This window comes from Marmota marmota, unplaced genomic scaffold (assembly GCF_001458135.2).
Source record: "Marmota marmota marmota unplaced genomic scaffold, marMar, whole genome shotgun sequence".
Classification (NCBI taxonomy): Eukaryota; Metazoa; Chordata; class Mammalia; order Rodentia; family Sciuridae; genus Marmota; species Marmota marmota.
Window position 1 is genome coordinate 35,828,822 of NW_026000037.1, and position 144,179 is coordinate 35,973,000.

A 144,179-nucleotide genomic window follows, 5' to 3' on the forward strand; every position below is an offset into this window, starting at 1 on the left:
TAGTCATCTTTTTCCTGTTTTAAAATTAGAAATGAGGAACAAAATATGATTTAAATACATGCAGAGAGACAAGCTAATTAAAAGGAACCTGAACATGCTAGCAATAAACAGGGTACCAAAAACCCAATTGTGAGTTAGATTTGAAGCTGAGCTGTCCACAGGGGAACCTAGAGGGCTCTGTGGATGGCCCCAACCTGGATTGGGATCCATGATACAGCAAGAGCCTCCCTCCTGGGCCATGTGTACCACCAGGGTGAGCAGTGAGAACCTGAGCTCTGTCTAAGGGACTGATTAGACAGAAAAGAGCAACAAAGCTGGTGGACTAGGTCAGGTAAAGAGATGCCTTGGACGGAATGGGTAGAAGCATAAAAGAGGTACCCAACTCTGGCCAGATAAACTCCACAGACTTCTCAGTATGTGAAATAAGAGTCAAGAGAAACAGGATCATCTTAAGGCCTGATATATGGTTAAGAGCTGAATAAATGCTAGGAATTATAATTATTAATCACATATTTTATTTAGAGAAGTCAATAACTAGCTTCCTTCCAGCATATTTCACATAGGAATATTCCAATCAGACAACTCTAGAGGTGAAGTTCCTTAGCCTGAGTGTCCCGGGCCAGAGGTCCAAGTTAGGAATCTACCTCAGGTGATAATTCTTTATTCAAATAGCTCTCATGAAGACAGCTGGCCTAGGAACTTGCTTCCCCAGAGATCAAAAGCTGGCATGTGGAAATAAAGGTTATAGCAGAGTTGATGTCTTCTGATCTTCTAAAATACGAAAGTCAATGCTCAGATTATACCAACAAGCATAAAGCAAATCTTCATCCAGAAAATTTCTGTTAGAGGATATGTAAATCAATTTCAGGAAGCTGAAAAATATTGAGTATCCTAGCTACTACCATTTCCTCATATTTTTATTTACTAAGTTAATATTATTAATCCCTCACCCTTTTGAACTCCTCTCCCATATCCACAAACAAAAGAAAAACATAAATAGATTTCATCCTAGAATTCAAGTGATATCATTGCCTATGAGGTACCTCCATGTATTTCCTATTATTTCAATTTTTAAATTGAAGTAGAAAAAATACAAGAGTACCAAAAATTACATAACCACATTTATTATACATGAGATGGGTACACAGCTCTACAAATTCTCTGAACTTAAACATACTCATAAAACTTCCTCTCAGAACAAGAACTAAAATACTACCAACCTTCCTACAAGTACCCATTAGACTCTTTCCTATTTCTGAATCCTCTTCACAAAAAACTACTGTCTTGTTTATTATCACCCTCAATTAATTTTGTTGGGTTTGGAAATTTGCCTAATAAATCACACTCAATATATTTATTTTGTGTCTTAGTTTCTTTTACTCGTTTTATTATTGTGATTATGATTACAAGATTAATCTATAATGTTGTTTGTAGAAACATTATGTTCATTATCATATAGTATTCAATTGTATGAATATACTGCAAACTATCCATTCTTTCTAGACATTTGGATGGTTTTCAGGTTGGGACTATTATAGATGGTGCTCCTATGCACTCCTATGCACATTCTCTATCTATCTATCTATCTATCTATCTATCTATCTATCTATCTATATACATGTAACTAACATATATATATATATATATATATAGTATACAGATATATATATATAACATATATATATATTGTATACAGATATATATATCTGATATATATATATATATATATATATATATATATATATATATATATCTGTTAGTTCACATAAAGCATGCATTTTTGTTGAGTATATCACTAATTATCCTAAAAGAGATAAATAATGCTCAGGTTAAGGACAAAATGTATGACAGTTTTATATATAATCAATTCACATTCCCAAGCAACAAATTAAATTTTTAGTTTCCCCACATTCTTGACAATACTTGGAATCATAAATTTTTACTCCAGTCTTTGTCAAAGATGTGTACTGATACTTTATGTTTATATCATTTTAATTTCCCTCATTACTAATGAGTTTGAAACCAATTTCATATATTTACAAGACATTCAAAGAATCTGTTTTGTGAAATACTTGTTCAAGTCCTAACAGCTTTTACTTTAAAAATCAAGGTTCTCCATATAGATTAAGAAGTATGGAAATGAGGATAATAAGCATGTTGGTAGTGATAAATAATATGTGTGTATATATATGAAAAACATAAATGTATATGTATATATGTGTAAAATCTTGAAAGAGAAAATAACATTTACTGATAACTAATATGTTCTATACTAAAAGGTTTTATCTATAGTTTCCTTAAGTATTAAAAAAAATAAGAAGTACATGTTGTCTGTTTTCAACAATGAAGACAAGTGTGTTTAAAGAAATTACATAATTTGCCAAGGTGGTATGTTTGGGAACATGGCAACATTTTTATTGTAATGGGCTGCTTCCTAGTCATAAATGTATACAGGTAGCCTAATGATCAAGAAGAGAAAACCATGGGGTTTTAAAAGAAACCAAGTGTTTATGCTTGTGTTCCATAAGAAAATGAAATTTAACATCACCCCCTCACCTTCAGATACTGTCATAGGGAAGCGTTTTTTATTAAACTTATATTACAAAGCACTGAGTTATTTCCTAATACATACTATGTGGCACACAATAGACACTCATATTTCCTGAACTATAAAACAGAATTTTAATTTTAATTTTTCTGTAGCTACAGAGAATTTCTAAATTGTCAATGCAAATTGCCTTTCCTCAAATCATAATAATAGGGGAAGGAGACATTAAAATATTGTCTAAGTATACCATAGCAAGTCGACAGTTATTGTACAATGCAGTGCATGGCCTTGTAACACCTTTTCTGTAAAAGAATTGCTTGCTTTGGATTTCAACTGGCTTAGAAGATGACAAAGGAAAGCTGGCTTCTTTCTTTTTAAAAAAGAATTTACACCTGAAGATCAGTAAGTAAATTAAATAAATAAATCGGGTAACCACTCCATTCCTACATCAAAGAAAAAAAAATCACACTACTAAACTAAAATTAATATGATGCGAATTTATCCAGTTTTACATGCATAAAAGTGTACATTCTCACACATAACTTTCTCATTCTCTCTCACACACAGACACACATATTCTGAAAGAAATATAGTCACTGTGTAGAAAAATATAGAAATATGTACAGTGAGAACCCTAACTTCCTTCCTATACCCATATATACCCCTCACCCCCATAAATAACCATGGTTTGACCTATAATTTTTAACATGTATTTCTAAGAGTTATTTTTTCTATTTCCTCAACTTCCAGTTATATCAATGTGTCACAACTTCTCTGCAGAATTGGGAGCTCACGTCTGCTCTTGGGAACTTCGCTTGTGTTTTAGTCAGCTTTTTGGGGGGCTGTGACTACAGGATCCAACCAGGACAACTGTAAAGGAGGAAAATTTTATATAGGGGCTCACGGTTTCAGAGGTCTCAATCCAAAGACAGAAGTCTCCATTCATTGGGACTCAAAATGAGGCAGAATGTCATGGCAAAAGAGTTTGGCAAAGGGAAGCAGTTCATGTGAAGAGCAGGAAGCAGAGAGACACCACTCTCCAGATACAAAATATACACCCCATAGCCACACCCCCAATGAGCCACTTCCTCCAGCCACACCCCACCTGCCTCCAGTTACCACTCAGTTAATCTCATCAAGAACTAATTCACTGATTGGGATAAGGCTATATAACCCAATCATTTTTCCTCCAAACCTTGCATTGTCTCACATGTGAGCTTTTGGGGGGGTGCCAAAACAAAACCATAACATCCAGTCTTGATTTAGTTTTTCTCATACATTCAGGTTGTTCTCTGGAGGAGCAGGTAAACACCTGTGATTGTAGGTAATAGAACAGAGGTTCGTCTTCCCTATAACCTCACTACTGTTAGAATGTTATAAAGAAAGCGAGTCCAATTTTTCCCTGCATGTAAACATTTTATTTTATGAGAACAAAAATCATATAATCTGTACACAAGCTCAACCTAGTCCCCACCTTCTCTCTATGGTTTCTGACAAACAACTCCTATAAAAATAATTGTTTAAAGGCAAATATAAAAATATACTAGAGACAGGATGAGCTAACATTTGAATTGTGACATAAGACAAAATTGTCTATTAAGTAGAAGAACAGAACAGTTTTAACCTTGGGTCCTTCTCTGAAGTTTCCTATGTGACAAGTTTCACATAACTTATTTGTCATCCCTCTTCTCAACTACCTTTTAACTACCCATATCTCGAGTGGAGACTCAATGATATTTTTGCAGCTTTTGCTCTATCTACTTCTAGAATACGGATTAATAATAAGAATATTTCAAATGCTAATTAACCACATCACAGCCTATTCTCAATTATTTTAAAGAACATTGAGTTGGAAAATGGCAACTAGGGAGATTGCAACTCCTGCATAATCCATGAGCAATAATGGGTCCTATTGCAGAATTGATTCCGGTATAAAAAGTAAAAAAATCTCAGACTCCTGCAATGACTAGAAGTTTTCTGGATGGCATATTTGCAGCACAATTGGATTCTTTTTGTGTGTTAGTCAGCTTTCTGTTACTGTAAACAAAGTACCTGAGATAATCAAGTTAATAAAAAGGAAAGGTTTATTGTAGATCACAATTTCAGAGGTTTCAGTTTGTAGTCACTTGGCTTGTGGCTTTGGGTCTGTAGTAGCACAGTACATCATTAGCAAAAGCATGTAGCAGAGGAGATCTGTTATTCTCATGACAGAAAGCATAGAGAGGAAGAGGAGAGGCCAGTGTCCCCAAATCCCATTCAAGCAAATATCCCCAATGAACTGGCTTGCTTTCACAAGGCCCAACCTTCTAAAGGTTCCACCACCTACCAATAATGCTACACACAGGGAACCAATCCTTCAACACATGTGCCTTTGGTGGGAAGTCAAAATCCAAACTGTAACAGTGTGCTATCCTGTGATACAATCAGAGGACTTGCTTCACAAGTTCTGTCTGACCACTGCTTTGCTATTTGCATGTTCCTCCAGAATGTTCCAATCCTTAGACATATTGTAGACAGGGAAGTTCAAATGTCAGATTTCCTAAAAGTTAGAGGTATGGTTTTTTTCCTTCATTTTCTTCTACTGACGTCTGCCCTTATTACTTTATTAGCTTTAGTATCAATGATTTTCTTCTTACATTTTTTGGGGGACAGTGAAGCCTAATTTCAGATAATGGGCTCATGCCTTTAAGAACAAAACGTTCTTATTACTTTTTTTCTTCTTTAGTAGCTTGCACTCTTTGAGTAATATCTCAATTATAGCCCTTAAATGCCTCTGGCTATTTATTTTCCCCTTTCCTAGATAGCAGAAATTGCTGCCAAGAGAGCCCAGAATTTCAATACAATAGTTACTTATTTATTTTCTCCTGAAAGGAAAATGCCAAGCATATTTTGATAGAGAGGCATGAGAAACAGGGTTTTCTTTGAGACCTCTGTATTTTTAATAGAGAAAAATCACAAGTTTATTTTCTAAAAGCGTTTTTGAACATTTGCATCCATGATGTCAATTTTTAGCTTTTATTTTGAGGCATCTTGCTTGAGAATCTGGTTTAGAAAATGAAGGCAATGAACTCTCTCTTTTCCAAATATATTAAAGGGTAAGGAACTCTAGGAGGATGCTTTTTTATTTTGTTCTTGCTTTTCCTAAACGTGCATTTAATATATAATTATTGAGAGAATATTTTGTCAGTCACTGTTCTAGAAAAAAAATACCAAATATTCAATGATGCGTGGAGAAAGAAAGAGAGAGAGAGAGAGAGAGAGAGAGAGAGAGAGGTGTGGAGGGGGGGGGAGGAAAAAGGGGTGAGAAAGGGAAGGGAGAGGGAGAGAGACTCTGCACTCACAGACTCTTGAACTTCACTTTGGGATGGTTCACACCAAGCATTCCTCTGCAGGTTTGTTTTGTTGTTGTTGTTTGTTTGTTTATTTTAAATTTAAAATATGTAATGTTACAAAAGAATTCCAAGTAATTTATGTGGACATTTCCTTCTCCAGAACAACTTAAGTCATGTTCTTGTCCCCTCCTGAGCACGGGCTGCACTTACTGATTTGCCTTCAAAGAGTAGAGAATGAACAGTCCAGTGTGAAATTTTACAGTGAAGAATTCTAGGGAGCACTAATTCAGCTGGTGATCAAATGTCATGCTGTGAGTCATAAGTTGTAAGTCATATACCTGGTAACCTTAATCTGATGGAATGAAAGACTTCACTCCTGCATTGTTCCTTCCAAAAGGCCAAAATAATCCCAGTCTAATCATGAGAAAAACATAAAACAAATTCCAACAGAGGTGAATTATACAAAACACCTGATCAGTACTCCTCAAAACTTCCATGGTCTTCAAAAAAGGAAAGAGAAATGATCACCATTGAAGGGAGCCTAAAGAGTAGTGACAACTGAATATCCAGTACTTCAGTGGCATTTCGGATGAGAAGAAAGGACTTTAGGAGAAAGCTAGTTAAATATACATAAATTGTGAGTTAAGTTATTAGTAATATATTAATACTGATTACTAAAGTATAACAGTTAAACCATAGTAATGCAAGATGATAACAATGTGTGAAGGGAGTGGAGCATATAAAAACTCCATTATCTTCTTAACATTTCTATAAAATTGAAACTATTCCAAAGTAAAAAGGTCATATGAAACACACACACACACACACACACACACACCCCTTCATATTTACCTATGTAGTTGATTTTTTCAGTACAAATGCTTCTCAACTTACAATGAGGTTATATCCTGATGAACTCATACTAAATTGTAAATGTAAGTCTAAAATACATTTAATAAATCCAACCTACTGACATCATAGTTTACCTCAGCCTAACCTACCATAAATGTGCTCAAAACACTTTTGAGTTGTGGAAAATCATGTAACACAGAGCCTGCTATTTAATCCAGTGTTGAACATCTCATGGGCTGACGGGGAGGAGATACAGCTCCCGGGTACCTGGCATCATGAGAATATCAATTATAGGGCACATCACTGATGCAAGAAAAGACCAAAATATAAAGTACATTTTCTATTAAATTCATGTCACTTTGTACCCATTGTAAAGTCAAAAAAGTCTAAATTGAATCATCATAAATAAGGGTCCCTTCTCTATTTCTTATTCTTTTGTATAGGTTTTCATTGGGTGTCATTTCCCTTCTTTTGAAGGATTACCTTTACTATTTCTTGTGCTTCTGGACTGATAAGGATTAATTCTTTGACTGATTCATTGATTGATTGATTGTCTAAAAATATTTTTTACTTCATATTCAATTTTGAAAAAAATCTTTTTACTGGGTAAATAATTACTTCTCCTCCTCCATATTTTAAAGATATCTCATCACTATTACTTTGTTTATATTGTTTAGGCAAGAATTTTGCTGTCATCTTTGTTTCTGTGTACATGTGGTTTTTGTTGTTTTCTACTGGGGATTGGACCTAGAGGTAATTTACCACTGAGTCCCATCCCAGCCCTTTTACTTTTTATTTTGAGACAGGTTCTTACTAAGTTGCTTAGGATGTCATTAAGTTGCTGGGCCTGGCCTCAAATTTGTAATGTTTTTGCCTCAGACTCCTGAGTTACTGGGATTACTGAGTTACTGGGATTATGGGCCTGTGCCACCATGCAGGTCATACATGTGCTTCTTTTAAAAATCTATATAATATAATATTTATAGATTTAATATTTAATAATTAATATTTAATATTTTTGTATTACTGATTTTAAGGTGATCTGATTAAAATGTGCCTTGGTGCAGTTTTCTTCATGTTTTGTGCTAGGAATTTCTTGAGAATTTTGGACCCCAGGGCATAGTGAATTGAATAGTGGTCCCCAGAAGTTATGGCCACTACCCAGCACTTGTGAATATGGCCTCATTTGGATAAAACATATTTAAAGATACAACTAAGGCCGGGATCTCAAGATGAGATCATCCTGGATACTCTAAATCTGATGACCATTGTTATTCCTAGAGAAGAGGGAGATTAGAGACACACAGAGGACAGGGACATGTAAAGACATTGTCAGGGATTGGAATTATGCAACTGCAAGCCAAGGAGTGCCTGGACCCCTAAGAACTGGATGAGGTAAAGAAGGATCCTCCCTTAGGACACTCAGGGATCACAAACTTGCAGACACCTTGATTTAGAAATTCTAGCTACCACAAACGTGCAGGAATAAATTTCTGTTCTATTAGGTTATCCAGTTTGTGGTAATTTGTTATGATAGCCCTAGAACACTAACAGTTTAAACCAATGACATTAATCAAATTTGGGGGAAAAATTAGCCATTATTTCCTCAAATTAAATTTATTCTCTCCTTCTTTGGGGACTTCGATGACATGTACTTAGCCACCAAAAGTTTCCTCAAAACTTTCTAATGTTGTGTTCATTTATTTTAGTCTTTTTTTCTCTGTGTATTTAATTTTGTATAGTTTCCATTGCTGTTTCCAAGTTTACTAATCTCTTCTTCTGAAATGTAAAATCTGCTATTATTCCCATCCATTATATTTATCATCTCAGACATTGCAGTTTTCAACTGTACAAGTTTATATTGGGCCTCTTCTAAAATATCCTGCATACCTCTATATATTCCATCTTCCCCCCTAGCCTCTTGAACATGTAGAACACAATCATAGAAACTTTTTTAATGTCTTTGTCTCCCAATTCAATTTCTGCATCATCTGGGTGTGTTTCAAGACTTTTTTTTTTTTTGTCATTATGGGTTATATTTTTTTTCTATTGCTTTACATGCTGATAACTTTGATTGAATGCCAGAAATTGTGTATTTTACATTTTAGGTGCTGTTTTTATTTCTATAAATATTCTTGGAGTTTGTTTGTTCTATGAGGAAACAAAGTTACTTGGAAACAGTTTGACATATTTGTATCTTTCTTCCCCACCCCCCACCCAAGCATACTTAGGCAGGACCAGGGTAGCATTTCCTTTTTGGTTAATTTTCCCCAGGACTGGATCATCTTAGTACCGTAAGCAATTCTCTGTTCATCGTGAAGCAATCCACTCTATGTTGGCACAGTCACTCTGTTCCTGGATCTGGGGATCTTTAGCTACTGTTCCTTCTCCTGGCCTCCAATGGTACCTTAGAAGTATACACCTACCAAAATTCTGGTGCAACCTCTGGAGACTATCTGAAAACCTCTGGAGTTCTCTCTGTGCTACTCTCTCCAATGTGATGTTAATCACTGGAAATCTTGCTACCTTGACTTCCCTGGAGTCATATGGAAACATACTGAACTTAATAAGTCCACCCTTTGGCCGAGGGCTGTCTTGCCTGTTCCTTGGCTTGAAAATTTTCTCCAAGCAGACAGCTGGTTCTTCAGTTTCATCTCTCAGGTCATGCTCTCCTCCTCTGATGGTTGTGCAACATTTCCAATGCTGTTGATTCCTATATCTCCGCCGGATATCTTTGTTGCCTCTAGGTGACAAAGCAAATCTCATTTCATTTAACGCCAACTTGACTAGAATAAAAATTCCTCCTTACTTTTGATAGCATGCTGGTTACTGCAGATGAAAACATATAGAGTCTCTAAATAAAGCTATATTCCTCCAAATATAAATTTTCCGTTAGAAAGCAGAAAAAAATAGCTGCATATCATTTTGACACTGTATGGAGTTTAAGTTTCATTAGTGTCTGGTTCGCTTTTTCTTCCCCTATTGTCAAGGAATGGTACTTCTGAGAAATTTTACCAAGTCCCTCTACTTTTTCAGGACATGAGCTAGTGTATCTCCCCACTGTGGCAGCTGCTAGTCTTTGCACCAGTTCTTCATCCTCCAACCTATTGCTTACTGCTGAGTTATCTGGAGTATAACCCTGTGTATGAGCAGTTTGAGAGAGGCTAACCCTTCTAAATAAGTTCTTTGCAGACTTGGGGACTACAGGCACTGTGGCCTCTTCTAACTTTTTTTTTTCTTTTCCTCCTCAATTATCAACTTCCCTTGCAAACTCCTATACTGGCCTCTTGTTTTCTCAGTCTAGAAAGACTGCTGCACGTTACAGGATCCACCTGCATCCTGAGGAACTCAGATCTGTTCCCAGGGGAAAGGCTTAGTATCTATGGAACTCACCTAGTATGTTTCCTTCTTTCAAGAATCACATCCTTTGTAGTTTATGCATTACCTTTTAGTTTTCCTTAACAACTTGTCTTCTAGATTTTGTCCAGCTTTAATAATTTCCATTGGCAGGAGGTTTAGTCTGTTACTCTGCCATGACAACAACCGGTCTTCTCTCTGTAATTTGGAAAGCTTTTAAAAAAATACCAATGCTTGGGCCTCACTCCAAATCAATTAAATCCCAATATCTGCAAGTGAGGTCCAGACATTCGTATTTTTAAGTTCTTTCCAAGTCATTCAAATATGCACAGAGAGCTGAGAACCACTGGTCTAAGTTGGCTAATTTTGACAGCTGGCCTATATTTCCTTAATCTAAATCAAAATCCTTGTAGCCCAGACTTTAGAAACAAATTTGGTTGTAAGAGATTTAGTGATTGGGTGAAAAGCTCCTCATTCTGATGGGCAGCAGAAATCTTTTGCAACAGCATCCCTTGCATTAATGGAAATTTGCACAGAAACTACTTTCTTTTGTTGAGTAAGCCAGACTCATGCTGATCACCAGAGCTACTGAGAAGGAAAACTGGCATAGCTTTTCTACCTCCTTTCAACTCACCTGCAGTCTTTCCTGTTGCTCATTTCCATTTCTGCACATTCAGATATCCAGGCTATTCTGGAGTTCTGACTGGAATACATATTTTTGGAACATTTCTCTTATAACCATGTGGAGTTTCAAATTTCTTGAAAATGGAGGGTTAGAATACTAAGCAATCACTCTGCTTTATTAATTTCAAAAATGTCTTCAATATCCAAGGCTTGTTATAGGATCCTTCTTAGCTTTATATCAACTTGGGAATGTATTATTAATTTTATATTTCTTTTGTAATTGTAAAAGAATTAAAAGGAGCAAGTAATAATGAACTTTTAGTTTTAAGCTATAATGCAAAGTATTTTGATTCAGACTAAATGTACAATTTTTATTCCCAATGAGCTTATATTATTTCCTCTCCCTCAACTCTTGGGGAAAAAATCTAGATAGATAGATCAAAGGGATCAATGTCCTTCTTAAGACGAGTCATATCAAATGATTCAATAAATCTTGATGCTTAAGTTATAAATAATCAGGTTATATCAAAATTTGCCAATTTCCTTCTCTTAGATTAGTTTACTGGAGATACCTGCCTTTTTCTTTGCTAGGCAACTTTCATTATATTATCTATTTAGGAGGAAATGAAAAGGGATAGCTGAAACCTAGGATTTTCTTTTGGAAGAAAGACAAAAAAACAAACTGTTTCTCTATTAAGACATTAGTTATAACTGACTATTAGCTTCTGAATTACAGCTCTTTGTAAGCATTAGGAACCATGATTTTTAAGAAACACATGAGTTATTTTATCTTCCAAGACAGAACAGTAGGCAAAAATGTTAAAATTCACACCAACACCTCTTGATAAACTTGATAACCCAATGTCAAGATGCTGATTCTTAGGAATCATTTTTCCTTTTCAGTTCTGCTTGTGATTGGATACAATATTTTGTCTTTGCCTCCTTAAAATGTGACTTCTTTTTTAACAGATATAACAACCACTGATTCACTAATTCACCCTTTATTGTAAAAGTTCTGAAATTCAGCAAACCCTAGAAAAAGCCTAAAAAAGACGAAGAAGAAAACAAAATAAATGAAAAGGAGATAAAACTATGATGAATATATAAAAAATATTCAAGAATATTCAAAAATAATGAACTTTTAGTTTTAAATAAAGTGAAGTTCTATGAAAGTTTAGTAACTCTTACAAGTATCTTAAGTATGATTAAAATGTCCTTGATCAGCTGTGCTCCATCTTCCTTGAAAACTGAATGGGGAAAAAATGTGCTTAAATTAATCCATGAAGACTTCTGTTAAAGGAAGGGCATCATCTCTCTTCTATCACCTATTAGCAACTGAAAGAAACTCAGAGTTATCCAGTGTCTGTGGAGGATACTAAAATAGGTGCACAGAAAATCCTTGCCAGAACTGCTTAAACAAAGGGTATCCCAGGTGCATATAATGGTTGCTTTAGAAAAATTCACTGAACTGGTTCATAAAACTTTTTCTACCATATAATATAAGCTCATCATGAGTAACAGAAGAGACCATGTTTAAAAGAAACTTTACTAACACCTGCTTGAGGCTCAAACCACATAGCTGAAAGAGGATAGGGAAGAATTAAGAATAAAAGGACAGGAAGTAAAGAAAAAAAATTTAAAGAAAGGAAAAAAAAGTGATGAGAAAGAGAATCATATCCAAGGCATCAGAATCCTTAAATCTGTTAAAGCACTGGTAGAACTCTGATAGGATAGTTTTAGCCCAGTATAATGGATGTATTATAAACTTCAAAGAAACAAAAATTTTTTGATCAGAATATTCTATGAACTGGGTATGGTGGTGCACACCTGTATTCCTAGTGACTTGGGAGGCTGAGGCAGGAGGATTGCAAGTTCAAAGCCACCCTGGGCAACTTAGTGAGATGCTCAGCAACGCCATGAGACCCTTTCTCAAAATAAAAATGAAAGGACTGAGGATGTAGCTAGTGGTAAAGCACCCATACTTTCAATCCCCACTACCCCAAACAACAAAACATAAAACCATTTGATAATTTTGCCAGTAAAAAACATTCCTCAAGGTAGACTCTAAGGAAAAGTATGGTAAGCCTCAAAAACCTCTTTAGCAAAAAAAGGATGAGCAATTAAATTTCTACCAACTCACCAGTATCAAACTGGATGAAATTAAATTGTTGCCAATTAATGTTGCCAACAGACAGAATCCCTTTGCAGTAATTCCCCTATGCTATTCATTAGAACACATTGACATTCCAGTAAAAACAACAACAACAACAACAAAAACAAAAACAGTATTTAGGAATATGTGCTTTCACTGTAATGAAGATAAGGAAGAACAGTAGAAAGATGAAGCATTCCTAGCCCAGTGTAACATGTCTCAACTAAAACTCATGGGCATGAGATCAAACCACGGAAGTTCTATGACTGCCTCAAAAAAAAAAAAAAAAAAAAAAAAAAAAAAGAGTTTATACCAATCTGCAAAGTGCTATAGAGAAAAGCAGTTGAATTGTGTTCTATGATCAAAACAATAAAATGCCATCAATAAACTGAGTGAGCACCAGAACTAACAAGGCCCAGTTTATAAGCTGTATCCAGTCTCCTCAGACTCCATAAAGATTGCTTCCCACAAGAAGCTAAGTGTGCATATGCATTTATTGTAGACATAAGCTTATCCTCACACAAACATTTGACAAAATTGTTCCCTCTCTGGGTCAAATGTAATTTAATCACTTATTTTAAATAGTAGGAAATTTTAATAATTAGCCTGAAATCCCATTGTTGAATCCCATGAGATGCTCTTGGCAGAGATAGAAGGGTAGTCTACAAGATAAATTGTGGGATAATATAAAAAAAATCTGAAATAGTGCCTGACAAAGTTATCTATGTGTACACACAATAATAAAGAGTTGTTTTTTTGTTTTTTGTTTTTTTGGATTAAGAGTCGAGGCTTATTTGAGGAAATGTAATTTGAAAGGGAAACTTACGGACATGATTCCTGAGTTCAGTAATTGTATGTAAATCTGAAGTGGGCTAAAAAGCTCCTTTCCTAGGGGAAAGGTGACTGGATTGAGGATTGGGAGGCTAGAAGTTTGGTCCTGTTTTGCAACTTTTTGTAAGTATGCACTAAGTTAAGTCATTCCACAAATATGAGCTTTAAACTCATATAGAAATTGTGAGGGTTATGTTGGATCTCTTCTGGCTAAAATTTAAAATCACATTTAAATCCTTTAATCAAATAGCAGAATATACATATTTAATTCACCATTTTGTACATTGTACTTTTATAATCTTAGGAGAGAGTTAAAGAGGCAGCCTAGCAGTAATGAAAGATCTGGAAATTATAAATTCAGGGACATCTGATCATTCCATATATTTTCATCATCACTCCTCCATATATTATTTCCATTTTTTAATTCTCTGTAACCACCTCCCGATGGTTACTTTTATGTGTCAACTTGACAGGGCTAAGAGATATCCCCATAGTTCTGAAACATTATTTCTAGGTGTGGCTTATGAGGGGTTTTTTGAAAGAGATTAGCATTGAGTCAGTAGACTAAATAAAAGGAGAGTGACCTTTACCAATATGGGTGAACATCACTGGATCTACCTAAGGCCCAAATAGAACCAAGCAGCAGAAAACCAATTCTTTCTCTTTTTGAGTGGGATCATCTATTTTCTTCTGCTCTTGGCCATAGGAGCTCTTGGATTTTGATCTCTCAGACTCTAGGTCTTACACTTGCAGCCCCATTGGTCTCAGGCCTCCAGCCTGGAACTAGAATTTAGGCCACTAGCTCACCTGTTTTTCAGGTCTTTGATTCAGACTAAAGTACATCACCCATTTTTCCAGTTTCCAGACAGTCTATCATGGGACTTTTCACCTTCCACAATCATGTGAGCAGATCCTCAAAATAAATACCCTCATATTTTCATGTCTATCTACATGTTTATCTATCCTGTTGGTTCTACTTCTCCAGAGAACTCTAATATACACTGTCATCTCACTTAAAGGCTTAATTTGCATTCTTTGTTTAGTGTTTGCTTGCACCGGTGTAGTAATAAGGGATTAGAACACATCCTTTAAGGTTGTATCTATTCTGATTTACCTACTTATTATCTATGGAACCCAGGGCTTAAAACTCTTTGAACTCAAATTATATTATTTGTAAAATCAAAACAATATATGGACTCCATGAAACCACTTCATTTAAATTAGGTAATTTTTGTAATATGTTATATTCATTAATATATTGTTTTTGTTAATCTCATTAACCCATGATAAATGCCTATATTAGATCTTAAGAATAAAGCTAAGTGGCCTAAATTCATAACACCGAAGTCATAGAAGTCATAGGCAATTCTTAGGATGACCACATAGCTTCACTGTCTTCAGAGGATGACTGAGGGTGGGCAAATGGGAGTTCAGGTAAGGCAGCCTTGGAGACCCAGCAGAGTTTATCTTTCCTACTGGAAATCAACTCTATGCTAAATTGGGAGAGGTGTCTGCTAAATAAGGGATAGTCCTTTGTATTAAACAATTATTGCATTTCAGAGAAACTTTACACAGCTCAACTAAGTCAAAGTGTCACCACTAAAAAAATGTAGACTGATGTAATCAGTTCAACCTACCTAAGCACTCCTATTGTTCCACTTGATTTAAAATTGATTCAATGACTAGAATAATGTTCAACTCCCAGTTTATAATTGAACTTTGATCAAAATTTTGTTTCCAAAGAAAAAGTAAAAGAAGTTGGCATCCTCCATACTAAAGATTAAGGAAATCAAATCAAAAGGCCGTGTGCCAACAGCTTTCTCTATTAATCAAAATGTTTATGTCAAGAATCAGTCTTTTAGTTTTTAAGTCAGAGGAAGCACTTTTAGTTCATGTTAAAACAAGTTGAAATTAATGCAAGCATCCAAACCTATCTAAATTTCAGCATCCAAATATTCATTCTGATGACTTGCAAAAAAAAATAATAATCTCCCACATTGACTACTCTTACAGAAACACATTTCACTGAATGTGCATGCATGCAATAGAAGAGCATTAAGCCACACAGGAGACCAGGAGAGTGTTCTTCTAGTCAGCTTTGTCACTGCTAAGACTAAAAGATCCAACATGAAAAATTTTAGGAGGAAAAGTTTATTTGGTGCTTACAGTTTTAGAGGTCTCAGTCCATAAAGAGCTGGCTCCATTGCCCTGGGCACAAGATGAGGCAGAACCTCATTATGGATGGATGTGGCAAGAAAAACAGTTCAGGACATGGAAACAAGAAGCAGAATGAGACAAAGCATGTATCCCTTCAGCAGAAACAAAACATAAACTCAAAGATAAGCCCTCATTGCCTCATCTCCTCCCTCACACTCTACCTACCTGCAGCTACCACCCAGTTAGTCCCTATCAGTGAATTAGTGCACTGATTAGGCTCAGGTTCTCATTACTCAAATCATTTCACCTCTAAACTTTCTTGCATTATCTTACACATGAGCTTTTTTGGGACAGCATATATCTAAACCATAACAGTGAAAAAAATGTTTAGTGGCTTTATATATAGTTTTATAGATATAACCATATATATATATGGTTGTATCTCAGACATTGTGATAAGGTCACATTCTGTGCTTGTTTTGCTTAACTACATCATTAATCTGTGTTATTATCTTTCTCACCTACTGAGGATAGGCATACCTTTTTTCTTGCTACCAAATATCACTCTGTCACCTCTTTAACCAGGAAGTTCTAATGCTAATCATTATTTGCTAAGAGTTACTTGTTTTCATTATGTAGCTTTACATAATGTCATTTTTTATGTCACAGTTTGTTCATTCCTATGTAGAGGAAAACAAATTCTGTTTAGTAGTGTACAACACTGTTGCATATTACACAAAAATAGGCCCAATTATGAGTTCATTAATTGTCATAGACCTAGATAACTAGTTCTTTTTAGGCTTTGTATTGTGCAGAAAGTCTTGGCAGATGTTCTATATATGTTTAAGTATATCAGTAGTATTTAGAGAAGTGCTTGAAGTTTGGGGATAGACTAAGAATAAATTATTTTCTCATTTAAAAATACTAGATTCAACACATTTTCAGGAGGAGAATATATTTAGATGATCTGATAATTGTCTTCATGGGAAGCATTAGTTCAAAGAACGTTATCTAAATATAATCAGTAACTTGTTATCTTAATACTGGTCTTTTTGAGGAATTAAACTTACTAGTTATAAAAAACTGGTAAGATCTCAGATACATAAATTCAGTTGTTTGGTTTGAGATCTGGAGAAGCTTACAAAATTCGGACATCCAAAGGAATAAGGAGAGGTAGAAAACATGCCAGCAGAGAGCTAATAGTTTGGTTACTAAGGTAACAGAATTAAATTGAATTTGGTAGAAAATGAGCAGAGAACAGTGGCCTAAAGGATGCAATGCACTTTTCCATGTGTTTGGTTTGAGTTGAATTTTTTTTTGTGGTTGAAAAGTATGAAGATAATAAAATCCGTTTTATCAACTCAGTATAGGGGAATGGCCTATTATAACTGGAAGAACAAGTTGTCAAAAGGAAAAATTATGACTTTGTAAGTAACTGAAAAGCAAACCTTGACTCTACCCTTAGAGAATGTAGAAAGAACCACACTTGCCCGCACTTCTCACAAATAAATTAAAGGGAGGATAACCTGTTAGCATCTAAAGCCAAGCACGCATTTAGCAAAAGTGACTAGCAATTATAAGTTTATAAATGTAGGTTTTCCTTGATTCTTGTTTCAAATATGACTACTATCTTTCATGTGTTTGAAGAATGGTTTTATAAATCATGTAAAAATATAAATGTTGTTTTCATCAAAATAATCTCAAAACAACCGTATTGAATGTAGATCTTTAAAATACCTGCAAAGAGTACCTGAAGATCCTTGGTTGGTAATACTTAGGTAATAATAAAATTTATATACCATCTAGTGCTAAAATCATTTACTAGCCCACAAAACAAAACAAAACAAGTCTGGAGACACACAACCCTGACCATGTGTTCAATGAACCTTGTAGCCTACTGGTAGAAATTTTGTTGTAATAAAGTAATTCCATGTATTTTAGCTGTTTCTACTAAAAATTTTAATAGGCACTTTTGTGATAGACTTTGTGGGGGGCAGTACCAGGGATTAAACTCAGGGGCACTTAACCGCTGAGCCACAGCCCAGTCCCTATTTTGTATTTTATTTAGAGATAGGGGTCTCATTGAATTGCTTAGTGCCTCACTTTTGCTGAGGCTGGCCTTGCACTCGGGATCACCCTGCCTCAGCCTCCCAAATTTCTGGGATTATAGGTGTGTGTCATCATGTCCTGCTCGTAATAGACTTTTAATGTAAAGACTACCTCTAACAAAGTACATAGGAATTAAATATTTTGTGAAGGTGAACTGATTGAATAAGATTTGTTGATCTGTAATGATATGTAGATTAATAATCTAATCATACCATGAACTGCTAAAATGTATAATGTATAAGTAAAACCTGGAATTATGACCACTAATTGTCTCGAATCAAATAGGATAATTTTGGTTGCAAGTAACAAAATATGGTACAAACAATTTCAAATGGTAAGGAAACATTGTCTTTCAAGAGTAAGGAAATATTCATCTCATTGGCCACACTGGTCACCTTCAAAGTGTAATCACTATCAACATCATCAGTTTCACTAGAAACTTGTTAGGAATGCAAGATCTCCAACATCACATAATGTACTGGTCCAGAAAGTCAGGGCATGACAATCTGTGCACTAAAAAGCCTTGCAGGTAATTGTGATTCAAACTCAAGTTTGCAAATAGCTGTCCTGATCTAATCACGGATGAGGAAAAGATGACTGTGATTGTTTTAAATTATCAGAATAAATATCCTAGAGTTGAGAATAAGGCCCTTCCTGAGGAATAGATAATTGAATAAAACTAGTATTCCATTGGCAAAGAAGGTATCAGGGAACAGGAATACACAGGAGTGAGTGGATTAATACTGAGGATGCAACAAACATATTTTCATATTCCTTTCCTGCTGAGTAGTATAATTCAATAGAAAGGCCATAGCCTTTGAATCAAAACAGATTGAGTATCGAAACCTAATTCTTCCCCTCAGTGGAATAAATGGTAAGTACTTCATTTCAATGCAGTTCTGCTTCTCATGTCTGAAATTAGAATAATAATTCTTTCTCAAAAATATTTCATGACTGGGCTATAGTAAGCACTGAATAAATTATAATTTTTCATCACATTTGCATTAGACCTATCAATAAGCAAGATTAACACTTCTGTGCTTTCTGAGTCCAGTTTGGATGTATTAGCAAAAATATATCCAATCGTGTTTTTTATTGTCTTCTCATACAGCAAGAGGGCTACCTCAAAATTATTAGTCTTTTTTTCAACAAATGGATTAATAAAAGAAAGCTAAGTCATTGAAAGGATTAGAAACTAGATTTTAACAGACCTGCCTGAATATTTGAGACAGGAATGACTATTTTTGTTTGATAAAATATAGATTATTTCCCAAGATTCCATCAAGAAGACCAGTTTGTAGAGTCACCAGACTTAGCAAATTAAAATAAATGTAGGACACACAGTTAATTTTTAAATTTAAAAAAGCAGAAAAAAATTTTAGTGTATCTCAAATACTAGATGGAAAGTATGCATATTAAAAAGCTTTACTATTTATGTAGAATTCAAATTTAACTGATTCCTATACTTTATCATGGAACCCCATTAATATATTCTATTATATGATCCTACTACTGAGATAAACTTTGGAAATCAGCTGGGAAGATTGATAAGGAAGCTTAATCTTCCCACAATAATAATAACAAATAACGTTAATGTTTTCAGGCTCAATTTCCTCAGGTGTGAAATTACACTATTGGACTAAAGGACATATGAAGTTGTTTCTTATTCTATAATTTTGACCCTGTCAGTGTGGGAACACTTATAGCATTTGGGGAATGATTAGAAATATTTCAATTTTTGTTCAAGTAACAAATTTGTTATTTTCTTGTAGATCATTTACATTTGCCAATCCCTGGCAAAATAATGTAAGGAATATCATGTTTATGTACAAAAGTTGATTAAACAAAGTCTGTGGTTAAATACAAGTCATTAAATAAAACAGAGAAGCAAACAGATACAGTTGGTTTCAATTTATAATATTCCACTTAAGAAAGGAGATTAACTAAACAGAGATAGCAATGGGAGAAAATTAAGTTACAAGATTCTAAAGTATATTTATTTAAAGATATATAAAATTGCATTTTTTAAGGTCAAATACCCAACATCAGAAATTTCATATGTTCAACCTCAAATGTTTGGGAAGTGAAAACTGGTTCCTTAAATTTCATTTTACTTCAGCTTTATGATTTATAACTTCATATTTAAAGGGTTTATTCCAGTAAACTGTAATTCAAAAATTAGGAACAATCAGAATGTGTCCCAAAGGACAATAGCTAAGTATAGTTTCTATATGCTATGGAATATTATTTAGCATTTAAATTGATATATATGTAATTATTAGTAACATTTTTAATAAAAGGTTAATAAAAATAAGAAGCAAAACTATAAGTATAGTATATTCTTAACGACTATATAAATTCTCAGAAAGTGTCTCAGTAAATATATCAGCACAGTATGAATGGATTTTATGTGTAATTTTCCACATGAATTTAATTTTCTACCATAAATATCTTATTTTTATATGATTGTTTTTAAACTTATGGTTCTTCTTTCCAATGGAAGATGGACAGAACTGAGCAAGTGTCAGTTCCACGTTAAGAAGTTTGCACATTTTTCTATCTCATATGCATTTTGCTCTTGCCATGAAGACAGAATACTCAAGTCAGGAGCTATGCCTTCAGCCGCTTCATGTGTGGAAAGAATATGCCAAGAAAATCTGAACTTGACTAACAGCATCAAACAGATTCACCTCAGCTCACTTGAAGAGTCATCAGTGAAGAGCAGATATTTATTGCTGCAAGTCACCACTAAGGGCTGAATAGTGGATCTTATAATCCAGATAGCAAGGGGCATGCATACGAAGCTTGTTAATTCAAAACTGTTGTGCATTTTGTATTTCCAAGAACTTATTTTGTGATTTAAATCGTATCATTTGGGCGTCTCTCTTTCTCCCGCTCTTCAAAGCTGCCTTTTCTTTGTGAGTGTTATGGTAACCTTCAGCAGCACATGTACCCCCATCCAGAATGTTGTTCCAGCATTGAGACCCATGATGCCTCACATGCTAAGGCAATAGGAAAAGTTAAATTAATTCTATAATGGAAGTGTCAGAGATGATCCGGGAAAAAATTTCTTAAACATGTTCAAAATGGCTTGAGAGAACAAGGAAAGAATGGACTGGGTTTTAATTGTGGTTGGGGGTGGGGTTGGCTTGAGAGTCCCCATGGGTGAACAGGTTCTCACACTGTTTGATGCCAAAGGAGGGAGCGCCCAGACTTTCTCATCAGCTTGCCAAGATGCAGTCCATTGGCTGTCCTGGCAAAAGGAAGATGAGTGAGAATTAAAAACCGTCAGTGATCAAACATCAAAAAGAGGCCTGGAGCTGGCATGTAGCAAGGTCTGGAGAGACATTAGAGACAGATGGAAGAGAAATCTTTCATACTGTCTTCATACTACAGATCGTTATTTTACTTAGTTAATATTAGCATTAACTAAGACTAGGCCTCCCCCTCCACCTCTTTAAAACTAATTGATAAACCAGTTCTAGGAAAAAAGAAAAAAAAAAATAGAAGGGAGTGGAAAGAAGGAAACTAACAGTTCCGGAGCTTGTAATGCATTCCAATTGCTGCAACATATGTGCTGGGAAATTTGTTGAGATAGTTGTGTTTTGTTCTAAATTAATTTGTATATTTTTCTGTTCTCTCTACACTAACTTGGTAACCAAGGAAGGCTTTGTCATTCCTTTGCCCAAGGGAGGGATTTATGTGGAAACTTTCAAAAGCAGAGTTGACTAGAAACAAAGTTCCCTTTTCTTTTAAAGGCCTACATTATGAGCATCCTGCTAAATCCTACTGTTTTAGCCAGCTTTTGTTGTTGCTGTTGTTGTTGCTCTGATCAAAAGACCCAACAAGAACAATTTTAGAGGACAAATTTATTTGGGAACTCATGGTTTCAGAAGTCTCAGTCCATAGATGGCTGACTTCATTCCTCAGGGCCTGAGATGAGGCAGAAAATCAGGGCAGAAGAGTGTGGTGGAGGAAAGCATCAGGGAACATGGTGCCAGGAAGAGGGAGGAAGAGGAGGGGTAGAGACAGGAGAAGGGGGGAGGGGGAGAGGGAGAGGGAGAGAGTCCACTTGTCTGATACAAATTATAAACCCTAGAGGCATGACCCCACCCAGGGACCCACCTTCTCCAACAGTACCCTACCTGCCTATAGTTACCACCCAGTTATATCAGAGGATGAAAGTACTGATTGGGTTAAGGCTCTCACAACCCAATCATTTCACCTCTAAGCCTTCTTGCATTGTCTTACACGTGAGCTTCTGTGGGACACCTCACATCTAAACCCTAACACATATCTAAAAGACAGGGACAAGGTGAGGTGGATGCTTGAAGAAGTGCTTCATGTCAGAGAGAGGCAAGAGGGTCTTTCTGGGAACTGGAAGTAGAAAAGATAAATTATAACTCCAAATCTCACCCCCTTTTAATTCCCAAAGAGGGTGGCAGGTCTTAAGGGGAACCTGGTTAAGTCTTGCAAGTTACAAGACTGGTCTGTGCTCTTAGGTCTCAGCAAATATACCCTTGAGCCAGGTGGCACACACCTATAATCCCAGTGACTTCAGAGGCTAAGGCAGGAGGTTCACAATTTCAAGGTTAGCCTCAGCAACTTAGTGAGGCCCTAAGTAATATAGTGAGATCCTGTCTCAAAGTAAAAATTAACATGGTTTATAGCTCAGTGGTTAAGCACCCCTGGGTTAAATCCCAGGTTAAAAAACAAAAACATACCCTTGAGTGCATTTAAGTCATTTAACAGGAGGAAAACTGCAATGTCAAAGAATGGAAATATTAGCAATGACCAATGTATATGGATATCAGAAAGCCTTACTTTAGATGTTATATCCTATTTATGATCCTGAGAACTAACTGTTCCAGACTGGAAATATGTGGAGAACTAATAATTCCAATGATGGAACTGTTTGTATACCCAATATGACGGGAACATAGTCATATTTCATTTGAATTTTGAAAAAGAAGGCATGTAATATTTTTTCTACACTAAATTTGAATAGAAAAATTCACTTGTTCTAGGTTATTTGACTAGTAGGATTGACAAAGGAAGAATGTTGACTTTGTTGTTGTTGTTGTTTTCTTTTCCTTTGTTTTTGTTTTTGTCTGTTTTTGCTTTTGTTTGCTTGCTTGTTTTTTGTTTTGGTATCAGGGATTGAACCCAGAGGTGCTTAACCACTAAGCCACATCCGAGGCCCTTTTCGTTTTATATTTTGAGACAGGCTCTCACTAAATTGCTTAGGACCCTGTTAGGTTGCTAAGGCTGACCCTAAACTTGTGATTCTTTTGCCACAGCCTCCCCAGTTACTGGGAAAACAGGCATATGTGACTGTACCCACCTAGTGCTGATTTCTTAAAGTGTTCCACCATCAATCCAGCAAACAATTAGCACAAAGAAAATACACAAGATAATGTAAGTAGACATTCTCCTCCATATGTCCTTGTTCTCTCAGGGGGTGTGGTCAAAGTCACTGGAGGTGCAAACAGTGCAGAGAGAGAAGTTTACCAGCTCAGAAATCCTGCAACAATGTCTTTTATATCATAAGCTGATGGAGAAACTGAGTCAACACAGGCTGCTATAGCGAAATATGCTGGGTAGCTTAAACAACAGAAATGTGTTTTCTCATTTTTGAGGGAGACTTGGGGAGTACATGATCAAAGTGTCGTTCAGTTCCTGATGAAAACCTTGTTTCTGGCTTGCAGATGACAGCCTCTCACTGTGCTCATATTGCAGGGACCGAGCTCTCGTGTCCGCTCCTCTTCTCATATGGACCTGGGTCCTATCAGATTAATATTCTACCCTTGTAACACTTCACCTTCATGACCACTTCACAGATTTTTTCCTACATATAGTTACATAGGGAGTTAGAGATTTACTTCAACATTTAAGTTTTTTTTTTTTTTTTGGGGGGGGGGCCCGCTGGGCAGAGCATTCAATCCATAAAAGAGGCCAAAGATGCTAAAGGATTTGCATATCACTATCAACAAAATATACAAGCTTTACTACAGTTAAATACTTCCATAGGCTGTCATAAATTTTAATCCAGGTTCATACATGTGATCTTGAATAATAGATGTTCTTCTTTTATAAGACTGAAGAGTATTCTATAAGTATATGTGTGTCACATTTTCTTCATCTGTTCATTCATTGTTTGACACTTAGGTTGGTTTCCATGGTTTGGTTAATGTGAATAGTGCTACAATGAACTGGGAAGTGTAGGTCTCTCAACACACGATTTAATACCCTTTCAATATATACCCTGTAATAGGATTGTCAGATGTGGTAGTTGTATTTAGACCTTTAGAGAAATATCCATATTGGTTACTATAATGGATATAATAATTTTCACACCCATCAACACTGCACAAGAGTTTCCTTTGCTCTACGTCCTTGTCAACCCTTGTTTTTTTTTCATTTACTTTTTATTACAGCCATTCTAACAAGTGTGAGGTAGTATCTCATAGTAGTTTTTGATTTGCATTTCCCTGATGATTAGTGATGTTGAACATTATTTCAGATACCTGTTGGCCACTTTTAAGTCTTCTCTTGAGAAAAGTTTATTGTTTGATGTAATCCTGTGTGTCTATTTTTGCTATTGTTTCCTGTACTTTGGAGATCACATGCAAAATATCATTATAGAGATCACCATTGCTTTCTGCCTGTTTTTTTTTCTAGTACTTTTATACTTTCAGGTCTTGCATTCAAGTCTTTAATCAACATTGGGTCTATTTCTCAATATGTTGGGAGATAAAGGTCTGATTTTATTCTCTACATGTGGATGGTCAATTTTCCCAACACTGTTTACTGAAGAGATTGCCATTCTCTATGGTGTAGTTTTGACACCTTTGTCAAAAATCAATGGACCATGAATGTGTAAGTTTATTTTTGTGCTTTCCTTTTTGTTCTATTTGTCTATGTGTCTGTTTTTATGCCAGAACCATGTATTTTTAAATTAAATTTATTTTTGACCTATATATAAAACAAAACAATTATATATATTTATGGGGTACTATGTGATATTATAATATATGTTTTGATTGCTACAGCTTTGTAGTATCCAGTCATGAGTTTTTTGTTTTGTTTTGTTTTGTTTTTCATGAGTTGTTTTTGAAGGGAGCTTATTGTAAGAACTACGTCCTCAGGTGATTTTATCATTATGCCAACCATGGAGTATACTTACACAAACTAAGACTATTAATAGGTCATTAGTAGGCTGCAGCTGTGGTTCTGCGGTAGAGCGCTTGCCTAGCACATGCAAGTCGCTGGGTTCGATCCTCAGTGTCACATTAAAATAAATGAAAAAAAAAAGTATTGTGTCCAACTACAACTAAAAATAAATTTTTTTAAAGAAAGGTCATTACATTATACAATCTTATGAGACCACCCTCATATATGTAGTCTGTGATTGTGAATTAGGAATCTTTTCTTTTTTTTCATATAATTTATTTTTAGTTTATAGAAATGCCACGGATTTTTTTTTTTTTAAATCTAGGATTGAACTCTAGGTGCTTTACCACTGAGATACTTCCCTAGTTCTCTTTATTTTTTTTTTATTTTGAACTTCATGGCCCACTCAGGAAATTGTACTATGGAAGGATTTATAGCTAGTCTTATTTCTGACATTGGGTACTGCTCATTTTCATGACACTATAAACAGTGTGGGAATTGCTAGGATCTGAATCAGACACAATGGGTCATGAGTGGATAAATTTTGCATTTCTTACTGAAAATACAAAAAGTTGTACACAAACATGATTAACTTAGGCAAAGAGGCTTATAAATTTCTATATGTCATGTTTTCCTTGTTTAACCAAGTATGACAAACTGACATACAGTCAAAGGGATGACTGTGAGTAAGCTGTTAAATACTCCTGTTCTCCTTCCTCTCTTCCTCTCTCCCCCTCCCGCTACCACCCACCACCTTCTTCTGCCTGTCTACAACATACAGCATCATCTAGGCATCTACTGTTTCAGGAAATCAGGAAGGCCATGCAGCAATTAAGAATTGAAAAGCTGATTCACTTGTAAACTTCTTTGGGCCCCCCATTAAAATTACTGATAAAATAAATGTTTTAAATATTTAGCTCATATTGACTTGATTCTTTTTTTTTCTGCCTTTTTACTGCCTGGAATCTAGACCCACCTTTATAAAAAGTATGATTTTCTTTAAGGGAAAAACAGAAGCCTAAGTACTTTTACCTTATTGTAGTAATTAGTAAATAGATAAACCTGTTTTTCCTCATGATACCTTGATCCTTTTCTGTATTTTATTTGCTCATCAATAGCACCTGACAAAATACAACTTTATTTGTGGATTTATTCTTAATTAATTTGATAAATCACATGTCATCTTTTACTGTTGTGAAATAATATATTACTAACTTGTTTTTTTGCTTTAAAATGCATTATGAGGTCATGGCAGGTCACAAGGACTCTTTGACATAGTTTCTCAAGAATTTTTGAAAATAACATGTCTAGTGTAAAGTGGCAATTTAATTCTCGGTCTTTTTTCTTTGTCTACAAGTGTTTTTTTTTTTTTTTCAAACTGTAACAGCAGTGAGAATTATCTACAAGATTGTTAAAATGCCCTGCCTCTTGAGGTTCTCATTAGGAGATTTGGCATGGGAACTGAGATTAAGCATTTCTCATATCTTCCCCGGTGATGCTGATGGAGTTCCTACCCTGGTATAGTTCTGCTTTCAGTCTTCTGAAAACATCATTCAGATGTCTTTTTTTTTAAAAAAAAAGTGTTTTCATTAGTTACATATGAAGGGAGAATGCATTTTGACACATCATATATAAATGGAGCATAACTTATTCTTCTGGTTGTTCATGATGTAAAAGCACACCAGTCATGTCAACACATATGTACATAGTGTCATAATGCCGGATTCATTTTAGTATCCTTCCTACCCCCATTCTACTATTCCTTCCCTAAACTCTGCCTGTCCAAACTACATCTATTTTTCCCTACCCCCCCCCCCCGCTCCTCAATATAAATTAGCATCTGCGTATCTGAAAAAACATTGACCCTTTGGTTTGGGGGAATTGGCTTATTCCACTTAGCATGATATTCTCCAGCTCTATCCATATACTGGCAAATGCCATAATTTCATTCTTTTTTAAGGCTGAGTAACATTCCATTGTGTATATATACCACATTTTCTTTATCCATTTACCTGTTGAAGGGTGTCTAGATTCATTCCATAGTCTGGCTATTGTGAATTAAGCTTCTATAAATACTGATGTGGTTACATCCCTGTAGTATGCTGATTTTAAGTCCTTTGTGTATAATCTGATAGCTGGGGTAGCTGGGTCAAATGGTGGCTCCATTCCAAGTTTTCTGAGGAATCTTCATACTGCTTTCTATAATGGTTGTATCAATTTGCAGTCCTACCAGCAATGTACGTGTGACCCCACATTCTCATCAACACTTATCATTCCTTGTATTCTTGATAATTTTCATTCTGACAGAAGTGAAATGAAATCTTACAGTAGTTTTGATTTTTATTTCTCTAATCACTAGAGATGTTGAACTTTTTTATATATTTGTTAGTCAACTATATTTCTTATTCTGTGAGGTGTCTGTTTATTTCCTTAGCCCATTTAATGGTAGGGTAATTTTTATTTATTTATTTATTTTTGGTGTTGAGTTTTTTGAGTTCTTTATGTATCCTGAAGATTAATGCTCTGAGGTGCATGTGGTAAAGATTGTCTTCCATTCTGTAGGCTCTTTCTTCATGTTACTGAGTGTTTTCTTTGCTGAGAAGAAGCTTTTTAGTTTGAATCTATTCAATTTATTGATTCTTGATTTACTTCTTGTACTTTAGGAGTCTTGTTAAAGAAGTCAGTTCCTAAGCCAGCATGGTGGTCTACTAGACCCAGGGTCTCTGTCCTAGTACCTGAGTCCTTGATCCACTTTGAGTTGAGTTTTGTGCAGGGTGAGAGACAGGGGTTTAATTTCATTTTGTTACATATGGATTTTCAGTTTTCCTAGCACCATTTGTTGAAGAGAATGTCTTTTCTCCAATGTCCTTTTAAATACATACAATAAATGCACAATGAAACCTATCCTGGAACATAATAAAATGCATATTTTGTCATTTTGCTCACATCATTAAATCTGCTGAGTTAAATCAACATTTAGGAAATGGTAGTATTGTGGTTTTCACCAAATCTATCACACAATGATAAATTCTCATTGTAATCATGCACCCTTACTCAAAATTAGGCATTTGTATCAGAGACAGGCAATGACTCTTGCAGGAAACAAACCACTGTAGAGTTCTCTGTGAATTACAATATACATGTATTTGTGAATTCTCTTAATTAGCTGACAGAAAATATAAAAGATAGTTGCCCCCACAGTTCCAGTGACCCAGTTCTTCCTGACATGTTAAGATTGAATTGTAAGTTTGTGAACAGACATTTATGAGATACATGACAGCAAGAATAAAAAATAAATGAAATGTGGAACATAAATTATCTATGTGCCATTTGAGGGCATGAACATTTCAGGGAGATGGACCAGAGGAGCCGTAGCTTTAGAGAATAGCTCAGTATTCAAGAAAAGGGTGATGGAAAATTATAAATTCTGCCCTTTTTTGAGCTAGGAAGAGAATGAGTTTGAGGTTTCTGAATGATCTGAGAGAGGGCTATCTAACGTTAGCAAAAGAGACATAACTTTTGCTTTATATTTATAGCAAAAGAGCATAATGTAGACATAGAAAAGTTTATTATTAGCAATATTTAAGAAAACCCTATGCTAAGTACACTTATTGATAATTCTAACATTTTGGAAGAAAGTGTATCAATATAAATGTATAAATTATTTTGCAGTCTCCTAATGTGGTTTGATGCCTGTGCTAGTGGGGAAACATGAGGATTGCTGGTTTCTTGTTTGCCTGTTTTTGCAGTATTATAATACATTCAGATTGCATTCCCTTTGTTGCAATCATTTTAAGCTCTCCGTTCAAACTGTAGTTGGAAGTTATCTCTTTATTCCCCATTTTTCTTGACACTCTTGGTGAGCACATCATTTTGGGGGTAATGGTGAGTTCTAATCCCACATACTCTTGAGCATCTTTTAACATTGTGTCCTCATTACCTAGCATCCAGTCTTATGTATAGCAAGTGCTTAATAATAAATATTTATTAACTAGTGTGTGACAGAGAAAGGAGAAACACGTTTCATACAAAAACATGTTAAGAGACAGAGGAAGCTTCATTTCAGATAGGGATTGAATTTACTGCATTTCTTCATTTAAACATAAAGACTTTAATTACAATACCTTTCTGTAATAGTCACAAAAGAGTATTTTTCTCTGAAAATCCATCCCATGCCAATAGGATGATGACTCATACTCTGCTAGAAACCTGACACATCGCATTACTTTCACTTATTTTCATAGCACTCAAATTGTCTCACATCTGATAAGTTGGCAATAGAACTCCCTGGAGATGAACTAAAATAATTCAGAAGGAACAAGTGTCTTTAAACCTAAAAACTTTTTAGGCAATATCTATTTTGAATGCCATAGACAGAGGGTAATAAGTTGCATTAATGGGTCTCTTTTACTAGTGTTTTACTAGTATATCAAGATATAAGCACATCTATAATTCTTGTGTTTCATAAAAGCATTAATTTTAGTTAAGCAAATTATTGAAGATATTAGTTTTAGCAATAGAAAATGTCTAATATTTCACATTCCACCCCCAACCTCACAACCTAGGGAACTTTCCTAAAATATAAAAGTATTAAAGAATAGCTAAAATCCCATTTAAAAAGATAGCAATGGAGTGAATGAATTCAAAGAGCAATGTAGTTAAATCAAGCAAAAGTACTTGTTTCAAAAGGCAAAAAAAAAAAAAAAATGACTCATAAACATGTTCTTTTTTTCTGAAAGACCTGACACTATGAATGACTGGGTTTACAAATTTATTGTATGATCTCCAGTCAAAATAAAGTTAATGAAAATTATTTTTCATTCAAGTTAATTTGGATATAACAGATTTTAAATCCTCCGAAATCATTTTGTGATAATTTTGTAGGTAACATCCTGGCACTTTTCTTACTTTTTAACTTCATGCACAAAATGTCAGATAGCTACAGGTATCCCTTAGAAATCTTAACAAAGCCCATTTCCTTCTATTTCTTCTCTGTGCTTAGATATTTTCCATTTTTAGCATGTCCATGGACACACACAAAGCATCTAGTGGGACATGAGGTTCTAAATTCAATTTATTTTTCATTTGGAATAAAATAAAAAAGGTTTTGAAAGGTTTTGTACTTTCCATTTTCATGCCATGCATAAAACATACACCAAACTTATGAATACCAAATTGCTGGTGTAAAAAGGAACTTTGAATGGAGTGAGGGGAGGGGAGGGATATGGAAGTGGGATGGATGATGGAATGAGATGGACATTATTACCATATATATATATATATATATATATATATATATATATATNTTTTTTTTTTTTTTTACACTACCAGTGCAGCTCTGCACCATGTACAGCCAGAGGAAATAGAAATTGTGCTCCATTTGTGAACAATGTGTCAAAATGCATTATACTGTCATGTATAACTAATTAGAACAAATTTTTTTAAAAGGTGAATATTTTTTTTTTAAAAAATGTGGCTATAAACAGATTTTCCTTACGGATAGCAACTCTACCAGGTTGAATGTAGGGGGTGCACATGAGAATACCAAGTTCCTTGACATCTGGTGTTGAACTGGTATAGGAATAAAGCTTAAAAGAAAATATGAACAAAATTTGTACCCAAGGAATTCTAAGTATTCTGAAATGTAAAGACTGGTAAAAGATTACCAAGGGGTTCACTCAAGAAAATCTTGTTTTTTAACTCCACCACTTGCATGTAATAACTGATCCTAAAAGAGTACTCAACTGTGGCACATATTAGATTTCTAGAGTCTTCTTCTATTACCTTGAACATGGCTAACGCTTCCAGATCCAATCTTGCAAACACCCTGAAAAGTTGAACAACACTGTGAGTCAGTCCAGAAAGACATAGTTCATAAAAGAGGTAAAACCACAATAACCTCTGAGCTATGCTAAGAGGGGGGGAAAGGAGATGTTAAATTTAAAGGCATTCTTTGTTCTTGAAGATGGAGGAGATATGCTGTAATATCGACAACACACATACCATATGTTCCAAGTTTTACCATTACATAAGGTGATAGATCGTTGCAGAAGTCATTTTTTTTAAACTTTCAATCTTCATTAGCTTAACTGAGTAAATATGTTTTCTGAGTAAATATTGTGTTTCTCTTACAGAGATCATTAATAAAAAAGACCATACTTTTTAGTCAAGTCATTTTTTAAATAGCAGAATCAGACCCACATATACATGCACACATTGGAAGAAAAAAGAATGAGTCCTTTAGTAAAGGAGATATGAAAATGTGAGAAAAGTCTTTACAGGAGATAGTCCTACCCTATTAATTCCTAGTGACAGTGGTGTGATCTTAGAAGCTCTCTCATTTTATCCTGGAAGACATTTCAGAGAGTTGAAAAAACTATTTTTCCCAACCAAAAAAAAAGGTGGGGGGTTTAGTAAAGTATGTGTAATACTAAAAACCATATAAGAAAACAACCTGAGAGATCATCGTTTCAACTTTCATGTGTGTGGCAAAAATCTCTCTTCATTAAAGTGAAACTCCTGTAAACCCCTGTGGGGTGTACCTGAGCACCGAGGCAAGGTGCCTAATCCACACAGAGAGCGCAAGGGCCATGATGTCTGTAGAAAAGGAGGCTAAGGGTGGGTGTCCAGGCAGACAGAATCCAAGGCAGAAGGAACTTGGTGCCTACAATGCCGTATAATCAGAGATGCCCATAGTAAGTCCCTGGGTCAGCAGCATTAACACTGCCTGTGTATTTGGCAGAATAATGTTTACATCCCTCTCCCGGAAACTTGTGAACATGTAACCTTACATGGCAAAAGGGATTTTGCAGATGTGATTAAAAGACAAAAAACCCAATCAATAAATGGGCAAATGAACTGAACAGGCATTTCACAGAAGAAGAAATACAAATGGTTGAAAAATATATGAAAAATGTTCAACATCTCTAGCAATTGGAGAAATGCAAATTAAAACTACACTGAGATTCCATCTTACTCCAGTCAGAATGACAATTATTAAGAATACCAGTAACAGTAAATGGTTGCAAGGATGTGGGGAGAAAGGTACACTCATGTATTGCTGGTAGGACTGCAAGTTGTGCAACCACTCTGGAAAGCAGTGAGGAGATTCCTCAGAAAACTTGGAATAAACAACCATCTGACCCAATTATTCCACTCCTTGGCTTATACCCAAAGATTTAAAATCAGCATACCACAGTGACACAGTCACGTCAATGTTTATAGCAGCTGAATCCACAATAGCCAAATCATGGAACCAACCAATGTGCTCTTCAACAGAGGAATGGATGAAGAAACTGTGGTATATATACACAATGGAATATTACTCAGCCATAAAGAAAAATGAAATTATGTCATTTGACAGTAAGTGTATGGAACTAGAGTATATCATGCTCAGTGAAAAAAAAGCCAGTCCCCAAACACCAAAGGCTAATTCTTATCTCTGATATGTGGATGTTAACCCATAACAAGGGAGGGTAGAGAGGGAAAGTATAGAAGTTCATTGGATTAGACAAAGGAGAATGAAGGGAAGGGAGGGAGATGGTAATAGGAAAGACAGTATAATGAATCAGATATAACTTCCTTATTCTCATATATGAATACAAAACCAGTGCAACTCTGCATCATGTTCAACCACAAGAATGGGATCAAAATTGTAATGGGTTGCACCCCAAGTATGTACAATATGTCAAAATACACCTATCACATGTTTATAAAAAAAACAAATTAAAAAGAAGGAAAAAAAGAGTGTTGGATTTTTGTAGTGGGCCCAATACACAAGATTACAAGATCTTTGTTCTTTTTGATTTTGCACTGGGGAAAGAACCCAAGGTTATTTTACCATTGAGCTATACCCCCAATCCTTTTTTATTTTGACACAAGGTCTTGCTAAGATGTTTAGGGTGTCAATAAATCACTGAGACTGTTCTCAAACCAGTGATTCTGCTGCCTCAGCCTCCCAGTTGCTGGGATTACAGGCATGAGTCAACGTACCTGGTAAAAGGGTCTTTATATGTGAAATAGAGAGGCAGGGGTCAAATCACAAAGAGACTTGAAGATTCTTCACTTCTGGTTCTGAAAATGGAAAAAGAAGTCACAAGCCAATGAAAGAAGATATCTTCTAGGAGGAGGAAAAGGTAGGAAATGAAGCCTCCAAATGTCTCCAGAGGAATTCACCCTGATTTTAGGACACTCTGACCTATTTCTATTTTCTGATTTTCAGAATTGTACGGTTGTGTTGTTTAATGCCGTGACATTTGTGGCAATTTGTTATAGCAGCCAGAGGAAGCTAACATACCCTGGGATTTTTTTCAAAACATGAATTCACAGAAACCAAACAAGACTTACTGAATCAAAAAGGTAGAATAAGATTCAACAAGCTATTTTAGTAAGCCCTTCGGGTGATTTTGTTGCCCATTGAATTTTGAAAACTATTACTCTATCTCAATTCTTATATATTGAGCTTTGCTTAAATATACAATAGATAATATGCTCATATCACCCTAAGAAATTAATCACAAAATGACTTGTGAAATTAAGATTAAGGGATCTGTAAAAGTTATCTATTGCTGTGTAACAAGTATTTGCTATAAAATATTTCTTTCCCAGTTTTTCTGGCTCAGGAATTTGAGCATAGATGAACTGGCTCTTTTATTGCAGAGTCTCTCACAAGCCTTCCATGGGGGTGCCAATCAGTACTGCAGCTTAGTTGAAGGCTCAGGTGGGGAAGTATCTACCTCTAAGTTCATTTACATGAGGTTAGCAGAATTCTATATTTTGGAGGCTCTGGGAGAAAAGACTTCTGTTCTTAATAGGCTCTTGGTCAGAAACCTTATTTTCTCGCCATATAAACCTCCCCAAAGGGGAGTTTCTCCTAGAAAGCCAACAGTAAGAAATTTTTGGAGACTATCAGGCTATTGACCATAGATTTAGCTATCTAGATGGAAATGATGGAAATTGTTGTCCAGTAACCTAATCAAAGAAGTAAAGCTCCACCAACTTTGCTCTGTTGTACTGGTTAGAATCCAGTCAGTGGTTGAGCCCACATTTAAGGGGAAAGAAATACACAAGGAGAAAATACCAGGAGCTGGATATCATTGGAGGCTGTCAGAGAGTCTGCTTGTCACAAGCCTCAAAACAGTAGGAAAACATCTCAATAGAATCTTGAAAGATTTTTATTAGTATTCTCAACATTATCAACTTTTTTTTTAGAGAGAGAGGAGAGAGAAAGAGAATTTTTTAATATTTATTTTTTAGTTTTTGGCAGACACAACATCTTTGTTTGTATGTGGTGCTGAGGATTGAACCCGGGCCACACGCATGCCAGGCGAGCGCGTAGCTACCACTTGAGCCACATCCCCAGCCCAATTATCAACTTTTTTTTCTGATTCATAATTCCTCTAGAAAAATTCATGTCAATAAGATTCCTACTACTCTACCAACAACTATGATTCCCCCTTTCCTTAGACAATTTCTACTTAATTTATACTGGGAAAACATGCAGCAAGACACTGTGCTATGACATTCAACATACTATATGTTATGTATCTTGGACATATAATCTCTTACGTTAAATATATCACTAATAAATTAAATAATTACAGTGACTAGTAATTAAACAATTCTTGTGTAAAAGCATTTTATGAGTTGAAACTTTACTAAAATAAACTCAGCAAAAAAGTTATTCAGAAATACTTTCTGGTGATTTACTTCATTCGGTTTATAATCACAAGAAAGCAGCAATAAATGATTGAAATTAAATCCTTCATCTCTGAAAACATATAATTATTTCGCTAAAAATGTGTCAAATGAATGTATATCTTCACCTTAGAAATTCTTTTCTGTTCTCAGACCTATATACTAAAAGGACTTTTCAAGCGTGTAGAGTAGAATAATTTGTCTTATATGTTAACTAGTGAAGAACTTATTCATCCTCTATACAAAGTTTTTGAGATTAAGTAAAATACAGATATTAAAGATTGAAATTGAAGGTTGTGGGCATTAATCAGTAAAAAAAAAAAAAAAGAGGGATAACTCCTACTTTTGTGAGTTATTGAGCTCCCTAACACCTATGGTGAGTCAATCAAGCTTTCTTAACTTGTTTAAGTTTCCAGTAGTTATTATTATGCCTATAACACTATTTAATGATTTCTTTGTGGCATTGGAGTTTAAAGGGGGACATTGAATTATCCTTGAAGACTCCTAGATCTCCCAATGTGCATTGATTTGTAGCCACTAGAAAATTGTCTAGACCTTGTCAATCAGAGCATAAGTTGCATGGTGTTCTCAATCAGCCCTCCTACTTAGGCCACATTTAGAAATCAGGACAAAGGGATAGCCTACACAGATGCCATAGAAGGACTTAGATCCTGAACTATAAAAAGTAGAAGAAAGAAGGGCAGCCCCTTCCCCCAGCTGTACAGAACAAGATGGACAACACAGTTGGGGAGTGATCTCAGTAAAAAGACATTTTCTGTAGATATATTTGATACTATTAAATAGTGGAGCAAAGTTACCTCTTTCACTTGGTCAATATTCCTTCTCAGATGCTGTTTTGTATACAGAATGATTAAGGACCAGGACAATCCCCCAAACACATTTTATCCCTTGGGATATTTTCAAAATATTGTTTCAATGGGCAGTATAACTCTACAGAGATAAACAAGAAATATTAGGGCATTCTGTTTTAATAAAAAAAATGAGGTGTGAACCCTTGGAATAGAGATATAAAATGGATTAGTGGGTTAGTATATATATATATTTTAGTAAGGTATTAAACAACCAATTTAACCTCATCAAGAGAAAATAGAAAGTTTCTATAAATGAATAAATGCTTTTAAAACTCTTGAGCTGGGCACAGTAATGCACACCTATAATCTCAGTGGCTTGGGAGACCAAGATAGGAGGATTGCAAGTTCAAGGCTAGTGAGGCCCTAAGCAAATGAGTCAGATCCTGTCTCAAAATAAAAATGGCTATAGATGTAGCTTAGTGATAAATTGCCTTTGGGTTAAATTTCTAGTATACACCCCCCCCCCAAAAAAAAAAAAAAAACTCTTCAATTATTACATTACTTTAATATTAGGTTAGTAGGGAAATTAATTTATGACATGACTCTTCTAGTTGTAGCTTACAACTCAATCATCATAGGACAATCTTTACCATGAAGACCAAACTATAGATTGGTAGTTTTTATTTAAATATTTCAAGTCAAATGAAATACAAATGACATCTATAAGAAAAACTTTAACTCTACCTTGTGCTTTAATTTAGATAACAAAAAAGAGAAAGTTAAAATGATTCCAACATTTTGCAATTAAACAAGAAACTTTAAAGCTTTGAGTTGTTGGAAAGGAAATACAAGTATATTTATATTCTGTAATATTGCCACTCTTTTTCAGTAACAAGGCATGTAGAACAAGTCAGTTTTCCACAAATAGAAATAAAAGTTAAATTGTGTAACACGGCTTTCACGACTAGACTGCTAGTATGAAAGCAAAGACAATACACACTTTCCTTTTTCCAGAAAAGGTTATTAGAGACCTTCAGGTGAAGATCCAAGAGCAAAATGCTACAACACAAAAGACTAAAATGCACACAGAGCAGCTGTTGTAGAGTCTCCATCCAGAAGGTATATTTTCTCCAATTCTGTTTTCCTGTTATTTCTCTGAAATCCTGTATCAGTTTTCATTGGCTTATTCCATGGTAGCAAGTGACTCAGTCTCAGTAGCTTGCTCCAAGTCAATTTCATTTCTAATTTTTCTCTCCCTGCTGTGTGTTGCCCCAGTTGTACTTCATCTTCTCTTCCCTTCAGATCCAGGTGAAAGAAATACCCCTTGTCTGGATATTGCCCTTCTGTTCCAAATAGGAAAGAGCCAATACAGCTCCTCATAATGGTTCTTGAGACTCTGTTTGAAGGCAGCACACAACACTTTCAAAGCCAGTCAGCTAACCACGCCTGATGCCAATGAGGTAGGGATGTAGAACCCACCAAGAGGGAAAAAATAGCGCACCATATTAGAACCTGTACAGATTCTAATACGTACCCAAACAGACTACCTGGCACCAGGAGGGATCAGCTCAGGCTTTACTTTATGTAGACAAACTGAAGATTCGGAATTGAGTGTTTAGATTGTAAGTACTCTTTCCCCACAGAGATAATTCACCTCTGCCATAGTACAGAGCTACAAATCCACTCTATCAAGAGTGGATCAGCTCCCTTGGCTCACTGTCATTCTCTTTCTACACCAGAGTATATGAAAGCAATAAGTGATCATGACAAAAATTCTAACAGCAATAGAAAGCCACATGGTGAATAATAAAACAGTCCATTATATCCCTCAGTCTTTCTTCCCAGTGATAGGCATTACAGACATATCCTCAAATAGTCTAGAAACTGTTCATTTCTAGCATACTCTGTATGGGTCTCCTCATTTGAAAACTGGGAATACCACCTCAAATGATTGTTATTATCTAAATGACTTAAGATGTCTAGAAGCATTCCTTGCACACAGTAAATACACATTTCAGTTGCTGTTTTTTTTTTCCTCTGCTAAGCATGGTTCTTAATGTTTTGCATGTATTATCTCCCCTCCACCAAGTTCAATAGCACCAACATTACATCACACATGTATACTTTATTACTCAACTATATCATCTTGGAATACTTTTCCATATTAATTCAAATATACCTCACTCAGTTTTGAAAGGCTTTATGGTATTCCACTGAATAGATTAGGAATAATTCAATTAGAAGTCTTTCTTGAGGAATTTCTTCCCTTTTTCTCCCCATTACAAAGAACATAGAAGCAATCTTGTGCTCTAAGATAAATTATTAGAAATGGAATCACTAGGCCAAAAGTTTCAATTCTAAATAATTCTGCCAACTTGTGCCTGAGATAGCCATTTGGGGCTTTTACCAAGCCTATGGTTCTAGTTGGACTGTGCTTTCCTCCCTCTCTGAAATAAGGCATCGCCACATGTTTTAACTTGGCCAATAAAACGTTAGAAATAATATGTTACATATTTCATTCTAACCTACCCTCTCCCTACCACAGTGAAAGACAATGTTCCAATAGTGGCTGCTCCATTATCTTGGTCCATATGTGAGCACAAGAAGAAGGAGTCTGCCTCCCCTGCTTATCGGAGGACATACAGTATAATGGAGAAATATGCCTTTCTAGCTTTATGTCCCTCGGAGTTTAGGGTTGTCGGTTTTCACAGCTACTTTAGCATATGCTGATTATGACACTATTCCGTCATCATCTGGCAATATAAAAGTGTATATTATTTAGATGACACAGGCACAGTTTCCAAAATGATCAATGTTAACACAACTGCTTCTTCCTGGCTCCAAAAAAATGAATATATACAAGTAAACATAAGAATAATTTGATCAAGCATACAGGTAAATTCATTAATTGCTGAGGATGCTTGACATTACAATTTTTGACTCTTTATGCTGGGATGCTCATACCTATCCAGGTTCCTTTCACATGGTATCCCAGGTAGAATTCTTGAGTGACTCCCATGATTTCCTGTCCCAATCCCTAGGACTACGAATGTCATCAGGTATCACACCGATTGTATTATATTGTATGGAAGAGGGGATTATATAGATGTAATTAAGATCACTACTAAGTTGAGTTTTAATTAATTAAAAGAGAGATTTTCCAGGTGGATTTAATCTAATCACATGAGCCATGTAAAAGCAGAGTGTATTTCCCAGCAGATGACAGAAGGAAGTCAGAGATCTGAGGCAAAAGAAAAACTCAGTGTGAAGGGAGTTCTCTACTATTGTGTAGAAGAACACACAGGGACCTGAGAGGAGAGTGGCTTGTAAGAACTGGGATCAGTGACAGTGAGAAAATGGGAACTTCAGTCCTACAAACACAAGGAACCAAATTCTGCCAGTAACCTGGATGAACATGGTAGCAGATATTCCTGAGAGTCCATAGAGCACAGTATATGGCCAGTACCTTGATTTCAACCCCTTGGGACCCAGAGGAGAGAAACCAAAAAACTATTCTGGCTTCTAAAATACAGAACTTGGACATAAAAATTAGTTTCTTTCTCACACTTCTCTGTGTGTGGCAATTTGTTATTAGCATAGAAAACTAATAATATGTTTGGGTTTACCTGGAATCCACAAAAATATACTTTGGGATGCTATGTGAAAAGGGTGGTTTGCTCCCTATTTTACTTCTTCACACATTCCTTCCCCAATCAGAGAAATTCAGTCAGCTTTGACATTTATAAATGAGAGTTAAACTCCCATCCATTGTAGAGCCTCTCATTTTAAGAATGCATGCCAAACTCAAATTAGGCCCCTTAAGGATCCTTTCACTTTACTTGAGTGAAAACTCCCAACAAATATTCCTAGCAGGTAAGAGGAGGAACTGCACAGTTCATGAATATTTTCCTCAAGGGATTCATCATCTTTGTGTCTAATTGCCACGGATGACTCGGTAGGTTTTATTTCTATCACTTAAGGGTGGGTGGAGGATAAACTTGTACTAAGCCGTTCACTACTTTGGGTTATCCTCCAAAAGTACTCTGTTGCCTCACTTTGGAATGGTGGGTATGTCATATGTTAGGTTGTAGTAATATTGTTCCAAAGTTTATTTAGAGAGGCAAACCCATATAAAGTGTCTGATACATTATAATACACACTAAATATTAGTAATGAAATATAATAACCCACATTAAAAAATTTCAACATGAGTTCAAGCCCACAACTAAGAGGGACATTAGTTTCTTCCTCCTCCTGATTGACAGGTCTATCTCCACAGACATATATCCTTCCTAGTAAGAAATTAGTAATTTTTTTTTCCACATTTTGGTAATATTTTGCTGAATTTTATACGTTCTCAAAGAAAACCATTTAAGTAAAAGACATGTATGAGATTTATTCACCCTATATTTTCTTTAATGTTGAGGTAGGCAAATCTGATCTTTCTTTTTTCATTTCAACAGGACTTTCATATGACTATAGACACAAAGTTGTCTTATTGTATTAAGAAATGAAATCATACAAATCCAAAGAGCACATATTATTTTTTGCAAGTTTTAATTCTAAACATATACTAGGCTTCATAAACCATCTTGTAAATATCTGCTCTTAATTCATAAAATAGTTACTACACAATGCCAGTTATCAATATGTTACTTACTAAATATAAATTCTTTTTGTGAGAAATATTTATTTCGTTAAGTGAAAATATTAGAAAGATATTACCAATATAAATTGTTGGTACTCTATAGAGTCTAGTGAATGAACTCAGGAAACTTTTTTCCTCATAGGTAAGAAACATGTTTAATTACATGTAAACTAAACTTTTGCCTGTGAACTTGTTAACTGCTAATAAATTAGTAAAGGCACATTTTAAAATGCTGAACAAGCTGGGCATGATGGCATATGACTGTAATAAGTGACTTGGGAGGCTGAAGCAAAAGGATCTCAGTTTTGAGATCTGCCTCAGCAATTTAGTAGAAGCCCTAAGCAATTTAGTGAAGCCCTGTATCAAAAATAAAAGATAAAAAGGTCTGGGATGTGGTTAAGTACTTCTGGGTTCAATCCCAAATATCACATATCATCCCCTCCAAAAAAAAAAAAAAAGAAAAAACTGAACAATTCATTTTCAGACGTTTTAACATGTTCATGAAATATTCCTGGTTTAGAATTTAGGAAACTCGTAAAGAACTATGAATAAGTAAATTCATATTTATTACTTATGTAAGAAGTTTGTCAAAATATCAGTATCTATTACAATGGATGCGCACTATATAAAGAAGTTACTAATATTCCTTTTTGAATACTTGAGTTCTTAGGAATAATCAAATTGTAACCTGCTACCTGTTCTAGGGAGTAGGGATAGATGCCTGGGTATTGTAAACTATAGATGACAATAAAAAAGCCTGTTCCAATAAAGACAGATTACTGTTCCAATCAATCATACTGTCATAGTTTCCTTCTTTCTAATTATGCACATTTCAAAGAAAATGTCTCTTACAAGCTTCAAAGAGCAGTTTTAAGGTTGATGTTTCTTCCTCACATGATGGCCATTATATATCATAATGTTGATATACTTGTTGCTTACATTTATTTAGGTACAAATAAATCAACAGTCTAATTTTACTAGAATGATGGAATTGTCAATGGGAACCTGAATTCCATTTTCTGAACAAATGGGACAATGTAATATACCAATTATGCCAGTCATTTTATGGCATGCTACATTTTATATATCTTTCCTAAACAGAACCGTACAAACAACAAAATGATACACTATGTACAGTAAGTGAAATAGAGGAAAATTCTCAAACTGCTCTGCTGTCATCTTCTCTGAATTGAATTGTTCCTGTCCAAACATCTTTTCTGATCTAAGTAGAAAAGATTTGAGTATAAATATTTTAGATTTAGACCAAATCCACAGAGCAGTTGAGTCTTTGTAGTCACTAACATGTTGATTTAGGGCTTAGAAAATTCCTGACTTTTTTCCCCCTGAATTTGTTTATGATCCCCATGAATGTCAGGTAGCCTCTTTAATACTCCTAGAAAAGGGGGCTTGATCTGGTTGATGACTCCATGAATTTCATGTCTCCACCAAAGACATGAGCCCTGTCTACTTTCATGCATTGTTGTCAATACCTCTAAACTAATTTTGTAGTGTACTTCCAGGGATTTCAGTTTAAATATAAAATTATAATTGTTCTTACTGGATATCTTCTTCATGGGTCACAAAATAGAGGAAATGTTTATTTCTTGGGTTGTCTTCTGAGACAAATAGGTATATTTTAACCAGATATCATCTTGAGGTCCGATGAAAGATATCAATCCAAAGCTTGAACTGAGGTGTGAAGGGAGGCCTATTGCATAATTCTCTGCTTATTTCATTATATTATTCAGATCCTAAGATTCCATGAATACTTAAATTTTGTTTAACTTTATTTTGGGACTAAAGGAGAAAAGTCTTATGCATTAACCTACATTGAATGAAATGGGTATTTTATGGAGTGAAAGAAGTTCATGTAAAGGTATCTTTCATTTTAAGATTGAATGGGGCCTTGGGGAACCCATGACAATAGAAAGGATATCAATGGAGTAGAGGAAGGAAATAGAGGGGATGGGAGGAGGGATGGGAAAAGGCAGGGACTGGGGAATTAAATTGATCAAATAATGCTATGTATGTATATGAATATGCCACAGAGAATCTCACCTTTTATGCATACCTGCAAAGTACCAATTTAAAAAAGTATAAATAAAATATGGGAAGCAAGTAGAATAAAACTGAAATGGAGCAAGTTATATTCAATGCATGTATGCTTATGTCAAAATGAACCTCACTATCATGCATAACTAAATGCACTAATAAATACATTGAAAGGATTAAAATGTTCTTCAATTTTTAAATTCTTATTTATTTTTAATATATGTAAATAAAGACCAGAGAACACAGATGAGTGAAAATATATTTTAATGATATGCATCTTTATTTTAGTATTATAACAATTTTTTAGGCTACAAACAATTAAAGAGCTGCCCATACAGTTTTGTTTACAGAAACATAATCATGTAATATTTTAAACACGTAAAAAGTATTGTAGCCCTTTTCAATTCCTAAGCATCAATACTTTTCTTGTAGAGTCAATACTTTTCTTGTAGAGTCCATATTGAAGTGGATGTTATTAATAAAACAAGAAAATCCTGAAACTCACATATCTAAACATATCTATTTTTCCCAGTGAAACCAATTGTAATACCACTCTTCCAAAAATAAATATTGGTTTGCTAAATATTGCATTGGAGCAGTAAACCTATATTTCATTTTTAACTCTTAAAAATACTGTTCAATTATTTCTTAGTTTTGTGACAGCATCCTTTAATTCAATCAATTCAAACCTAGAATTGTATAGAATTTATACTTAAGTATAGAATTTATACTTAAGGAAAGCAAGACCAAAGTGTGTGTTTGTGTGTGTATGTGTGTGTGTTTGTGTGTTTCCTTTGTGGTAAAATGCTAGTTAAGCAATTTAATATGATTATGATACTGGACAACAATAAATGCAATAAATGCAAATTTCAGAGAGGTGTAAGTGCATGTGTGTGTGGTGCATGTGAACTCTAAGGAATACTGTGCTTTTAATTTGCAAAATGTTCTTAACTTGAATAATTCAGAGTCATCTCAAAATTGTACTTTAAGAAAAAAATCAGAAAAAAGAAATTCCTTATAAATAAATATAGAATGAAGTTTTAAATGGTTCTGAAGAAGCATGTAGTGATTTAATTCTCCATTCTTTTTTTTTTTTTAAAGAAAGAGTGGGGGAGAGAGAGAGAGAATTTTTTTAATATTTATTTTTTAGTTCTCGGCAGACACAACATCTTTGTATGTGGTGCTGAGGATCAAACCCGGGCCGCACGCATGCCAGGCGAGCGCGCTACCGCTTGAGCCACATCCCCAGCCCCATAATTCTCCATTCTAATGAATGTGGCCTTTTGATATCATTCTATATCTTCAGCATTGAGTTTTTTGAATATGATCATATATATTAAATATATCCTATGTAGAAAAACTTGCCATAAAATGAAAAAGAATAAAGAGCAAATTTTAATAAAGAATTGAAAGTCAATGAAGTAAGGCAACTAAAGCCTCACATAAAGAGTTTCTGGGCTTGAACACAAGTTTTCAAGCTTTAACTTTTGGGATCTTTATTACAGTAAATAGTTTGCTTCCAGAGATATTCGAGACTTTTTTTTAAAAAAAATGACATTGGTTTGACATCACTAGAGATTTGTTCACATAGTAATTCTTAAAACTCAAAGAACACTCAAAAAATTATGACATCAAAAAATTGCAAAGGCTCTTTTAAAATCAGTATTTGTTTTGTTAACTTTCTAAAGGGGTTTATATATGCTTGGGTTAATTAATTACCTGCTACCTTCTCTTCTACTGTCAGGTAATTGAAGAACAACGACACAGCTTCCCAAATTCATGTCTATAATTTTAATTGAACTTTTACATCTGTCTGATAATCCTTCCAGTTTTATGTTTCCTACTTTTCATGAGCACTATTGAAGTCTTTCTATCTCCTTAAAACTTCCATCTTACCACCTTTCTCACCATTATCAGGAAAGCTCACCAAAACCCACAGAAGATATTAGAAAGATTTTGACACTTCTACTATACATGACATGAGGGATCAACCCATTTTCTTTAGAATGTTACAACCAAAATTGGCGTCAGTGGGTGAGAAGGCTCTGGAGACAGTCTGACTACTACTCACAACTGGGGAAAAAATGACATGTCAGATAAGTAGATTCCTGTGTCAACTCTTCCTCTTCATCATCCCTGTAGAAAATATAAAAATGCAGTTCCTACAATCATGAAAATAATGTCAGTTATCTTATGTTAAAACTTTTCCACAGAGCAGGGTGGAGAGAGAATATTCGGTGCCTGATACTGTAAATTTCATGCAGAAATCTCTCAGTCAAGAACCATTTTGTTTTTAATGAAAAAGGAAAAATAGTGTGCTCATGTTTTATACATTTCAAAGATTTCTATTTAATGTCCTCTATTCCTGGATAACTGAAACTCCTGGAGTTGACACATTGAACTGGACAGTGGGACATTCCCCTTTTCTGCATGGTTAGATTTTAAAGAACATATCTCTGATCAATTCTCTCCACTTTGAGTTGTTATCTTATACTATACAGCAGAATATACACATGGTATGAAAGATCAGCAGGAAACTATTATAAAAGTCAAATGCAAATTTATGTGAACATAGAACCCTTCCAAGATAGTTCTCATTAACTCTGCCCCCTAGAGCCTCTTAGGGTAGGAGTGCCAAACCAATATTATCAGAGCTTAAATACAGGGTGCAGCCAGCATTTAGCTCAGAGTGTCCCCTAAACAACTGTAACCAACTCTTCCAATATGTGTGGAAGGACCTATGTGATCATGGTGTTCCTGGTAAAACAGAAATCTATTTTTGCAGAAATTTCTTCCACTGTAAAAATCAACACGATCCTGTTCTATAGGATGTTGAGAAAATTGACCAGCATGTAGGTTGAACAATTATTAATAAATCAGTTTATTATTAATTGACCATATGCTAGATTAATTAGTTATTGATTACTGGTACATCATGTCAGTATATAATCAAGGGAATTTCTGACTTTTAAAAGTCATGTTGTCTTATAATGAATTAATTCCATTTGTAGAGCTTCTAAGCAAAAATGTAAAATGAAAGAAAAAATTTTGATGATGAAATGCAAGAATTTTAATCAAGTTACACTTGTTTTTCCCCTTTTAGATTCTAAAAATTAGATTCAGAAAATAAAATTATATATTTTACACATTATATTTGTCTAGATAACTTATGGCTCATAAGGAAAACACAATGACTGAGCTAATCAGAAGTTGGTGAATAATAAGAAGATGGAACTTTAGATGATGTTCACCCCTAAAATGGGACTTGCTGGGATAGGTAGGTGGGTCTGCTTTCTAACATCACATTGATTGGTGTTAAGATTTTGATCTCAGTGAATTATCAGAAGCCAGTCAGAGACAACTAATTTCCCCATGATTGTGCAAAGGAGCAGGATGGGAAGTAGGAATATCAGTGGGCACTACCTACTGAGACAAGTAGACCCGTGAGGATGATCAACAGTAGATATTAATATGTGCAGAGGAGAGTTGTGTGGTCAAAATCAGTGTCTCTCCTAAGAGAAAGAGAAAAGTTCTGGTGAGGTCACAGCCATGCTTTTTGTAAGGTATAATAATTACTTTGGGGTATTTCTTCAGAAAACAGTAACAAGATTTGCTGATAGTGGGTGGAATTATCATATTGCAAAACAGCTCCAATTCTATTCTCTGTATATCTGCATCCTTTACAGTGTGACTTTGCAGCTCCTCACATCAGGAGCTAGGGACCATTTTCCCTTCTCCTAAATCTTGACTGGCCCTGTAACTTGTTTTGGTCCACGGAATGCAGCAGAAGCAATGGTATGCCAGTCCCCAGTCTAGGCCTAAAAAGGTTTAGCTTGCCTCCATTTATTCTCTTGGAACCCTGACCAGTCACCATGAGAACAAGCCGTGCAGGATGATGAGCGAGCACACACAACCAAGGCGAGCAGCCCCTGCTGAGACCGTGCTAGACCAGTCAGTCCTCAGCTGACCAGGCAACTGACTGCAAACACAGCTCAGCTGAGTGTAGCCCATATTAATGGCCAGCAGGATTAAGAGCTAGAAAATAAAATAAATTGTTGTTTTAAAATGTTAAATTCCGTGATTTTCTTTTTATGTGGTAAAAGCTAACTGATGCAGAAATAATTGGTTCCTTGAATTGAGGTGCTGCCATAACAAAAATCTAAAATAAGTGCCATTGGCAGTAAGCACTGAGCAGAGGATGGAAAAATGGCAAACAAACTCTTAGCAAATGCTGGAGAAAAAAATAAAGCAAATTGTTATTGGAGGTTAGAAAAAAAAATGGTGATGTGTGTTTTTTAGAATAAAATAATTGGCAAAAGCATTGCCTATAGGAACTTGAAAGACAGCCAATGCATATAATGAACTTTTGATTTTGGCTAAAGAGACCTCCACAGAATGTAGAAATGTCAGATGGTTGGTCCTAGCTGCATATAGGTACAAGAATAAAGAAATGGTCTAAATAAAGAACTGGCCAGCTTGCAAGGAGGATTTTGAGGGAATACAGAGGGGACAGAATTTTCTGGGTGGGAAAATAAAATTGTTTTTTATCTTTAGTCTTTCCAGCCACAAAAAAAAAAAAAATTCTCTAAGTAAAATGAGGACTGAAGAGAATGTTCAAGGGGGTAGCTACACAAACCTTTAAGAAATCTAAAAGAATTTATATGTCGTCTACTAAACTCTCAAGTAGAAAAAAAAATAGTTTTCCATATTCCTAAGAGCATGGTCTTGCAGAAGTCCAATCTCAAAGTAACAGCAAATAACACCATGTGCAAAGGCATATCTTGAAAATAATCATGGGTATGGTGAAAAAATGCACTAGGCACAAAGAACATGCGAATTCATAGTAATTTGGAAGAAACTGTGTAAAAGCGTCATCAACCTAGGTTTAAAAAGAATGATTTTACTCAAATTGCCTAAAGGCCTCCAGACTGTCAAACTTCTATGATCAAGAAACAGGCTGAGAAAGGTTTTCAAAGGCTAAGATAGGAAATTGAAAAGAAAGGAGGTTCGAGAGGGCAGAGTCAAGAGCCAAGAAGGTGAAAACAATATCTATGAAGAACAACCAACTGGGGAACCAATCCTTAGAAGCATAACCTTGCTTTAATCAAAAGGTATTTTCTACTCCCAGTAAGATAGCCTAATATTTTCCCACACAGGATAGTAACTTGTTATGTACATCCCATTTTTTTCCCTTTCTCTCTTTTAGAATGGTAGTATGTATTGTATTGAAGTTACTCTGTTCTTTTTTTTTATTTGTTGTTTTTAGATATACATGACAGTAGGGTATATTTAACATATTATACCTACATAGGGTACAACCCATTACAATTTTGATCCCATTATTGAGGTTGAACACGATGTGGAGTTTCACTGGTTGTGTATTCGTATATGAGCATAGGAAAGTTATTTCTGATCCATTTTACTGCCTTTCCTGTTCTGACTCCCCTCCTTTCCCTTCCCCTCTGTCTAATCCAATGAACTTCTTTCTTCCCTCCCTGCCCTTATTGTGTGTGGGCATCCGCATATCAGAGAGAACATTCAGCCTTTGTTTTTAGGGGCAATTGGCTTATTTCATTTAGCATGATAGTCAGTAATTCCATCCATTTACCTGTCAATGCCATAATCTCATTCTTCTTTTATTCCATTGTATAAATATGCCACATTTTCTTTATCTGTTCAACTGTTGAATGGCACCTAGGTTGGTTCCATAGCTTGGCTATTGTTAATGGAGCTGCTATAAACATTGATGTGGCTGTGTTGCTATGGTATGCTGATTTTAAGTCCTTTGGGTATAAGCCTAGGATTGCATTGTATATTGGATGTTGGTGTGAAAGATCGCTTACCTTTTTACATTATTGGTTTCTGGATCATTAAACTCTACATCTGATGACCTTTATCTGAACTTTACATAAATAATTGAATTCTAAAATTCTAGGAAGAACCATGAAACATTTTGGGATCCTGGAATAAGGAAGAATATATTTTGCCTGAATAGGAATGTGAAAATTGTGGTCAAAGGTAGATTGTGACAAATTGCAAAACAGAGCAAAATTTTTTATCACTCCATTTTTCTTTGTAATGTGACTTTGTAACTTTTCTCATTAAGAGATGGATTCTATGTCTCATGTCTTGAGTCTGCACTGGCCCTGAATGGCTGTGGTTAGTGCATGCCATAAAAAATGACAAGGTGCCAGAAGCCTAGGCCTGAAGCCAACTTAATTTCCTCCTTGTTCTCTTAGAACCCTACCCAGCCACCATACACACAAGCCCAAGCTCCTGCTGGAGGTTGGGAGAGCACACTGAACAGCATTGATCCTTAGTGGCCAAGGCAGCTCTTGTCAATCAAAAAGCTCATTGCAGATATCTACCTGAATCCAGATGAGTCCAGAATAACCATGTAGCTGAACCCAGACCTAAGTGCTGACACACAAATCATGACCTATATAAGCAATTGTTATTTTAAGGGCCTTGGTTTTGAAGTGGTTTGAGACACAGTTTTAGCTGACTTTGGACATGTTCCCTAACTCTTCTCAGCTTCTATTGTTCACACAGAAAAAGGTGAGAAAAACACTATGCACCTGTTATGTTAACCTCTTAAGATAACTTCATGTATATAATAGACACTCAATAAATATTGGCAATTATCATCCTTATTAGTATGTCTAAGAGGAAATACTTTTTCAACAAAGTATATTTTTATAATTTTTCTGCATCTAATTGGTTCTAATTAGTTCACTAAGGCAGTTTACATATATTATCTTTAATACCATATTATATATTTAATCATTTTATTTTGTTTATTTTAACTAATACAAAAAAACATAAAAATTGTACATACCAAGGGAGTACCATGCAATGTCCAATACATGTATATATTGTATAATACTTCAAACATATTAAACATATTTACCTTCTCAAACATTTATTAATTCTCTATGGTAAGAACTTTCAAAATCCTTTCTTCTGGGTTATTGAAATGTACAGTATATAATCATTTATCTGTAGTCACCATATTGTGCAATAGTGCCCCAGAGCTTCTTGCTCCTATCTAATCATAATTTAATACCCATCAATCAAACTTTCCTCATCACCCTCTCACTGTTCCTGGCCTCTAATAACCACCATTCTACTTTCAACTTTAAGGAGATTCAATTTTAGATTTCATATATGTATGATATCATATGGTACTTACCTTTCTGTTCCTGGATTATTCTACTTAAAGTAATGATTTCCACTTCCATGATTGTTGTCACAAATGACAGTATTTCATTATTTTATGGCTGAATGGTATTCCATTGCTTATATATACCACAGTTCCTTTCTCCATCAGTTGATGGACATTTAAGCTGTTTACACTTCTTGGCTACTATGAGTATTGCTGCAATAAACAGATTTTTTTTTTTCAAAAGACTGATTTCATTTCCTTTAGATGTGTACTCAGTAGTAGGATTTCAGAATCACATGGTAATTTTGTTGTTGCTTTTTTAAAAAATTTTATGAGGAACTACCATAACAGTTTTCCATAATTGTTATTAATAAATTACATTCCGATCAACAGTGTGAAAAGTTTACCTGTGTTCCACAACCTCACTAGCACTTGTTATCTTCAGTCTTTATGATAGAGTATTTTTTTATTATGAATTTATTTTTTTATTTTTTTATTAGTTGCTCAAGACAATACAATGATCTTGACATATCATACATTTGTTTCAAATAGGGTATGAATTCTCATTTTTCCACGTGTACAGATTGCAGAATCACATTGGTTATACATCCATGTGTACAGCAATCCTAGTGTCAGTTGTATTCTGCTGCTCTCCTTTTCCCCCCCTCCCCTCCCCTCCCATCCCTATTGTCTACCCATTCTACTGTGACACTTGTCTCTCTCTCTCTTTTATTTCCCTTCCCTTCCCCCTCACACCATCATATATGTATTTTGTGAACCCATGAGGGTCTCCTTTCGTCTTCCATGCAATTCCCCTTCTCCCTCCCTTTCCCTCCCTCCTCTTTTCCTTATTTAGTGGTAATCTTCTTCTCATACTCTTCCTTCCTAGTCTGTTTTGATCACCTCCCTTATATCAGAGAAGACATTCAGCATTTGTTTTTTAGGGCTTTGCTGACTTTGCTTGGCATAATTTGCTCTAGTGCCATCCATTTCCCTGCAAATGCCATGATTTTGTTATTTTTTAATGCTGAGTAATATTCCATTGTGTATAAATGCCACATTTTTTAATCCATTCATCTGTTGAAGGGCATCTGGGTTGGTTCCACAGTCTTGCTATTGTGAATTGTCCAGCTATGAACATTGATGTAGCTGTGTCCCTGTAGAATGCTGTTTTTAGGTCTTTTGGGTATAGTCCAAGAAGGGGAATAGCTGGGTCAAATGGTGGTTCCATTCCCAGCTTTCCAAGGAATCTCCATACTGCCCTCCAAATTGGCTGCACTAGTTTGCAGTCCCACCAGCAATGTACAAGTGTACCTTTTTCTCCACATCCTCGCCAGCACTTGTTATTGTTTGACTTCATAATGGTTGCCTTTCTTACTGGAGTGAGATGGTATCTTAGAGTGGTTTTAATTTGCATTTCTCTGATAGCTAGAGATGGTGAGCATTTTTTTTATGTACTTGTTGATTGATTGTATATCCTCCTCTGTGAAGTGTCTGTTTAGATCTTTGGCCCATTTGTTGATTGGGTTATTTGTTTTTTTGTTGTTTAACTTTTTGAGTTCTTTGTATACTCTAGAGATTAGCGCTCTATCTGAAGTGTGAGGGGTAAAAATTTGTTCCCAGGATGTAGGCTCCCTCGCAATGGAATTCCTCAAAGAAATAGAAAAAGCATCATGAAATTCATCTGGAGAAATAAAAGACCCAGAATAGCTAAAGCAATCCTAAGCAGGAAGAGTGAAACAGGTGGTATAGCGATACCAGATTTCAAACTATACTATAGAGCAATAGTAACAAAAACAGCATGGTACTGGTACCAAAACAGGCAGGTAGACCAATGGTACAGAATAGAGGACACAGAGACCAATCCACAAAATTACAACTACCTTATATTAGACAAAGGTGCTAAAAGCATGCAATGGAGAAAGGATAGCATCTTCAACAAATGGTGCTGGGAAAATTAGAAATCCATATGCAACAAAATGAAATTGAATCCCTTTCTCTCACCATGCACAAAAGTTAACTCAAAATGGATCAAAGAGCTAGGAATCAAACCAGAGACTCAGCATCTAATAGAAGAAAAAGTTGGCCCTAATCTCCATCTCGTGGGGTCGGGCTCCAAATTCCTTAATAGGACACCTATAGCACAAGAGTTAAAATCAAGAATCAACAAATGGGACTTATTCAAACTAAAAAGTTTTTTCTCAGCAAGAGTACTGGGTTTTTTTAATGCATAATATAAGGTCATCTTCAAACAGTGACAATTTGACTTCTTTTCCAATTTGGATGATCTTGATTTCCTTCTCTTGCCTAATTGATCTGGCTAGAACTTTCACCATGATATTGAATAAAAGTGGCAAAAGTAGGAATCCTTGTCTTGTTCCAGATCTTAGAAAGCTTCCAGTTTTTTCCCATCCAATACAATGTTAGTTGTTGACTTATTAAGAGTGGTCTTTATTGTGTTGAATTACATGTCTTCAATACCTAATTTATTCATCTTTTTTATCATCGAGGGATATTTAATTCTATCAAGGGCCTTTTCTGCATTGATTGAGATGGCCATATGGTTTTTGTTCTTTTTCCTGTTGATATGGTCCATCACATTTATTGATTTCTTTTTTGATCAAATGATCATACAACAATAAGTTGTTTTCATGTATTTGCCATAGTTTCCAAAGTTTTTCTTATTGTCAACTTTTAGTTCTTTTGCCTATGGTAAGAAAAGATACTAAATATTATTTCAATTTTTAAAAACTTTTGAGACTTGTTTTGTGGCCTATTATATGTGGATAAAAATGCTTCATGTGTTGATAGAATAAATGTATACACAGATGTTGAGTGTAATGTTCTGTCTAAGTCTGTTAAGTCCACATGGTCATGGGTATAATTTGACTCTGATGTTTCTTTGTTGACTATCTATCTGGATGATTTGGCCATTGAAATCAGGGAGTTAAAACCCCATCAGTATTGTATTAGAGTCCCCTGCCCTTTTAAGTCTAATTATACTTTATATATTTGGGCGCTCCAATACTGGGTTTATACATAATTAGAATTGTTATTTACTCCTGATGAATTGTCCCTGTATCATATGTAATGACTTTCTTTGTCTTTCTACTCTTTTGATTTACAATTTATATTATCTGATATTAGTATAGCTATTCCTAATTCTTTTGGCTTCTGTTTGTGGGGAGTATTTTATTCCATCCCTTCACTTTCACTCTATGTGTGTTCTTCAACATGAAGTGAAAAACCCCAATTATTTTGATTTCTTCTTAGAGTTTAGGAGACTAAATAATGAAGATGTTGAATAATTGCAACCAGATCTATGCAAGAAAGCAGCCAAGGCAGGTTTTAAAAGACTTTCTGTATATTTTATTAAACAAAGGCCCCAATGATTGACTGAATAATGAATGATTCCTATTCTTTAAGTCAAATTATACCCATTTATTATTATTCATCCATTCCTGTATCATGGACTTATGGTGGGTGGCATGTATTTCCCTATTCTTGGGTGCCATTGGCTATGTTACTTGTTTTGCTCATGGTTTGTTAACAGGTCATGAGTAGAGGCTTAAAGTATGATTAAGCACCTGTGCTGGACCTCTTGTGCTGGTATAGCCATGGAAATAAACAAATCCCAGGTGGCTGTTGGCTCTCCACTTACACTCTAGTGAAGCAGAGCTATCTAAGCTCACAGGTATGGGACATTTAGAAGTCCATCACACGTGACTGCATGAGAAGTAAATACTTAGTGTTTGCAACAGAGATTTTCACATTGAGTGTTGCATGGCACGGTCTGACTGACTCAGCTTTCTAGAGTCTCGAAATGCTGAATGACATAACTAACAAAATATTTCATACCATAAAATTTGCCATAATCTCATAGGGTAGAAAGTAGATAAATGAATGTCAACTAAAAGGGAGGAAAATAACTCTTTTATAAGGGGATAAAATTGTAATCTCAAATTTGAGTTATTCTGCTTGGGAAATCTATAGAGAAAGATCTTGAATGAAGCTTATATCTCATAATTTTGAGTAATAAAGTGCACTTGCACAGGGAGAGATTGACTCAGGCAGGTCTGAGATGTCCAAACTTTACTCACTTTAAATAAAGGTTTGGTCATCAACTGATACTTGGTGGCTTTTGTGCCCTTTGAATATCCTTTGAAGATGTGAGAGTATCTTTTTTTACCTAGAGCCTAGGGCCATGCCAGATATTTTATGCTGATATAAAATATTTGTAGTGGGGGCTTTGAGCCACATAATGTTAGTTTGACCTATGGATGTGTCTGAGTAACCAAGGTCATGAATACTCCCTTTTTTTTACTAGTAAAATTCAGGAAAGCAAGGCTCAGGTAAATTTCCTTGGTTGACAATATCTTTTTTGTGTTGTCACATATTCAATTCTTACAATTCATAATTTTTGCTGGAAGAATTGAGTGCTGTCTATGAGACTCCAGTAGGAGAGGCCAACTGGAAATGTGCATATGGTTTTTGTAGACTCTGCCATGCTGCCTTTCATTTTTACTGATTTTAATCTATCTCCTTTCTTTATAAACCATAATCATGAGTATAACAGACTCTTTGAGTTCTGTGAATTCTAGGAAATAATTGAATATGTCGATGGTCTTGGGGACCCCTGAAAATAATGGTAATGATCTCACAAGTTCTGAGAACCCAGAATAATTGCCAGGGAAAAAATGAGTGCACCAAATGTATTTTCTAGGAACGATTACTAGAGTCAAAGTGAAGCAGTACTGGCCATCTTTGGTATGTCCTCTGAGTATAAAAAACAGTTTCTATAGCCAGGTATTCCTTTTATCAGATAATATGCTATTTTAAAATATTAATTCTGAAGTAACAATAATTTTGAATTAGATAAAGTCTCTCCTGAGATTAGACAGACTTCTGGGATGATGTTGGAAATGTCTGAATCTTCTATTTACTGCTGTGCAATCTGAGCAGTCTCAAATGAGCAAAACTATCCCTTTATCCTCCTAAACTGACAGTAATATTTGAATAGCATTTGAATTACACAAATTTGCTTGTTCATTGCTTTATAGGACAGGACCGTTCAATGAGGGCCAAACAGAGTCACACTATATATTGGATTTAGAAGTGCGACAGGCAAATTTTCTTTTTTGGTGGGGGGAAATATATGTGTGTGTGTATATATATATAAGATCTCTGTGTCAAAAGGTGCCTTATTTTAGGGCTTATAGCTCAGAATGTACGAATAGTGTACCCCAAATTTTTTCTTGTTCTAGAAGATGAAAAATTGAATATCAAGGCTTTTATAAATATTATTGGATAAATGATTTCTAACATTGAATTACACACATAGAAAGACTATAAAAACAACTAGAAAGATCAATAAGTATCAGAAAATATATGTGGCCCTTAAAGCCTAAACACTTACTATAGGGTCCTTTCCACAGTTTGCTTTAAGAAGCAGCAGTACCTGGCAGAAGAGTGCTTGCCAAAGGTGCTGTGGGTCATGACTGGACTGCAGGGTGAGGCAGCTTCTAACTTCCTAGCATTGCTTTCTTACATGAGGGTTAGGCTAATGTGTCTGGGGAAAAATTCATACAGCTGTACACCTCTGATATGTGCCTCTCAATACAGATGCCCCTAGATTTATAATGAAGTCACAACCTGATAAACCTTCCTTAACTGAAAATATTTGCACTTAACACACATGACCAAATAAATGTCCTAGCTAAGCAACACACTGAACTGAAGAGTGTTGGTTGCTCCCTCTTATGATCATGTGGCAGACTGGAAGCTGTGGTTCCTGTTGCTGTCTAGCATCTTGAGACAGCATCCTACCACATATCACCAGCCCAGATCAAATTCAAATACTGAAGGTATGTCTGTTTAACACCATCATAAAATGAAAAATTATAAGTTGGACCATCATAAATTATATATATATATATATACATATATATACATATATATTCATTCTATATATATATATATATATATTATATTATATTATATTTCAAGAATAAACTTTGTCTTGAAATATAATATATTATATTATATTTCAAGACAAAGTTTATATGCATCTGTGTCTCTCAGCATGTGTGTTAACCACCTGCACCACTACTTTATTCTAAGCCACCTGCATCTCTCACTTGGATTATTACAATAGCTTCCTGGAGATTCTTGCTTCCCTGGAGTTGATTCTCCACACAGCAGCCAAATACTTAATGAATCCATTCAAAATCCACCTGTGTCTTCTTGTCTCACTCCAGGTAAATTCTGAGGAGCTTGTTAAGACCCACCAGGCTTTATGTGATCTGGCTCCCTTCTCCTTTCCTGGATCATTGTAACCCAGCCTGAAGATCCTCCTTATCCTCACAAGTCACAGGCATAATGTGCCTCCATATCAGTTTTTGTATTTAATACTGCTTCTTCTACCTGTAATGCTCTTTCCCTAGATATTTTAATAGCTCATATTTCACTTTATTTTTAATCTCTATTCAAATGATACCTTATCAAAGAGGACAAGTAGAGACAATGTAATTTACCTGTGCAGTTCTATTCTTTCTCGTTACTCTGTTTAATATTTATGAATTGGAACTTATCATCTGCCCTGCTCAATAAAATGAAAGTACCTTGCTATTTGTGACTTATCAGTGCCAGAGACATATTTATTTAATCAAGCATGAATCTGGATGTGATCATTAAGTGAGGATCCTTAGAAGCAATTTTTAAAAAAAGATTCTATTTAATCTACAAAACAAAAACAAAAACAAACAAACAAAAATCGTTGAACCTCATTAGAATACTTGCCTCTCTGTAAAGCACAGATTCCTCCTACATAGGTGTGTGACTCTGGAGGCAGACAGCCTTAGTTCCAACATTGTGTCTGCCAATTCCTAGCTGGGTGATCATGATAAATTGACATCAGCATAGCAGTTATTTCATGATGTGGCTGGAAGAATCACATGAGCAAATCCATTTAGGTCCCTTAGTTCAGACTTGGCATAACTAAAATACTCAATATATCTGAACTGTTTTACTGTTTTGGATTTTTCTAGTGCCCATGAGGTTAATTGTGAATTCCTATACTCAGCTTCTGAAAAGCTGGAGTTCTTTGGAGATTCTTTGCACTCAGAACTGGACAACTGGAAAATGTTACTGACTGTTAAAGTAGATTCTGGTTGGAAGACAGTGAGGCAGAAAACACTGGTTTACTCATTTCTATTTCAGGCAGAAGAGTTAACCAGGTTAAATCAATGATAATTCTGGAAGAAGAGTGAGTTTTAAGGGAAATGAAGAGTGCTGGTTGCTCCCTCTTATGATCATGTGCCTGACTGACTGGTGTGTTAGAGAAAATCAAAGGAAAAAATACTTTTCATTTGAATAAAGATAAACATAAAGTGAAAGTATGAGCTATAGGGAAAGAGCATTACAGGGAGATGACACAGTATTAAATATAAAGATTAATATGGAGGCACATTATGCCTGGGGCTTGTGAGGATAAATCAGGAGGACCTTCAGGCTGGGTTAAAATGATCCAGGGAAAGAGAAAGGGAACTAGATCACATAGAGCCTGGTGGGTCATAGCAGAGATATAAGGGAATTTAAAGAGAGTAAAGTATAGAATAAGTAGGCTGACCATGCAGAACAGAGTTCAGCTAACAGGAAGGAAGAAATCAGCAGCTGCAGAGTCAGAAAGTCACCAACTATCAACAGACTGAGCATGGGGTGAAAGGAAGAACTGGTCTGTCTAGCAGAGAAGGTAACTATCTCCCTTGGAGAAATAATCAATATTTATTGATTACCTATACAGACAGTTTCTCAGTAATTCTGAATCAACTCTGAGCAATGAGAAGTTTTTTTTTTGTTGTTGTTGTTTTGTTTTTGTTTTTGTTTTTTTGTTTTTTTTAAGAATGGGAAGAAAAGAATTTCTTATGTTTCTGACTAAATTATCCAGACATTATATTCTACTATTTTATAAATGCAATCCATTCTTCAAGCAACTTATTGACACCTTACTCTCCAAAGACTATAATAATAGTTTCATATGTAATAGATACATGTATAACATATTCAAAATTTATATATTAATAATTTATCTTAAAATAATTGTTTGAGATGCATGTAATTAATACATTTATCAAGAAACATCTAATTTTCTGAAATAATTTTATATTTATTATGTTTGCCTAAACATTTCAAAACTAATATCATCTTTGAACTTAGTAACATTTCAGAATAAAATTAGGGTTGGATAAAATCAAAGGGAAGAACTTATTTTTAATGTCTATGAAGAAAAATAATGAATAAAAGTCAAAATATTATTAAATCAGAGTATATGCTATGCCTAATAACATCTATTTTTAACAGTAAACTTAAATTTTTTTTAAATTCTGCAATATGTTTTTTTTCTTTCTGCCATAGAAGAAAAATGCTCCCCTTTGAATATAAAGATTTTTTATTTAAAGAGATATTATTTCAGTATCATAAATGCTGAATTTCCCAATTGCCATTCAGTTATTGAATAATTTTAAATAAAAAGGGCCAATTATCTAACATGGAACTTACTTTCTTCACAAAGTAATTTTCCATCCTATTAGTTTTATGTCACAAGTGATGCAGAACATGCTTCAAACACTATGTATCATTTCCCAGTATAGTTTATAAAAATGCAAACTAATAGTGGTTCTTCAAACCTTGATTGATTTGTTACTTATTTGCAAACAGGCATGTACATTCCAATTCAGCCACAGACTATGTTCTATACAAACTCCTTTCAAGTCTATTTGGTTTGAAGAAAAAAAATCTTTCAATGCTCTTTTCTGAAATATGAATCTGAACCTAAATGAATTTGTCTGAGGATGTGTCCATACTAGTAACATCAAGCACAAAAACTATCTTTTCTGTCTTCCAACTGTGCCAGTGACTAAGCCATAGCACCTATGATGCTGTGTAAGCAGTAGTCTGATTTCATCCATTTTTTTTCTCATATTTTGGACATGAAATAAATTTGACATTTATACCATAAATGATTCTTGAGAGTATAACACTTTTTATGTCTGCCTTTACGTCACACACACTCACACACACAGCTGTACATATACTTAGATAATTCTATTAGGGAACATCTCTGGGAAAAAAAGGTCCCTTTTCTACAAAGTTAAAGATCAAAACCACTTTGTCAATAGCGAAAAAAGCTTAGCAGCTTTCAACTTATCTGGCCGCTATCACAAAAACCTTTGCACAGATAACTGTTTTCAGAATACAAACAGTGGATTCATCAACCAAAAAACTGTTAGTCCCAAAACACTGTTGAATAGATCTTTCAAGAAAATCTCCAGCAGAGTCAAGGCTTGTGGCTTCTGAATAGCAGGACAGCTGATAGTCAGGGTTAGTGAGCAAAAGGCTTAAGATTCCAGCATTTTTATCAGAAGTACACAGACCTATCCCACTAATACTTTGTGAAGAAAACCAGAACACCATTCCACATGCATTTGCCTTGATACTTTTAAGTATTACATAAAAGTATATTTTAGCAGAGTTGAACACTGTCTCATTCATTTATTTAAATTTATATATTCTCAACTGAAGCTACATCTAGTATTAATTCACTGGATTTTGTATGAAGGATAAAAATTTATTTCAATTGTACATATTACAGTCATTATTTATTGAGATCCTCAAGATCCATTTCAAAACACACTGTGGTATTTATATAGGCATTATTTACATTCTATTCCTAGTTTTCTAATTGTTTCCATGACTATTGAGCCCTAAGTATTCACATGGAGTTTAAGGAAGTTGATTCAATTATTAAATTAGGCTATTGGAAATTAAAGAAGCATCGATTAGTTTTCAACAACTAACAGAGATGTTATTATTAGGCTTATTTATATTTTACTCATTGCTATGGAAGTTCAGATAGTATTCTAGCTCTCTAACCTGGTTCCATTTCAACTATTAGGCAAATGAATTTCATTATACTTGATTTAATTAAAAAAAATGAAGATGCCCATTCATTTTGTTGTTATTTTAGAGTAAGCCTACAAAATATCTGAAAAAGCTTAGCCAATTATAATGAGGATCACAAGTTTTAAAGTATCATGTCTAGTCATTAAATACTTACAGGATAGCATGAGATATTTTGTTTATCCCGAGTGGAAGTAATGATAGAGCTTCCTGACTGTGGCCCATCACCAAACACAGGTCTTTGTGCTTCTCATCCCATTTATGGTTGCACTATGACCTGTTTTAGAACATAAAGAGCATCTATAAGCAAATCTGGTGCTCCTTGATAATGCTTCTCATTTCTTACCTAGTTATCCACAATTTTATTATGTTAAATTTTAAATAAATTTTCATTCTTGCCATTCATCTTTAATGATTTATTCAGCTTTATGAACTGTGAATTGAACCTAAAAATTTTACCTAACGAAGTATCACGAATTACCCAGAAATCTTGATCTTGACTCTGGAATTGAAGAGATACCGGTACCTCTTTAGACATAGTCCATAAAGAAAAGATATGCCTGATTTTGAGGAATGAGTCTGGATTCCAAAATAAAACCAAATGGGAGAAGGAGAGAGATAAATTAAAGAATAGGAATTTGCTAGTTCTTGCTAAGCCTAAAGTTGTCAATTAGACATCTGTTCTTCAAAGTCGAAACTCTAAACCGAGTTCTTATTTAACATTTGATGAGCTCTCTTTTCTTTGGACTAATAATAATAATAATAATAACTTGCCCTCGGTCTCCTTGGGAATTCCTTACTCTAAACCAACTAAAATTTAAAGTCAAGAAGTTAGCAAGATTGCTGGAGGCCAACATTATTTTTCTCGAATTATTTCTTCTACATGCCTTACCAACAATCCCATTGAAAAGAATCAATACTAAACTGATAGCATTTTTTGTGCTTGTTTCAGATTGTGTACGTGCAGAAAAAGAAGGGTTCTAATAGAGAATTGGCCCTTCCATAATAAAACAGTACTAGTCAGCATTAAGAAATTTACATGGAAGCAAGTTTCCTCATGAACGGAGCCCTGGATAAGCACACTTGTGATCAATCAAGGGGGAAATTTAGTTAACATTTTTGTAAAACATTTAAAAAAAACTTAAGTAGAGAATATTCTCAAGTAATAGCATTCCTACTCTTTGTATTTTTTTCTATTTTGATAGTGCTATGTCAAATCAATTAATTTAGCCACAATATATTCTGTGCTACAGTTATCTCTCAGGAAAATGGCATTGATATATTCACCTTACTTGAGAATTAAGCTTCTATAATTCTCATTTTAAGGTGTCTCAAGCATTTGATTTTTAGTATTTTATAATATAATTTTAGCTTTTGTAATTTCATTTATTTTGTAATTTTTGAAATTTCAAAACTGTAGATGTTCTCATTTATATTTAAAGAGAAGGTATAATGAAGATAAAGATCTATTGAAAACAATCTGCCACTAGCTTTTGATATAAATTTTATAATCTTTAGACCACAAAACAACCTTTCCAAAGGATGCAGCTAGCTATTAAAAAATCATATTCCTAGGAAATTATAAACAACTTAGTAGCACACTAAATTAGATTCCAAAGAAATTATTTTAAGATCATCATAATAATTTTATATCACACCCATAATCTGAAAGATAATAGTTGATAAACATTTTCAGGATAAAAAGTATATTCTGTGAACATAGAGCTGAAATACTAATAATCACAAATAATCAAACTTGGGATTGACTATCCACACAACATCGTAAACCTAGGTATTGGTGGTAATTATCTGAATTTTTTATTTTACAATTGAGATATTTTACTGACAAAGCATAAATAGAGTAATAATCTCTTTTAAAGGGACAAACAAAAATTCATAATTGGAGGAAGTCAATAAGCAATAGAGAAAAAAGTAAATATTTAAATAGCAAATTGTGTTAAATTCTGAAAACTTTCTGAAGCTAATAAATATTTCTTTATAAAAATGCTAGTACAAGTGGACTAATATGAATGAGCATTTATCTCTTAAATCCCATGTGATAAATTCATACTTTGAAGAACTACTAAGATAGGGATATCATCAAAGATCTCATATGTGATTTCCAGGAAGCAAAGCCGTTTGTTACACTATGCTAGGTCAATGTTCCAACAGTCAGATGAGATATACATAAAATTTATACAAACACTTCCATAGTCCCCAGTCAGAGGGGAATTACTAAAGCATCTCAGATTTTCATCACATTGTAACCTCAGCTTTTGTTCCCATTTTCTCTCTTGGTCAGGGAGCTGGCTCATGAGCCATGCTTTTCACAACCCCAAGTTCTTTATCCCTAAATAACCAAATCCTCAAGAGAGCAGCAGACAGCAGGAGAAGACGATTTATTTAGAGAACTATTATGTGAGGAAGAAAACAAGTTGCCATTTCCAATTTGGAACATAATTAGAAAGACAATAGCCTCCTGACTGATGGTCTTTGTTCCATTTGGATATTTATGTAGGCCAGTAATTCGAGTGTGCTTTTCTGTTCAATTTCACATTGTCTAGGAAAGGGCTTCTCATGCATGCTCCATGACTTTCTAGTTAGATTTAGAAGAAAACCTCTTGCAGCTACTGCCCTGTGCCACAGCCACACGTCACTGCCTTCTGCACAATGTCAGTTGCTGAAACCTTAGTTTTAATTTTGACAAACAGCTGAGTTAACAGGATTGTAAGAAGGAAAAGATTGCAACATAGAATTGGGGTCCTTGAAGTTTTCCTACGATGTTATGGGAAAACATTGTAAAAGTCAGCTACCCTTTTCTCTGAAAAATTGACATATATATTCTAAAATTCAAATGAAATATATATGAAGAATTCAGTCGATCACAACCAAATACAAATAAGGATCGAGGCCCATTATATTTCAAGGAGATCTTTTTGGGAGCAGAAGGAATATCTCTCTCCTTTCGCTATATAAGCAGAGAAAAATAATTTTCCTCATCCCTTGCCTGTACTCACTTTCCACCTACTCATGTGGGAAGCACCTACTGATTCTCATCACACTGCCCTATGCATAAACAAAGGAGCAGAGAAGGTTGAGACACTTATCATTTGCTATTAAGTTATTACTAAGAAATCTATCATTGATCTAAAATACCTCATACACATATTCAGGATAAAATTACTGAAGATTACTATTAAAAATAAACATATATGCTGAACAACTACTATGTCTGACACATTGATTAAATCTCACACGTAATTGGTGAGGTATTTATTACATCCTACTCTTGATAAAATGAATTTGAAATTCAACACTCAAGTATTTATACCAAGCACACAGCTACTAAGAACTTGGATTGGGCTCTTGGTCTTTCTTCTTGTTTTTTTTTTTTTTTCATAGCAATATACTTCCCCCAGGAAAGTTAATGCCTTAAACTTATTTACAATACCTTGATTTTACTGAATCAAACATACCAAATTCTCTGCAATGGTATCAGTTTTTTGAAATAAGAATTTTTGAGAAGTAAATGATAGTGAACTTTTTAAATTGGATAAATTTTGAAAAAATAAAAATATAACAAAAAAAAAACCCAGACTTTTATTTGTCCACAGGCATCTAGACCAGTGTGAGGCATGTGCCTATCAAGCAACAGGTCAGAACACACTGTGAGCCTCAGGTCAAAAACCTGTTGGTCAACAGCTCTTCCAAATATTATAGAGAGGGACTATCACTGTGATGATTCACTAGCCCTTCATGACCCAAATCTAGAATGTGATACAACTTTATGAAAGCTATCTAGGTCATATAAGAGATTCTGAAACAATTAGAAAGATATAAAACTAGTTCTACGTTTTCTAAGCTTCATTGAATGTTAAGATCATTATCTAAGTATTGCTTTTCAAGTATTTATATGATTTGGACTTTAAAAATTGATAAGCATTTTTGTATTTGTTAGTGGATACACATATATGATTCAAAGTGGGATACAGTAACCTGTAACCAGCTATAAAGAGCTCCTGAATTTCAGTTGTTTAACATAATAAAATGTTATGTTTTTTTTCCATATATTAAATGCCAAAGAGTTTAGGTTGGGGCTCTCTATCTTCATTCTGAGGCCGGAGACCATGAAGCAGCTGGTGTCTATAGCATTGCTAGTGACTGTGGAAGAGAGAGTGTGCTTAGGAAATCTTGTACTGGGTTTTGGAGCTCACAAGTTGATGTGGAATACATCATCCTGGTCACATTTCATTGTTCAAAGCAAGTTATCACATGTTCATATAATCCTCCACTTGTTCAGTGAACCAGAAATATTTGATAAAAACTGTAATGACAAAAAGTCTGCTTTCAGGGTTAACAGATATTTGATTCACACTACTTCCTGCAGGCAAATACTTTCACCATCCTTAAAGGAAACAACCCATGTCGTCACCATTTCAAGCATAAAGTCCTGTATCTCTAGATAATGCCCAATGTCTCTTCATCAGTTCTAGATATAACTTCTCTTGACCAGAATTAACAAAAATATCAATTCTTCTACACAACTTTCTAAAATATATTGTATTCATAATTTAACCTTGTAAGTTTGACTTTAAGTCATAGGATAAAAAAGTGGGATTTGAGCAAGCTAGGGAATGAACACACATGACCTAGTAATGGACACAGTGACGTATAGGACATAGAGAACTGGGTACCCTCCCTTGTTCTAGAGAGGTGAGCAGTTCTCTGTCATATATATATATTTCACATTGAAATCACAATTTGTTGTTGCTGGGGATGGGAGGTCAGAAGTTTAAATTTGAGTAAAGAAGTGTAAAAGGATGCTGAGATAAAATATGGGGGGACTGTGCTGAATTAACAGCTGTCAGCATCACTGCTGTCCCCCTTGATGCTAGCCAGGGATGGCAGTAAGGCAATGAAGAGAAGACCAGGACCACGTGTCCTGGAAGGCTTTGCCTTGTATACTTTCCTGTATAGTTAGATTCCTTTACTCATAAACACTCAGGTGAATTTTGGAAAGTGAATGGGAAGAAAATGATGTGACTCACTGGAGGCAGATTCATCCAGATACACAAATAGATATAAGATGAGAAGTTCAGAGTGAACTTCAGGGTGAACTTCTGCACAATACCACTTAGATGTTATCCCCAGTTGAGAAAGATGACAAGGCTTCTTGTGAAGGACTCAGCTAGTACAGATGGCTAAGATAAATATCTGGAATTTCCTGGGGGTAGTTGAGTTTCGAAGTATCTCCAAAGATAGCCCTGAATATCTACCTTTTCCATTCTGCAGGTTGAGAGGAGTGAGTGACAGCTCCCTGCCTTCCATTTTCCTGTTTTTTCACAAATGGGAGTACCCCTAATTCTGGGGAGTAACAGAGCAGCTTCTGTGTTTCTAAAGAAACACTGATACTCTGAATGTTTCATTATTGAGTATCATGAGAAAGTTATTTGAAAGATGCTACAGACTGCATTCTGTTGATTTTCAAAATACAGATTTGTAAATTGTTAGTTAAGTATACATAAGAAGGTTTTCAGTAGAAATTGATAAAAATATCTATTTTTTTGTTCATATTGTCATTGAATTTCCAAATTTCAGTCGTTAATTGCATCATATGATCAAGAAAAAATATTTTTTAGAAAGTCATCTTAAAATTTTTCATTGAATCTCTAAGAAAAGTATAATTCCCACAAAAAAAGTAATGGGTAATGTAGCTTTTGCATTGTTGTTAATTCTAGTTCATTTGAAACTCAGGGAGAAATAACATATGGTTTGAATAATAACTATTTGAATGATAATATTTTTGGGCTTCAAACCAAAATAAATAAAATCTACAAGGAATGACACAAAATTTCACTCTGAAACATAAGGAATTGTAGATGAGGGACATGTAGAATTTAAAATTATCTAGCATCTTTTACACTTTTATAAATGACATGTCTGAAAATCTAACAAGTCGCTCCCACCCCTAACAGACTATCACATCCCTATTTAGCTTCTTATTTGTCTCTGTCAGGCTGATCCATGGGTTGAGTCCCCAAGTCATCAAAATGAGACTTGGCATTGATCACTGAAATTTATGATACTTTGAAAGATCATACCTGATTAATGGCATAGCCACACTTTATGTATTTCCACAGACACATCCATTCATAGTCAGTGCTGATAGCATGTTGAAACTGTGGGAGGAACATTAGATAAATTGTAGACTGGCATAAATCCTGGGGTCTTTATCCCTTTATGATTAGAAAGCATCCACATTTCCTCAGGGAGTACCAAAGGTGCTTAAAAGCACATTTGGCCAAAGAGATGTTCTCTATGGTAACACCCTAGCTTAATGCTGCTCCTATGACTTTAGAAATGTTTTAAAGCTATCAGGCAATTAAAACATTTAAATTCTGCTCCTGTATCATAGTACAAGTTGTATTCACTAATCATTTCCTTTGGTGCTTCTCATCCCCTTTGAGCTTCTTCTTCCTCTACTAATGGGGTTTGCATGCTTGATTGAGCCTCAAGTTTTCTCATGTGCAATATGTAAACAGTTACAGTGCATCTGTTAAGAGTGTTATTTGGAGATTAAATGAGATAGTCAAATGACCTTCTTAATTCAGTGCTGGTTTTTAAATAGTTATCAATGTTACCTATTAATTTCCTCATTCAAATAGTGTCCTATGATACAAACACCAAAAAGAAGATTAAAGAGATTCAACCATAGTCAGCAAACATTGTAAACCTGTTTTCTAACTTTCCCTATTTTGGTGCCAGGATTTTTTTTGTTGTTGTTGTTTTGGGTTCCAACTTTAGAATCTATAGCCTTTTCATGGTTTTCTTATTGCATTAGTAAACTTTGGAGTTGAATGATTCCATGCACAATTCTCCTAGGGTGGTCTTTTTATCCCCTTACAACCTATCTTTGGACTAAGCTTTGTTCAGTTTATAAAATCTAAGATCACAATCCAGGGTGGTATGGCCCTGGGCAAGTAAATGAAAAATCTGAACACCTAGGAACAAAGTAAAAGTCAATTATGTGAACAGGAACAATATTTTCTTGGAAGTGATGTCCACATTCCTTGAGATTCCTTTTTTTTTTCCAGTATTGGTTTCTTCATTTGTGTGTGTCTATAAAAGTTTCCCTTCCTTAAATCACGGCTTCCCACAGCAGTCTGTAGACCTCCTAGGTATCTCACATGTGGGAAACTTGAGGTCTGTGCTCACCTGTCTTCTCTGCTGCATTCCACAAAATATGAGCTCACCCTTCACAGCTGTCAAGAGCTTTTGAAGTTCTCTTCATGTATACTGTCATGCTATTAAATCGTTTTTCCATGTTATTTCCCTTGCATGAACTACATTTTTTGGCCTGTAAAATTGCCAAAAACACAAAGGAATGCCTTTAACATTTTTCAAAGACCTTTACTTTTATCACACAGAAACTACAAGTCTTTGTAAGGCATACAAAATTAAAACTGGAAGTGAGAATTTGCACCTGCTAGAGATCTTAACTTCCACACCTGGCAAATTTATTTTAAGTTATCCTTTTTTTTTTCTTCAAATCAGAGATTTGTAGTTTCCACCAATAACTTCTGAACTTTGTTGCCTGATTTATTTTTTGATGATTAAAAATCAGGTTATCAAACCCTGTGAACAAAACATCTTACAGCAAAAAGAGAAACAGATGGTAATATAAGGGGGTATTTACATAGACAATACAGGCAATTAAAGGCAGAACATTTCTGATTCATGGCCTATCTTGATTGTTTTGGCAAAGGGCTAAAACATACAAATAAAATGGAGACCAGATATGATCTGAGAGGTTTTCTAGACCTGAATGCCAGGGCAGGGTTAAAAACCATGAGCCTAAATGAAGTTACTCACCTCTAAAAGTGTGTGTGTGTGTCTGAGTGTTTTAAATGAACGAGATTTTTCTTTAACTCCTGTAAACACAGCACAAGATCTGCTTAAGAAATTTTGTTCTGCATTCTGTCAATGACTACAAATTCCATCTCTGAAAACAGGATCTGCCAACACTGTTTAGTAGTAGTTTAAAACTGAAACTTTTTCAAATGCAGTCATCATGGTAGGCAGGAAAACAAAGCAAAACAAACAAAAAATAAATAAACAGAGTCTGAATAGACTTGCATTCTAAATTCCATAGAATTGACTGTATTCTGCTTAGTATCTACAAGTCTCATCTTCCTCAATTTAAAAATGAAAACAATGATCATCATCTAGCAGCACTGGGGTGTTCAAGACAAAGAAAACCCTGAGTACATGTTAGTTTTCTTCTACTAGCCTTTCCCAGCTCCCATGACAGCCCCCTACCCCCACTAATGGTTTGTCTTTTATTATATCTGGGACCTGGTCATTCAGTTATTTTCTTATTTTAATCCTCACAGTAGTTGTTTTAGCCAGGTTTTTTGCTGCTGTGACTAAACGATCTGACCAGAGCAATTTTAGAGAAGGAGAAGTTTATTTGAGGGCTCACAGTTTCAAAGTCTTAGTCCATAGAAGGCTGACTCCATTCCTCGGGGATCAAAGTGAGAGAGAACATCATGGCAGGAGAGTGTGGTGGAGGGAAGTAGCTCACATGATGATCAGAAAACAGAGAGAGAGAGAGACTTCACTTTCCAGATATAAAATATATACCCCATAGTCACACGTCTAGTGAACAACTTCCTTCAGCCAAACCCCACTGGCTTCCAGTTACCACTCAGTTAATGGCATCAGGGATTAATTCACTGAATTTATTACAGGTTAAAGCTATAACCCAATCATTTCTTCTCCAAACCTACTTGCATTGTCTCACATGTGAGCTGTTTAATTTCCATTTTCAGGAGAAGAAATGGGGATAAGAGGTTATATCAGTCAGGAAAAACATGCACTCTAGGAATTTCAGGCAGAATTTGAACTCAGGAATTGTTCACAAAGATGATAGGGAAACAGGACAAGCTATGTCTGGTAGCCAAGGGAATCAAAGAATTAGCAAAAGCAGGAAACTACATCTCCTCTCCCCAGACTTTGAGGTCAACTGAAAGGAAACCCAAAATCAGGACCATTCTGTGGAAGCCACTTCTGGTAGTCATCCAGACAGCAGTATATGTAGCCCCTGTTGAAGGCACTGCTCATGTTGGAGCAGGAGAAATCCTGGAACGTTCCCAGTAAGCACAGGGTTCAGATCTGGAATCGATATCTTTCCAAAACTTTTCCCTTTTGGTCCTAGGGACTGAATCCACAGATGAACTTTCCCACATTCCCAGCCCTTTTTTACTTTATTTTGAGACAGGTTCTCACACAGTTGTTTAGGGCCTAGCTAACTTGCTGAGGCTGACCTGGAACTTGCAATACTCCTATCTCAACCTTGTTATTTGCTCAGATTAAGGCTGTGTCACCACATTCAGCTCTCTTTTCTTATGAAATGGATACTATTTTTACATTTGGAAGGGTTTAGTAATCACATATCATGACAGAAATTTAGGGTAATATATTATGCCTTTAGCACCAGATCCATTCTTGAAAAGCCTTTCAAATAAAAAGTTTTAGCATCTTTCATCTCAGAACTTGTTGACACTGCTACCTTCAATGATTTCATCCATTCTGATGGCTTTGGATCCAAAAAAAAAGTATTTTTTAAATGAAAGAAAGTTCAATGGGATTTTCCTATAGTTTTAAATATGACATTTTTTGCCCAATGGAATTTTTATTTTCAAACAAAAAAATCAGAAGAGTAGAAGAAACATAAAGTAGAATAATAGCTTGGCAAGACCCATTTTGCTTTTGTAATTATTTCTATGGTTGAATTACACTTTTGAAAAAAAATATGAAGCAAATGTATTTGAAATAATGGATGATAACATTGGACTTTTGAAATGTGGTTCACACCTACTTCATTTCCGAAGCTATAATCCTGGTATAATGTGTAAAGGGATTTGCAATGAAAGAAAGCAAATCCAGTCTGTATCAATTATTCATACATTTTAATTGGCAGTGAAACTAGCAAATGTATTCAATGAGAGGTCTTTATTCCCACTAATGTAGTACATGCACAGTGGATGGAAAAAATAAAGAACTTGTTTTTCAATACTCACAACATCTCAGTATAAGAATGCTTATATATAGATAAAGTTTTCAAAGGATTTGTGGAAAACCGCTGACCAAACTACCCAAAGTACAGTTGCACTTCTGCCAGCTACAAAGAGCTGTGCTTGAACTTCATTTCACAGTTTCTGGTTTTCACAGCCTTTGGGCCAGCACAATTCATACTTGTTACTATGCTTGAAAAGATCTGTTTCAGGAACTGTTGCAGAAACAGAGAAGCTAGTACACATTATCCTAAAATGCCACTGTGTTTAACAGAAAAAAGAAGTCTGATTTCTTAAAGTTCTATGTAGAACACCATTAGTGTTTGCATAAGCACCATTACAGTGCTTTAGCATCTAGAGGATTTGAAATCCATCTAAGTGTCAATATTTTCAGGGATCTGTAGTATAACTAAACTCTCTCACGTCTTCAGATAATCTGTGAATAGAAAAGGACATTTTATAGTATATGCTTTGAAAATGATGAGAGAAACTGAATTTTGTATTGAAGGGAAGTAGCTGTTTGGTGAAAAGCATAGATAAAACTGGAAAAATATGGTATTGTCTTGAACAAGGGAGTAGTTAATTTTATTTAATTCAACATTTTCTAGGCAGCTACTGTAGTAAGCCTCACTTATTCATCTGTTTTTTTTTCTATGTTCTCTTCTGAATCTGAACAGTATGTTACGATCCTGTTTATTTGTATGTCTCTCTACTTTTATAGTAAATTTATAGGAAGCAATAACCATGTTGATAACCCCAGGACCCAACAGAAAATGGCATACTTGGTGGGGCTTAAATAAATGTTTGCTAACAGGGTAAAAACTGCTTTTACAAGTCAAAATTGATAAAGAATAGACATTGCCATTGTAGAACTTTGGTCTATTATTTTATTCGATTTTGGCAAAAATTTTCAAATGCTCATTTTTAATATTAGGAAAAACTCAGCCTCTCAAGTTTCTTAAATGAGGAGACCAAAGCGTAAAGCCATTCAGTTTGTCAGCTGCAAAATTTTAAGTAACTGAGCAGAAAACATCTGATTCCAAACAAAAAATATATTTTGAGTGTTATTAAAAATAAATTCATCATAAATATAACTCCTAAAAATGATAAGGAAAAGAAATCCTTTGGATTATATACTGATTAGTCACTTTTAAAATTTGAAAATCTAACCTTGAATGACAGGATTCTCAGTCTCTGAGAGTACCTGACAAATGGTTTTCTTGAGGAATGTTATTTTATCCACATAGGATAATGATGCTTCATTGGTGTGACTACTTGTGACTCTGGATCAGCAGTGCATCATTACAATGTCACCTTGGCAGAGCCTGGCTACTTAGTGCTGCTGTCTCCCCTGATAGAATGCAGCTATTACTAATAGTACATACTCGAATGATGGGCTATGGAGATGTCTTAGCTTCTACCTGTACACCGTATACAAACAAAGAATATTTATCTTCAAGTTGAGAGTTTGCACAGGCATAACATTCCCTAAAAATTTTTATATAAAACCCAAATACCCTCCCTTATGGGATTATGGTCATATAATTTCTGTATCTTGCTGGTTTCAAAAGACCAATCCTTTATCATACTACTTGAGTCGTTTAAATATAAAAATAAAGGTAGTTGACCCATATAGAAACCCAGCTGAACAATGATATTGCTTCTGAATTTTAATAGCAGGTTTCAATGCTTTGCAAAGCCACAAACTTTCCATCCAGGGCATAATAAAAAGGGAATGTGCCTGGTGAAATGTCTCTCTGAACTACTTATTTATGAAGTTATAGATGACTTGAGTAATAAATTGTAGTTTTCCCACAGATTATATTGGTTTGTTTAAGGCTTTATTTGAAGCTTAGAATTCATACTTGCAGTTCTTCAAACTGTCAAAAGTGTTCATATTTGCTCACTGGGCCAAAAAGAATATATAGTTCAGAGAAGAGGAAAAAGAAAAGTCATCATCACATCTAAAATGTTAGGAGTGTTCTTAGTAAACTTAGTAATGATAGACATAGCCATTTCTTCACATGTATATGATAACACATGTCCTCATGAATATTTGAATATCATGAATCAGTATATAACCATAATTGTTAAATGGCATATCTATCCAGAAAACCTGTAGATGAAATGATTTGCCTATCAAGAAGGGCAACCATGGAAAGGAAAAGGAGGTAGGGAAATAATATTGGAACAATCCCGGGACTCATAGTTTGAATATCATGGCTCCACTCTCAGGTTGACTGGTAAGCAACTAGATTTATGTCTTAGATAAAACCCAACCTTCTAGATCTGTTTCCCTGCATATAAAATGAGGATGATCTAATATACTATAATTTAGCATTACAAAGAAGTGTGAGGGAGGTCTTTCTCTTTATTCCAACAACCAGTGAAAGTTAAAATGGGTAGAAATGCTGTAGAGTAAATACATCCGCCTAAGTATAAACCGTGACCCTCACTTTCTTACTAGATGGTTGGCCAACTCAGAACACTGCATCAGCAAAATGGGCAATGTAACAACCTCTAATTCATAGTTTGGTTGTATTAATTTAAATAAGAGAATATATATAAAAGAATATAACAGAAATAGGAAGAGTTCAATAAGCCTTAGCAGCTAATTATAGCAATAATCAGAGTAGCATCAATGGTGTACCTCAAAGTCCTGCACATAATTGGGAAGCATGAATGTCTTCAAGGCTGACAAAACTGACCTAGAACCTCATCAAAGATGGCACATAATTCAAAAATGGAAATGGAAACTCCAAGAAAGATTACTTAGCAACAGAAACACAGATAGAAAAAGCCATTGGGAAAACATAAGCAATGACCATTTAAGCACTATTAATAGTCAGAGGAACATGAGTGCAGTTCCCTTGGACTGACCAGTTCCTCTATTGGGAACTGATATATGAATTTTGAGCACCAATGATATGAAATACTCAGAAAGTTGTTAAATGTCCACTTATTTTCTGATTCCAAAATAACCTATGACAACCTCTGATAATTTCCCTCTCATATATTTATCTATATAGAGAAAATATGACGAAGTTAACAGGAAAATGCACTCTCATTGTGAGTCAACCCTCTAATGTTCTGCATTTCTACTCAAATCTCTGTGAGCCATCAAAGCAAAAGTCAGCACTTAAGTTTGACCAAAATTTCAATATTAAAAAGGAAACATGAGTCACAAAATCAGATTCTGTATTACAATTAATTCACTTCAATACTGTTTTTTTAAGTCTTCTTAGCATTTAACCTCTCTTTTTTTGATACAAAATCTGGTTTAAATGCTATTATTTTGGTTTTCTAATACAATTTAAACATTGTGCTAGTCATTAGTGTAGTAAATCTGTCCACATTACCTCTTAACTTAGCAAAAACTCTCTAAAAAACAGTATATTACTCAACGCTAAATGTTAGTCATAAAGAGAAATTTTAAAGGATATAAAAGCTTGGATATTCTGTAAGCAATTTTTTTATGGTGGGGTAAGAACCTTATTAATAGGTAAAAGCAATATAAGTTCACTCTGTAAATTTATAATTGTGCAAAATTAAAATAAAGCATGTATTTAAAAATGACTTGAAGTCTTAGAAGATGATGGATTGAAATAACACAAATTTATACCTTAATCCAAAGACTTAAAAATTCTGAATAAGCTATGATAAATAAAACTAAAGAAAAAGCTGACCAGGAAAGACAGAAAAAAGACAGATGCCAAAAACTCAAACTGAGAGGAGCAAAACATGCAAGGTAACATTTCATTATCAGATCCAAAATATGTAGCGAAGTATAAAATCCAAAATGAACCAGGTATAGTGGTACACTCCTGTAATCCCAGTGACTCTGGAGGTAAAGTTAGAGATATCAAAAATTCAAGGCCAGCCTCAGTAACTTAGTGAGACCCCCAACAATTTAGTGGAGCCCCATCTTGAAATTACTTTCATTTTTTAAAATTTCCTTCCTTCCTTCCTTCCTTCCTTCCTTCCTTCCTTCCTTCCTTCCTTCCTTCCTTCCTTCCTTCGTCTCCTTATTTTTTGAGACAGAGTCTCACTAAATTGCTGAGGCTGGCCTTGAACTTTTGATCTTCTTATCTTGCAATGCTCCTACCTCAGCCTCCCAAATTGATGGGATTACAGGCATGTGTTAACACTTTTGGTTCCTGTCTCAAAATTTAAAAATTAAAAAGGAATGGGGATGTAATTCTGTTGGAAAGTGCCCCTGGGTTTAATCCCTCGTACCCAAAACCAAAAAGCAAAAAAGAAAACAAGCCCAGCATAACAAGAACAGGGTAGAATTATATAAACAGGACAAGAGGACAGAGTCTGGATTCCAGGAAAGTCGCAGAATTGGAATTGTAATCCCTGAATAAGACTTCAAGCATGGGAAATCTTTCTTACTTTATGAAAATATAATTAGAGAAATTTGAACCTTGGGCCCAGAAAATCCCAATAAACAAGTTTCTATATCTGACAAGGATTGTTTCCCCCCACCCCAACCCCCTCAAAACTATCTTCTTAGAAACTGAAATCATAAGACTACACTCTATATACATAAATTTCAAATTTACATTATACCAGTGATGCATAAATCCTCCAATAATTTACATAAACATTGGTACTGGACTAATTAAGCTTCAAAAGGCACTGGCAGATGTCCACTGAAAATCATCCTGAAAATCTGCTTCTATAACCTAGAGGTCATAGGACAAACACAGGGCAAGGAAGGAAGGAGGAGACAAGAACAAGAGGGGAGGAGAGGGAGGAAGGGAAAAAGAAATTCTTAAAAACAATTTCTACCACGAGGGGGAGAGAGGGTGGAACAAACAAGAGAAAAAATGCATGAAATAAAGCAATAAAAAGCATCCACAAGGGACTATGGTTGTGGCTCAGTGGTAGAGCTCTTGCCTTGTACATGTTAGGCACTGGGTTCAATCCTCAACACCACATAAAATAAATAAATAAACAAAACAAAGATATTTAAAATATACATGTTTTTTAAAAAGCATTAACAGAATAAATATATATTTTAAAAATTTTTAAGGTAAAATGGAAGGAATAAAATCCTATAAGAGGCACTGAGAATAGGAGGCTTTAAAGAAAAAAACAAATGAACATAAAGAAATTAGAAACATGGTCACTGATAAAATCAAGAGCTTGTTGAAATATATAACAAATAAAGCTGGACTCACAGAGAATATATAAACGGGAAGTTAGATATGATTTTATTATCTAAGAAGCAAAACAGAAAGGTAAAAATAGATGATTCAAAAGAAACATGGAGGATAAAATGAGAGGACCCAAATTATATGGAATAAAAGATTTAAGAGAACAGAAAAGAATTAGTTGGGGAACAGAAAAATTTCAAAGAAATAATAATTGGTATTTTTCCAGAATTGATGAAAGAAGAATACTTGGATCAACTAAGCAAATTGAATCCTGAACCCAATAAATATATAAATCTAAAAATAGATATATTAGAGTGAAAACACAGGATCTAAAAAAGTCTTTAAGAATATAAAATTATACATAGAAAAAAATATCAGTACATACAAAGGAAATAAAATTTTATAAGAGCTAACAGCAAAAATGTAAGCAGATAATGTAATAATATCTTCAAAAAGCTGAGAAAAAATAGCATTAACCTAAAAGTATAAAGTTCTAAGAAAACAGATTCAAATAAAAATGCAAAATAAAGGCATTAAATATGAAGATAATTTACCTCCCATAGACTCTGATTAAAAGGTCAATGAATACTTTTGCTTAAATGAATAAAAATTTAGAACAAAGAAACAAGATACAAGAAGCAGTCATATGATACTTCTCATTAATTTCTAGATAAATGTGTAGAATTTTAGTTAAATTTAATAATTAAGGCATTTAAACACACTTTTAGATAAATTTTGACCTAATAAATTATCTAAGTAATCAAAATTCACAATTACAAATTTAGAAGAGAGTTAATCAAATTACAAAAACAAAGTTTTAGACAACAATTTCAGAGTTATTGTTTGGAATCAAATTTTCTAAGGTCTAAAAATCGTTTGAGATTTAAATCTTTTTAGAAGTAGAGATAAACTGTGGGTTCAACTTAGACATTATTAAGAAAACTAGACATGTTAAAATTTTAAGGCCAATCACCAAGATAATTAAAATTCAATGAATAATCACCAAACAAGAAAAATGTAGAAAGGAAGAAATAAATGAATCACTAACAATCCCATGGAAGGCAGAAATTTGGAACAAACAGAAAAGGAAAACATATGGTAAAAGAAAGCACAATATTGAAAAGTAGGCCAAATATCACAGCAATCACAGTAAATTTTATCAAAATCAACCTATTAGCTACAGGACAAATTGTCAGACTGAAAACAAAAACAATAGAAATTCTGTTATAATCTGGCTATAAAATTATTCAGAATAGACTAGGCCACACGATGATTAGAAATTAACCCACAAGCTCAGTGGCTAAACTAATAGTTGTTTCTCATTCTAATGAACTTGGAAGACACTGGCTAGACTTTATCCATAAAACACAATCACTACCCGAAGGAATCCTTTTGCTCATTGGCCAGGTCTAGTCACAACCAAAATGAAGCCAGGAAAAAAATGTGGCTGGCCATAATTTGGTGAACTTATAAAGTGGTGAACACACACATTTAAATATAAAGCACAAGTTTGAAAATAAAGGGATAGAATAGGATACAGCTGGCAAATCTTAACGGAGAAAGAATGCCAATGTAGTAATTTAATAACATAGAAACTGGCATGTAAGTGGGAGAAATCATTTGAGGAAAACAGAATAAGTTAATAACAAGATATAAAAATCTTTAACTAGAATTAAAAAACAGGTATGCACATAACTATAGAGTCTCAAAATACACAAAGAAAATCTTATATAAATATAAGGAAAAACCCGTTTATCTGCTATCATGGAGATAAAATACATACCTCAAAAATCCATTAATAATTACATACATCAGGGCTGGGGTTGTGGCTCAGTGGTAGAGAGCTTGACTAGCATGTGTGAGGCCCTGGGTTCAATTTTCAGCACCACATATAAATAAATAAAATAAAAGTGCAACAGCAACTTCAAGAATATTTTTTAGAACTATACACATCAAAAAAGTTGGTGTGTATCCTATATAATGAAATTTAAAAAATTATCTGGGGCTGGGGCTGTCACTCAGTGGCAGGGCGCTTGTCTAGCATGTGTGAGGCACTGGGTTCAATCTTCAGCACCACGTAAAAATAAACAAAGGCATTCTGTCCATTTACAACTACAAAATAAAATTTAGAAAATATAAATCTGAATGAGAGAAAGCACACAGAGCATAAGTATTAGATAAGGTTATTGTTTATTTGTTTGTTTGGGTTGTTTTGCAGTGTTGGTGATCAAACACAGGGCCTCATGCATGCCAACTAAGTGCTCTACCACTGAGCCAAAGCTTATTGCAGTTTTTTTATGTTGTTCATGTGCATTTATATACATGAAACCATAATTTATAGAATGTATGCTTTATCTAAGCACATAAAATTTATAAAAACTGAATATTAAAAACTCTAAACAAACTCAAATTAATAAGAAGATTAAATCCTCTTAAAAATATAATGAAGTTGGAAACAAGCAGAAAAGTCTATGAAGCACCAGCAAATTTGGAAATTAAAATCACATTTTTTCTTTATTTTTATTAGTTCCTTTTAGTTAGACATAAAATTAGGGTTTTTGTTTTAGTGGGTTTTTTGTTTGTTTGTTTGTTGTTGTTTTATTTTTTGTAGCAGGGATTGAACCCCAGGGTACTTAACCACTAAGCCACCCGCTTGACCCATATTTGTGTTTTAGGGCCTCACTAAATTGCAGAGGCTGGCTTTGAACTTGCAATTCTCCTGCCTCAGTCTCTCAAGCCACTGAAAATCCAGGCAGGTGCCACTATGCCTGGCTAGGTTTCATTTTTCACACATTATACACACATGGAATATAATTTGTTCTACCTTAGCCCCCGGTTGTTTCCCTCTTCCTCCCATCCTCCCTCTCCCTGTTCCCTTTCCTCTACCATACTGGTCTTTCTGCTGTTTATTTATAGGATTTTTAAAAAATCAGTTCCTGGGGCTGGGGATGTGGCTCAAGCGGTAGCGCGCTTGCCTGGCATGCGTGCGGCCCAGGTTCCATCCTCAGCACCACATACAAACAAAGATGTTGTGTACGCCGAAAACTAAAAAATAAATATTAAAAAAATTCTCTCTCTCTCTCTCTCTCTCTCTCTCTCTCTCACACTCTTTCTTTAAAAAAAAAATCAGTTCCTTGTGGATATACATGAAGGTGAGGTTCACCGTGCTGTATTCATATATGTACATAGGAAAGTTAGTCAGATTTTTAAAATATTTCTTTGGCCAAAGAACAGATCTCAATGGAAACAGTAATATAATTACAGTAGAACCATTGAACCACACTATCTCAAAATTCATGCAACATAACAAACAAAATTTAAAGCAATATTTGTAGGCTTACATACAGTTGTGACCCAAAAATTAGATTTCAAAAATCAACACACACAAAAAATGAAGACAAGGCTCAAAGATAGCAACAAGGAGACTATGATGAAGACAGCAGAAAACCGCAGGAGAGTGAAGATGTAGTAGAAAATATCGGAGAAACCAAAGGAAGGGTTGAACCATATAATAGAAGAATGCTTTACAAACATGACTGGTTAAAAAATAAACTGACAATATAAGCAACAAATATAATGAATTACAAAGATGAGGATATAAAAAGTCAGACTGAAAAATACAATGAACTTTATGAAAATGTAGGTAAATTGAATATTCTTTTAGAAAGATAAATTTTCAAAAACCATGTGGATACAGAAAGACTGAGAAGAAGTGTAACTATGGACAAAATGGAATTACAATTAAAAATTCTATCCACAAACAAGCATCCCCAATTATGACATAAGCCTTTCTTATAATACTGTCCCAGATATGGAGATTAAATTTACTCCTAACTCATTTTATAATATCAAAAGAAAAAACTATTGGTATTAAAAGTGGACAATGACAAAATCAGAAATCAAAATTATAGGTTAATTAAAAAAGAAAGAAAAATATGCAAAAAATACTAAGTAAATGAATCAAGAGAATCAACTCATGAAAGAACTTTTATGATTGAGTAAGGCTTATACAGTAATGAAAAGATGTTTGAATTTTAGAATTTTAATGTAATCTTTCACTTTAAGTTATCATCTGATCACACAATCAAAAGTGAAAAAGAATTTAATCAAAACAAACGCTCAGTTTTGATCCAAAACTGATAGCAAACCAGTAACATAAAGTTTCCCTGGATATTTGACCAAAACTTATAGTAATTATTATATTCAATGGTAAAATTGTGGATTTATTTTTTTAAGTCAAAGCAAAGCAAGGGTGCTCATTATTAGTCTGTTAAATATTGTACTGCTTATAATATATAATCAAGTTAAAAAGAAGACTGAAGAATTTTTAAAAGGGACACAGTAAAGGGAAATTGCTACCATTAACAGATATATAAGGTTTCACTTAGAAAATTCAAGAGAATCTCTTCACAAAATTTAGACCCAGTAAGAGATTGCAGTAAGCTTTCTAGATACAAAAAAAGCAGATGAAAACTATTTTTATTCATTAAAAATATTGTTATAAAGTATCTCATTCATTAGAATACCAAAAATATGCAAAGTACCTAAAAAGTAGCAAGTAACTTTTTGAAGAAATTAATTTTTTTTTTTGTTAAAAGACAAGAAACCAAGATCTGGATGAATTAAAAACACCATGTTCACGAATAGAAAGATTCAGTATCATAAAAATGATACTTCTCGCTTAATAAATTTGGATTTAGTTCACAGTATACTCCACACAAACTATGTGAAGATTCTGAAAAGTAGATTTTAAAAATATTTTAAAATACAAAGGGCAAGTATAAGAGCAGAGGGGAATACAACCTACAAAATTTTAAGCATTTTATAGTTAATCTAAGTATGCATATGTTTAAATGCATTTTAATTCAACATATGTTAAATTTTATGTTAATTAAATATATATATATATATTAAATTTATGGTATATTTAGTTCATATATATAAACTTAGTGAATGTGATTGAATTTTTAGTATCTGAATGTTTTAAAAATATCATTGAGAAGCAATTAAATGAGAATTGGTGCAGAAAAAAATACAAAATGTCATTATCAAAAACCACCCCACGAATATAACTGTTAATGTACGGCAGGGATAATATTATAAATCAATTGTAAAATGAGCACTATCCGTGTTCGGCTGGATCTGATTAAGAGCCAGAAAAATATATGAAAATTTAAACATAGGAAGTTTGATATAAATAAGTATTTTTAATTAATGCATTATAGTGATACATAATATTGGGGTTCATTTTGACATAATTATATAAACATGAAATATAATTTTCTCCAATTCATTGCCTAGTAGTTTCCATTTCCTCCTCCCCGTTCCCTTTCCTCTGCTCTACAGATCTCTTTCTTTTTATTTTTCTATTAATTTTTTTTTTACCTTGTGCAATATGGATATATAGAGAGGTGAAATTTACTGTGGTATATTCATATATGTATATAGGAAATTTTTTTTCAGATTCATTCCACCATTCCTCCATTTTCCTGTCTCTCCTCCATCCCCCTTAAACCCATTCCTCTATTCCACTGATCACTCTTCTTAAAATTTTTTATGATAGAAGAGTAACCAAAAAATCTCAAAGGAATCTCAAACGTAAGGGAAGGAATTTAAGAAGAAAAAATTTGGAATGATTGCCTTTCTCCCTAAATGCTGGACCCAGTGTTTTGGTTGCAGTCTCCCCATGTCACAAAAGTCCTCTGGAAGTTGTTTGGGCTTTAGGCCTGAACCTTGCAGTATCTTCCTTGCAATGGTCCTGAAAACATGCCATGGGACGAGGGCTGAGCCCCTGTCAGGGGACTAAGCACTCTGGGCACACAGCTTGGACATCAACATTTTCCCCACACATTGTATCACTAACCAACCATTCATTAGAAACCAGACACTGCAGAAGCAAATATGCCACAACTAGAAAGAGACATTCTCTGCCTAAGGAAATGCTTCTCAGAGCTACTTTCATGACATAGCTTAACCTCCAGCCCATTATAAAAAAAGAATGTTAAAAATTCCAGTTCATGGGCTGGGGTTGTAGCTCACCAGTAGAGTGCTGACCCAGCACGTGTGAGGCCCTGGGTTCAATCCTCAGCACCACATCAAAATAAATAAAAGTAAAGGTATTGTGTCCAACTACAACTAATAAATAAATATTAAAAAAAAATTCCAGTTCATTACAGCAGAGTAGGCACTAAAGTGTGATATTGGAGCTGAGAGGCAACAAATCAACTGATATCAAATCTTTATATAATTTTTAGTAAATATATATATATATATATATATATATATATAATACTCAATATATATAATACTCAATATATAAATACTAAATCTAGAAATAAGAAATTGAATACTCAAGCAATAAATTAGGACATCATAAACCATATAAAATTAATTTCAGTTGTTTAACCACCTGTAATTCGGTGAAAAACTTTAAAATTTTAGAATAAACCATAATCTTTTGTAGTAAATCTAAATGGGAAAATATTATTTAATAAGATGTATGTAATAAGAATTATTATTTTGATAAATATGAATATATTTAGGTTAAAATTTTCTGTACAACAAAAGAAAAATGTAAATATAAAATTTGAAATAACTACAGACTGAGAAAAGACATTTATAACTCAAAACTGAGAAAACTTTAGGTTTAAAAACAAACCTAAAAAGAAATATCTCAATAATAGATTATAAGAAGGAAATTTAAAGAAGAGAAAAATCAAATAAATATGTAAAAACATACACAATCTTACTAGTCATTAGGGATTGTTAAATAAAATAGTAATGAAATACAATCTGTTTATAAGTAAAAATATGAGAGGCTAGAAATACAAAGCTTTTTTTCCCTTTGATATCAGGGATTGAGCCCAGGGATGCTTAGCCACTGAGCCACATCCCTGGGCTTATTTTTTTAAACAAGGTCTTGCCAAGTTGCTTAGGGCCTTGCTAAGTAACTGAGGCTGGCTTTGAACCTGTGATCTTCATACCTCAGCTTCCTGAGCAGCTGGGATTACAGGCATAAAAATACAAAGTTTTGATGAGACTTTAGAAAAGGAGAATGTCTCATGGAATAAGATTATAAATTGTTGTATTCACTATTATGAGAAATAGGCAAAAGTATGAAGGTTGATATATCTCCTGTCCCAACAATTCAACATATCCTAGAAAGGCTTTCATCTATATGTGGAAGAAAACATGTAAGATATTTATTACAGCAATATCTCTAATAATGAAAAATCAGAAGCAGCCTACATATTTATAAATGAATGAATAAATTACTATGGGTGTTCAATGAAATGTTATGTGTACATTAAAATAAAGTAACTGTATGTACCAACATGAAAATATCTAGAAAAACGTAAGCAAAATGCAAAAAATCAAGTGGTTTTTAAAGGAATAGCAGCCTGATAACATACATCTTCTATGCATAATTCAATAACATATGTACTTTGTAGATGCCTATAGGTATTGAAGATAGAAAAAAATATTTAGCATTTACTTTTGTAAACCATGTACACTCTGTTTTTTTTTTTTATAATTTGAGAAAGACACCCTATTATGTGGTTGTATGTAAATGGCTAAAAGGTATGTTGATAACTAATGACTGCAACTCTATTTATTGACTATTATTTTATCTCCTATTTTAAATGTCATTTTTATCATGTATTAAATTCCAGTGTATGTGTTGGCACATTTCTTAATTTTCCATCTCTTCATCCCTCAGTTTTTCAGCCACAGGGGAAATACTGCAGTTTTAAAATTATAGCTTTATAGCAAGGGTTGATATCCAAATTGTAAATTTTGGTGGTTTTAAATAAAACTTGATTTTATTTAAAAGCTAATCTTGACATTTCTTCAGGTGGTCTTTATCTTCCCTACAACTCTTTAAAGAATAGACTGAATCAGACTCAAATCCATCAAATGTTTACAGAGTACCTACTATGTACTGGGAACAGTGTTATATACTGTCCAAATTTAACGCAAAACCCTCCTATTGACATGGATTAACATTATAGAGGCTCAATTTTAAAACTGGGAGTAATCAATGGGAAATAATTTTAGAATTTCTCACTTAGATGGGTAAGATAAGACATTCATCTTTAAAAAGAGACCAGCTTGAAAGTACTCTCCTCTTAAATCCTTCCTTTTATCTTGCTCCATGGTACTTAAAATAATGTACTTAGGATGTTGTGCAGCAGTATACACAATGTTTACAGATCAGGTAAAAGGCTAACATAATTACACATGATTTTTACCTGATTGCTGACTTTGGAACCTGAACTGGATAGGCTATGCTGGTATACCGTAACATTAATGCTCAATTTTGTGGTACACAATGGAAGGAAGTGTTATGAAGTGGTCCCCTGAAATGCTCATGTGTTAGGCAATGATGAAATGTTCGGAGGTGAAATGATTAGACATGAGAGCTATAATCACATCAGCAGATTAATCCATTTGATGGGTTAAAATTTTTGATGAACTACTGGCTGTTTTTTTGGAGGCGGGTGGGGGGGCATGGCTGGAGGAAGTAAGTCATTGAGTGTGTAGCCTTAGACCTGATTCTCTCCTCTTCCTCCTCCTTCTTCTTCCTCTCTCTCTCTCTCTCCCCCCTTCCCTCTTACTATGAACTGAGCAGCTTTCCTCTACCACACCCTTCTGCTATGATATTCTTCCTCATCTCAGCTCCAGACCAATGAAACCAGCTGACCATGCATGGCAACCCTGAAACTGTGAGCCTCAATCTACTTTTCCTCCCTTAAATTGATCTTGCCAGTTATTTTGATCACAGAGAAGTAAAGCTAAAAGAGGATAAGAATTAAAGGTTGAAACTTAATAGCAACATGTAGTATTAGAGTTCAATTTTATGACTTTGATGAAACAAGAATTAGACTTTCAAACTAAAGGAAACATCTTGAATGACAGTACACAGGCAGGATTAAGATAAGGTACTTAGAAGCCTAATGAATATACATGGTTGTACAAGTTGTGTACTGTACATTTAAGCAAATGCATTAAAATTATTATCTAATATAAGATAACTGTAATTATGTGGATTAGTCTCTGTGTCCTCTATAGGTCTAAAAGTCTATTTTGGTGCCAAGACCATGTCATTTTTGTGACTATTGCTCTGTAGTATAGTTTAAATTCTGGTATAGTGATGCCACCTGCTTCACTCTTCATGCTAAGGATTGCTTTAGCTATTCTAGGTCTTTTATTTTTCCAGATGGATTGCATGACTGCTTTTTCTATTTCTATGTGGAATGTCATTGGGATTTTGATTGGAATTGCATTAAATCTGAATAGTGCTTTTGGCAGTATGGTCATTTTGAGAATATTATTTCTGCCTAACCAAGAACAAGGTAGATCGTTCCATCTTCTAAGGTTTTCTTTAATTTCTTTCTTTAACATTCTGTAGTTTTTATTATAGAAGTCTTTCACCTCTTAAGTTGATTCCCAAGTTTTTTTGTTGTTGTTTTCTTTCTTTTATTTGTTTGTTTTGTTTTGAGGCTATTGTAAATGGGGTAGTTTTCCTCATTTCCCTTTCAGAGGATTTGTCACTGAAATACAGAAATGCCTTTGATTTATGTATATTGATTTTATATCCTGCTACTTTGCTGAATTCGGTTACTAGTTCTAGAAGTTTTCTGGTGGTTTTGGGTCTTCTAGGTACAGAGTTATATCATCAGGAAATAATGCTAATTTGAGTTCTTCTTTTCCTATGGGTGCCCCTTTAATTTTTTTTTCATCTGTCTAATTGTTCTGGCCAGTGTTTCAAGAACTATGCCAAATTGAAGTGGTGAAAGAGGGCATCCCTGTCTTGTTCCAGTTTTTAGAGGGAATGCTTTCAATTTTTCTCCATATTTGACAAAAATACCAAAAACGCACATTGGAGAAAAGATAGCCTCTTCAACAAATGGTGCTGGGAAAATTGTAAATCCATATGCAACAAAATTAAATTAAACCCCTATCTCTCACTATGCATAAAACTCAACTCAAAGTTGATCAAAGACGAAGGAATTAAAACACAGACTCTGTGTCTATCAGAAGAAAAAATAGACCCAAATCTCCATCGTGTTGGATTAGGCCCCAAATTCCTTAATGAGACTCCTATAGTGAAAGAATTAATATCAAGAATCAATAAATGGGATGGATTCAAACTAAAAAGATTATTCTCAGAAAAAGAAACAATCCATAAGGTGAATAAAGAGCCTACAAATTGGGAACAAATTCTTACCACACGCATGTCAGATAGAGCACTAATCTGTAGAATATATAAGAACTCAAAAATCTTAACACCAAAAAGACAAATAACCCAATCAATAAATGGGCCAAGGAACTGAGCAGAAACTTCTCAGAAGAAGATATACAATCAACCAACAAATATATGAAAAAATGGTCAACATCTCTAGCAATTTGAAAAATGCAAATCAAAACTAATCTAAGATTTCATCTTACTCCAGTCAGAATGGCAGCTATTAAGAATGGGAACAATGATAAGTGTTGGTGAGAATGTAGGGGAAAAAGGCACACTCATACTTTGCTGGTGGGACTGCAAATCAATGCAGCCAATATGGAAGCAGTATGGAGAATCCTTGAAAACCAGGAATGGAACCACCATTTGACCCAGCTATCCCTCTCCTCTGTATACCCAAAGGACTTAAAAACAGCATACTACAGGGACACAGTCACATCAATGTTTATAGCAGCACAATTAATAATAGCTAAACTGTGGACCCAATCTAGATGCCCTTCAGTACATGAATGGATAAAGAAAATGTGGTATACATACACAATGGAATACTATTTAGCATTAAAAGAGAATAAAATCTTGGCATTTGCGGGTAAATCATGGAGCTGGAGAATATAATGCTAAGTGAAATTAGTCAATCTCAAAAAAACAAATGCAGAATGATTCCTCTGATTTAAGGATGCTGATTTATAATATACTGGGGTGGGGGTGGGAGGATTAAATGAACTCTAGATAGGGCAAAGGAGAAAAGGGGAGGGAGGGGATGGGAGGAGACATCATTACCTAAGTACATCATTACCCTAAGTACATGTATGAAGACATGAAGGATGTGACTCTACTTTGTGTACAACCAGAGATATGAAAATTGTGCTGGATATGTGTAATATGAATTATAATGCATTCTGTTATCATATATAACAAATTAAAATATAATTTTTAAAAATTGTCTATGTGGATTTTACAGTGTACAAAGAGTGCAGCAATATCTGGCAAACTTAATTACCTGAAAAAATAGTAATGGTATTGATCTTCTTAATGAGTTTAGTTGGCCAATATCAAAGAACTACATATCTTAAGACTGGAAGGAACATGGGTCAGTAAGGTGCTACTGACATGTCAAATTTACATGTTGGACAATCACTTGAAGAGATCTGCATGTACTCACAGAAATAGGAACAGGTACAAATGTTGACTTCTAATATTGTCATACAAAAATAGTGATTGCTCTGCTCTTCCTTCTCCGAGGGAATAGTCCTTGATCTTTCTACCACCTATTAGCTATTCACTGTTAGAAATAAGGACAGTTAAGCCATGGACTTGTAAGCATCAAACTAGGGGCTATAGAAAGGTGAACTGAGACAACGTGAGACTCATGTAGCAATTTTACAACTACCAAGAGCTGCCTATCTTGTTTCTTCTCCCTTTTTAAGTTCCTATTCATTCCCCTTTTAAACAATTCACAGGGAAAGACACATACGCAAGAACAAATGCTATAAAATAGAGTATACTGTAGAAAGTAAGCATTTTTAAAAATTTAACTATACTCTTGGTAACCAGAAAATCCTGAAACTTCAGCCTTTTAGTACATAAAGAATTTTTCCATCCCTGTAAAGTTCATTATATGTCAGGTCTTCCTTAGGGCAACTCTCTGCCAATCAGTGACTTAAAAATACACTAATTTTATTGTGAGATTATTTCTGTCTCAACATGTAGACTCCAAGCTCACTAAGTCAAGCAAATGAGAGATGGAAAACTCAACCTATTCTCAAAGGCCTTTATCTAATCACAGCTACCTGGCCAAATCTAGTCACGTGGCTGCCCAAATAATTCTCAGCCGGCTCAGTGACCACCTGAAAAGGGAGGAGAACCAAGTATAATGAGCTCTAGTCATAGTACAAGCATGTATGTAGAGTCAACAAATAATTAGCAAGGGAACACCTGCATATCAACATAGCTAACTAATTTCATATTCATTTTCCAAGATGCATAGAAGTAAAGCATGCCCAGGGGTTCTTCCCCATCACTGATTCTCTCTGAAATCAATTCTCCTTCTCCTTCATTGTCCTGAAGAAGGATCACAAAATGTGGCCATAGTGATGAATCAAGCTGCTTTACGTCATGAGGCAAACAAAACAGTGGAATGTTAAACCCAATTAAATTTAAACTTAATTTATTTTATAAGCTAATATAAAAATTCTCAGTTTATTATATTACTCTTAAAAATTCTCACTAGCATTAATATGTAATTACATTGTTATACAAAACCAGATTTTAAATTATATTATTTAAGGATATTAAAATAGCATAGCTTAAACACAAGATGTATTGAAATATATCATAAAATGTTCATGTTAACTTAGTTATTTTAATATTTTGTTTTGATCAGTTGGACAAAGAAATAGGAGTACCGTCTAGGGAGTCCAATAAAATTTACATGGGTATTATTTAAAGATTATGCATTTTTTCCTCCTTGTCTCGTAAATAAGTTAAATTTAAATTTTCAGTATGTTCTCTTTTAATATTATCTAAATATAGTACCTGAAAATAAGGAGATGAAGAAGTGTCTGAATGTCCTCACAGGAGCATTGGGGAGGGCACCAAGTATTTACATAGAATATTACATACATAATGAATATGAAAATGTATAGATACAAACAAGCGATTGGGGTTTTCATACTATAAATACTTTTCCACTGCTGGCTGATGCTTCTCAGCTGTGAGCTCTCATGGCATTGGCCCTGGCCTAGAGAAGGCTGTCTTGCCCATCATTAAGCACCCTTCATGGGGCCAAATGGCATCTAGAGACTTGTCCAGGAGAAAGGTCAACTCTGCAGGGCCATCTCAGCCTTGGACTTTCTGTGGAACCTGTTTTGTTCCTTCCCTTCTGCAGGGTACTTGTGAATACTCCTTCATGAACTTTCTGCACGTCAATTTTTGTTCCTGAGTCTGTTTCCCAGAGCACTCTGGCTGCAACCTTCTGTTTCACTCCATGCAAGAGAATTATGAAGGTAAATAAGAATAATCTGAAAAGGTTTCTATTTCTGTTTTGACTGGCATTGTTTGTGGATACTAGGGCTGGTAACGCTTATATAACTAAACATATAAATAACCTGTAAATAAAAGACTTTTAACAACATTAAAAGTCCATTAGGAAAACATGTTATTGCTTACCTTAAAAAAAATCTGAGTGTTCTTTAAAGGACATTTTGAGCATATGAAGGGTAGGAAGAAAACTATTACAGGTAGATAACTGTGGATATAACTGGTGTATCTTACCATTCTTCCTAACCTAATGTTTTGTATATTTAAATATACTCAATAATAAATAGAATTTGGCAAGACAAAATGGACATTAATAATGCAGTTTAGGGAATAGAAGAACAAATGTAAGTACATTAAACAAGACTACCTTGCCATCTTAGTTAAGAGACAACTCATTAATTAACTGCTTTTTGACTAAAAAACTTAGTTGGTTAATCACTTTTGTATAGTATAAAATTTGTGTTTATTCTGTTTATTTATCCCCAAGGTCTTTGTGAGAGAATATTAGAGACAACTATAGTTTGTCATAAACCTCATTCAATCCATCCCTTGCTCAAATATAACTGAATCATTTTTTATGTGAGAGGGGGGAAAAGGCCTCTAAAGGTCTTCATTGCCATTGGCCTTCTTGTGACATCTAATTCCATGATCATTTTCCCACATGCATGGTACATAAATTGATAGACTTAATGGTTTAATTTCTTACCATGGAAGTCTCCCTTGAATGTCAAAGGTGAGTGAGAATTACATGAACATATTGTATTTCTGCTTTCACCTGAGCAGGTTGTGGGCACATGGCCTAGCAGAAGATGAGAGGTGTGGAGCTGACAGACATGGAAGATTTTTCTTTTTTGAAGTGAGGGAGGTACCAGAGATTGAACTCAAGGCCACTCAACCACTGAGTCACATTCCCAGCCCTATTTTGTATTTTATTTAGAGTCAAATTCTCACTGAGTTGCTTAGTGCCTCTTTTTTGCTGAGGCTGGCTTGGAACTCTTGATCCTCCTGCCTCAGGCTCCTATACCACTGGGATTACAGGCATTCACCACCCTGCTTGACCATGGGAGCCTTCTTTAGGGGTTCTTTAAAATTTAAAGACTCAGGCCAGGCATGGTGGACAATGCCTATAATCCCAGCTGCTCTGGAGGCTGAGGCTGGAGGATAGCAAGTTCCAAGCAGCCTCAGCAACAGCGAGGTGCTAAGCAACTCAGTGAGACCCTGTCTCTAAATAAAATACAAAATAGGGCTGAAGATGTGGCACAGTGGTTGAGTGTCCCTGAGTTTAATCCCTGGGACCCCCCTGCCTTAAAAAAAAATTAAAGACTCAGCTGCCCAGAATGCACTCAAATTTGGAGTCACTTCAAATGCAATCTGATTTTATTTAAGAGAAAATGTTGAACTTCAGGAAACTTAAAGGTGGATGAGTAAGCAAACGTTGTCTTTGCTGCTTAGAATCCCTATGTTTTACTCTTATGTTTTTCTGTTACAGTCAGTGGTAGAAAGAATATAAACATTGCCATCTCTTAACATAGCCAGCTTGTTGGCATAGTGGGAAGAGAGGAAGGATGGTGCAAAGGGTAACCGGGGTCGAGAGAGCTATTACAGCAGGTGAATTTAGAGCTGCCTCTCTTGTACTGAGGTACCAATAGCCTACAAAAGTATCCTGCTGTCCATGTCTCCACTGACCCACCCCACCTTGCTGTTAGGAAAACCAGGAGTGCAGAGAGATCCCAAACTGAGAATTGGATGCGACTCAGCAGGTGTACTCAATGGCACAGAGGAAAGACAGAGAGTAACCATTAGAAAGATGAATAGATCATCTCTAGCAGCTAAAGAGCCACCTTCTGTCTTCTCCTGTGCTGACACTGTTCTCCTGCTGCTCCACCAACATTTTCTTTTGACACAATCCTTTTTGTTGTAGTTATTATTGGAATTGTATTTGAACTTAAGAGGTCTGAAGAGCTCTTGAGAAATAAAACAACCCAGAAGAATTTAATATTTATGCCCTAATCTCTTCTATTATTGCCTGAATTCCTAATGCACACATTGCTCCAACTCAAAGTTTAAATCAGTAAAGAATCTGTGATGATTTATGTGTCTACTTTTCTGGGCCACAGTGCCCAGATATTTTGTTAAATATTATTCTGGATATTTCTGTGAATAACAATTTAAATAATCAGTGTATGGAATAGAATAGAGTGCTCTCCATAATGTAGGCAGACCTCTTCCAATCAGTTGAAGTCCCTAATAAAGAAAATCTGACCTCCCCAAGCAAGAAGAAATTCTACTTGCAGACTTTTCTGTACAAGAAAGGCAACTTGTCCCGGGGTGTCCAGCCTTCTGGTCTACTCTGAAGATTTCTGTACAAGAAAGGCAACTTGTCCCGGGGTGTCCAGCCTTCTGGTCTACTCTGAAGATTTTGGATTTATGAAGCCTCCAATCCTTCTCTCTCTCTCTCTCTCTCTCTCTCTCTCTCTCTCTCTCTCTCTCTCCTTGTGTCCCTCCCTCCCTCCTGTCTCTCTCTCTCACACACACACATACACACATTGTTGCCTCTGGAGAACACTAACTATACATAATCCCAAATCAATCTTGACTACCTTGAAATCAAATGTTTTCTACACCAGTGCTGTAGGGGATGAGTGTAGGAATCCTGGCTTTGTGGACGAGCATCCCTGAAAGATGTCAGAGATACTATCTGAACAGGTATAAAGGCCAGCACCATTTGCTATCTGTCCAACAAATATGCTGACATTTTTTAAAAGCCTTGATTTTTTTCCAGTTAAAAAGGTAATTCAGAGGGGAGTTAGTAAAATCTCTCTCCATTAAACTCTATAAGCTTCATTTAATTATTTGAAGCCCCTAATCCTTTGAAATGCTAAAAATAATTCTAGTTATATTTATTAAGAAACTATGTTTTATCAATATCAATATCTGTAATTGATTTAAGTCAACATTTCCTCTGCATTTGGGCAGTTTCTATTTTTCAATATGATAGGTAATCCATTTGCAAATCAGTTGGTTTCCATAGTTGTGATAATATTATAAAATTAATGTTGTACATCATATTTTAAACTAACTTAGCTGATTAATTCAAGATAATTTCAGATTGCTCAAATAATTGATCAGCACAGGAATTTTTGCCTATGTTTTTGTAAAGTTCGATATCTGTGCAATGAAGTACTTAAGGAGCAATCATTAGTAAAAATCATGTACAATGACAAATACCAAAATCTCAAAATTTTCCATTTTTTAGTTCTAAAAGCCTCTAAGTTTTTATATTTAAATGCAGCCTGTTTTAATATAAGGTGTATTAGTCCTAATTATTGATAATTTTGAAGACTTCTCTGCTAAAAAAAAAAAAAAAAAAAAAAAACCCTCTCTCCTTACCAAAGAAAGAAAAATATTATTCTTAGCCTTGAGCATTGTGGTGATAATTTTATGTATCAACTTGTCTAGGTTCAATAGTGCCCAGTTGCTTAGTCAAACACTAATCTACAGGTTATAGTGAAGGAATTCGTGGGTTTAAAGTAACATTTATAATTAGTTGACTTTAAATAAGGCACATCGTGCTCTATTATGTGTGTGGGCCTCAGTTGAAAGCCTTTGTAGCAAAGAACATCAGTCTCCCAAAGAAGAATTTCTGCTTCAATACCAAAACCTCATCTATTACCTGAATTTCCAGTCCGCTGGCCTGCCCTGTGAATTTTAGACTTGTTGGCCCCCACAATTGCATAATACCATGAGCCAAATACCTTAAAATGTATTATGTTGGGAAGTTCATAATTTAAACTAACCAGATCGATTTACTCAAGGTGATTCCAGGCTTCCCAAGATACATATATTTCCTGATATTTCTTATTGAATTTGTTTCTCTAGAAAACCATACTAAAATATGTGTAATGTAGTCAATATAGCATACATTATAAAATCCAATATTCAATTCTTACATTGGCTTTAAATTTGGAAAAGCCAAATAAGAATATTGTTTATCATTTTTGGCCAATAATTTCAGGGCATGTGCTTCTTTATTTACTCTTACAACTGGTACAGGAGTAAAATATATTAAACACTGGGTTTTGTTCCATTCTTTCAGCAATTACTGCCCTATTTTTAGGACACTTTCACCACTTTTTATTTGCTTATTTCAAAAGAAGAATAGTTCCAATTTACAGTTAGCTTACACTGCCCTTTGGAGTTATTTCAAAGCCAAACACTCATACTTAAGATTATGCTATAGGATAAAAAACAAGCCCTGAGTGTTCAAGTCCCAAATATCACTTGTTTTTCATCCACAGAATAAAAAAAGAGCCAGGATACCAACCTGATAGTAATGAGTTTGAAGAGGATTTTTTTCTACAACTTGACCTAAAATATTCTACAGATAACTTAGGCATTTCAATTGGTAGAAGAGCTGGGTTAACTATTATCTTAGTCAATTCAGGCTGCTTTTTAAAAGTACCATATGTTGGGTAGCTTATAAACAATAGAAATTTGTGTCTCACTGTCCTGGAGCCTGAAGTCCAAGTACAGGATATCACAGTGGGGTTCTAGTGAGGGTCTGCTTCAGATTGCACAAGAAGGATATTCTCATATATACCCATATAGCGGGAGGAGGGCAAGAAAGGTCTCTGGGGTCTCTTTAATAAAGGCACGGATCCCATTCTTGATGTCCACCCTCATGACCTAAATTATACCTCGAAGGCCCTAATTTTTAACACCATTATGTTGGAAGTTAGGATTTCAATAGAGAAATTTTTGAAACAATGCAAACATTCAGTCCAAAGCAACTATTAAATTAAAATGTTTATAATTCCCACTTATATCCTGAGTCAGGCAACATAATTCCTTCCCCTAAGACATTCATCTCCTAATCTCCAGAATTTTTTAATAGTTAGTTATAGTACAAGGTAAAAAGCTTACTTTATAGTTGTGATCAAGTTAAGAATCATGAGATAGGGTGAGTAGCCTGGATTGCCCACAGAGGATTTTACAAGTGAAAGAGTAGACAACACAGAAGACAAGGAGCTTCGAGAATAGATGCAGAGGTAAGAGTGATGTGGCTGCTGGCCAGAGACTGCAGGAAGTCTCCAGATGCAAGGCAAAAATCAAAAATCTTCTTGAGCCTGCAGAAAGGACACAGCCCAAACTCCTGTGAGTCTAATGCGATTCATTTTGGACTTTTTACCACTTGAACTCTGACATAATGCATATGTGATATTTGAGCCACTAATCTTGTAATTTGTTAAATAATAGTAATCCTGTAGCCATCTGAAACCGCTCCCAAAAGGTGTCTTAGTCCTAATTCATAGTTACTTCAGGGTCATCAAACATCAGTTTCTTTGCTGTAAGTTTCCACAGCAGTAATTCTGCTGCAGAAGAACTAGTCCCTAACGTTTATCTCAGTGTGCTTGCTCATATCTTCACAATAGTATGTGTGAGCACAGAACTGTGTTCGTCTTGTTCACAGCTGTAGCCTCGGCACAAATTCAATGCCTAACATAGATACAGCAGGTTCTAAAAAAAAAAAAAAAAAAAAAAAATTGTTGTAAGTATGAAGACCTCTTGCTTAAAGAACATAAATGAGACAACTAGAACGTATATTTGCTTTAAAGCTAATGATCTGAGGAAAAAAGGACTAAGTAACAATCCTATCACTGTTCCCAAGGGCCTTCTCTTACATGAAATAAATTTGCTAATGTAATTCAATAGTTATTTCTCTCATGCTTTTATTACACTAATTGATATTCAACCTTTGGCAAGTTACCCAACTTTTCTGAATCTCTAAAATGAGGACAAATAAGACAAGAATCATTCTTCGACTTTCTAGAAATGTGGGTCACGGAGGAAGACCAGGAGCTTATAAAAGTTTTAATTTGAGGAAAGAAAAGCAGTATGCTAATAATTGCACCTAGGTATTTATGCAGCAATCACACATTTTTAAACATATAAAAAACTTGAGTTTCTAGAAAACTGCAATATATATATACATATATGTATACATATAAACATATAAATATATGTATATTTCATCATCAATAATATTATTATTTTCTCAGAACTCTCAATTCCAATAATATATCAATACCTCCTATGATTTGAAAATGGTTTGTCCCCTCTAAAACTTCATTGGAATTTGGCTACCATTGATGAATGCAATCATCTAGACTATCTAGATGAGGGTAAAACAGCTACAAATTTCTTTTTATATAAATTTACTTAACCTCACAGTCATTTTCCAGGAATAACTCCATGAAGTTTAATGTTCATATGGGCCTGGAGTCATGAAGTCTTCATGAACATTTTTACAGTGCTCCTTTCTCCAACTGTTATGATAACAGTAATGCTGTGGACTTGCTGATATAAATAAAACAATACATTTATTATATTGAACTCTTAGTAACAGATCATACAGCTTCCGAGGAAATGATATTTGAGAACATTCAGCTTACAGAAATAAATGCCCAATTTCACCTTCTTTTTTATTTTACTTAATGCAAAAAATTAGTTAATTGCTTGTGTTCTACTCAATTTTTGCTGTGAAGAACACTGAGAAACAATAAGTGTAGTTGTTATAAAATAAACCATTTAGTGTTTTAAAAAATAATTGAGTACCATGGGATCCTCAGCTTTAATCTAAGGATTAACTTTTGCCAAGACCTTACTTGAGAATCTAACAAAATCACCTGAGCTGGTGAAAAACAACTCTTCTGGCAACAATGTCTTTAATCTTCCAAACCACAGCCTCATAACCAGAAAAATCATAACCAGATTTTATCATAACCAGAAAAATATTTCCCTTACATTGCTTTGTTATACTCTAAACTCTTTAACAAAGCATAATGCCGAATTTCAAATTTTGTTTCTGTTTTAAAGGTGTTTCTGATGTTTGAAAGGAAATTTAGTTACAAAACAGTGCCATAATACCAATATATATGATACTCCTGAAAGGAAGACACATAGTTTCTCCACATGAGTTTATTTTTATTTTAATTTTTAATTATAGTTGTATGAAATGAATACTCAATATGATGGTGAATTAATCATCCTCTTCTATCTTTAACCCTTCCATTTTGAAACGGTTATTTACGTATATTATCACTGTCTTTCCTGAGATCAAGCTTCAATTTTGTAGGAAAATAATTTAAATGAAGGAAAACCATCATTTACATCATACTTAACATATTTTCTAGTGCATTTATTCATAGTCTTTTATTTCTTCCTTGCAATGACTTTTCAGAGGAGCCATTTGAGAAGTAAAGTCACTCATCTTTGCAGTGAAATACTATGCCCAGGTTTAAACTACTAAAATACCCTGTCCCCAGGACTTCAGAGAGAAGACTGGATCAAGATGTACAAGGACTGGAAAAGTATACATTAGTCAAGTCTCACTTGCCTACTGGGCCCACACAGGACTCTGAGTGAAGATGTATACACCAGAATGAAGCTTTCTGATTCAGCAGTTGGCCATTCTGACACAGGACTGTCCTGGTCAAGCCAGGCCCTCTGGTGAGCAGCTACTTCCACACTGACATCATACAGTAACTGGGCCAGCTTGGATTACCCAGTCTGTGTGCCAGCTGGATGAGAATCAGGGGAAGGGCCAAACAAGGAAGAACGTATTCAGCGATGATAATCAGAGGAAGGACCAGGTCTTCTGAGAAACTTAGGGTTCAGGAATCATGAAGACAGGTTATGTTAGAGCACAGCCCCAGTTTCCTTCCTGGAGGAGGAACACGAACTCAGATACAGATTTTAATTTTGTCAAGATTCTTGAGCCCACAGAATCATTTTGATGTGACTTTTTTTCCCCCATATTTAATACACAAAAACTGGTTGGCTGTCCTTTGTTCTTTGATTTCTTTTCCTACTTGAAAATTGCATTTCCTCCTGTCTCAAATGTGCTTCCTCTCTTTGGGAACACACAGGATGCCACTGACTCAGTACCAGAGGAATGTGTGTTTTGGTTGTTTTGGCAACGGTGGCCATGGGCTGAGTGAAAGAGGAGAGTAAAGGAATGGGTGGGCTCCCTATTGCTGGCTCAGCTCTGCTTCACCTACTGGCTGCATAGCCTTGGGCATTTCAGGATGGCACCTCATACCCTGCCTTTGTAGGAAATGAGAAGAGAGCAAGTGATAGCATCTTACCTGCTATAAAATGTTTTTAAAAAGCCCCTTCCAAGTTATAATCCGAAATTATGAAAATAATAATAGCTAATAAAAGCTGTCTGTTGTGTACCAAGACCCTCACTCATCTTTTATCTAGCATCTCTATTCGTCATCAGTGATACTCCTCACTGCGTAGTGTCACTAGCATTATTCCACAGAGAAAAGCTCTTAGAGAAAGGTTGAGTAAATTGGGCTGATGGAGCTCAAGTTTCCAGGCCTTAGTCTACATAACTCCATCCCTGTTCTTTTCTTGGTGCTCTGCTGTCCTCAGGTCTATGATTTATACTACATGTGACCAGTGTTCCCTGTAATACTTTCAGATTGAAAGCAGCCAACCATGTTTCATAAGCAAGTCTTTGGTGGCTGAGTATGCATGAGAGGAATTTAGTGTTGCAATTAAAATTATAACAAAGTTAATCAGACACATATTTAATGATATGTATAACAGCTATTGTGCTACACATCATTAGGCATAAATGGTAAGCCATTCATATGAATAAAAATAATTATTTTTACACTGCTGAAGTAAGCATGACTGTAATCAGACAGGATTTGAGATGGGAAGGAAAAATTGTTAGAAGAAAAGTAATTGTTCCATTTATTAATTTATTACTAATCTCTAAGCATTGTGCCAGGTATTTTATGTACACTGTCTCACTTAATCCTTCTACAGCTATTAATAACCTTCTCATAGATGGGGATTTTGAAGACATTAATAATCTCTTTTCCATAAATGGGGAAACTGAGGCTTGGAGAAATTAAGAAAAATTTCTGGAGTTGCCCATCTAGCATTGGTTGAAATGAAATACCAAGCTAAAAAGTATTGTTAAACTAAATGAGTAACAACACCAGTGTTCATTCAGCTTGAATTACTAGTTGTAATACGTACATGTGTGTTATGAACAGAATGCTTGTGTCCATGAAAATTCATAGAATATTAGCTCTAACCCACAATGTGATGATATTGGGCTCTTGTGGGGTGTTTTAGTCAGCTTTTGAGTTAAATATCCGACCAGCACAATTGTAGAGGAGGAAAGTTTATTTGAGGGCTCATGTTTCAGAGGACCGCTGTCCACAGAAGTCCAGCACCATGCTTCAAGGCTCCCAGTGAGGACAAACATCACAACAGAAGAGTGTGGCTGAGGGAAGAAACTCACAAGATCAGAAAGCAGAGAGAGACTCCACTTGCCAGATATAAATATATGCCCCAAAGCCACAACCCCCATGCCCCACCTCCTCCAGCTACACCCTACATGCCTTCAGTTACCATTCAATCCCATTCCCATGATAAATTCACTGATTGGATTAAGGGTCTCGTGATCCAATCATTTCTTCTCAAAATTTCTTGCATTGTCTGACAGGTAAGCTTTTGAGGAACACCTCACATCCAAACCATTATAGGAAGTCATTAGATTTAGATTTTAGATTAGGTTGGGAAAGTATGAACTTCATGATGGACTGATGCCATTATAAGGAGACACAAGATGGATTGTTCTCTTCCTCTTTGTCTCCCATTCATACATGCATGTACACACACACACACACACACACACACACGCACACAGTGAGAAGACAGCTGTCTACAAATCAGGAAGAGTGTCCTCACAATTTACCAAATCTCCTGACACCTTGATCTTTGACTTTCAATGTTCAAACCTGGAAGAAAAAAAAATATCTTTTGTTTAAGCCATTGAATCAATGGTATTTTGTTTTAGCAGACCAAGCTAAGTCAAGAGTTAACTTTTCAACCTCCTGTTTAAAAAACAGTGTAGGAACTTTTTTCAGGAGGCAAAAATATATGAAATAGATCAGTTACGACAGGCAACTTATGCTAAGGATCAAATAACAAAACAACCCAAAATTTGAGTGGCTTATTGTCATGAATTATCTTATACACTCTAAATGATACCATCTTGGCTACCTTGACAGAAAAGAGAGGACTATAAAACCTTAGATTGTTTTCCCTTTTCAATGCTAAATGCCAGAGAAAATGAGGTTTGGGTCAGCCAGGAGTCAATTTGGGATGGGAGCTCCAGAAACTCAGTGGATAAGGAAATTTTCTTATTAATTAAAATAGGTCCAGAAAGAGAAAGTACTGAAGAAAAAAAATCACCAGTTTTGATATTTTACTCTGAAATCTGACTTTAGAAATCATTCAAGTATTACTTAATTTGCCCATTATCTTTCCCATCTCCACTCTTTCTTTGCCACCATTGCCTGGAATCCTGAGACTTAACAGGTAAATGTGTTCAGATATTTTGGTAAGGTATAGTTCAACGCTTTGGGTGGACTCTTAGATACGAAGAGTGCTTATTTTTAAAGTATGCTATTAGCTTGGTGGTAGAGAATTCACACATATTTGTAGAAACTGTGCTTAGGGATATGCAATGTCCAATAACATGAATCAAATACAGTATGATAGAAATCTAATGGTCCAACAGGGCACAGGGGTTCATACCTGTAATCCCAGTGACTTGGTAGGCTGAGGAAGGAGGATTGCAAGTTCAAGGCCAGTCTTAGCAACTCAGCAAGACCCTAAGCAACTTAGAGAGACTGTCTTAAAATTTTAAAAAATTGATTAATTAATTAATTAAAAAGGCTGGAGATGTCACTCAATGGTAAAGCTTAATACCACCATCACCACCACCACCACCACAAAAAGCTAAATGGTCCATGGTCCATAGTAGGAATAAACACTAACCATTGGCCTAATTAGTTAGTATGTGCACTGATATGGAAAGCTATGTTTTAAGAAGTCATGGATTTATAAGAAATAAATTGGAGAAATTGAAGTTTTATTGAACTTAATACTAAGAAGAATAAGCAGCAGTAGCCACCTTCATGTCTGATCAGAAAGTTAGAAATACTATTGAGAACAAGGGTTTTGTACTTTCCACAATAGAGAAGAAGAGCTCTGAGCCGAAATCCAGAGACTTTAGGTTTCTTGGGTGAGGTGACATATCTTAATGTGTGGCAAGAAGAAGTAAGATCTATTTGGGGCAATCAAAAAACATAACTCAGTATTGGTTCCTCCTCAGGCTTAAGCTACATTAGTTTTGTCAGGTTTCAAAAGCTTCCTGAAAGAGGGAGGAAAAACTGCCATTCTGACTCTGGATGTCAGTTTTGTGTGAGAAAATAATGAGCATCGTTTTGTCTCATGAAGAGCCAGTTGACTCAGAATTCATGCCGCATCAAGGCAGCAAGGCTGAGGCAAGATGTTTTAAATGTTCCTAGAGGGCTGAATCAGGTGGATGGTTTTGGCCTCAGGTTCCTTTGTTCTTTTTATCCAGGGAGCATGATTTAAGACCCTAGTTAGAGATTGAGGCAGTATCACTAAGAGTCCCTGGGAATAGTTTCGTGGCATTTATTGAGGTTTTATAACTCTAGTGTTATAATTGGGAGCCTCTTCTGCTTGACCCTAGGTCCTGGACATCCATGAGCCCCTCTACTTTTACCTTACCCCTCTAAGCTTTTTTCTAAATGCACTCTTTTTCTTGCACCTCTTCCTTCAAATTCCCAACACAAAGCTCTTTCTAACAGTTATGTTTACATTCCTCTATGTCACCATTCTGACCCTGTAATGAAGTGTGACCATTGGAAATTTCTGACAACCAACCCAAAATATCAATTCTGCTAAGTCAGCTTTCCCTGCCCAAGTCCTTTCATGCTCAGAAGACCTGAAAACATGGTGGGAAGTCAGTCTGGGAGAAGTTGGATGCATTGTTCAGTCTAATCATGTGTAGGGAAAAATATGGAAAGAGAGAGATTCCTGAAGAGCATACGATTGATGAACAAAGAATAAGGCAAATGAAATGAGTCAGAGATCTGGACATGGGAGACATATTTCCATTGTCTACCATGTAGTGACTTGCTTAGCTTATGCAAGATGCTGGATATTTGAATTTTAATTTTATTATCAGCAAAATAAACATTTAAAAACCTACTTTTGAGAACTTTCAAAAGATTAAAATTATATAAAAGCAAGATGAAATCATCTGTGTATAAATTGTTACTATAATTGCTATTATTATAAAATATGTACCCTATTGTTAAACACATTAACAGAATAGAATATGGGGGGGACGCGGTTTGGAGGTCATCTCCAAAGTTTGATTTTGATACATACACAAGAAAAAGAAGGAAACTTTTTCCAAAAAAAATGCACAATAACAGATTATAGCACAAACACTTTGAAGTTCAGCTGTGGATATCCAGAATGGCATAAAACAAAACAAAATGCCAAAAGATATGAAAAGATTCCCTTTAAGTGGAAACATTTTGGAAACTTTTATTCTTTTAAATTACTGTGATTTTACTATAAGATTTGTTCCATAAGCTATCTAATCATTGCTCATTTCTAAATATTAGGATTTAGGTATGCCCAGCAAAATATACCATTCAACAAGTAACTAAATGAATATGTGACTGAAGGAAGTATAGTTATATATTATTATTTCATTTTTTTCTAAAGCATCTGTTTGAAAATTCATGTTGGCAAAAGCCTAGCAGGTTTTCAGATAATCGTTCTAACTAAAAATTTCTGTGGGTATAAAAGAGGAGATCAGTAAGATTATATAAATGTGCATGACTACACACACAAATGTATGTATATGTACTATAATATACATATAGGAATATATATTAATGCATATGGAATATCTAAAGCTAAAATAAATGTATATTAATAAAGGGTGGAAATTAGAACTCTCTCTCTCTCTTTCTCTCTCTCTCTCTCTCTCTCTCTCTCACACACACACACACACAGAACCCTATCATTTACTTCTTATATATCCTGACTCCAGATACTAAGGAGCATCAACAGAGGACCAGTAAATCCTTGACCAATTATTTCATTTTCTAGGGATAACATATTTTATAAATTTTCCACTATGCTGTTGGAATTATGACACTGGAAAACATTTATTTAAATAGATAATGAACATATACAACACTAGGAATAGAGAAATAAAGAGGGAAAAAGTCAAGCATGGAACAAAACATTTACAGTAACAAGTTGTACTTTTTATTTCTATTTTTTAAAACTGTTCATTCTAATTTGTTATATTTGACAGCATAATGCATTACAATTTATATTATACATATAGAAACAACTTTTTATATCTCTGGTTGTACACAAAGTAGTCACATAATTCCTATCTTCATACATGTACTTATGGTAATGAGGTCCATCTCATTCCACTATCTTTCCTATCCACATGCCCCCTCTTTCCCCTCCCTCCTCTTTGTTCTAACTAGAGTTTGTCTTATCCTCCCATGCTCCTCCACAACCCCATTATGAATCACCATCCTTATATCAGAGAAATCATTTGGCATATGTTTTTTGGGGGGAGGAGGGGGATTGGCTAACTTCACTTAGCATTATATTCTCCAATTCCATCCATTTACCCACAAATGACATGATTTTATTCTATTTTAATGCTGAATGGTATTCCATTGTGTATGTATTCCACATTTGCTTTATTCATTCATCAGCTGATGGGCTTCTAGGTTGGTTTTATAGTTTAGCTATTGGGAATTGTGCTGCTATGAACATTGATGTGGCTGTGTCCCAGTAGTATGCTGTTTTTAAGTCCTTTGGGTATAGACCGAGAAGTGGGATAGCTAGGTCAAATGGTGGTTCCATTCCCAGTTTTCCAAGGACTCCTCATACTGCTTTCCATATCGACTGCACCAATTTGCAGTCTCACTAGCAAAGTATGAGTGTGCCTTTTTCCCCACATCCTCTACAACACTTATTGTTTTTGTTTTCTTAATAGCACTCTGACTGGAGTGAGATGAAAGATTAGTTTTGATTTGCATTTCTCTAGAGATGTTGAACATTTTTTCATACATTTTTTGACTGATTGTATACCATCTTCTGAGAAGTGTCTGTTCAGTTCCCTGGCTCATTTATTGATTGGGTTACTTGTTTGTTTGTTTGTTGTGGTGTTAAGATTTTTGAGTTCTTTATATGTCCTAGAGATTAGTGCTCTATCTGATGTGCGTAAGGTAAAAATTTGCTCTTAAAATGTAGGCTCTCTATTCACCTCACTGATTGTTTCTTTTGCTGAGAAGAAGCATTTTAGTTTGAATCCCTCCCATTTATTGATTCTTGGTATTAATTTTTGCATTATAGGAGACTTATTAAGGAAGTTAGGGCCTAATCCCACATGATGGAGATTTGGGGTCTAATTTTTCTTTTAATAGATGCAATGTCTCTGGTTTAATTCCTAGGTCCTTGATTCACTTTGAGTTGAGTTTCATGTATAATGAGAGATAGGGGTTTAATTTCGTTTTGTTGCATATGGATTTCCAATTTTCCCAGCACCTTTTATTGAAGAGGCTATCATTTCGCCAATGTATGTTTTGGGTACCTTTGTCTAATATAAGATAACTGTAGTTATGTTTGTTTTTCTCTCTGTCCTCTATTCTGTACCATTGGTCTAAAAGTCTATGTTGGTGCCAATACCATACTCTTTTCGATACTATTGCTCTGTAGTATAGTTTAAGCTCTGGTATAGTGATGTGACCTGCTTCACTTTTCTTGCTAAAGATTGCTTTAGTTATTCAGGGCCTCTTATTTTTCCAGATGAATTTCATGACTTCGTTTTGTATTTCTATTAGGAATGTCATTGGGATTTTGATTGGAATTGCATTAAATGTGTATAGTGCTTTTGGTAGTATGGTCATTTTGACAATATTAATTCTGCCTATCCAAGAACAAGGGATATCTCTCCATCTTATAAGGTCTTCTTTAATTTCTTTCTTTGGTGTTCTTTTTAATTTTTGTTGTAGAACACTTCCACCTCTTTTATTAAGTTGATTCCCAAGCATTTTTCTTTTTTTTTTTTGAGGCTATTTTAAATGGGGTAGTTTTTCTTGTTTCCCTTTCAGAGGATTTGTCACTGATGAACAGAAATGCCTTTGATTTATGGATATTGATTTTATATTCTGCTACTTTACTGAATTCACTTACTAGTTCTAGAAGTTTTCTAGGCGAATTTTTTGGATCTTCTAGGTAAGATTCATATTGTCAGCAAATAGTGCTAATTTGAGTTCTGCTTTTCCTATGGGTATCTCTTTAATTTCTTTCATCTGTCTAAATGCTCTGGCTAGTGATTCAAGAACTATGTTAAATAGAAGTGGTGAAACAGGGCCTCCCTGTCTTGTTCGAGTTTTTAGAGGGAATGCCTTCAATTTTTCTCCATTTAGAATGATGTTGGCCTGGGGCTTAGCATAGATAGCTTTTACAATGTTGAGATAAGTTCCTGATATCCCTAGTTTTTCTAGTGTTTTAAACATGAATGGGTGCTGTATTTTGTCAAATGCTTTTTCTGCATCTATTGAGATGATCATATGGTTCTTATCTTTAAGTCTATTGATGTGATTAATTACATTTATTGATTTCCATATGTTGAACTAACCTTGCATCCCTGGGATGAACCCCACTTGATCGTGGTACACTATCCTTTTGATATGTTTTTGTATTTGATTTGCCAAAATTTTATTGAGAATTTTTGCATCTATGTTCATTAGAGATATTGGTCTGAAGTTTTCTTTCCTTGATGTGTCTTTTCCTGGTTTTGAAATCAGGGTGATACCAGCCTCATAAAATGAGTTTGGAAGTGCTTCCTCTTTTTCTATTTTACAAAATAATTTGAAGAGTATTGGTATTGGTTCTTCTTTAAAGGTCTTGTAGAACTCAGCTGTGTATCCATCCAGTCCTGGAATTTTCTTGTTTGGTAAGCTTCTAATGACATCTTCTATTTTGTTGCCTGAAATTGATCTATTTAAATTCTGTGTATCATCATGATTCAATTTGGGCAAATCGTATGACTCTAGAAATTTGTTAATGTCTTCAATATTTTCTACTTTATTAGAGTACAAGTTTTCAAAATAATTTCTAATTATCATCTGCATTTCTGAAGTGCTTTTTGTGATATTTCCTTTTTCATCATGTATGTTAGTAATTTGAGTTTTCTCTCTCTTTCTCTTCATTAGCACGGCTAAGAGTTTGTCAATTTTATTTACTTTTCAATGAACCAACTTTTCATTTGGTCAATTTTTCAATTGTTTCTTTGTATTAATTTCATTGATTTCAGCTCTGATTTTAATTATTTCCTGTCTTCTACTGCTTTTGGTGGTGGTTTGTTTTTCTTTTTCTAGGGCTTTGAGATGTAATGTTAGGTCATTTAATTGTTGACTTTTTCTTCTTGTAAGGAATGAACTCCATGCAATAACTTTCCTCTTAGTACAGCCTTCATAGTGTCCCAGAGATTTTGATATGTTGTATCAGTGTTTTCATTTACCTCTAAGAATTTTTTATGCTCCTCCTTGATGTCTTTTACAACCATTGTTCATTCAGTAGCATATTATTTAGTCTCCAGGTATTGGAGTACCTTTTATTTTTTATTTTGTCATTGACTTCTAATTTTATTCCATTATCATCTGATAGAATATAGGTCGCTACTTTTATATATTTGCTAAGAGTTGCTTTGTGGCATAATAAATGGTCTATTTTAGAGAAGGATCCATGTGTTGCTGAGAAAAAGGTGTATTCACTTGTTGAAAGATAAAATATTCTATACATGTCAGTTGAGTCAAAGTTATTGATTGTATTATTGAGTTCTACAGTTTGTTCAGCTTTTGTTTGGAGGATCTATTCAGTGGTGAAAGAGGTGTGTTAAAATCACCCAGAATTATTGTGTTGTGGTCTATTTGACTCTTGAACTTGAGAAGAGTTTGTTTGATGAACATAGATGCTTCACTTTGGGGGGCATATATATTTATAACTGTTATAGCTTGTTGGTGTATGATTCCCTTGAGCAGTATGAAATGACCTTTTTCCCTTTTGATTAACTTTGGTTTGAAGTCTACTTTATTTGATATGAGGCTGGGAACCCTGTTTGCTTACTCAGTTCAACTGAGTGGTATTATTTTTCTCAACCTTTTACCTTCAGTCTGTGGCTGCCTTTTCCTATGAGATGAGTCTGTTGGAGGCAGCAAATTGTTGAGTCTTTTTTTTTTTTTTTTTGATCCAATCTGCTAGACTATGTATTTTGATTGGTGCATTTAGGCCGTTAACATTCAGGGTTATTATTGAGACATGATTTGTATTCCCAGCCATTTTTGTTTGTTTGGGGTATTTAACGTGACTTTGTTTCTCCTTTGATTAGTTTTTCCTTTAGTGTAATACCTCCCTCTGCTGATTTTAATCACTGTTTTTAATTTCCTCTTCATGGAATATTTTACCGAGGATGTTCCTTAGTACAGGCTTTCTAGTTGTAAATTCTTTTAACATGTTTATATGGAAGGTTTTTTTTTTTTTTCATCATCAAATCTAAAGCTTAATTTTGCTGGATGTAAAATTCTTGGTTGACATCCATTTTCTTTCAGAGGTTGGTATATGTTGTTCCAGGATCTCACAGCTTTGAGGGTTTGGGTTGAAAAATCCGCTGAGATACAAATTGGTCTCCCCCTATATGTGATCTGATTCCTCTCTCTTGTGGCTTTTAAGATTCCTTATTCCATATGCTAGGCATTTTTATTAGAATGTGTCTTGGTGTATATCTGTTGTAATTTTGTACATTTGGTATCTTGCAAGCCTCTTGTATTTGATTTTCCAATTCATTCTTCATGCTTTAGAAACTTTCTAATATGATCTCATTGAAGCATTCCTTTGCTTTAAAACTCTGTGCCTTCTTCTATCTTAATAACTCTTAGATTTGATCTTTTGATGCTATCCCATAGTTCTTGGAATGTTCTGTTCATGGCTTCTTACTATCTTCCCTGTGTGGTCAACTTTATTTTCCAGATTGTATACTTTGTCTTCATTATCTGACATTCTGTCTTCCAAGTGATCTTGTCTGTTGGTGATGCTGTCTATAATTTTTTATTTGGTTAATTGTTTCCTTCATTTCAAGGATTTCTGATTTTTGTTCAGAGTCTGTATCTCTTTCTTGAAGTAATCTTTTGCTACCTGTATTTGCTCTTTTATCTATTTGTTGGAATGATCAGTTTTTGCCTGTATTTGCTCATTTAGGTCATTCTTTAATTCACAGATCATTTTAATTATACATATTCTGAACCCCTTCTTTGACATTTCATCAACTTCACTGCCCATGGGTTCTTATAGTATCCTGGTTTGTTTGGGGCACTTTCCTCCCTTGTTTTTTCATGGTATCTATGTGTTTTCTTTTCTTGTAATGTGGAGCTGAGGTATTATAGTTTCTACTGTATAATCTTGTAGTATCCATGCAGATTATCGGTACCTCACCTTGATGTTGGGCTTCCAGACCCTGCTGGTGTCCCACAGTGGATGCTACTGTAACTAAAGGTGGTGGCAACAATAGTGGAGGTAACTTGAGATAGCAGTGGAGGGTACCCCAAGATGGATGCAACATCTTTCATACAGAGGCTGAAAGCATGGACCTTACACTAGCTTTGGGGTGCCTGCTCCTAGATGCAGCTGCTTCTAGGCCTTGTCTGTTGTTGCAAGGTAGCAGCTTGCAAGGTAGTGGGGAAGGCTATAGCGATGGCTGCAATGTCCCAAAATGGAAGTAGGTTAGGCCTGGGCTCCCTGGTAGGAGGTGCAGACCCAGACCTATGCTGGGCCTGGGTTCCTCTGCAGATTCGTGGAGGCAGTCCTGGCCTGGGCCTGAGCTCTGGAGGGTGTCTGCTGGTCAGACAGTAGGTGGTCCTGGCCTTGGGCCTGAGCTCCAGCGAGGGTCTGCCAGTCGGCAGGGATGGACCCAGGACTACTCTGAATTGTTCTTTTTAAAATTTTGATTTGTATTTATTTTTATTTTTTATTTGTTCTTATTAGTTATACATGATAGTAGAATGTATTTTGACATATTATACATATATGGAGTATAACTTCTCGTTCTTCTGGTTGTACATGATGTAGAATTGCATTGGTCATGTAATCATATATGCACATAGGATAGTAATGTCCAATTCATTCTACTGTTTTTTCTTTTCCCGTTCCCTCTTCCTTCCCTTCAATCCTTTGTCTAATCTGAAGTATTTCTATTCTTCCCTACTGCACTCCCTTACTGTGAGTTAGCATCTGCATATCATCAAAAACATTCAGCTTTAGGTATTTTGAGTTTAGCTTATTTCACTTAGCATAATATGCTCCAGTTCCATCCATTTACCAGGAAATTCCATGATTCTAGTCTAAATGAAATGAGGACCTCCTTTCTAAGGTATCTGCTTTTAATAAATACTCGTAATAAAGACTCGTAATAAATATCCAGTAATCTCCCAGCTGTTCCCTCATTCATTAAACCAATATATATTGAGGAACTACTTTTGTGTTGGTTTCAATTTGTAAAGGTAATTTTTTTTCTTCAAATTACATTTTTTTTTCTTCAATTACTGCACAACCCTTCTTTGAAATTTCAGTCCTATCACACTCTGGGACAAAAACAAAACAAAACAACAACAACAAAAAAAAAACCCTCTCATTTCTGGGTACTAATAAATCCATTCTTCAACTGAAAGTGGTTGCTTTGTGCTTCTCATTTTCTTCAGCTCTACCTCAATGCTCCTGTCAAGAACATCTGTCATCTCCTTGATTTGTTCCAAGCTTTGCCTTTATCAAATGTCATCCACTGTTACACCAAGTAGGACTTTCCAGAATAATGCAACCAAGACCAATTTCCTTTTAAAATTGTAATTATTCCTCAAACATTTTCTCCTTGTATTTCTTACTAGATCTTAATCATCTCTAAGTTACAGTTACATCTTAGGCTTCTACTACTCAGTATAGTAGCCATCAGAGTGCTTTGCATATCGTAGTTCATATTTAATAAGTGGTTGGTTTAAAATTTAGATTGAATCTCCACATTCATAAAATATATTTTTGTGACTTGGATAACTATTGAAATACCCTTCGGTTAAAAGAAAACAGAAGGTCAATATTGAGGTATAGAACTGCTTGACCATTCTCATAACCATCTTCTTTTCAAGAATTTCAAAATGGGATTGAAGCTTTGGCGATGAAACCATCTGAATAATTTTACTGTTGCGTAATTTTAACTTTGCCAGAAACCAATTTCCAATTTCTAGAATTAACACATTATTAATAACACCAAGGCTATAGCTACAAAATTGCACTTTTTCCCTCTGCCCTTCTTGGCGATATTATTTGAGCTATGAGAAAATCAGCAAAGAAGTTCTTAGTGTTATGTTTTTCCATTTGCTGTGGGAAGAACTGGCACCTAAGGCTATGTCTACATTATTTATAACACTTTGATAGATTAAATCTTAACTGTACCATAGAGCTTTTAAAGACATGTCTGTAAACGTTTAAGGATTACACAGGTGTTCATCCTGACTGCAAACAAAGACTCCTTTTTGTGGTTGGAAAACAAAATTAAAATGTAGCAGTGTCCTGCAATCCATGGTTTCTGCTTAAAACAGTCCTTGACTGGACATGTCAGATCAATTTGTTACTCTTGACACATTTTTGGAGTTTAACAAAGTAGCCTCCATCGAGGGAAACATTTTTCTGATCCTGTACTTCTAAAATTAATCTCTCTGATGGTAACCTTTCATAAAGAAACGGTACAGTTAGTGTTCTACCAATGTGACAATATCCTAGAGGACTTTACCCTGAAAGATCCTCATGCTGGAAAGTATTCTTAAAGCTATTTCATTCTTCTCTGCACTATTACCAAGTCTGTGATGCAATTTTGATATGTTACCAAAAGACAAGAGCTTTATTTTTGGAAGCTATTGTTCACAGGACCCCTGAGAATTTCATTTTTAAAAAAAAATAACAGTAGGATCTGATTCTAGTTTCTGAAATGCAGGACTTGTTACAGTTCTTTTTCAAGAAGGTGGTAATTTCATGAGTTTGCACTGGAATAATTATAATCACCTTTGACTCAGTGAAAGATAATATATACTCAGCTATCTGAGGTCCACATCAGTGCATATCATTTATTTATCCAACATTACTGGAACTTTAAGATAATTCATTGAAATATTTAACAAAGAAAGAGGAAAATTATGATGATAATTATAAAATGTGAGGATTGTAATCATGTTTTTCTCAATAACATAATTGAATTCTAATTTTTATGCAGACCATATGTCACAGTTTCTAAGCACAAACCTAGTTATTTATTGAAGTCAACTTCATTCTTCTTTGTCCTTTCTCTATTAACCCCTACTCTCCTTTTTCTTTCTTTCTTTTTTTTTTTTTTAGATATTTCTATACAAATTTCCTCCCCTGGAGCAGAAAGAAATAAGATCCCTCTTGTAAATGCTGAACTTGAAAGAGACACACCTATATGAAAAGAATGTTTTGAATTATCTGTTAGGCTTGGGTGGTATTAGACAATTCACATTTCTTTATTACAAAAGCATCATACTTAAGCTTTATAAATCATATAACCAGAACCCAACAGATATTCTTTTTCTATAACATTGCTGATCATAAGACTATCAACTCTGTAGTAATGAGAATAGTCAAGGTTTAACTAGAGACCTCATAATTCCCCACTGTGATTTTAAAATTAATACCCTGTTTAGACTCCAGACATATTGTCCATTCTACCTTATCAGGAGACTTCAAAACACTGATCTCATTAGTTTTCTTCTCTTTTCTTTTTCCATGTATGTACTTTTAAACATATAAATAGTAAATATTAAGTTGTTGAAAAACCTAGCTATGTTGTCAAATAAAGTCACTCACTACATGTGTATGTCTATATTTAAATTAATTACATTTTTTAATAAAAATTTAGTTATTCAATTGCACCAGCCATATATCAAATATCCAGGAGCTACAAATGGCCAATAGTTATTCTAGTGGATGGCTCAGATATAGAAAATGTCTGCTTTTACAGAAAGTGGAAATTAAATGATATATTTCTAAACTTACATTTGTCAAAGAATAAATTATACTGATTATTAAAAACCTTTAAAACACATGAAAACTAAGCATCACATACGACATGTTATGCTTGTGTATGCAGTTAAGGAGAAATGTATGATCTTCAATGAAAGTAGCACAAAGGAATAGAAATAAATTCAGAAAAATAGCAAATCAAGAAAGAAGAAATAAAATAATAATAGAATAATAAAAGAAGGACAGAAATAATCAATCAGAAGTTACCCAACACAAAATAAATCTGTGATAGAGAAAAACCAAGAAGATTAGTTCTTTCAATATATTATCAAACCTGATAAAACTGGTATAAGTAATAAAACAAGTGGAATAGCACAAATTAAAAATCATGAATAAAAGAATGAGCATCTAGAGGTCTTACAGATATGTTTCAAAAACAGGTTATTATGATTAAATTTATGCAACAAATTAACAATTGCAATGACTTGTAAAATTTACTTCATAACACAGTTTACCAAAATTGACAGGAAGAGAAATTATAAATCTGAATATTCTTGTGTCTAGCAAATAAATTGAGTTAAATATTGAAAACTTGAAAATTACAACCCTACCTCAAATAGTTTCAACAGTGAATTATTTCAAATTTAAACAAACAACAACAATGAGATAGATAGATAGATAGATTACTTCAATACTTATAATAAAAATAAAGAGAACCCCTAAGTTTTTATAAAATCAAAACTTATAAGGAAGGACTGTGGAATTAAGAAAAACACATTATAAAATAATTTTGATACCAAAATTTGGCAGGGTCAAAAAATAAATATAAGAATATATATAAATACATGAAAAAATATTGAACTAGCAATCAGTGAAATGTGAATCAAATCTACACCAAGATTTCATCTTACTTCAGTCAAAATGACAATTATCAAGAGTACAAATAATAATAAATGCTGGCAGAGATATGGGGAAAAGGTACACACATGTATTGTTGATGGGACTGCAAATTAATACAACCACTCTGGAAAGCATGGAGATTCCTCAAAAAAACTAAGAATGGAACCACTATATGACCCAGCCATCCCACTCCTTGGTATTTATCCAAAAGAACTAAAATCGTCATACTACAGTGATAGAGTCACATCACTGTTTATAGTGGCACAATTCCTAGGAGCCAAATTATGGACTCAGCCCAGAGACCCATCAATAAATGAATGAATTAATAAAATGTGGTATACATACAGAATAGTCTTACTGAATCATGAAGAAGAATGAAATTATGGCATTTTCTGATAAATACATAAAAGTGAAAAACATTATGCTAAGTGAGATGAGCCAGACTCAAAAAATCAATGATTGACTGTTTTCTCTCATATGTGGAAGCTAGAGCAAAACTAAGTGGGAAAAGAGGGGACCGGATATCATAAATATATAGCAAAGATCAGCAGAGTAGAAGAAAGAAAGGAAGGAAGAAAGACAGAAAAGGGGAAGAAATGTGGAATTAACTTAAGAAAATCATACTATGCATATATAAATATACCAGAGTGAATTCCACCTTTATGTATATATATAAAGTACCAATCAAAAATAAATAAATAAACAAGTGAAAGGAAGATCAGAAGAAGTAGGAAAATAGGAAGGTTCCACGGACTGAAATGGAGTAAATCAAATATCATACCTGTATGATTTTGTCAGAATGAACCCAACTACTATATATAATGATAATGCTCTAATAAAAAAAGAGAAGAAAAATAAAAGGCCAATCTTTCTCATGAATATAAATACAAAATATTTAATAAAATATTAGCAAATGTAATCCAGTTGTATATTTAAATAAAAAATTCATCATTTCCAGTTAGTTTAATATACTAAACCTAGGTTAGCTTAACAATTGAAAATCAATCAATGTAAATCAACATATTACCCATGAAATCTCAGGTTTTTAACTCTTGAATATTTCAGTGAAACTGACACTGCTGCATTAAAACACATTGGAAATCATAATCTAGAGCTTATATATATATATATATATGTATATCAATTAATATTATATCTTCTTATTATGTAATTATGTCTTATATATAACATTATATATTATATGCCACATTTAAGTTTGTTTGTTTTCCTTTAGGTACCAGGGATTGAACTTGGAGGCACTCAACCACTGAGCCACATCCTCAGCCCTATTTTTGTATTTTATTTAGGGACAGGGCCTCACTGAGTTGCTTAGCACCTCTTTTTGCTGAGGCTGGCTTTGAACTCCCAGTCCTCCTGCCTCAGCCTCCTGAACCACTGGAATCATAGGCGTGGACCACCACACCCAGCACATTTAAGTTTTTATAGGTGTTCCGCATTTGGAACAAAATGGGCTTAGTGAAATAAAGAGTGAAAAATCATAGTGCTATTGAATGCGTTTAGAAAGTTTAACTCTCATTCATGATTTTAAAAAATGCTATGCAACATTTCTTGACTCTTCTGAGAGTGTGGTGAGGCAAGGAAGAAGATACAGACTAATGGGAAGGAAATGAAAATGGTATTCTTTGAGAGCAACTGGACTCCCACATAACTGGGGTAAATCCCTTTGGAAGGAACTACCATGCTGAGAGTCTGGTGCTGTGCAAAGCAACAACTCCACTCCTAGACAGACCTGAAAGGAACAGTGTGCATGGATTCTCCACATGACACAGGAATGTTTACAGAACATGATTTTTATAACAAAGCCTGAAATTTTACCCAATTGCTCCTGACCATTCACACCAATGAAATATATATAGCACATCAATAAATTCCAACATAACGATAAGAAGAAACAAATGCAGTAAAAAACAGTTGACAGTATTGTTCAATGACAGTATTACATCAATTAATGAACAGTATTATATCAAATTAAAATGTTAGATATTTTCTAATTTTGATCATTATAACATTGTTATATGAAAGGATACCCATTTTTTTAAGAAATACACACTGAAATATTTGTCCCCAACATACCATTAGAAAAACTTTGTGCATGCATATATATGTATGAGACAATGATAAAGCAAAAGGAGGAAAATACGTTCAATTTCAAAATATGGATGAAGGACACAGTAGGTGTGCCTCAGATTTTTCTCTCAATGCTCCTATCAGCTGGCAATTATATAAGATTTAAAGCTAAAAAAATTAAAATAAAACAGATTGAGGAGTGTAGAATGTTATTATTCTACAGATATCTGTGGATGGGGAAACTAGATTTTACAGAAGTCTTAAAGGGCCAGAAAAAATTAATCATTCAGGAATACCATTATAATCATGGTCAAAGGGCCAACTCATGTTAACCAAGCTAAGAAACTGCATCAAGTAAAAGGCCAGTGTGCCAATTTAACAGCTGCAACAAAATTAGACTACTAGATGGGATGTTAGACTTGTGTGTGCATAGATGGCAAAAATAGATGGAAAAATCACTTCTATGAGGACTGCTTTAGAGCAGGGATGCACAGCTTGCCAAGCTGATTGAATATATCAGATGCTTAATGTTCAGGTATTAAAAGTCTAATATATTTTTTCCACAAACATTCTTCTTACCAAAAAGACATTTTAATTTTTTTGCCTGAGATAATTATAAAAATTATGTTTGATTTTGCAAATTAACTTCAGTGTCAGGTGGGACTTGCTCAGGTCCAGCTTTCAGAGTGTACATATTTGAGGCTTCTGTTCCAGCCCAGAAAATCAGAACTCATTTCCATGATTGCTAAGAATGCCCTTTTATTGCTTTACACAGTAGAAGAAACAAAGTCAAATGCGAAAGCTTACAATGATGAGCTTTTTGGCAAGACGTTTTCACTGAATATAGAAGGCTGGTTGACTTCTTTTCCATTCACACTTTAAAATTTTAATTCATCATCTGTGTTTTTCAATGCTATGATAAAACGTTTTCATTTGTTAAGTGTTTAATTTTGAAGTGTTTGTGGCCAGTATGTTGAAAAGAAATTGAGTTTTAAAACCAGACCTGTATCCTGTGACTTTCAATTACTACTTTGCATAGCTTCTTGATAGGGTAGCCAGGATCGCCTTTGTATATAATTATGCTGTCTGAAATGAAGACACTTCTTCCTTTTTGCTCTCTCTATTCATTCTGTCCATCTACCCTTTTGTCTCTCCTTCTTCTCTCTTCCATTCCTCTTGCACTACTCAGCTCAGGAATTGACAAATTGTTTTTAAAGGGCCAGATGGGAAATATTTTAAGCAAACAAATTATATATTCTCTGTTGCAGGTATTTAGACATCCAACTTTATTGCTGCAAGACAAGAAGAACCGTAAGCAATACTTCAACTGGTATAATTGTGTTTCAATAAAAATTTATAAAAAAAATTCATAAAAAACAGGTGGTTGACTTACAAGCTGAATTTTGCTGACCCCTATCCTAGGATCTTGTTTTTTCTCTTTTATACCATTAATATGTTAAATGGCATTAATAAATCCTCTATGGTTTTTCATTACTGGAGTTAATCCCAAATGGTCATGATTTATTATCTTTTTGATATATTGTTATATTTGAATTCCTAATATTTAGTTAAATTTTTTTGTGTTTTTAATCTTGGTTCATATGGATAGCAGGCTCTGATTTTCTTCTCTTGCTATGTCTTTGCCTGGTTTTGGTATCAGGTTGATGAAACCCTTATAAAACCAGCTGAGAATTTCCACTTCTCTCTTTGGAAAAATTAATGTGTAGAATTGGTATTATTTCTTCCTTAAGCCTTTGATGGAATTCATCAGTGATTCCATCTCAGACTGAAATTTTCTTTGTGAAAACATTTTAAACTACAAATTAAATTTCATTATTGGACATAAAACTATTCATGCTTAAATGTTTTCTTTTTCTTTGCGTCAGTATTGTATCTTTTGCTTTTTTGCTACTTTTGCCATTTTAAACACTTTAATCAATTATATAAAACAATTTTTATTAAATTTTATTTGTTTATTAAAAGTAATTTTAAATTTATCTTAAATTTTTGGTTTCTTTTAAAATTTTTACTATTTTGGGCCATTTTTTACTTATTTTTTTTCTTTAGCCAATTAGCCTTTTAAGAAGTCTGTTTCACTTTGTCTCAGTAATTTGTACATTTTACTTATGGATCCCCCTGACATATTCTTTTAATTAATTAATTTATGTATTTATTATTTCTTACATACATCACAATAGAGGAGTGCATTACATTCATAATTTTTTTGCATTGCAATTCTTAATACACCTTTATACCACAATTTATCAAATCTATGTTTGTATGTAAGGTATGTTGTGACATATTTTTAAGTGAAAATTGTTCCACCTCTCTGGTGCACTACAATAGGCCTAGGAGTGCCCAGCCACGTCTCTCCACCCTGCACGATGGTAACCCTGGCTCTGTGTGAGCCCCGGATATTGGTCCACTTAACAGCGTCTTGATGGTTGTTCCTGGTGTGATCTCGTGAGATTTCAGCCTGCACATGCACATGTTATTATTGTGGAACATTGAAGTCCACCTGTATGTGTATTTCAGGAACTCTTTTCTAATTTCTTGCTCTTTGGTCCCCTGTCTCACAAATTCAGTCTGCATTGACACAACTCACATCATGCAAATTAGGCCCTCCTTCTCCTGAACTCCCCCATTGTATGTTTCAGAAAGTGACTCCATGCAGAAAGCCAGCAGTTATCACAGAGCTCACCTTGATCCTCCCCTTTCTCTTGGAGTTCACTGTGGTGTCATCTGTTGTCTAACATCTGAAATCAGTTGGCTTGTTTTACATTCCCTGTTCTCCTGATCTTCAGTGATAAGACAAAACCAATACCGTAATTCCGTCATGGCAGAAGTATAAAAGCTCTACAAATCTCAATGCCTCTAAGGTTAATTATGCATAAACAGGATCTTTCCAATTTGGGGGATATTATACAAATTTTCTCAATTACTCAACCCTGCCTAGAAATCACAAGTTATGTGGTTAAGCATTCTCAATATTTAAGACTTTTTCCTGCGCTAGAACAGCTGATGTTCTTGGTTTTCCTAGCTGACTTTTTCCTGATGGTATCTTTCAAACCTACTCATTTCCTTTTCCACTCCCACCTTAAATATACTCATCTTGGACAACTTTCAAGTCTCCTCACTGTTGTTCTTGACTCACTTCCCTTTCTTTTCACCCATATCATAAATAATATCAAAATTACAATTCTTCAAATATCACTTCTATCATGTCATGGGCTTATTTATTCTGATCAATAATCTGGAGTGCCTTTCTAGCCTACTAGTTCAAATATCACCAGCATCAAATGTTAAGTAGGACTAGTAGCTATTTTCTTAGTCATTCATTCACCTATATTTCTAGTACATCAGGTACTTGGTTATGTACAACAGATTCAAAAAAAACCACTATCTTCCCGGAGTCCCAAACAAAAATTTTGAAAAAAAATTGTGAAAGTGAAAAAAATATAAATATTAGGAGAAAATTTTATCACTGTGAATTTCACCACTAGGTATTCAGTGACAGTTCCATAGCATTAATACCTATGTTTCATCTTAAAATGGGGAAAGGATATTTCAGGCAGAGAAAATGTCATGAGAACAGGGACACAGAAGACACAGGAGAATGACATCAGTGAGAACTACAGTGTATAGGTTGCATGGAAATAAAATAAAAGGCAAAAGGTAATAAGAAATCTGACCAGAGAGTAGGCAGAGGCAAGATCAAGGAAACAATTGGTTACAGCATTCCAGACCTTTGATTTTAAGAAGCTACTTACTGAAAGCTTTTTATTCAAGGAATGTCATGTTCGGAGTTTGGGTTCAGAAAGCCTCACCCTGGATAGATTGTTAAACATAAATTTTAGTGGAGCAGGAATTAAAGAAGGAAATTTAAATGAAACTTTAGGAAACTGATGAAAATTTGAACTGTGCTAATGAAGATAGGAGAGAATGATAGTGAACTTCATATTATGTGGAAACCTACAGAGCCAGGGTGAAAGTGTAACTGAAGTATCCAGGGTGACTCATTTTGCAAAATTTGGTGGCAACTGAGTGGATAGTTTTGTCATCCATGTGAGACAGAGAATATAAAAAGAAGTATAAATTGAAGAGTGGTTTAAAAAGTTACTAGTTTAGGTGGGTACCTCTGGAACCTGAGGTACCCATGGACACTCAGTTGAAAAGTTTACAAGTCTCATCGAACATGCATATTGAATATAGCATCCATAGTAAGCACCTGAAGCTATGAGAAGTAGCTACCAAGAGACAGCATGAGGAGAGAAAGAGTGTCCATATTTAGAGCTGAGCAATAGGCATAGAAGCAGTGTTTCAATTGAAATAAAAATAACTTGGCTACAAAACATTACTCATAGTTTTACTCTATATTCTCCTGAGGTAAGGAATATAAAACATGCACTTAATTAATTAAAGAGACACTAAGCTGGCTTTATCCCATGTGGTAGGTAGCTGATCCACTGATGACCTTGCAAATTCAGGATACTGAGGTGCACTTCTTAATGTTTTAATTTTCCAGGTGGTATACCCTTTTCTCTTCCCAAAAATTGCATGTTCCTTGTCTCATCCTCTTAGTGGTCTCTTTAAAGCAGCCTCTGATTTACATAGAGTGAAGAACAACCTGCACTCCTTCCCCTTGAGAGAGGTTGTAACTCAAAGCACATTAAAAAATCTCCCAAAATTTTTTTTCTCAATTTCCCCACTACTGACTTTCTAAAAAAGTTCCTTTAACATGGATAAAAACTGTAAGAGTCATCTAATTGATCTTTGCCCTCCCTTAGAAATGATTCTGCATTTCTTTGGTTTTGTTATCTATTGCCTCTTGGTGTCTCTGTCAAACTTTCTACTATAACTCAAAGTACATATCTGTCTCTTTCAAAGAGTATAAGCTCCTAAATGAAAGGGATTCTAAAAAATTTTTATGTCTAGCCTTTAGTGCAAAACAAGGCTGTAGGAAATAATAGTGCAAGAAAGGTCTAGTAAAATGACATTCAAGAATGACATCTTGCAACCTACTTTTTGGAATTCAAAGTAAGCATGAAAGTGTATTTAATTACTTAGACAAAGTGCCTCTCAAATTCAGAGAATGAAAAAATTATATTACTATAGCTATGTCTTTTAATTCAGTGATTTAAAGCTGATAGATACCCACTGATAATCTCCTTTTATAGAGATTTATGAATGGACATTACAGAAAGAAATTTGGGCTGAGTTGAAAAGGAGACTATGATAATTATTTTAAAATAAAGACAATTCATTGATCTTCAAGGCATAATTCCAGATCTCACTTTTCAAAATAGGTTTCCTACTACAGAAGGAGATTTTAGTAGGTTGTTAAAAAGTAAATTATTTCTTTCGAATAAAACTTTATGTCTAAATTTTTGTATATATTTAGATGAACACGGCATTATTGGCCTGTAGCTTGGGAAATAATCAACGTTATTTGATGAATAAGTGAACAAATGTTAGTCTTGAATTCATTTTCCTTCCAAATTTCTTTACTACCTTGCACAAGAATGCAACCTACTTTTAAAACTAAGATTTGAAATAACAATGTCTTATTTAAGAGACCAGCATAGTTCATTTTTCATTCTGATGGATATCTCATTTATTAGGCACAGAATTCTCTGTGCTCTAGTGCCAAGAATTACTAAGCAACAGAACATATGTAGGCGGATGTGATGTTTGCATATTCACACAATATGACATTTACACCAAGATCAGAAGTATATTATTGCTGAAAGAGAGGAACAGTAACAGAAAGAGAGGTAGCAATATTCTTTTATTTTATAAGGTACCATTCACAAAAGTATCTCCATGATCTTAACAAATAACCCTCTGCTACAGAAAACAAGCAAATCCAGAGTGACATTCACACCTCCCCACGTTTCGTTCTTCCTAAATGCCAGGAAGGAAAACATACTGCTTGAAGCATTTTTATGCCTTCTATAGCATAACACCTAGTATGGCATGAACACAGGAAATGCCTATCAGCCTGAGTTGAATACTAACTGTTTTACAGCATAGAAATTAGGAAGGATTCTGGAGTGTTCTACTAAAGATATTTCCCTGGGGACCCTAAAACTTGGCAACTGTTTCTGATAGGCAGCTACTTCTGTTCCCATACTGTCTCTATGCTGAATACAATAAGCAAGTATAAGGACAAGGATGGATATCTGAGTAAATATGACAATTTACACACACACACACACACACACACACACACACACACACTGTTCCTAATGCCAGATAGCAGATGAGCCAGCCCTGGTCAAACTGATGTGTCAAGGTGCAGTTTAAGAAAGTGATACCAACACAATGTCGCTTTGCAGCAAATTTCTGCCATGACTGTTTAAGTTGTTTGTTGAGTTGTAGTTCATAGACAAATGAGAAATGTTTTCAGAGGAAAATCTCTTGGAACACCTCTCAGAGCAAGATGGGCCATTCTGTAAGCATATCAATTATGATTTAATGAAACATGTTTTGTGTACGTGAACTGCATTTAACAATATCTTTAAGAAATAGTATCTTTAAGATATCAAATATCCTTTCCTATTCTTGCCTAAATATTCTTAGCTGACACCTTTCATGGTTTTATGGATGCCATTAGATTTCTTGATAGAAGTACTTCTGGTAATATTCTTTCATAATAAATATATTCACTGAACTTATTTAATAACAGAGTAAAAGATTCTCAAAGAACTGGATTTTTTTCATTCCTTTCAAGTGCATATAGTCTACAGGGACCTTCATAATTTTCTTAAAGACTCAACTATATCACCTAGTATCTTAGGGGAAATCTCCCTAATCATAACTTTCAGAGTAATTGCATGAATATTATTATTATTATTATTATTATTATTATTATTATTATTATTAATTTAGGGTATAAAGGATTAAACTCAGTAGTGCTTTATCACTGAGCTATATACCCAGACCTTTTTATTTTTATTTTTTAATTTTGAGACAGGATCCCCCTAAATTTCTGGGACTGGTCTTGAACTTGTAATCTCCCTGCCTCAGCCTCCCAAATCACTGGGATTGCAGACACGTGCTAACATACACAATTTGTACCAAATTATTATATGAAAACAGTTAGGAAAGCAATCTCTGTTCTTCTATAGAAATATGCAAGTCTTGTTATATTACTCAAGGCGTGATACTACTTTGGATTTTAAAAATGTCCTAAACTAGAAAAATGAAAATATAAAGCGAGTAACTGCTGAAAATTTTTAGAAAAGATATGTTTTCAAATAATAATAGTCTATTGACTATACTCCTATAGCTATTTCAATCAGTATAGCAAGAATATGATTACTACCATCACATGGAAATGTGAATAGTCACTGGAATTTTCTAGAATGCAGCTCTATACATCCTTCTTATGTGCTCTTTGCCACCTGAATGGATTTCTAGCTGTAATGGACCTAACAAATGATTTTCTCATTGCCTAAATTTAGATGGCCATGTAAGCTACATCACTTTAAAAATAAAATCCAATATAAAAGAATTTAATCTACAAATTTGAAAATAGTGAATTAATTTTGGAAAAACCTCCATCGTCAAAGGAATCTCCAGTAATCAACCTGTGAACCAGTAAACGTGTACATTAAATAACCTCAGAGAGAAAAATATTTCCATTTTACTATAAAATTACCAGCCACATTTAATAATAATAGTAATTACTTAATTGATGGCCACGACAATGAGTTCTCTTGAATAAAATATCCTTTTTAAATGAAGAGAGAGATAGAAATAGAGAAACATTGGCAGAAAAATTCCCTGCATGGCCCATTTTTGGGCCCCATCTCCAGTTTATTGAGTAGAAATTACAAAGACAAGACCCAGGTGTCTGCATTTTTAACAAGTTTCTGTTGCCATTTTGTAGCACTCTTCATTTTGGGAAACTGGGTAAAGGTTTGGAAACCATAAATTGTTGTTACCAGTTAAACTAATTGAAGACAGATAATTTCTGACAGCCAGTCTCTAGCAAAGGACTTGATGAGTACTTTCAAGCAAGGTCTATAGAAGTAAGATGTCAGTCCTTGTTTACACTGAAATCACCTGGAGTGTTTTGGTTTTACTTTGCACTAATTAAATTTGTGAGGCTGACTGTGCCTAGTATGATTCTAATATGAAATCAGGCTTGAGTACCACTAGCTGTTGTCAGCGAGCCTAAAACTTTAGATTTCATCAGAATCACCTGAAAAGACTGTTACCCCATACACAATGTCCCTTTGCTGTACGCCTATTGCCAGGTGCTTTGAAAAGCAGCTGGGATGATACAATAAACTCGTTTGTTAGGTTCCTCATTCACTCACGTAACAAATATTGTTACATGAATCTCCTTCCTCTCTGTTTATGCTCTTTAGACATGCTTTCCATAAATGCAGCAAATTTCCTAAAATCAAAAGGAAATTCAATTTAATATTGTTAATACCTCACTTTCTCCAATCTAACACCTTTACTTTAAAAAGCAAAAGAGGTTCCTGGAAACAAAAAGGATAGAACCATGTACAAAATCCATGTAGTCAAGAGGATTTGTTTTACTCCTAGCAGAGCACTCCAAGTTCTTACTCTGAGTCAAATTCTACTCCTAATTTATTTCAAATATTAGAATTTGATCAATATTAGAACTGGATCAATAAGCTGATTTTTTTCAGCTTCTGCAGATTAAAAATTGCAAGGTGTTTAATTATTTTACTCAGCTTTCAGTTACTGCAATGAAATATCTGAGGCAATTAACTTATAAAGACAAAATATTTGTTTAATGTACAGTTTGAAGGTTCAAATCCAAAATTGGGCGGTCCATTGGTTTTGTCCTCTGGCCCATCATGGTGGGAATGTGTACATAAGTGACTGCTCACCTCATGAGCCAAGGAGAAAAAAGAGACTATTTCACAGTCCCCTTTGAGGGCATGCCTTAAATATCCAGGACCTCACATTACACTCTACCTCTAAACGATTCATAGCACCTCCTAATATCAAACCCTTGGAAGACCAAGCCTTCAACCCAAGGATATTTAGGATACATTCATCCACACCACAGCCAATAAAAGAAGCAGTAAGCAAAACCTCTTTTAGAGTAGAGGCAAAAATCATAGTAAAATGCAAACAGAAGAATTTAAAGGTGTAAATGTAGCACTGAATTGTCAATAGTCACAGGCAGATCATGGCAGAGTGAAACATCAGGAGGAAAGTGCATTAAGATGGCTCTGCTCAAGGGCAAGAACAACCATGACAACTCACTGGGTGCTTTACTGTCAGGCACTGTGCCGGTGGTCTTCTGTGAACTAACTTTAATTTTCATATCCCTTCTCAAGAGGAGTCATAATTATCTTCTGTGCATTTTGTAGATGAACAAAGTAAAGCAAGGAAAGATAAAATAACTTGTTCAAGATCACATGGCTGAAAGAGCAGAGAGGATATTTGAACGGAGAGAGTTGTATTCCAGAGTGTAGTTCCTGGACCACCCTTTATAGCTGTCTTGGCAGAATAGCTTTGCATTAAGTACTCTCACGTTCCTTAAATAAAGCATAACTGTGGAGAGATGTGGGGAGGAGGGGTAGTGTTTATCTCTCCATATATTTTCAAGAAGAATATATTAAAGAAGGTAGTGATAGGGTTGAGAGGTGACCTCACATGCAACTGGAAGAGCCTTTGGACTATGAGAATTCACCTGTCAATAATTGATTTTTATGTTATGATTTTAAATAGTTTTATGCCCCCCCCAATGTGTCCCAAAAGAAAATCATTTCCAGAAACTTTATAAAAATTTTTGAATATATATTCAGAATTATTGCAAAAACAAATTAAAATATCACCTTTTTTTCTTTTTCCAGTAGAGCTATCTGATGCCAGATAGATACATAACCATTGTGATTGTCAGCCAACAGCATGCAGACTCCATGGGAAATAAAATAACCATCCAAAGAACACAGGCTTCTGTTTGTTGAATTAAAAGAACAGTTCTATTAGCTCTGTGGCAGAGAGAATTAATAAACATTTGGTCCTGCTCTAACATCCAGCCAGTGGAAAAACCACATTGCAAAGCCTACAGCGTTTTTAATAATGTATTTTTAAACTTTTGTTTGGCAAATCAAATGTGAACATTCCAATCATCAGGACAAAATATTTTAGCTATTTTTTAACGGTACAATGAATTAGTAAGTTAAGAATTTTGCTGACAATTCCTTCAATTTCCTGGAACATTCTTTAAGACTGGATGTTTTTCAATGCATGTGGGAGAGAGAAGTCATTTGTGGAGAAGCTGCTCTTATTTGTAGAATGTGAAGTTCTTAAGGAATTCAAAAGAGAAATAGGAGTTAGATTGGTTTAGATTAACCAGAGATTCAAATTTCTCTAGAAAGTCCCCAAGTTTAGCTATTCACAATTGTTTAACTCACTATCCCAAGAGAATAAAATATTACATTGTCTCAAGTGAATAAAGCTAACATTAGATTAGTGACAGCCTTAAAGAATTGCTTAGTATTATTTATGTGAAAATAAACTCTTGATTTTTCTAATGAAAATAGGGGATGCACTACTTGGAAAACTATTTTGGTTCAAGTTTTTCTCTGCATACTCCATAACTAACACACTTATTCAAATACAGTAGAAAAATCTAAAGATGCTTTCCTGAGGAAAATTTGTGCTGTCTTTAGAGTTTACTTTACCTTTGCCATTTAGTTTTGAAAAGCGTGTGCATATATAAAGTGCAAAAAGTAGATTTATTTTATCGTTATATAAAGCTACAGGTAGGATATTTTTAAAGAAGTTTTTTACACCCAGTTACCTTAGCTATTGGGATGAACCTTGAAAAATGCACTTTTCTCTGCTCTATTTCCTTATTTTTTATCATTTTTTTACCCTAGGAGTATAATCAATAAACAAGCACTCACTATCAATCTCCAAAATATATAGTCATATTTCATTTTCAAAACTAAATACCTCCAGTGATAAATTATAGTCATTAGCAAGATGATTGTCTGTACAGAAACTTCAGACCACTCGGAAATGACAGAGCAGCTGTCAGAAAATGTTGGAAGGGGCAGAGGTAATTTTACTTCGATTACTTTTTGGTTCTCAAATGTAAATACTTCTGAACTTATGCATCTCTGCTTGACACTCCATCAAGCTAAATTTTAAAAAATTCCAACTTTTTTTGTTGCTATATTTCCAAATGAGGAGAGAGAAGATCTTTCTTTCCATTCCGAACTTTTTCTAGTTCCTAGGAGTGGTCACTCCTCACCACTGCCTTATCTGGTGAGTAGAAAGATTCATTCTTAAGAAGTCAACATTGGGTTTGGGGATGTGGCTCAAGCAGTAAGGCACTTGCCTGGCATGTGCGGGGCGCTGGGTTTGATCCTCAGCACCACATAAAAAGTAAATAAAAAATAAAGATGTTATGTCCACCGAAAACTAAAAAATAAATATTAAAAAAATTCTCTCTCTCTTAAAAAAAAGTCAACATCAAGAAGAATTCTTTTGACAAATATTAGTGTTATATTATTTTATAGAAAGTATGTCTTATCCAAATTTCAGTTTTAACTAAATCAGAAGACAGGGTCTTATAAGGCATGCAAAACAAAAAGCTGTCCTATAAAAAACAGACAATGTAAAAAATTAATCTAATCAAACTTTTCATATTGGCTCTACCCCGAAAGCTCAAGATTTCTGGCAATGGGAAGCAGGATTAAGCAATAAATGAAAGCCTTTATTTCTGGTTTTCTCATCATCAAAATATCTAAGTGCTAATCGGTATATTCAAAATGTTAAATGGTATATTCTGCATCTCGAAATTAACTCATTTTCTCTAATTTCTTTTTAACTTTTTCCCCGATGAATTTCTCAACTCTTGTCTCTTCTCTTAACCTCACCTCCAACTCACTTTTCAAGTTTTCATCTTCAGAGAGCATAAGTATCTCCACTGAAGACTTAGTAAACAGGTTTTGCTGGGGCTCACCTCAAGTTTTTGCTTTTCTGGGTCTGGTATGGGTGGGGCCTGAGAATTTACATTTCTAAAAAGTTCCAGGTTGCTATGGTTTGAATCTGGAATGTCTCCCTAAAAGTCATGTGTTAAAAACATGGTCCACAGGGCAGCAAGGTTAAGAGTTAGGGCTTTTAGCATTGAGGGGATCATGACAGTTCTGGTCTCATCAGTGGATTAATACATTAATCCATTTGCTGGATTAATCCGTTGATGGCTGAGTGGACCACTAAGAGATAGGACCTAGTTGGAGGAAGTAGGTCACTAGGGGTGTGCCTTGAACATGGGCATACCTTTTTCTTGGCCTCCTCCCTGCCCCAACCCCCACAGTCCTTCCCAGCTCCTGAGCTGAGTAGCTTTCTTCTGTCAGGCCCTTCCACCATAATATTCTACAAGGGAGTCAGTCAACCTTAGACTGAGATCTCTGAAACTATGAGCCAATAAAACAATCTTCTTCTAAGTTGCCTTATCAGGTATTTTGGTTCTGATGACAAGAAGTTAACTAACATGCAGATGAAGCTGCTAGTCCTGATATCATGAGTACTCTACTCTCAAAACACCCAGAGTGCAGGCAGAAATTCCTACCTGACATTCAGTGAAGTAACTTGAATGACTTCAACTACTTGACCCTGGAGCTGGTGATCTGCTCTTTTTCATTCAATCTTCACCAGTAAGATCATTTTCTATTTATGGGACTGACTTTCCAAATAGGAAGACCAAACTCAAAGGCTCTCCAAGCTTTTTGAACATACTTATTCTCCTGCAATGTTCCTGCCCGCTTCAGTGTCCGTTTCCTCTGTGATTCCTTAGGTACAAATACTTTATTGGGACCTCATTCCCATCTCTCACTTGCCTCTGTCTTGTCTCCTTTTTAAAAAAATACCCATTTCTGTTGTACACTCTCCACCTGGTGAACCTAAAGAAAGTTACAATATGTAAAATGTCATGAAAATGTAATGCCAATAAAATCTTCACATGTGTACATGAAGCCTGCATTCACTAGGATGATATAAGCTATTACATTCTTAAAGGCAATGCATTATGCCTCCCAAGTATGTGATTTTTAAAAGCAGGTAGACTGCTTTTAGAGTGCATCTCTAACTCTATCTTAACCAATGTCTCCTCAGTTTTCATTTTATGTTTTGGTATTTCAGTACTCAAATTCAACATGAGTAGAGTGAAATACAGCTAGAACTTTCTGACACACTCACACACTCATTGACTACATATGGTGTATATTCACAGTGATAAAGATGTTACTAAGTCTGGGTTTTGTGGGGAGGGAGAGAGTTTGTGGGTGGACATACTATACAAGAGCAATGACACATGGCAACATAACTATCATAGAAAGATTTGAAAGGAGTTGCTATGGGAGGATCAATAGGAGAGCAATCACTCTGACAAGAAATTTTTTTAGGGGGGAAAAGCAGAAAGTACTTGAGATAAGTATCTCTTACCTCAACTAAAAGATAAGATAGATGGAAATGGGTAAGAGCAAACAAAGTCAAATAGAAAGCGTCTTCAATTAGTCTTTTCATTGATCCAATCAACATTGCCACAACATCTCCAACAGTGTGGGCTTAGTGTTTCAGGAGAGAGAGGATTTGGGGTAAAAGGAGCTCAGTCCAACTTTTTGCTTGGGTATAATTACATGAATATTAAAAGATAAATTTTCAGAGGTAAGATATAAAAATTAAATGTCTGTGAAAAGAGTTCTATAAATTGCAAAGCTCTAAGAAAAGGTCTTTAGGACTTGTCAGGCACTTATGTGGGTTGCTCAGTTGTGACATGCATTTTCAGAATAGGGCCATCCATCTTGGTCCTTGTCTTCTCGATGAGGAAAAGCTCTTAACCAAGCATTGAAGGGATCTATAAGTCTCTCAATAAGGATCAAACTACACAGAAGACTAGCCTGTCTTTTGACTACAGAATACAGCAGTGGACTCAGACCCACTCATACCTAAGAGGCAAAGAGGATGGGAAATAAACCCTCCTCTTGGAAGTAGTCCCAGGTCTACTTCTGACAGCTGCCCTAACTGATTCTTTGATCTCCCAATTTCTTCATGAACCTCCTGACATTGTAAGGTTGGATGTATTGCTTGCCTGAATACCCATAGCCACCATATATATCCATTGTAGGGCACAATAATTCTCTGGATCCAGCCTGATTCACCCATCTCCTGCTGATTCCTTCCGTGTAGATTTATAGAATTTATCCTTGACAAATTATGCATGTGAAAACTTTCTTTATTTCTCATGTTCAAAGTGATAGTTTACTATCATTATCCTTTAAAAAAAATCAGGCGAATAAACTTGAAAATTCTTTGTGCCATGCAAGTAGTGTATGCAATTACATAAGGGGAAAAACGATGCATATGTCTTACAAAATTAGAAGAATTGTGCAAGTGTACTTTTCACATCTATTATTCATATGGATTTTAAAAAGAAGAATAATAAAATCAAACTGGATCACAAATGTTAGGTCACTTAAGTGAGGTGAATATTAAAATTATCCAAATGACAATGGCTGGTTTGGCAATGCTTAGGCTAACAGGAGATTCAATGCAAGATCCAGAATCAAGAGCTGTGCAGCAGGTTGGAAGTAAATCAAATAAAAACTGGAAGGGATGACTTGGGATGGTATTCGAGGAACCAGCTGATACCAAAGAACTGAGTAGGAAGTAGCATCAAGTTGATCAGAAAAGGAAATGACTTTGTGGTGCAGCTCATTTGCTACTAATGAGCTGTATAAACTCATCTGTCATGTTTCAACTGGATCAAGTCAATAATTCAACAATGGTTCTTCTTGCCTATAATCTTGGACTTCCTAAATCCAGTAGCCTGGAATATTTTTCTAAATGTAAACTCTGATCATGCAATTGCCTACCTTAAAGCCCACGAGAGGTGCCTCAGCATTCTCATCAGGAAAGCCAAGAGTCTTACTTTGGCTCACAGAACACATCATGGTATGGGACCTGACTCCCTCCTTACCTCATCTATCTATCTCCAACTCCCTCTTAATCTCTTTCCTTTTACATGTATGCATAATACTAAAATGCTTGTAGTATTAAAATTTCTATGTTGAAATCCTGGTTCTTTCATATACTTAATTTTTGCAATTTACTGAAATATTCTGAGAAATATTTCCTTATTTTACAAAATAGGTCTAATACTATGAGAATAATTACCATGAAAGTTGAGGGAGAAAATTGAAGATAATGTAGCAAAGGGTCTACTATTAAGCATCTGATAAATGTCAGTTATTGTTATGCCATTTAGCCAGCAGGCAGACACCATCTTTAACCGTTGGGCAGTCCACACACTAACACCATCCACGCATCCAAGCTCTTATCTATTCTCCAAATTAATTAATCCACTGTGACACTTAGCCTAGGATTCACTTTCTTCAGGAAGACTTCTTTGATGTCTCTGAAGTGAAAGAAACTGACACAGTGCTTGCCCTTCTACAGCGCATGTCAAAATGCAATCTCTGTGGAGGAGAGTCAGATGGGGTTTATATACATACCTTTCCCTCAAGGTTGCAGCCTTTCCCTCAAGAAAACAGCAAACAGAATAAAGATGCTTTATCCTTCCTCTTCCTACCTTTGATGCCTATTGATTACTGTGTTATCTCTAAAAGTTAATAAAGTTAAAAATGAATGAATATATGATGAGGGCAGATTTCACCTTAAAATACAGGCAGGAAGTGATATGAAATCCAAGTGTCTTTCTCCTCATTGGTCAGACTATACTAGTATTTGAAGGAGAAATTCCCAAATGTATTCTTTCTTCACTGCCTAGGAGATAAAAAGGACGTAGAGCACATGGAGGTGCCGACAGATACCATGTGTACTCAAAGGTTATACAGGTCTTGGTAGTCAAAATTGCCAATGGACTTTGTGGAGAAAGTTTTAAGAACTAAAGGGGAGAACAAGTAATGTCAAAGGAATTCCATGAGACCACCCCACATAAACCAAGATATGATTAACATATGACAGATGAAATTCTGAGGTTTCATACTACATTTTGCCTTTCCTGATCAGCAAATTACAATGTAAATATAGTCACTTCAATAATTAATTTATTGTAGTGCACTCACCTTTCAAGGCTTAAAGTTAAAATTTTGTGACCCTAATATTCAAATTTATGCAAAATGAAATCCCTAGAGTACTGTTTTGTTCTGTCCCAAGCCCTAGCTACTATTCCAAATTCTGGTCCAAAGTGGAACTAGGAATTAAATTGCGGGCAGGGAGAGTTTGCAAAATATACATTAACAAGTAGGTTCCTCTTTTCCTATTCTTTCTCAGAAAAAAAAAAATTAAGACAGAAAAGAGTGTGGATATATTTTATATCTGTGTGATGTGATTAGTAGACTTTAGAGCACAAAAGAGGCCAGTAGCAGCAGCAGAGGCACCATTGGCCCAGGAAACAGCAAGTTGAGAACAAACAGAAATCAGCAGCTGGTGAACAGAATGTGTCTGTACGTGGCATGGAACAGAGATGTTTGATGGATGGCATAGAAATAGCATCTGAAGCTCATCTCTCCATACTTTCCAAGCCAACAAATGAATTAGATTAAGAAGACCAAGATGGTTGGGCTCACCACCACTGCATTAATAACGGGGATGCAAAGATAAATTTAAATTAAATCATCAGACTGAAATAGAGTTCTCCTTTTACTAACAAAAGCCAAGTAACATTGAAGATGGAAACCAATGTTCATGCATTCATTCATTTGTTCATTCTACCAATATTTATTACCTATTATTTACTTGGCACTGCTCTTGTGAGAGACATAAAGGGTTTTTCTTCTAGATCTTTGTTTCCAAATGTCATTCTACACTCAAGGCATAGAAACTCATTAGACAAAGAGTTGACTCTGGGATTACGATGGGGAAAATAGGATGAGACTAGAACATCATTTTGTGTCAGAAATTAAGGGAATATAGGAAAACTGCCTAAAGAATACAGGATTCAGTACAGTTTTTACTGGGCAAATTTATTGCCAATAATAATTATAATAGATGATAACCTTTTGAAGAAAATAAGAATTTATGAATTCATATTATAATAAATATTAAAGTGAATTTGTGCTGTTTCAACTTAGCTAATATGTGACTACATTTTCTATAATCCATGTCCCTGAGGAATAATCAGTTAATATAATCCAAAATTGGTATTTTGTACAATATTTGGAAGACAAAAGGGAAAGAACAGCTTCTCTATGATCTGAACAACTCAAGAACAAAATGCTGCTTCACCTACTCATATTGTTGTCTGATGTAGTTGTCAGGAGAGTAGCAAACAGGTCTGCAGGTTGCCAATTCCTGTCAGACATTTGGCATCAACCTCTCTGTGCCTGGACAGGTGCATCTTTAGTCTGTGATGAAGGGCAGTAGCTTTTTCTGCCTCTCCTATGGGGTTCAGAGTATAAATCCAGATGAAAGCAAAGGGCTTGCAAGACTGTATCACTAGCTTCCAACACCGCATTGGTCATATCCTATAAATATCAAATTTATTATATACACCTAGTTCCATCTTGCTTCTTTGCCCACACCCTGGTTGGCTCAAATGCATGAAGAAAGAAAGGAAGGAAAGAAGGGAAGGAAGGGTAGAAAGAAGAGAAAGTTTTATTAAGTGAAGATCTCAAAGTACCTCTTCACAAGGTACTTAATTGCCTATTAATTAGTACAAATTCTCAATAATTAGATTTATACTGAAGAAGCCTAGCATAAACTGAGTTATCCAGTAATAAGACTTTATTACAGTCATGGGATAACATTACTTGATATTGTATGATCCCAATATAGTGTAATGAGAGGAGCATAGCATTGTTTTTAAGATATGCCTACTGAAAATAAATGGACATATCATGAAGAAGTATTTTACTAATCTGTCCTATACTCTTCTAAAGTGTTGAGGTCATTGTAATGGTTCATTTTATGTGTAAACTTGACTGGACCATGGGATTTCCATATATTTTTTGTATGTGTATCATTAGTTATTTTTTAATTGGTGAATTATAATTATATAAAATAGTGGGATTCATTGTGATATATTTATGTATGCAAATAGCATAATTTGGTCAATTTCATTGTCATACCTCTTCTTTCCTCTGATTTCTCCTGATCCCTATCCACTACTCTATTAGTATTCTTATATTTTCATGAAAATTCCTTTCCCTATTTTTTTCTCTAACTTCCACATATGAGAGAAAACATTCTACCCTTGAATTTCAGAGTCTACCTTATTTTGATTAACTTATTTTTCTCCAGTTCTATTCATGTACCCCACAAGTGACATGATTTCATTCTTCTTTATGGCTGAGTAAACTCCATTGTGTATATGTATCACATTTTCTTGATTCATGTATCCTTTGATTGGCACCTAAGCTTGTTCCACTGTTTGACTATTTTGGACTATTTTTCTGCTGTAAACATGGTTATCCATGTATCATTATAGTATGCAGGCTTTTGTGTTTTCAGATAAGTACCAATGAGTGGTAGAGATGATACACACATATTTGATTGCACATTATGTCTGTGGGGGTGTTTCCAGAAGATCTTAACATTTGGATTGGTGAAGTGAGTAAAGTAGGTAGCCTTCCCCAGTGTGGATGGACATCATTCAATCCAACAAAGGCCTCAAAAAACAAAATGGTGGAGGAAAGTTTGATTTGTCCTTCTCTGTGTGACTGCTAGAGCTTCATTGTCAATCTTTGGTCATTAATGCTTCTGGTTCTCAGGCCTTCAGACTTGGACTGAAATCAACACTATTGACAGTCCAACATTCAGGCCTCCATCTCCATCATCTGCTTTCTCTGATTCTCAACTGAAAACAGCAGATTATGAGACTTTTCATCCTCCATAATCACATAAGCCAATAAATTAATAGATTCCTTTATATAATTTTATCCTATTGATTCTTTCTCTGGAGAAGCCTGACTACTATAGTCATCAAAGACTGTGGAACAGATTGAAAGAGAGTTAAAAGAAATCACAATCAAATACAAGAAAAAACCTGTGTTGACAATAGTAAAAATTTGAATGTCATCTAAAGTTTAGATGATAATAATAAAATATTAAATTTTTTGACTTTGAATTATGGCTGAGTGACAAAAAATGACTTTATTTTCTTTCTCTTTTCTTTTCTTAAATTTTTAAGTTGTAAATAATACCTTTATTTATTTTTGTGCTGAGGATTGAACCAAGTGCCTCACATGTGCTAGGCAAGCGCTCTGCCACTGAGCCATAACCCCAGTCCTAAAATGCCTTTATTTTCAGACAACCATTCATTTAAGTGTATCATATTTGCATATCATTCTCAAGTGGTTCAAAATATAGAATGATATGTATGTGAAAAAAAGATACTTAAGAAATGGGAATGATAAAGAAAATATATCAAAATGCTAACAATTAATAAATGTGGATGAAAGCTATACATGAACTCTGGTTTCATAATGTTCCTGAATTTTGAAATCATGTAAATATAAAAAATAAATACATATGTCTGTGTGAATGTGTGTGTATGTATTTATGTAATAAGAGAAGAAGATTAGGAATAAATGCTATCCAGAAAAAGAAATAAAATTATCTCTTATTTCACATTGTTCACTGCCCACTCACATGAAGAGAAATGCATACAAAATAGCTCATCTCTCTGATACAGAGGTTTAATACACAATATTGATGGATGTGTTGGTAAAGGTATGGAGAAGTTGACTAATCTAGAAATCTGTTTATACTTTTAGCCATGCTTCTCTTGCTGTAAATTTCAGGTGTCTGACCTGTGTTGATCATATTAAGGGTCTGGTTTGTGTGACATCTATCTGTCAAATTAGGGCAATGATGGAACCAACAAGTAAAGAGAAGGAGAGACAAAGGTAGTATCTATGTTTTCTTCCTAGACTTTCTCTCTGATGATGTGTTTCCAGCAGGATGTATCCTTGATTAAATATCCCAACCCTTTTAAGGTTTTCCTGTCCAAGGAGTCCTCTGTGTCTTCAGGTCCTAGTAAGTGTTTCTTCCCTAACCCCTTCAAATGCTTTTACCAGCCCTGGGAAATTGCAGCCTGCCTTGAGTGTTCTCTGTCCTGCCTCACTTTGGCAATGGTCCATTTATTCTATATGGTGCAAGTTACCTTATTCATATCTCTGCTTTCTTCTGTGCTCCTTAGGATACATTGACATCCTCAGAACTTCCTCATTGAAGCAAAATAGTACAACTTTAGTTGAAGAAAATTGGTGATATCTATCAGAATTATAAGTACATACAGTCCTATTAGTCAAGAACTTTCACATATTTATCTTACTAATACATATATACCAGGACATTGCAAATGACAAATATTAATTAAAGCTTCATTTGCAATATGAAATATTAGAAAGACTATAAATATTCATCAATAGAATACAATCCTACAATGAAATATTGCATGGTCATTAAAACAATGAGTTAGCTCCTATGTGTGACATGGAATGATCTTCATAGAGCATCATGTTAGAGAAAGAAAGAAAAGTACAGAATAATGTACTAGCATGCTTCCATTTGTGTACAAAAAGTATATGTGTGATTATATATATATATATATATGTAAAAATAGGCATACACTCAAAATATGTTTGTATATTCTATATATGAATACATTATGTTAGAAATGGTGGTTAGTTATATTTAGAGAATAAACTGCGATGACTGAGGCAAAGTGGAAGGTGTCACAGATGAATAACTACTAACTCTTATTTTGAGAAATTTCGAATGCTGTACTACATACATATGTGATCTATTAACAAAATACAATTGAATTTTACATGCAATGTACTTACATGGATTTCTTTTAATGTAAGTAGGGGGAGAAGAATACTGTCAGATAAAGTCATGCTCAATTTCAATTCAGGTTCTTTTAATAAGAGAAATGCTAGGGCCTCAAAATTACATACCTCTGGATACAAGGTTGAAGTTGACTGTGAATTATGGGTCTATGGAAAGGAACCTAGTCAACAGACTAGCTAACCTCCTCAAACATAGCTTTGTGGTAAATGTCCATTCTTCAACATGTAGTTTATATAATTGCAAATATAGTTTAGAGTGTGATTGATGCTGTGTAGAGTCAAGGGAAAAGTAGGAAAGGAGGGGAAAAAACATTTTTTAATAGATCGAGCAATGAAATGAGTGATATTTGAATTCTGGAAGATGCTAGTCTTAGCACAGTCCAAGAAAAACCATCCACTCAGGGCAGGACACTGGCATTGAATGGGTTGGGGACACAGAAGAGATATGAGAGTGGAACTGTAATGAGAAGGCAGTTTTCCCAGAGTGAAGATGCTGTCATGATCCAGGCAGTGTGGCAGAGAGTCAGTCAACCGCAGGAGCATTCTAGCTGGGCCTTAACCTAACTGAGACCTGAGACAGCGGGGCTTGTCAAATTGGGTAGGTCCCACCATGTGGGCACTCAGGTGTCCCTAGGCATGCCCACTAATGTCAAGATCACATTGCTGGTGTCTTGCCTTCTACTGAGGAAGCAAGTACACTGCAAGCGTTGGTTGTTTGAAAAATGAGGACCTGGACAAAATGACCATAGTGAGCTGGAGTCAAGAGGTAGGCTACATATGTGATTTCTGCAAAGGGGATTATAGGAGACAAAAAAAATGAAATGAATCTACATATGAAGACAGACAGGATGGAAGCTATACCTTGACCATCTACAGACATCCTACAGCCACTTTCTCATTCCAGTGCAGGAATAACAATTTATAAATTACAAATCAAATCAATACTCACATTGAACATTTGAAGAGATGGGAGTCTTTGTAGCCACACATCTTTTTTTCACATATAAATGCCATTTCCTGGTTTCTGGATAGTTTTTTTTTTTTTTGTCAAAAACATTTCTACATTTACCCAGGATTCTGAAACTTACCAATAGAGTAAAAGAAAAAGCAGGAAGATCTCCCAGGAATTGTACTTAAAGCAGAGGCACTAAAAATAGCCTGATGTCTTATCTAAACTTTCTCCCTTTCATTTAGAAATCTATACAGAAAATCTACTACCTAAAAGGATGTAACAGTTCAAAATCTTCCAATGCTTCAGCAAAAACCGCATTCTGATCTGTGAGTGCCACCTTCTTTTTTAAAAAAATTTTATAGGCTTATTTTCCTCCTGACAGTTTCATTGCATTTGTTGGGTTGTAAACCATGTAAAGCTCAGCAATAAAATGACTGCAATCTGTACAAGTAATAGCAAGCATGTCTCATAAACAAGATAAGTTGTGCCTTGCCAATATTGCTACACTTCATAAATATGAACTCAAGTCTTTTTTGTGTTTTCTAGCTCAGTAGCATAGTTTTATTTTAATTAAACACAACATATAAAATATTCATCTATGAAACAAACATCATTGTTTTTAAAAGATTATATTAAATTAAATTATACTGCCATTGCCATAAAGCCATGCACAAAAGAACCATTCTGAATTTTAAGTGGATTGATACAGTTCAAGTGTCCATCAATAAAAACTATATTAGGAACACAGTAATGCTACCATGAATAAATGGGCTGTTTATATTTCCTGATAATGTAAGTGCTTATATGAACTCATTCCAATTTCTAAACACTAGGCATTTCAGCTGGGTAGTAATTAAGAAACTATAATATCTACAAAGGAAAGGTAGATGCTGCCAGAGCCATTTTCTACAGCAGATTGTAAGCATTTCACTGTACCAATGACATAATTTGTTGTCATATTTTATTAGATCAGATCTGGATAACCTGGATTAGCCAAAATGAAGATCGCTGAAGGTGATTCCTCTACAAAATTTGCTGTGTAAAGGAAATAACACAGAGCAAGAAAGGAAGAGATCCACGTTTTGATCTTGGTTCCGCTGCTAAGAGCTATGCTCCTTTGTGATTAGAGGGGACTGCACTAAATAAACCTTACGACTGCAGATTCCATGACTGTCTCCCAATCAAGAGTGGACCCAGGATTTCTGAGGTTACATAAATTGGTCAGCCTTCTAAGAAAAAGAGGATAAAAGTGTAGATACAAAAATATGTATGTAAGTGAATATTTATTTTGATGAAATAACATCACAGCAAATAACTGCAGGCATTTGATATCTCTGTAGATAAATTATTGGAAGTGTGGCTATAGAGTGCTTTTGGTATACAACCTTATTTCTCTGTATCTAGAATGCTCTGCAAATCCTTGCTGTTAGAGGACCAAGGCAAGTGAGACCCCTGAATCTTAAGCATTTTTAACTTCACTGTGAACCTACCATTGCTTCCAAATGACCAGGAACCCTTATCACATGTTATTAATTAGAATTATTTTATTCAAATTCTACCTCTCAGACTCTCCTATCTGTTCCATGGAACTTATTCTAATTCATTATTTTCATCGAGGTCTTCATCTTCAAATCCATAGTGCTTATAATCTTCATAACATAATTTATCAATTACAAGAATTAGAAACTCTTTTTTAGATAATTCACCATTGCATCAAGTATTGCCTTCCCACTGAGAAGAAATTAAAGGCATAGGTTTTCTTTTTCTACCCTGCCCTAACGTAGGTGACCTTTACAACAAAGTAGTTTGTTTTAAAAACTACTTGATCAACTTCTGAACTAATAGAAAACCTTTGCTGTATTGGTGATGTAGAATATTTCACATTAGGTATCATCGTCTCAACTCAATATCTTTCAAGTATAATTCAATTTCTCATCTCTGTGAAGTCTAGAAATGCAAACAATTATTCTGAATTCAAGTCATAAAAGATGGAAAATTTGGAAAGGAACCAATAATGTTTTGTCTTATTGTGCCATAATGGACTGAAAGGCTTTTTAGTGCTAAAGAAATATTTCCTTTAGAGTGCATAATTTTGAGAATAGCTGTTTCAAACATCTTACCTCAACCCTGTCACAAATTCTATCTATACAAAAATAATTAACTCTTACCTCATGTGAAAATTTAAAACTTTCCCATATCATAAGCATTTATCTTAGATTGACACATTTGTGAAGAAAATTTTTAAGACTCCTCAAAAAAGAAAAGAGAGAAAAATTAAAAAGTTAATGATCAACTCTGCTTTTAAACTATCACAAATGTAATGTCTTCAATAGATAGCATTTTCAATGCTAAAATTTTTATAAATGTGGTTGAAGAAATTCTATGTTTATTTATTTGTTTATTCATTTGATAGTATGAGGTTAGGTAAATTTGTATTTAAAATTACAAACAAGTGAAGTTTCTGGCCTTCTACTATTAGAATGATTGACCTTCAGCTCACTTGCTCACATATGTTTCCCCTTGCTTTGGTTTGAAAAATGAGGTATTAAAGCTTAAACAGGAAGATGATTGAAAAATAATGATATACTTAGATATCTCTTGTTATAGAACAGGTAGAAAATGGTGTAAGGAAAAGAAGAAGAAGGGAAATCTTTTGAGTAGAAAGAAATCATGTCACATGACAAAAGTGAATACCTGATAAAGACATATGAATCATCTAGAAGTCCTTCGTGACACTTTACATGAATTCAAAACATACTCCAAAATTATAGTAATCAAACGGCATAGTATTGAAATAAAAACATACAGAGATGCATAGAACAGAACTGAGTGCCCACAGAAAACCCCATGCATTTACAACCAACCAATTCCGTACTAATTAAAAAAAAAAATCATTGGATAAAGGATAGTCTCTTTGTTATGTGGTGCTGGGAAAACTGGATATTCACATTTAGAAAATTAAAATTTGACTTCTATTTCTCACCCTTCACAAGAATAAACCCAAAATGAATCAAAGACTAAATATAAAATCTGAAATTCTGACTCACAAAAAGAAAACATAGGGTGAATACTTTAAGTCACTAGTATCGGTGATGTGCTTTTGAATAAGACCCCAAAAGCACAGCAAACAAAGCATAAATAGACAAGTGCGGTTATACCAAACTACAAAGTTTTGTGGTATCTAAACAAATAAATAAAAATAGAGCTACATATGATCTACCTCATCCACAATTGAGTATCTCTCTAAAGTAAGTGACTCATCATATCCAAGATACACCTGCACACATGTTTATTGCAGCACTTTTCATAATACAAAAGACATGGAGTAAACCTAGATGCTCATCAGTGGATAAATAGTGAAAATATGGCATATTAACATATATGCATAGTGGAATATTATTTAGCCATTAGAATGATTTCTTTAATTTGCAAGCAAAAGAGATGGGATTGGATGGCTTTATGTTTAGTGAAATGTCAAATACAGAAAGACAAATACTGCATGTTCTGTAATATGTAGATTTTTTAAAAATATCATTTGGTAAAGGTGTGGGATATTAAGGTTTGAATATGTGGTTTCCCCAAAAAGTTCATGTTTAAGACAATGCAAGAACTTGGGAGAGATGAAATGATTGTATTATGAGAGCTGTAAGCCAAACAGTGGATTCATCCTCTGATATGGAGTAACTGGAAGTTAACTGTAGGTATGTAGGATGTGACTGAAGGAGACAGGTCATAGGGGTCATGCACTGAGGTGAGATCTCTTTCTCTCTCTGATTCCTAGTGCCATGTCCTGAGCTGCTTTCCTCTGCCACGCCCTTCCTCTATGATGTTCTTCCTCACCTCAAGCCCAGAATAATAGAGTGAAACCTCTAAAACCATGAGTATCAAATAATCCTTTCTTCTTCTAAAATTGCTCTTGCCAGGTCTTTTGGTTATAGAAATTAAAAAAACTGACTAAAACAGAGGAGGAAGGATAATGGAGGATTGAATAGAGTGTATCAAAACACAAAAAGTAGTAAGTTCTAGTGTTCTAAAACAAAATAAGGTGACTATAGTTCACAATAACCAACTATATATTTTAAGAACGGCTAGAAGAGCTCAAAGGCTCAAAACACCAGGAGATGGAAATATTAATTACCCTGATTTGATCAGTGCATATTGTATAATGTTATAAAAGATCACAATCAACCTCATAGAGATGTATAATTACATATTATTAACAATTTTTAAGGTTTGGCCATTCAGATTTTTACAAAGTTCTTGGTGACAGAGACATCCAAAGAAGTCATTAAGATCAGGTTTCCTTATATTCATATTTTAAATTGTTTTCTCCATATTGGGGTATGTTTGTCCCCCATTGGCATTCACACTAATCATCCAGTAAAATCTGCACAGAATCTATACAAATATCTTATATGGGTATTTATTTGAAAAAGTAAAGGAAAATGATCAACAATTATTATCTTGATTGGCCTGGAGAAAAAAGCACCATGGAACTGAGAAGTAAGAAAGACTGGAGGTTTAGAAGGGAAAAAAAATCTAGAAATAGTTTTGATTGGGAGACTAAATGCAGCTCAGAACTTGAGGGCACTTTATTTACATCTCAGATTTGAGAGGTTGTATTTTTCAAAGATGGACTCATCGCTATATCCCATCTCGAAGGCTTTTCTTACATCTGACTGATATTCTTCTGTTGAAAAGCATAGGTTTTATTCCCTCTTTGAATATGGGCCAAACTTAATGACTAGTTTTTAAAAATAGATTGTCCAGAAAAGATGGCTATGACACCTGAAACTAGGTCTTGAAAGGCAGTGTAGTTTTCTTTCAGAATACCTATTATTGGAATCCTGCTGCCAATGGTAAGTAGAAGTCCATGCTACATGGAGAGGCAATGGGTGGATGTTCCCGGCATTCATTTGACAGGCAACACCAACCACCGACTGTGAGTATAGGACTCTAGTCCCCATACTTTGAGTCCAGCTAGGCTCCAACATGGTAGAAAAAGACATGACTTCCCTTTTTGCTCCATTCATGTTTCTGAGCCACAGAATCCATGGGCATAATAAGTGGTCAGTTTACACAATAAGTTTTGTGGTAATGTTTTGCTCAACCATAGAACCTCAATATGAGAAAAATAACATTTCATTCTCTTCTGGTTAATTAGGCTTACTGACAGACCATTTTATAACTCTAGAGACACCAGAAGTCGAATTGAAAGGTTTTGAAAATGACAAAATGTTGGACACTGTAAAGAATGACTATTGCCTCTTCAGATAAAAAATATTAACCAAACGAGACATTGGACCTGGTGCAAGAACGGCAGAGTAGGTGGATAGTTGAGAGGAAATCACAATTTTATCTGTATTTATTTGTTCATTGAGTTAACAACTATTCAGCTAAGTCACAGAGGCAAAAATTTAGTTTTATTTTTCTTATTTATCTGATTTCACCCAGAAATAGTTTTTAAGATAAAATAAAGATAAAAGTTTAAAAAGCAAAACGTTAATTTGGCTAAATAAAAAACAGCTAAACATATTAATGTGTGTGTGAGTGACAGAGAATTTTATATATATATATATATATATATATATATATATATATATATATATATAGATAGAGAGAGAGAGAGAGAGAGAGAGNATGAGGATCCTGGGACCAAGCCCCCATGGGTAGCAGGGGCAACTGTACTGCTCAGCATACTGTGCTGAGATTTTTCAGACTACAGCATGAGAAGGGTAGCCGAGGCAGAATCCAGGAGAATCTAAACTACAGGAAGTGGATCTGAGAGTCTAAGAAAACAAAGGCAGATCTGTTCACAAGAGTGCAAAGAAGAGAAAGCTGTTCATAGAGAATCTCTAGAGATTTGTCTTTGACAGAGTGTGTATCAGCATATGCACATGAAAAAGTACCCAAGGGCTTGGAAAAGAACTATCTGAAATAAATGCAGGAAACTACCTGGACAAAAACTTCGTCTCCCATTAATCAATCTGGATAAACTGATAATTCAAAGTATTTGAAAGTATCATCAGAATGATTGTATCTCAAAGTGGAGATTAGCCCTGGGAATTTTTTTAAATTAATTAAACTATGTCTAAGAACAGAGCTCATGAATACTAACAAGAATACAAAAATGTAAGGCACTCAACAATGAGAAATATAATGTCACCACCCAAACAAAACATTTTGGCAAAAATTTAGCACATTATAAAAAGAAAGATCAATCAACTGAGTACAAACAAAAGATGACACAGATCATAGAGTTAGTGGACAAGAATATCTTTTATTAAGGTATTGTAACTACATTCTATTTGTTCAAAAAGTTAAATACAGACTTGGAGACCGATGACAGATAGATCGAATGACAGATACGTAAACTTTTTCAGAAATGAAAACTGTAATATGTAAGATTAAAACTAACAAGGACAAGCCAGACTGAGATACTAAAGATGAAATGATTAGTGAATGTAAAGACAGGAATCAAAACTATATAAAATGAAACACAGACACATAAGACAAGTTCAATGGATATATATATATATATATATATATATATATATATATTAAAATTCTTCAGTAAAGATGATAGAGAACAGAAAAGGAGAACAGAAAAACTGGTTGAAGAAGTAATGCCCCCAACTTTCCAAATTTGGTAAAAAAATTATAAACACACAGATCCAAGAACCTCAAAAAATCCACAGATAACAAACATGAAGATAACTATAGCTAAATACACCATAGTTAAACTGCTTAAAAATGGTTGTAAAAAAATCTTAAAAAGAACTGGGGAAAAAAGGCATTTCATGTAAGAACAGAGTGAGTGATGATTGTCAGAAGCAATCCAAGTGAGATGTGGAGTAGCATCTTTAAATACAGAAAGGAAAAACAAAACAAAATTATACAAACAAAACCAAAAACCCCTGCCAGAATGAATTCTATACCCAGAGAAAGAATCTCCTCACTGAACAGTGAAGTAAGAACTTCCAGACATACAGAAGCTGAAAGAATTCACCTTTATTAGCCTTGAATTATAAAAAATGCTAAAAGAAGTCCTGTAGGCATTTAAAAAAATGACATCAGACGGAAATAGGTATCTATGCAAAGGAATGAAAACAATAGACATGGTAAATTGGGTAAATGTATTCAATTTTTACCTTATTGTTTATATTACTTTAAAAGGTAATTGATAATCATTCTCCCCAAAGCCCTTGTATAATCAGGAGTAACACCTCAGAAAAATCTCACTTGAGGGTTATCCTACAAAATAGCTGTTTTAATTCTGTAACTAAGAATAAAAGTTTCAAGTGTGTCCTTTGAAAATATAAATTTAACTGCAATAATAAAATACTCATAGCCTTTGTACAGAGGAAAAGGAAAAAAATCACAGAATATATGGTTAATATAGGATGAGAAGCAGGGAAAACAGAAAATAGCAAGAAAATAAAAAAGCCATTTTGTTAAGTGAAGTAGGAAAGGCACCAGTACAAATCTCACTTAAGTGCAGAATTTGTAAATGTCAGTCTCACAGAAACAGAGAGCAAAATGGGGCTACCAGAGGCTGGGCATGGCAGGATTAAGGAGATGTTGATCAAAGAACACACAGTTTAACTTAGGAAAAATCAGTTTAAGAGATCTATGTACATGATGATGACTATAGTTAACTGTATATACACAAAAATTGCTAAAGAGAGTAAATTTTAAATATTCTCACCACAAAAATTAAATGAAGCAAGGCATATGATAATTAGTTCAATTTAGCCATTCTACTCTGTATCCATTTATCGAAACATATTGTACAATACGAATATATGCAAATTTGTCAATTCAAAAATGTTTCAAAATGAAAGTATAAGTCAAGAAAGCAGAAATAAAATATTCATGTCTGGTATGGATTGCAATTTGTAACTTCAAGTGAGTTTATTTCCCTCAGTAAAACACAAAGATTCACATTGACCTTTAAAAAGGCAACAACATTCTATCTATAGGTAATATACCAAAAATAAAATACATTATTTAAAGAAGTTAGATATACAATTAATATACGATGAAAAAGGAAATAAAATTTTACTATATGAAGCTACAGTTCAATTAGAATTCAAATGAAATAAGAATGTAAATATGGTTATTTTATTAGTAAGATTTATAATCAATATCAAAAAGCCATAAAGTGGGCTGGGAATGTGGCTCAAGCTGTAATGCGCTCGCCTGGCATGCGTGGGGCTCTAGGTTCGATCCTCAGCACCACATAAAAATAAAATAAAGATGTTGTGTCCACCGAAAACTGAAAAATAAATATTAAAAAAATTCTCTCTCTCTCAAAAAAAAAAAAAAAGCCACAAAGTGTAATGGACCAAATACCATAGAAGAGACAGTGAAAGCACATAAAACAGTAATGCCAAAGGAAAAAGTTGAAGAAGAAAAAAATGTGGGGGGTATAAAAAGTAAATAGAAAAGAAGCAGGAAAAGAAAGTGAAGGAAACTGAGAACTATAAGATAGAAGGAAAATAGGCAGTAAAAGAATTGAGGGCTGTTGAAAATAAGTACAATCATAATGGACATCTAATATGTTTCAATATTTGACAAAAAAGCAGAGATAAATTATTGGAAAGAGAAAGAGGAATAATTAAAATAATTAATAAAGTTGAATGATTAAAGACTTTGTTCAACATAGAATACATCCTTTTGCTAGTGCCATGGGATAGTCATAATTATTTTCTTGCTTTTAAATATGAAGAAGACAGCAATGTATTCTAAACCGCAGAATAATAAAGTGTATGTTTTCCTAACAGTATAATGAAACTATAATTTAGTAATTGTATTAATATTTTAATATGTATGATATATTATTCTTTCAATCACAGACATAAAAATTTCTGAACATTCTATATGGGTAGCCACTATAAAGTCTCTGCTATTGTGTTCTAAACAGTCTAACAGGGATGAAAGATGATGCACAAACAAATAAATATATTTAAATTATTTTCAGGGCTGGGGATGTGGCTCAAGCGGTAGCGCGCTCGCTTGGTATGCGTGCGGCCCGGGTTCGATCCTCAGCACCACATACACACAAAGATGTTGTGTCCGCCGAAAATTAAACAATAAAAATAAATAAAAATTAAAAAAAAAAAATTATTTTCATTTTCTCTTTTGCCTTTCTCAATATAAGATCCTTGCCCTGGTTTACTGAAAAGAAAAATAATGAAATTTAAAAAAAAACATCAAGCTCCATGGATAGTCTTGAATCAGCATTGCTTTGTTTACTGCTCCCACTGCAGGTTCTCAAACCCTTATGCAATTTAACAACTTATCTTAGAGAAATTAGCTCACCTGAAATGTTAGACATTACTTCTTTATGTCATTATGTTTCTGATGAAGTCTGGAAAAAAAGACATAA